Below are 107,510 nucleotides of genomic sequence, written 5' to 3' on the forward strand. Positions count from 1 at the left end.
AGTTATACCATGTATCAGTATTTCATTCCTTTTTATGAATGAATTATATCCCGTTGTATGGCTATACCACTGTTTGTTTATCCATTCATCAGTTGATGAGCATTTGGGTTGTGTCCACCTCTTAGCTATCATGAATAATGCTGCTACAAACATTTGTGTGCAAGTTTTGCTGTGGACATAGGTTTTCATTTTCCTTGGATATATACATAGAAGTGGAATAGCTGGGTATGTAGTAACTCTGTGTTTAATCACTTGAAGAACTGCAGGCTGTTTTCCAAAGTAGCTGCTGCATTTTATACTCCCACCAACACTGTATAAGAGTTCTGATTTCTTCACATCCTTGCCAGCACTTATTATTATCTGACTTTTTGATCTAGTCTTCTTGGCGGGTATGAAGTGGTTTCTCATTGTGACACACCATTCTTGAATATAAGTGATGAAGCCACACTTTAAGAATGAAAATATAATTTTTTGAAAAGTTTAAAACTCATGACTCTTATATAAATCTGAAATGAAAATGGGTCAACATTTAATCAAATAGGGGCACCTGCATGTCTCAGTTGGTTGAGCACCCGACTCTCGATTTCAGCTCAGGTCCTGATCTCAGGGTTGTGAGATTGGGTCCCACATTGGGCTGTGTGCTGAGCACGGAGCCTGCTTGAGATTCTCTCTCTCCTTCTCCCTCTGCCCCTCCCCCACTTGTGCACATGAACTCCCTCTCTAGAAAATTTATTTTTAATTAATTAAATTATTAATTTATTGGGAAACCAGTTAGATGGCAAAGCTGGTTCAAAGAACATTTTGAGAAACCAGGGTTTATATAATCCTTAAAAAAATCTTAGATTAAGATTGCTAGGTTAGAGACAAAATTGGTTAATGTCCTACAGGGTAAAAAACCATAACTTTTTGAAGTTACCAAGTAGCATGCTGGACCTGGATCATACCACCTTATTATTACACATTCAGGAACTTTTCAAGCCAGTCTCTCTTCCTCCAGCCAGTTTACCAGCTTACCATTTTTTACTGAAGAGATGCTACTATTTTTTACTGAAGAGATATTATTCAAATCTCTACCAGACACAAATGAACATGTTAGTAAGTAATTTTACAGAGTCTTAACCCTTAATTGATAATGAAGAGTAGGGGCACCTGGGTAGCTCAGTCAGTTGAGCGTCTGACTCTTGATTTTGGCTCAGGTCATGATCCCAGGGTCATGGGATGGAGTCCCATGGTGGGCTCCGCACTGAGAATGAAGCCTGCTTGAGATTCTCTCTTTTCCTCAGCTCCTCTCCTCCCACAGCCGCACTCACACACTCTCTCTCTAAAATAAAAAAAAAGAGAGAGAGAAAGAGAGAAAAAAGAAAATATCAAATGTCAACGAAGGGGGCACACAATTCAGCTATTGCTTGATCTAGAATATAGCATTTACTGTCCACAAAGTGTTGGGAGACAATTCTCCATGGGTCTCTCATGTTTCTTCACATCTTGTAAGCAGAGGTACCAATGGTATTTTGTTCTCTACTATCTTTTCAAGGATAGTATAGCCTAGAAAGTTGGAGACAGTATCTATTTCCAGTTTTGTATGCTATGCAATGTAATAAAGATAATGTCTCCCTCTGGAACAAAAGTTGAGCAATGGGTTTTCTTGCTGTCCATTATACAAAACTGAAGTTTCTTAATCTTGGGGTTCCTCTCTTGGAATGCAATTAGCTGCACGTGTAGGAACCACCCAGCCCTCATTATGTCACCTGGAGAAACTGGAGTCCAGGAACTAATACGAGAAAATAATAGTTCTCTGGCTACCGCTATTGCTATGAGTAATAAACTGTTCTTTGTTAGTAACCCAGGAGATTTGTCTTTGGTTAGCATCTATAAAAGTGTGTCAGACTAACTTGTTAGCTTGCAAGTGGGATAAAAATCTCAAATCCTTCATGGTTCTTGACACAAAGCAGTCATTTATAGACATTCATATTAATTGTTCAGTGATCGGGGAACAAATGTTTTAAGCACCTTACAATCTAATATAGTTGATTATCACTTATATATAGGTGCTTTGCAGTGTTTTAGTTATGACTTAGAAAATTGATTGGGAGTCTGGGGTTGATGTTTTACTTTTCTCCCTTTAAATACTACAAAAATAGGCTCGCGGTTTGGATTTTCACACATAGTTTCTACTCTTCAGAAGAGCATTTCTGATATTGTGTGGGAGATGCCTGTGCATTTGTCCATACTTATTGGTATGTGATTTGGGAAGTACCTTAACTAATTCTCTCAAGTGTGAGCTTACCATGGCCAAGTACTACCTCAAAGGCAAGAGTAATGCTTTCTACTCTTTTGCATCTTTCCCCTCCTCCTTGTAAGGTTTGGTAAAGTATCATCCAAATTTTATCAATCTTCCAATATGGTAGATTGTACTTTCCAAACATTGCGCGATGGTATCTCCTACCCCTCCCCCATTGCTCTTGTGCAATGTTAACTTGTCAGTCCCTCATCAAGAGGTGGCATCTATTTCTGCATCCCCTTGAATCTGGGAAGGCCCTCTTACTGCTCTGACCAATAGAATACGGTGGAAGTAACACAGGGGAAGTCCTTGGCTTTGTCCTTTAGTAGCCCAGCAGCTTCTGCTCCTGCTTCTTGGAATACTTGCTCTGTGGCTGCTTCCGGTCATAACTCAGCCTTCCTGTTGTAAGATGCAGGGACCGTGTTGAGGAACCACAAGCAGGGTCTCTGGGTAATAGTCTCAGCTGTGCTCCTGACCAACATTTAGCATCAACTGCCAGCCAGGTAAGTGAGCCATCTTGGATGTCTAACTTAGTTGAGCCTTCAGGTGACCATGGTCCCAGGTGACTTCCAACTGCAATCACATGAGAGACATCAAGCAAAAACTGCTGAGTTGAACCCAGTCAACCCATGACAGATAATAATAAATTTTTATACACAGTCATGGAGAACCAGAGCAAAGAGGCCCCTGAATAAAGAATTTCATTTGACCATGTGGTTCTAAACCCACCCTTGACTGCTTACAATCTTAAAAAACAGAAAGTGATTTTCATTCAAGATTTAGTATGGCAGCCTGTACCAGTAGAAGTTATTGAAGTATTCTTATGAATAAATGAATTATTGTATATAAAACAAATCACTATAAAGGAGAGGTCTTAATCCCAAGACTTTTTTAAAATTATCAATTTGTAGGGGCACCTGGGTAGCTCAGTCGGTTAAGCGGCCGACATTGGCTCAGGTCATGATCTCACGGTCCGTGAGTTCAAGCCCCACGTCGGGCTCTGTGCTGACAGCTCAGAGCCTGGAGCCTGCTTTGGATTCTGTGTCTCCCTCACTCTGACCCTCCCCAGTTCATGCTCTGTCTCTCCCTGTCTCAAAAATAAATAAACGTAAAAAAAAAATTATCAATTTGCTCATTTATAAATTAAACACTGGGAAATACCTCTTTCATTCTAATTTATCTGGCCTCTTGGGCATGGCCAAATATCCAGGCCAGAATCAAAATAACCTGTTTGATCACAAGTTTGAGCACAAGGAGGAGGATATTCTAGAACTGGTTTTGCTATTGTTGGGCAACAATTTGAATATGATGTTGTATGGTAGCCTAGCATGGAGGCTCATTCATCACTCTTTTTAAAGCTTTGAGAATGTTAGATTTTAATTCTGGGGATATTGTCTTCAGACCTCAGAGCATTAAGTGTTTTTTGTCTCAAAAATAAAAAATCACTCTGAAGCATAGCAATGAACAGCAATCTCTTGCCCACTCCTAGTCATTGGTCTTCACTGTGTGCCTCTTTCCTCTCACTCTTTGTGCTCCAGTCCTGCTAATCTTTCAACAAGTCCTCTTATACCATATTCTTTCCTGCCATAGGACTTTTGCACATACTATCTTATCTTCCTACCCCACCTCTCCATTTCTTCATCTTGATGAATTCATTATTTTGCCTCAGTTCAAACACAAGTTCCTCAAAAATGCTTTTTCTGACCTTTACGGAGTAGGTGAGGTGCCCCAGTTATGTGCATAACACAACATAGCACCCCATCCATCACAGATCATTTTGCAATTTCAATTACATATCCTTAATTGTGTAGTTACTTTATTTCTTTGAAGGAGTATATTTTTCACATGTTGATGGCACTAAGTAGCTTACTGTATACATTAACATGACTTTACTCTTCTACTGTTGTCATCAACATGACTCTACCAGTCCAGGCAACTCTTTACCAGGAAGATTAATGTTACACATGACTTATTTGTTGCATAAAAGGCTCATCTACCCTTCAAAATAAAACCTCAAATGACAATTTCTATTTCAAAACTCTTTGAGCCCCTGCCTCAATTGCTGTGTCTACCAACCATAAACTATTATATCATGATCCTTATCCAATGCTCACCAAGACTCCATCTCCCCCCAGTGAAAGATCCACCTTAAACCAGACTTTTAAAGTTCAATAAATAGCTCAATTTTTCCCTTAACCTTCTTTGAGATGCTACAAAGCTTATCTAGATAATGCTTTCCCTTAACTAGGTAAGCAACAAACTGAGTTTTGTCGTATCAACACATTGCTTTAATGATATGTTTGGAGAGGAATTTTTGATGGTGACATCGATTTGATGGTGCACATTTAATGTGGTAGCACTTCTTTTTTCCCCCAAAAAACTGTTATTAAATACATGATGGAAATCAACAGTGCCTTAGATTTGAGGAAATATAGTAGTTAACTGATATGTCTCTTATGATAATTTACGTTTTTCATAAGGGCATAGACCTGATCAGGTTTTTTGCATTGGTTTATCTCCATGTCAGAGCAGAATAGGTGCTTAATGCATAATTGTTGAATGAGTGAGTGGATGACAGACCAAGAGGGATCTCATGGAGTGCAAGGGCAACTCTTACTGATGAGACATCCTGGCTGAGAATCTTGGGGCAAAATGAATCAGAGAAGATAGCTCCACTTTCTCACGCTTCCATTTTAACCCAATTCCAGAGAACGTCACACAACTATAAGGATTTTACAAGGGGCTCTGAGAGTAATCTCATGTTGTCATACAGATGCTTATATACTAGTTTATAATTTTGATTTCCCCAACCTAGTTATGTTACATTGCAATTAGGTGAAATAGAAGTTGTCCACAGGGATGCCATTGTTTGAGAAGTGAATGAAAATGAGTTCCTTGTGGCCCATAATATGTCAGTGTGGTTTGGCTAATTGAAGAGTGAGGGGTAGCTAATAAGCCACCCCAAAATATGCCACTTTGGCATGAGGATTATTTTGAGCTGAAAGCAATTGAGAAGAAGCAGATCTAAGAAAAACTCTCTGTCCTCCCCTATTTGCCTAAAAGCAGGATATAAATTTCTAAAGATATACCCCTCTTTTTTTGTTTTTTTATCTGGAAGGACAGGATTTAATCATCAGAGGCAACTCTAGACCCTTATTAGCCCAGAGATGACACCAGAGGAATCTATGTAACCAACTTTACCAACTAGCCTTTGTCTTCCATTCATTCCCCAAATATATACCTTCCCACAATATGCTGCCAATAGAAACTCAGTCTTTTTCCTTTGTATACACTTCTCTAGAAATGTATTATTCTTATGTTAAAATGCTGTATGAGCCAAGATATTTATTTATTTATTTATTTATTTATTGAGAGAGAGAGAGAGAGAGAGAGAGATTGAGATTATTGAGAGAGAGATAGAGAGATAAAGAGAGAGAGAGGATGCATGCATGAGCAAGGGAGGGGCAATGGGTGAGGGAGAGAGAGAATCCCAAGCAGTCTCCATGAGATCATGACCTGAACCAAAATCAAGAATCAGATGCTCAACTGACTGAGTCACCCAGGCCTCCGTGTAAGAGCCAAGTTCTAAACACCCATTTGAGTTATTCATCTCTGAGTGCTTCCATGTGTATGCATGATGCACATGCTAATAAGCTTCTGTTTTTCTCTTGTTAATCTTTTTTTTTATCAGTTTAATTTATAGGGTCTCACCAATGAACTTAAGATGAATAGAGGGAAAAAGATGCTCTCCTAAAACAGCATCAACTGGAACCTGAGTGATCCTGTGAAGATGAGAGCATTACACTCATGGGTGGTGCCTTGGCAGTAGCACTGGGACATAAGAAGAGCCATTGCTGAGATTTGTCAGTCAGTAGTGTAGCTGATACAAGCCCACCGCTGCTTTGTTTGGATTTTTGTTTGTTTTTATTTTTTTAATGTTTATTTATTTATTTTGAGAGAGAGAGAGACAGACAGAGAGAGACAGAGAGAATCCCAAGCAGGTTCTGTGCTGTCAGCACGGAGCCCGGTGAGGGGCTAGATCTCTGAAACCATGAGATCATGAGCTGAGCCAAAATCAAGACCTGGATCCTCAATAAACTGAGCCACCCAGGGACCCCTGTTTGTTTGTTTTTAGAGAAAGGGGATGGGGAGACAGGGAGAGGGGCAGAGAAGGATAGAGAGAGAAGAGAGAGAAATAATCTTAGGCAGGCTTCATGCTCAGTGCAAAGCCCAATGTGAGGCTCCATCCCATGCCCCTGGGATCATGACTTGAGCTGAAATCAAGAGTTGGATGCTCAACCAACTGAGCCAGCCAGGCACCCGAAGCCCATCACTGTTATACACATATTAGAATATAAGTGACCAGGGGTGCCGGAGTGGCTCAGTTGGTTAAGCGTCCAACTTCAGCTCAGGTCATGATCTAGTGCTTTGTGGGTTTGAGCCCCAGGTGGGGCTCTGTGCTGACAGCTCAGAGCCTGGAGCCTGCTTGGGATTCTATGTCTCCCTCTCTCTGCCTCACTGCTGCTCACGCTCTATCTCTCCCTCTCTCAAAAATAAACATTAAGGGGTGCCTGGGTGGCTCAGTCAGTTGGGCGTCCGACTTCGGCTCAGGTCATGATCTTGTGGCTTGTGGGTTCGAGCCCAACATTGGGCTCTGTGCTGACAGCCTGGAGTCTGCTCCGGTTTCTGTGTCTCCTCCTCTCTCTGCCCCTCCCCTGCTCATGCTCTATCTCTCTCTGTCTCTCAATAATAAATAAATGGTAAAAAAAATTAAAAAACATTAAAAAAATTATTAAAAAGAAAAAAAAAGAATATAAGTGACCAGAAGACTGTGACTTGCTTTTCCATAGGGCTTATTTAGAAGCTTCACTCACTCAACATTTACTTAGCACTTAAAACATCTTAGGCACTATGTAAAGTGCTTTGAAATATGAATATTTTTTGAAGAGCACTTTAAAATCTTTGTCCTGGAATGCCTGGCTGGTTCAGTCGGTAGACCATGTAATTCTTGATCTTGGGCCGGTGAGTTCAAGCCCCATGTTGGGTGCAGAAATTACTTAAAAAAAGAAAAGAGAAGAAAAAGAAAAGCCTTGTCCTGAATATATTCTATTATGGAGCAAGATGACTGATGACTGATGACTGTGTGTTTAATATAATTAACTATTTATTAAAATATATTTTTTGATTTGGGGGTGCCAGGGTGGCTTAATGGGTTGTGTCCAATCTTGGATTTGGCTTAGGTCATGATCCCAGGGTCATGGGATCGAGCCCCATGTGGGGGTCCACACTGAGTATGGAGCCTGCTTAAGATTCTGTCTCTGTCTCTGTCTCTCTCTCTCCCTCCGCCCCTCTTGCCCACTCATGCGCTCTCTCTCTCTCTCTAAAATAAAAAAATAAAAATAAAAAATATATATATTTGTTGATTTTATAAACAAACACTAGTTATTTATAGAAAATCTGTTATGGGCTAAGCGCTGGAGGCGCTAAGTAAAAAAATCCTCAAGATGCCTAATGGAAAGCAACAATATTCATGCCAACAGAGTGTTGAGGGGCCCAGCAGTGTGGTGGTGGGAGTTCAGAGGAGAGAGGGATCATGTCCTGGGTGGTCAGGAGAGAGTTCATGGAGATAAAGGAGACTTTAAAATGTACCGTTAGAATGGACAAGACTCTAAAATGTACCTTCCTGGGGCGCCTGGGTGGCGCAGTCGGTTAAGCGTCCGACTTCAGCCAGGTCACGATCTCGCGGTCCGTGAGTTCCAGCCCCGCGTCGGGCTCTGGGCTGATGGCTCAGAGCCTGGAGCCTGTTTCCGATTCTGTCTCCCTCTCTCCCTGCCCCTCGCCCGTTCATGCTCTGTCTCTCTCTGTCCCAAAAAATAAATAAACGTTGAAAAAAAAATTAAAAAAAATAAAAATATAAAATAAAATGTACCTTCCTTGGAGGAAGAGAAAAAGGAGCTATAGCTCAGGGCTAGATGCCCAAAAGGGAGACAATTTTGAGGCGTCTTCCACAGCAGTTGTTTTCACAAACATCACCTTCCTTTAATCATCTTAAAAAATATAGGGGACAAGGATGACAATGAGGTCTTTCCTCTCAGGACATAAGTATTACAGTTGGAACAATCAGAAAACAACAGAAGATGATAGGGAAGGAAAACACTGGACTGAATATAGTCAAGTGTGGTTCAGCTCTGGCTTGCTGGAGGATTTCTGGGAGAGATTAGCCTTCGGTAACTAAATCCAAAAGCCTCTCTGATTGAGATCAGATAGGTAGGTGAGAGCTGGGGAAGGTCAGGCTGTGAGAGGTGAGCTCTGAAACAGGTTCAGATAGGTGCACCGAGCCCTTAGTCACAGGTGTTACACTCGTCTGTAATGGTTCTGAGACCTATTTAGGGAATTGTTTTTATCTGATTATTTGACACACCTGTGGCATGGCCCCTGCCCTGCCATTTGCTGAACACTGTGGTGACCTTGGCAGCACCTTGACCTGAAAAATATTCCAAATTGGGGACAACTCCATGGGAGGTAGAAGTCAGAGAACTAGGTGTGCAGACAGAGGTTCTTTTTGGAATGTTGAAGGCCTGGAGTTCAACATCTATGGCAGGCATAGCACATTTTAGCCATTCCTTTCCTTTGCCCTTTCTTCCTGCTGACCATGCCTGTGTGGACTGGAGTTTCTTATCTATTAGGCTTTGACACATTGTTCTTCTTTATGGAAAGATGGACTGAGCTTTATTTTTGGTTGAGAATAAAAGAAAAAGATTTGAGTAATCCTAGAGCTTACTAATGAGGCAATTCTTTCCTGAGGACCCAATCAATGAATATGTTGGATATTTCTTAGGTATAAGGCACTGTGCTAAATGCTGGTGGGGAGGGATATAGAGTTGATAAAGGTGTGGTCCCCGCCCTCAAGGAGCTCATAGTCTATCTGGGAAAATAAAATATATACATACAAAATTATAACTAGGGGCATTTGGGGAGCTCAGTCAGTTGAGCATCCAACTCTTGATTTTGGTTCAGGTCTTGATCTCACAGTTGTGAGATTGAGCCCCATATCAGGCTCCACGCTGAGTACGGAGCCTGCTCAAGATTTTCTCTCTCCCTCTCCCTCTGCCCCTCCCCACAGGGTGTGCATGTGTGCTCTCTCTCTCAAAAAAAATCATAATAGTATATAGAGTTGTCTAATAGAACTTTCTGTTCTAATAGAACTAATGATGGAAATGTTCTTTAATGTGTATTGTCTAATATGGTATCCACTAGCCTCTTGTGGCTGTTTAGTACTTGAAATGTGGATAATGCAACTGAGGAACTGACCTGAATTTTTAACTTAATTTTAACTCATTTAAATAGCCATATGTGGATCATGGCTTCTGAATTGGATAGCTTTGTATGAGGTATGACATGAACACTAACAAAAGAGCTGAGGTAGATAAGAGAAGACGAAGGTCATCTACTTCAGGTTGATGTAGACAGAGAAGGCTTCCAGAAAGGGGTGTGATTACAGGTGGTCCTTAGGAATACGTAGCATTCTGAGAGAAGAATATGTAGAAGATAGCACTAGCTTCTGGGAACTTTCTCAGCACTGTTGTGGGTACCAGAGAGTAAATATTGAACAGAGTAGAGTCCTATTTTGGTTTTCATTCGTCTATTGTGTTAAAAAGATGGTTGGATTTTATGAGGCAATTATCTCTCTTTAGTGCCCTTTGACACTTCCTCTCCAGGGGTCTGAGCAAATAATCTGAAGGGCAATGTGAAGAGCACGAGAATGGGAGTCAGGAGACTTGGGTTCTATTCCTGCTGTGTCATTAACTCACACACGAGTTTAGGTTTTTTGCTAAAAAGAATCAAGGTTTCTTTACTAAATGTTCTCCAGGTTTCTGTCCTGTGCCAGTGCTCTCTGATTCCTGTTATATTTTAGTGGAACAGAATGGTGCAGTCCAATGTCACCCAACTTAAAGTCTTGCTCAGGGTGGAGAATGGAACTCGATATGGGGGGTGGAGGATATACGGATGCAAGAGTCTATGACCTCAACACCCTTCTGTTTTGGAGGAACAAAGCAGAGGTAAAGAAGTAGTAAACTCACTTCTAAAGTCTCTCACCCCTAAGCTAATAGGTGTGGAAAGGTGGAATAGAAGAGGGAATCACCTTAGAGTGAAGTAGGGATGAGTTTAATGTATATTGAGAGTATATATTTGGGGTAAGATTGGGTATGGGAAGAGGGTGTCTGAAAGAAGGGGGTGGTGGTAGCTGGGAAGTTCAAGTCCTGGAAACATTTTCCAACTTTGCAATTTCCCCTAAGACTTTTCGCCATTGCTGCTGCAGATCAAATGTGGTACATTGGAGCCATTGACATAAAGAAATGTTTCTTGCACAATCACTGGACATCTTAAATGCAGGATTCTGTCTTTGACAAAGGCTCTTTTGACCAAACTCTAGTCAGGCTCCTTTGAGCCCTCTTCTCAAACAGGTCTCAACCTTGGCTTATAAAAATGACCGACTCTCAGCATAAATGATTTTATCTGCTCCCATACACTAAGAGATTTGAACAAACACCAGGATAGTTTCTAACTGCTGAAGACCATGTCTTTGGGATGACCCAAGCCTGCCTGAGAAAGCTCAGTGCTGCCTGAGGAATTTATTGTTTGTTCTAGGCAAAACATGGTGGCAGGGAGAGAGGTCTCCAAAACCCCTTTTAGAGTAGTCACTTTAGAAAGCTTGCAATTATAAATCCTTCCTTGCTTCCTGTCTCTTGGAAATGCAAACATTCAAGGAGATAATTCTCACTCTCAGCCCAGTGGGCACTGAGCACCTTGCTTTAATTTGCACTGCTGCTTCCTGTCATAAAGATGCACAAAGTTTGTCTTCTGGATAAGTGCCAGTTAACAAACCCAGATGGCCTAGACACATGGACTAACCCCTAGACATGTGTTAACCCTGTTAACACCTCTCAGTGCCTTTTCCTTAGCACATGCCAGCTTTAAAAAGTCTAGCTTTTATTTTAATGATGGTGAGTTCAGTTCACACTGGGCCTTTTTCCAGCTATCGCAATAGTTGTTATTGATGAAGTCTATTCCTCTTACCACTTTAACTTTTGTCTAGTTTTGTCTTTTTTGTTTGTTTGTTTGTTTTTAAGTGTATACATTACTCAGTGCTCTTGATGATAAGTGTACTCTTTAATCTCCATCACTTGTTTCACCCATCCCCCAACCTCCCTCCACTCTGGTAACCATCAGTTTGTTCTCTCTAGTTAAGAGTCTTGGGGGTCCCTGGGTGGCTTAGTCAGTTACGTGTCCAAATCTTGGTTTTGGCTCAGGTCATGATCTCACAGTTTGTGGGATCAGGCCTCTGTTGGATTCCATGCTGAGAGCATGGAGCCTGCTTGGGATTGTCTCTCTCCCTCTTTCTCTCTGCCCCTCTCTTACATATGTGCATGCTCTCTCTCTCACTCTCTCAAAAATAAATAAACTTAAAAATTTTCTTTAGAAAAGAGTCTGTTTCTTGGTTTGTTTCTCTCCCTTCCCTCTGCTCATTTGTTTTGTTTCTTAAATTTCATATGTGAGTGAGATCATTTGGTATTTGTCTTTCTCTGGGTGACTTATTTTGCTAAGCATTATACTCTCTAGCTCCATTCATTTTGTTGCAAATGGCAAGATTTCATTCCTTTTTATGGATGAATAATAGCCCATTGTATATTTATACCATCTCTCCTTTTCTTTTTTTATGTAGACTTCATGCCCAGCACGGAACCCAATGGAGGGCTTGAACTCAATGCCTGAGCTGAGATCAAGAGTCAGATGCTTAACTGACAGAGACACCCAGGTGCCCTGATATACCACCTCTTCTTTATCCATTCATCTGTCAGTGGACTGTTGGGTTGCCTCTATAGTTTGGCTATTGCAAATAATGCTGCAGTAAACATAGGAGCATGTATCCTTTTAAATTAGTGTTTTGTATTTTTGCGGTAAATATCCAGCAGCGGAATTACCAGATCATATGGTAATTCTATTTTTAATTGTTTGAGGAACCTCCATACTGTTTCCACAGTGGCTGTACCAGTTAGCATTTCCACCAACAGGTAAGAGGGTTCCTTTTTCTCCACATCCTCACCAACATTTGTTTCTTGTGTTTTTGATTTTAGCCATTTTGACAGGTGTGAGATAGTAGCTCACTGTGGTTTTGATTTACATTTCCCTGGTGATGAGTGATGTTAAGCATCTTTTCATGTGTTTGTTGCCCATCTGGATATTTTCTCTGGAGAAATGTATGTTCGTGTCTTCTGTCCATTTTTTAATTGGATTATTTTTTTTTGGGTGTTGAGTTGTATCAGTTCTTTATATATTTTGGATACTAACCCTTTATCAGATATATCATTTGCAAATATCTCTCCTATTCTGTAGGTTGTCTTTTAGTTTTGCTGATTGTTGCCTTCATGGTGGAGAAACTATTTATTTTGATGTAGTCCCAGAAGTTTATTTTTGCTTTTGTTTCCCTTGCCTTAGGAGACATATCTAGAAAAATGTCGCTTACAGCCAAGGTCAGAAAAATTACTGCCTGTGCTCTCTTATAGGATTTTTATAGTTTCAGGTCCCTAATCCATTTTGAGTTTATTTTTGTGTATGGTAAAAGAAAGTGGTCCAGTTTCATTCTTCTGTACATAGCTGTCCAGTTTTTCCAACACTATTTGTTGAAGACACTGTCTTTTTCCCATTGGATACACTTTCTTGCTTTGTTGAAGATTAACTGTGGGCTTATTTCTGGGTTTTCTATTCTGTTCCATTGAACTATGTGTTTATTTTTATGCCAAAACTATACTGTTTTAATTACTGCTGCTTTGTGGGGCACTTGGCTTGCTCAGTCAGAAGAGCATGCAACTGTTGATCTCAAGGTTGTGCATTTGAGCCCCACGTTGGGTGTAGAGATTACTTAAAAATAAAACCTTTAAAAAATATCACTACCACTTTGTAATATAACTTGAAGTCTGGAATTGTGATACTTCCAGCTTTGTTATTCTTTTTCAAGATTGCTTTGGCTGGGGCACCGGGCTGGCTCTGTCGGTAGAGCATGTGACTCTTAAGCTCGTGAGTTCAAGCTCCACATTAGGTATGAGCCTACTTAAAATAAAAATAAAATAAAATAATTCTATTTAAAAAGTGCTTTAAAAAAAGATTGCCTTGACTATTCAGGATCTTCTGTGGCTTCATACAAATTTTAGGGGTGCTCTAGTTATATGAAAAAATGTTGGTATTTTGATAGGGATTGCATTAAATCTGTAGATTGCTTTGGGCGGTGTGGACATTTTAACAATATTTCTTCTTCCAATCCATGAGCATGGAATGTCTTTCCATTTCTTTGCATCATCTTGAATTTCATTCATCAGTGTTTTACAGCTGTCAGAGTATAGATCGTTCACTTCTTTGGTTACTTTATTCCTAGATATTTCATTATTTTTGCTGCAATTGTAAATGGGATTATTTTTTTCATTTCACTTTCTGCTGCTTCATTATTGGTGTATAGAAATGCACTATATTTCTGTAGATTGATTTTGGATCCCGTGACTTTACTGAATTCACTTATCAATTCTAGTAGTTTTTTGGTGGAGTCTTTACGGTTTTCTGGTTTTGTCTTTCTTTGACAATTGTGTGTGTGTGTGTGTTTGCTGATATAGAAGGGGAACAATTTCTGGTCATTCTAGCACTTCTACACCAGGGCAGCTTTAACTTTGCCCTCAAACTGCATAGCACTGCCAGTCTTCCACCTGCACCCTCTCCAATGCCCCTCTCTTCTGTTCTCTGGCTTTAATTGGGGCCTTGGTTTCCATGCTGGCAGGTAAACTGGATGTCTCTGAGTCACTTTTGAGCTCCTCTCCTCCCTCCACACCTTCAGGTTCTATTCTCTCTGGAGTCTCCTCTCCTTCCATTCTGGATGCAATTTGCCCTAGGTCAGGACACATCATCTCTTGCCTAAGTGAATCTAATTACCTTTTAACTAATCTCCCTATCTCCAGTCTCCACAGAACTCTAAAGTGCTCCTTTTAGAACACTGAGCTGGAAAAAAAATAATAAATAAAAACAATAAATAGGGGCGCCTGGGTGGCGCAGTCGGTTAAGCGTCCGACTTCAGCCAGGTCACGATCTCGCGGTCCCTGAGTTCGAGCCCCGCGTCGGGCTCTGGGCTGATGGCTCGGAGCCTGGAGCCTGTTTCCGATTCTGTGTCTCCCTCTCTCTCTGCCCCTCCCCCGTTCATGCTCTCTCTCTCTCTGTCCCAAAAATAAATAAAAAACAGTTGAAAAAAAAAATTAAAAAAAAAAAAAAACAATAAATAATAAATAAATAAATAACTGAGCTGATCACCTCACTTTCCTTCTCAGAACTTTTCTTGGCTCTCTCCATGACCTATTGAACAAAGTTGAAACTCCTTAGCAGGCATTTGGGGGCCCCCATTACTTGCCTTGACCTAAACACCTCCTCCCTTTTCTACCATGGAAACTGTGATTTCTATTTCTTAAACATGTGCATCTTCACACTTCTAGGGTTATGCTCACATTCTTTTGTCATTCTAGGATAAATGGCTCCCTCTCCCCCATTTCTGCCAATAATCAGTATTTTATTTTTTTCGAGGCCTGATTCAAATGTCACCTTCTTCATGAAAACATTCCTAATAGTGTGAGTCAGAATTGTTTCCTTCCTCTGTACTTTCAGCTCATATAATTTTTTTGAAAGTCAGGTTCATAACTGAGATATAATTTATACACAGAAAAATTCACCCCTTTTAAAGTGTATATTTCTATGAGTTTTGACAAGCATACATAGTTGAGTAACTTATCATTACCACAATGAAGTTATAGAGTATTTTAGTGAAACCAAAAAGTTTCCTGTGTCTCTTTGTAGACAATTCCCTCCTCCCATTCCTAGTTCCTGGCAATCACTGGTCTGTTTTTTTGTCCTTATACACCTTATATCATTTAAATAGCATTTCCCCCTATAGGCTTCATTTGTGTACACATCTTTCTTTCACTGGGTTGTAATCTCCTTGCAGGCAGAGAGCTATAATCATTCACCTTTGCATTGCTCATGGTTCCAAGCACAAGTTCCAAACACATTCATTATGTGCCAGGTCACAAATATTTGATAAATGAAAAGGCGAAGAAAAGGGAAAGAAAGGAAGACCAGAAGAAAGGAAGGAAGGAAAGAAAAAATAAAGGAAGAAAAGAATGAGCCAAAGAATAAATGGACAAATAGGCCTAGGAGAATTCTGATTCAGCAGTGGGGCAGTTGACAGGGTACACACTAGTTTAATGAATTATTCTGACTTCTTAATCTGAGCTACAAAAGCAGTTACTCTTAAACACCTAAACATAAAATATATTGAAGTTTGAATCAGCAAGATGGACACTCTAAGTTTGGGAAGGAAGTCTTTTTTTTTTTTTAATTTTTTTGAATGTTTATTTATTTTTGTAAGATAGAATGACAGAGCATGAGCAGGGAAGGGTCAGAGAGAGAGGGAGACACAGAATCCAAAGCAGGCTCCAGGCTCTGAGCTGTCAGCACGGAGCCCCACGCGGGGCTCGAACTCACAAACCATGAGATCATGACCTGAGCCAAAGTTGGACACTTAACCAACTGAGCCACCCAGGTGCCCCAAGGAAGTCTTAATGTAAGTGACTTAAGTTTTGCTAGTGGGTAGGAAACAACCACCCACCAATCCCAGGTTAAGCTGTCTCTGATCTCCTTGCATATCACACCATCATAACTGAGATATGAGATGTTTTGTTCTTAGTGTACAGCACATGCACTTAAAACTTCCGAGGGAGTTAAAGGAAGGAGAAAGGTAGTGCTAAGTAACCCATAGTCATAGTGTTATATGCTTTATACTGTTTTATTTAATTCTCACAACTACTCTCTCACTGAAGTTAAAAGTAAGTAGGAAGTAACTCTTTGTTGGGAAAGGAAATAGATAATTAAAGGAAGTTTAGGGGTATACTTCCAAGGGAAGGGGCAGGTTAAAAACTATTTTTAGTTCAGGATAAGTTCTTTGCAGTTGTTCTTCTGTGAAATCACAATAAGCAAGAAAGGACAAGAGTCCAGGGTAATAAACTTTTTTTTTTTTTTTTGAGGTCTATCAGTTCAAGGTACTTCTTTCTGCTGGTGTGGCCACCATGTTCATTTCTGAAGCCAGTATGATGTGAAGGAACTCTAGTGTGCTATTTGATGAGGTTGTCAGCTGAGGCACATGGCAGAATTTTGGGGCTAAGGGGTATAGTTAGTAAGTGGGTAATAAGAACTGCCTTCCTTCTGTATTACGGTGTCATGGGAATTTAAAGTGATTTTGCAATCGCTCTTGGGAGATAATTTTCTCGGTTCTTAGAACAAGTTGGAAGATAAACTTTGGACAATGTATTATACTATGCCCTTTGCAATTAAATAACCCAAGATAATATGTTAAAGTTTAGTGGAGATTTAAATTCCTGAGCTGATTAAAGAGTTAAGACTGTTAGGTTTTTAAAATGTTAATATTACTCCCAGAGTTTCTAGGCATTATGTAGTGATGAATTGCATGTTTCCATCGCTTATTATTTTTCTATCTTGCAGAACAGCTCAGCATTAAATAACAACTAAAATTACAGTTCAACCTGAAGCCTTGGGCCAGAGCAGGAAGACCTTGAATTTCTGGCTGACTTTGGGCTGCATCGCATCCACGAAAAGTGGAACCATTGAAAATTAAGGGTTTGTTATGGAACTGCTGTTTCAGGAAGATAAATCTGGCTGCGTTTGCAAATGTCTGGGACAAAGAAGAGATAGAGGGAGTCCACTTGGAGGCTACTGTAACATCCAGGCTGAGGTGATCAGAGCCGGGGTGTAAAGGAAATGGTAAGACATGAAAAAAGAAAATAGTGTCTGCAACCAACACTAGACGATAAACAGACCCAGTAAGGTTGGGTGAGTGAGGAAGTGAACTGAAAGAACGGCTCCGTGTTCTCCATAGGCCCGAGGTTGTGAACAGAGGCCCCTCAATTCCTCTTCCGTCCTTAACGCGGACGTCCTGGGATCAACTGGAAAGCTCCAGCCTCAGGCTGGTCAGGCCAGCAAAAGGCGCATAGGCGGAAGGACCCGCCAGGCGGACCCGCCAGGCAGGTCCTCCAGCTTGCCCGTCCTCGCAGCCTCCGCTCTAAAGCAGTCCCTCTGGTTTCTACCCTTCTCTCCTCACCTTTGGGAGTCCCCAGATCACCCCCCACCCTCATCCTCCAGCCTTGGCCGGCACCGCCCTCTGTCCCTCCCCTCCCCCTCCCCCTTGGGGGGCTGACTCGTCCGGCTGCCACGTCTCACTGATGACATCACCAGGGCCGCTCGGTCTTAGCCAATCCGCTAGGGGGAGTCCGAGCGAAGTCCAAGCCAGCGAGTCAGCGGGGCGGGGACCAGGGAGGGGCAAGAGGGTGGGGAGGTGAGAGAGTGGGGAATGGGGCGAGCGACAAGCTCTCAAGTACGCATGCACCAGAGGCGCGGGGTTTGGCGGGAAGTTGAGTCCTGGTTGACACACCGCACCGTCCGTCTCCAGCTCCCGCTGTGGGTTCGAACTCTCTTTCCCGGCGTGCCACGCGGTGCGGCCGCCCTTTGGGCTGTGTAAAGACCCCTCGGTCTAAGGCTTTCCTATTTCCTGGTTCGCCAGCGGCCATTTTGGGTGGAAGCGATAGCTGAGTGGCGGCGGCTGCTGATTGTGTTCTTAGGGGACGGAGTGGGGGAAGACGTTTGCTCTCCCGGAACAGTCTATCTCATTCCTTTCCCTCGATTACCCGTGGCGCGGAGAGTCAGGGCGGCGGCTGCAGCAGCAAGGGCGGCGGTGGCGGCGGCGGCAGCTGCAGTGACATGTCAAGCATGAATCCCGAATAGTGAGTGCAGGAGAGCACCGGTCGGCTGGGTCCGTGGGCCTGCTTGGAAAAGCTTAAGAGGGGCGAAGAGGGCTGAGGCGGGAGTGAGGGCCTCGGCCAGGGTGAAGTGAGGGTGGTAAGGCAGGAGATGCTGGTGGCCCGGAGTCGGGCCCCATTGTCTGACGGAAGAGGGGTGGCCGGGGGGAGGGGTCGGGTCGGAGGGGTGAGCCGCCCGGGCCTGGACCGGGTCTGGTTGGAAGCCCTCAGTGCCGGGCCGGTGCAGAGGAATAGTCTGTTGAGGGGGTTGGGGAGTTTGGGAGTCGGTGGTGGGGCGGCGGGAAGGGGGTAGTTTCTCGCAGAGGCAGTGACTTTTGAAGGAAGACTTATTTTTAAGGGGGGAGAGGATAGACTGGGAGAGCTGTCCTAGAGGGCACTGTCAGACCCTGCGCCCGCACTCTGCGGAGCTGTCAGAATCGTCAGGGTGGAAACCTGCTTTACTTGTAAATCTTGAGCTTGTTGGCTCTTTCTTTCACTCTCCCGGCCAGGCTGCAGGTAATATGGATGCTTTTCCCACTGCGTGGGATTGAGGGGAATGAGTAGATGGTGAGAAGAGATTTTATTTTACATTTTTAGTTTAGTTTTTTTTTTTTTTTAACTTATTCTCTGGGGTTCTTCAAGAACTCACGGGGCCCATTGCCTTTTTTTTTTTTTTTTTTTTTTTTTTTAGAGGACACTGAAGTCATTTTGTCTTGTGTAGGTCGAGAAAAGAAAAACAACTAAGACGTAGGAACATTTTTCTGATGTTATCAAACTAAAGGAAGACTGCTGTCAAGTTGAAAGAGAAACGAATGGGCTCTATGATCTGTAGGTTTTGGATTACCTTCTTGAATGCTCGAAGATAGGGAATGAGGTTCCATGACGTGTCATGAAAAGTTAATGCATTTCTTTTTCTTACTCAAGAAGTCACCACAGCATATGTGACACACCTGGCACCTTTCCTGGGAACTGGTGTTCACTTTTCTTGGGAAGATTTCTTTGGGCTGTCTTTAATGGCCCTTAAAAAAAAAGTCCTCCTTCAGCTTACATATATAAATTAATGAATGGAGGAGATTTAATTGGTGTTCTTCAGCATCAGAAGGCTTTGGGGTAGAGAGGGAATTTTTTTTTTTTAAGCAAAAGTCAGTATTTTAAAAGTTGACTTTATTTGCTTCTTTGGTCAGTTAGTGCTAAACAGTTCCCCTAAAAGGTCTACCCATCAGTTTAGCTGACTGTCATGTGTGTGTCACATGGTTCTTGCAAAATGCATTCTGACTTCAAGTTTTGTAATACGGTGGTTTGATGCTGAAATGTCCCCTTTTGCACTAAACAGAAGCCATTCTATTTCATTAAAATTTTATATACTTTAAGAAATTGAGGATCGTGTTCCCATAGTGCCATGTTTGCTATGTTGGCAGTTTTTAATTTCTTTATCAAACTCCTAGGACAAAGTTGGTTTTGCACAATTAAGGAGAGTTGAACTTGAGGATCCTAATTTGGTGGTTTTCCTGGCAACAATAAAGTACATGGATTTGTCACTTTATGGAGACTTATAAACCTTGTCCATTAGGGGAGTTCCTTCTATTTGCTGAATATATTTAGTACTATAAATAGATTTTGAAGATTAGTTTAACAGAACCATGACAAATTACTTGGCCTCTGAATTTGTTTCTCCTTCTATAAAATAGGATAGCAGTCAGTATTCCTATCAGGGTAGTTGTGAGATTCAAGTGTATGCAAAAGAAGAGCACTCCAGGTGGTGTGTGTCATGTCATTATCATGTGTGACATTCTAGTAGTGCTAGGATTTAGGAATATAATCCTTACCCTTAAGGAGTTTATAATGGAGTATAGAAAATAGTTTGGTAAATGCCAGTAGAGTTCATTCCAGGTGTGCAGCATGGATAGGAGCAACAAGAGTTCACGAGAGGGTGGAGGGTTGTGGTTGGACAGTTCGGTTCAGGAAGAATTTATAGAAAAGAGGCTTGTGAGAGAATTATTAGCAGTAGATTTAGAGAAGCTCTAGGGAGTGGGGAGGATTTTTCAAGGGGGAAGAAAGGAAAATGGTTAATAAATGGCAATGATAGTAATTCTTAAGTAAGTGCCAAACCATCCATTAATGATCTCAACAGGATCAAACCCAGAAGTCATTTTTATGCTTTTTCTGCTATCGAGTATGCCCGTAACTGGCCAATTATACTTCTAGTCTAGACTGTGTCTAATAAAATAGGAGTTGGGAAAACCTTTGAAGAGCATTAGTGAAAATTACTTGGAGAGGAGGTGATGGGTATTTTATTAGGGAAGGTCACAAGGGCAAGCAGCAAGCAGATTTTTAACAATGTGACTTGCGTTTTTTCTTTTTGTCTTTAATGAAGTTAACCATCATAAAAGTAGTTAGTGAAAAATCGGAAAATAGAGAAAAGAACAAAAATTCTTATACGTCTGTTTACTTTAGTACCTGTTCTAAACTTTAAAATCTTTTATTTTTTCTTAAATTAAAACTTTTAATGGGTGAGTGCTTTCACAATTCTATGGTGTTGTCTTAATAGCTTATACTTATAGCCGTATATGTTAGGTATAATATACGTTACAATACGTGTGTATTTTGGCATACACATATGTTGATGTGAAAGGGTAGAACACTAGATAATGTTTAAAAGTGCTCTCTAAATATTCCTTGTTTTTGGTTTATCATCTAATTTATGTTATTCCTTTTAGAAACTTTTAAAATCTGCTTCATGGGTGCCACTGAATTTGGTAAAATGAAAATGGGTTCTTGATAAAAGAAAAAATTTGGTTCTCTCAGAAGGAACAGGGTTTTTTTAGATTTTTTTTTTTTTAATTGTTTTTTTCAACGTTTATTTATTTTTGGGACAGAGAGAGAGACAGAGCATGAACGGGGGAGGGGCAGGGAGAGAGGGAGACACAGAATCGGAAGCAGGCTCCGGGCTCCGAGCCATCAGCCCAGAGCCCGACGCGGGGCTCGAACTCCCGGACCGCGAGATCGTGACCTGGCTGAAGTCGGACGCTCAACCGACTGCGCCACCCAGGCGCCCCTTTAGATTATTGATCGACATATAAGATTGCCTGTTGGTAGCTTTTTTACTGAATGCTTTTACTTTATGATCTTTTAGTTGTAAACTTGGTTTGGGAGGAGAATGAGAAATATAGCAGCCAAAGATTAAATTTTAAGCTGTCCCTTTGACTACTTTCTACATTATTTGGCTAATATGGGAGAAATGACAACCCTGGGTTATCTTTATGGCAGAAATTAAGGGTAATGACTGATTTGTGAATTTCAAGTACAAACAAGAAAAAGCAACTGGAAGTGGAATCTCAATAGTGGGAAAAGTAGGTGAAAAGATCAAATTCTTCTTTTTTCTGGAGATCTGATGATTTTTTGAGCTAGGTGGTGAAGCAGGCAGTGATTATTTCAGCACACTGGTTAAGAAATACTTAGCATTATTGTCATACCAGAAACATTTTTCTCTAATCCATAAGCTTTTGGTGGATTTTTTAGTGTCAAGAAAACCATATTGGCTACTTCATCTGTAAGGAGTGTGTTAAGAATAAAGTGTGGGTACTTATCATGGATATACCAATTAACTACAATAGGAAGGACTATAGTCATCTTCTTGGATCACCTGTAGTTCTTTAATGTAGAAAAATTTTATAGTGGGGACCCTGGGTGGCTCAGTCGGTTAAGCGTCCGACTTCGGCTCAGGTCATGATCTCACGGTCCGTGAGTTCGAGCCCTGCATCGGGCTCTGTGCTGACTGCTCAGAGCCTGGAGCCTGCTTCGGATTCTGTGTCTTCCTCTCTCTCTCTGCTCCTCCCCCGTTCATGCTCTGTCTCTCTCTGTCTCAAAAATAAATAAACATTTAAAAAAAAAGTTTTATAGTAAATGCCTTGTTTATGTTTTAACACGGCTTCCGAATGATGTTTGAGATCATGGCCCAGGATTTAATCAGTCTTTCAAACTTTGCTCTTCTAACAGGAGACTAATAATAGTAGACTTAATGAACATTTGCCTTTTTCTTTCTTTCTTTCTTTTTTTTTTTCTGCCTGCACTTTTAACATAAGAGTTTGAAAGTAAAAGCAACTTAATATGTTTTGTTATCTGACAATAATAAGTATGTCATAATTGGCTTTCATACACTTTTTTTTTTTTTAGCACTTTTTTTATTAGAAAAGAAATCAACTAGGGGCGCCTGGGTGGCGCAGTCGGTTAAGCGTCCGACTTCAGCCAGGTCACGATCTCGCGGTCCGGGAGTTCGACCGTGTCAGGCTCTGGGCTGATGGCTCAGAGCCTGGAATCTGTTTCTGATTCTCTGTCTCCCTCTCTCTCTGCTCCTCCCCCGTTCATGCTCTGTCTCTCTCTGTCCCAAAAATAAATAAACGTTGAAAAAAAAATTTTTTTTAAAAAAAGAAAAGAAATCAACTAAAGTAAGTTGCCTTTTTTTGGTTGTCTTGATGAGTTTTGGGTGGTGTTGATAATGGTTTGAAAAATTCAGAAAAGTTTAAACAAGAAAAATAACCAGTATTCTCACCATCCAGAATATACTTTCTTAATTTCTGTAGAGAATCAGCATGTGTGATTTTTTGGGGAGTGTGTTTCCGGCAGCTATGTAGAATCTACAGCATGAATCTTAAGAGTTTTGTGTGAATATATGATCTTGTCAGGTCATTTGAAGAGAACTGAAATTTGGCATTTAATATTTTTTTCATCATTAAGTTAAAATGAGAATTTTTGACAGTTTCTTACATACTCCAAATAAAAATTTTTAAAAAATATTAAAAGATGAAAGAGCTTCAGAATCCAGTGGTCTCTTGAAAACTCTTTAGTTGACTTTTAAAGAGAATTTTGCTTTCTGAGTAATTTTGTTTCTTGGATATTTCAGTCTTTTTTATTCTGAAAGCAGTCTTAGTAATTTATCTATGTGCTACCATTTTGTTATATTCACATCCTACTAGCAATCCTTTGTGTGCATGTATTTCTTTCCTTGGCAACCTTTGACTATACGTTTAGGATAGTTTTACTATTTGCCATTGTAGTAAAGTTTCATTTTTGATAATAGCTTTTTTTTTTTGCTAATGTTATCTATTCTTGTCTCTTTCTAATGTATGAAAATATTTAAGGTCAAGTAAAATGCTTTTTAAGGTTTCTGAGATTTAAGGTTTGCTAAAAAATACTTTGAGTGTTTTAAGATGAAAATAAACTAAAAATGGATATAGAATGCCAATGCATGAGGTATTTTAGATATGTAGCTTATCAGCTTTTTACCACTGTCTGAGCTCAACTTTGGAGTTTCAGTAAAAGAGGCAAAATGCCTCCCCCCTTCCCCCACCAAGGAGAGAGGCATGGTCAGACTACTCCTCTCTTTTCCTGTAGAAGGTGGAGCTGAGATTGCTTTTTTGATGTCTAGAATAGTATTTAGGGAAGAACACCTAGGTCTTGGCTTTTCTTTCAAACTGCTCTGTGTTTCAGATAATAAATAAAAGGGTAATGTGGGGTGATATTTGGAAAAAAATAATAGTCCTGAGGAGTGAGAGAAAAAGTGTTGGTGTGTTGAGAAATGGGGTACAGAGGAGGAGTAGGAAATGAAGTGTTCCTTGGTAGTTTTGTGACTGGTTGGCTCAGTTGCTAGGAGCACTTTGCTTTATTAAATCCAAGGTTGTGATAGGTTCCGATTAAGTTTACACTGTTCCCTGTTTGTAGATTTCCTAATTCTGACAGGTGGTGTTCATGTAAACGCCTTTGTTTATAAGGGGGACCATTCTTTGGAAACATCATTTTTTTTTTTTTGACAGAAGCTACTATTTAACGAGTGCTTACTATGTGCCAGCCACCTGGCTTCAGGGGCATTTTTTTTTGCAGTCTGTGCTTCAAACTAGTGAGCAATTACATAAATTATGTAATTGAAGTTTTCTGTGAACAGTGATAGATTCAACTTGTCTGAATATATTTCCTTTGAATAACAATAGTACTTAAATGGAATTATTCTTTGTTTTTTTCACTCTGCCTATAGATATTTTCCAATAACTTGATTTAGGGCAGTTATTCTTTTTTTGTTTTGTTTTTTAATTCCTGTTAACATATATTGTTATATTAGTTTCAGGTGTACAATTACACCTGCAACAGCTCAGCACTTCCATACATCACCTGGTGCTCATCACCACAAATTCACTCCTTAATCCCCATGCTTATTTAAGCCACGCTCCATCACCCTCCTCTCTGGTAACCATCAGTTCTCTGTAACTAAGAGCCTGTTTCTTGATTTGTTTCTCATTTTTTTCCCCTTTTGTTTTGTTTCTTACATTTCAAATATGAGTGAAGTAAGGTATTTGTCTTTCTCTGACTTACTTCCCTTAGCATCATATGCTTTAGCTCCATCCATGTTGTTGCAAATGGGAAGATTTCATTCTTTTTTTATGTCTGAATAATATTCCATTGTGTATATACACAAACACACACCCCATATCTTTTTTGTCCATGGATCAATCGATGGACACTTGGGCTGCTTTCATATCTTGGTTCTGGTAAATAGTGTTGCTATAAACATAGGTGTACATGTATCCCTTTGAATTAGTGTTCTTGTATTCTTTGGGTAAATATAAAGTAGTTTTTCTTAACCCATTTATTATGGTCATGTACTCCTAGGAGCATTTGATGAAATCTGTGGACATGCTCCCTTTGTGCATACATACTTAAAACATTTTGCATAAAAGTGCATGCTGTTTATACTCAGTTTAATTTAAAGTCTGGTATTGAGCTAATTAGCTTTAAAATGTGAGATTTATTTGGGTATGCTTTATTTTCGTGAACTATTCTGTGCTTTCCTTCTTTTTTTTTTTTTAAATGCTACCTTTCTGTTTCTCATTGAATTACTAATATATGAGTTGTTTCCAAGAGCCTTGAAACAGGCACATGAAGTTCACAGAACATTAGTGTTTGCATTAAGAACAGTAGATCATTTCTGTAGTATCTTTACTACCTCAGTAAAGGATATAGTTAGGATAATGCCTAGCCAAGTGTGATATAGTCTTAAGTGTTTGATGAAACTTATACAAATAGTCGAATAGCTAGGTTTATAAAAGGACATTTGAAGCAACTTTGTGAAATACACACTGGATAATCATTTAGTGCTTTATTTGTAGATTGGTGGCTAGCACCTGTCTTCATAAAGACCAATTGGATTCATCACTTACTAAAGCTAATGAAGTCTGAACTGTAAAATTTACCATGCTTTTTTGAGCCAAGCTGACTTATTTTCTACCAACACAAATGTTCTAAGTTAATTTAAGCAGTGAATCACACTTTACTTTGTATTTGGTCAGGTCCTGTGTACTAGTTCATAATCGTTTGACTCATTCTGATAGGTTTTATATGTATGACTTAAGGTTTTTATCATCTGAGTATGTAAAATACATCATTGAAGGAATATGGTGTGATAAAAAACAGCATTTGGAGTTACAAACCCTAGGTTTAAGTTCAGATTGACACTTACCTCTGCAAGTCATTTATGCGTTTTTCGCCTGTTTCTTTCTCTATAAAATGTGATTAGTACCACCTCAGTTCTGAGTCTCAAGAGTAAACTGTACAGTGCTATAGAGATGTTATTTGACATGTATATTCTAATAAGGGATATTAGACTGTAAATGGCCAGTGGTTTCAGTTTTAAAGCTTTTCTCACACATGATTACTCATCACCCAATTAGTCTGTTTTTGTCTACTTTAACAATTTTCTTAATACACATTTAAAAAAAATCTTCTAGTAAATGCATACCTATGTGTGTGTGTATATGCATACACACACACACGGGTAATTTCAACCTTACAAGAAAGCTTGGTAAAGAAAAGAGCCAGCCCTTTCTCTGTCATTAATTAGAATATGCTAGGAGTTGGGGCAGGGGATGGGGGGGGAGTTTTTTTTTTTATTGTGAAAGATGGACTCTGCTCGCAGGTGCATACCAATTTGTTAAGAAGATGACTCATGGGGGCACCTGGGTGGCTCAGTAGGTTAAGCATCGGTTAAGTGTCCCGCTCTTGATCTCGGCTCTGGTCATGATCTCTTCGTGGGATGGAGGCTGTGTGTCAGGCTCTGTGCTGGTGGCATGGAGCCTCCTTGGGATTCTCTCTCTCTTCCCCTCCCCAATCCATGCTTTTCACTTTCGCAAAATAAATAAGTTAACTTTAAAAAAAAAAAATGTCTCATGCTCAAACAAGTATAATTGGTATCACAGTATTATCACAGATTAAATCTTGTGATACTTTTAAAAAATAGAATGGCAGAATAGGTGATGCAGAAGATTTAGAGAAAGGGCCTATGATTTCTATCATTAACAGGAAGTTTTACTTATGTTTTCTTTAGCTGGAGAGTAACAGAGTACCGAGGAGGACTCTCCAGAACCCTTGATGCTAGTCTTGGGATGTAGTCAAGAGCTAACAATTTGAGTTGTCATCAATAGCCAGAAATTTTATTTATGTACATTCTTTCCTTCAGTCCTGTGAAGAAATAGTGTCCTAGGTTTACAGATGTGGAAACAAAGGCAGAGAAGAGTTTAATGGCTTGCCTAAGGGCATTCAGTAAGCAGCAGAATTGGAATTTTAACTCAAGGGCCTGTGATTTCACAGTCCTAGTATGCGGTTTCCAACTTACTATGTGTGGTTAACTCTAGAAATTTAAAATTTGAGCCAGTTAATTAGGCAACTAACATTTTTGTGGTCAGTGTCTTAAAATTTATGATTAGAGAGGTTTTTAAAAATGTTAAAGGTTTGTGAAATACATGTTACGAGGTACATATTATGGTCTTTGACTTTCTCTTTCACAGCTTGGGTTGGTATTTAAAGCTTCCTTAGGCTTGAAGTCAATTATTGTATCCATTCTCAGTTTTTCTACCCTCATGACTATTCTTGAATATTTATACTTGGGGCCTTGGAAGTCATGGATGTGTTTCTGTGAGTAAAGCAAGTGAAGCAGAGAACTGCCTTTCTTTTGCTGGAGAGGGCACCCTTGCTGCAGACCATGTTACTATGTTGTGTGTGCTAGGCTTTGGGAGTTGTGACTGGTGTGATCATAGTACTTACAACTGTTAGTTGGTAATTTTTAAACCTTTATTTTAGATTATACTAGTAAATTCCTATGGTATTTTGTCACCATCATCTGAACAGAGGGTTTGGATAAATAGCTTTAAAGTTTTTGTCAAAGCTCTTAAAGGTTTTCGTCAGGTTACCTAGCCGTTTGGAGGGAGGAAGGAAAAATAATAATAATTGCCACTTATTGTGCTTCTGTAATGTGCCAGATACTGTGCTACAGGTTTTAGAGGCATTTTTTTCTAAATCTGACAAGAAACCTAAGGTAGAGGGTGGAGCTTGAATTCAAATACCGGTCGTTCCAGCTCTAAAACCCGTGCAGGCTTTGAAAGGTAAAAGAAGTAGAGGATATTTACATCTCCTCCCTGGCATATTTTTCAGCAAATACTGGTTACATAGGTTGTAAGACCTATCTACTTTTATTGTCCTCTTGTATGACTTGCCGCTTTGTTTAGAGCTACCAAAGTATCCTTCATTTTCAGAATTCCAACTTTGAATTTTTGGAACACTTCTAAACTGAGCTGAAATGGAACCTGGAAAATTAGTTTATTGTTTCTAAATATCAAAGAAAAACGTGTACTTTTATGAATAGCTTATGGGGACAATTTTTAAAAAATTGCTTGGCTATTTCGTTAAATTTGGAAGAAAGACTGTTGTACTCTGAGATACTTGATGATTACTTTGACAGTGCTTTTGTCCATAGCTGAAAATTTATTTTTTATTGTTTTTAAGTTTGTTTGTTTATTTATTGAGAAAGAGAGAGAAAGAAAGAGTCCTAAGCAGACAACGTACTGTCAGTGCAGAACCCTGTGCAGGGCTTGAATTCCCAGACTATGAGATCATGATCCAGCTGAAAACAAGAGTCGGACCCTGGTGCCCCTGTTTTGTTTTTTATGTAGTTTAGTCTTCAAAGTAATATGTGCTTTATAAAATTCAAACAGTGGAAATATGTGAAGGAACTAAAAGTTTTTACCTCTTTTCTCCAGCCTGATGGTCAATTTTGAATTGTTTTCCGTGGAGCATACTTAAAATGAGTGAAGGGGAGCACCTGGGTGGTTCAGTTTGTTCAGCGTCCGACTTCGGCTCAGGTCATGATCTCACAGTTCTTGGGTTCTAGTCCCACATGGAGCTCTCTGCTGTCAGCACAGAGCCTGCTTCAGATTCTGTCCTCCCCCTTCCCTGCTCAAGTGTGCGTGTGCGCGCGTGCTCTCTCTCTCTCAAAAATAAAACATTAAAAAAAAAAAGTGAAGAAGAAAAGTTGATGTCAGACACAGTTAACTGCAGCCCAAGTTTTTATTAATCATTCCATACCCTAGAGTCTAATAGAACAGTGTATAGTTTAATAGTGAATTAAAATTTGGCCACTGTGCCATAATATCATAGTCATAATTTTGTTTTAAATTTTTTATGTGAGCTTAGGTTATTTTCAAGTATGACATTTATAAAAAAGGTAGAATAACATTCTACCTTTCTCAAGGGAATTTGCTCTGGATGAAAAACACATTTACTTTCCACTGAACTTTTAAAAATAGTAGGCCTTTTCTAAGATATAGGTGACATGAAGTTTGTATTTTGGGAGTACTGTGTGGATAAAAACGACTTTATATTATAGCCAATTGTTTTGCTTTTGTCTTTTCTTCCTTGGTATGTTTCCAGAGGGTGGAATATTGAAAGTTGTGTTAATGTCAGTCGGCTTTCTCTTACATATGACCTATGTTTGGTAATCTAAATTTTATTTCATAAAAGAAAAATGTTTATTCTTATTTAATCCAAAAAATTGACTTCATATACTTGTGGCTATATTGGGAATGTGCCAGTGCTATCTTGACTCTGCTCTACCTATTTAGAAATCATTTATGTTATGGTAGTAATGCTGGATGAACTTGCAGAGGTGTTAAGTCTTTGGAAAAAACCTCTGGTTAAAACTTTTCTTCCTCTCAAATAATTTGTTTTTTGTTATAAGAGTAATATGTATTTATTGCAGACTGTGAAAAAAGTAAAGAAGGTATCAGTTGTAATCCTAAAATTTAGAAGTGTCCATTTTCTCCCAAATCTTTTATGTATGTGAACATTTTTTAAAAACAAGTGGGAAATGAATTATACTAAACAAAATGTAATCTTTTCACAAGTGTTTCACATAAACAGTCTCTACAGGTTTTAGAATTCCCAGTAGCATTTTATTTTATTTTATTTTTATTATTAATGTTTATTTATTTTTGAGAGACAGAGAGAGCATGAGTGGGGGTGGGGCAGAGAGAGAGGGAGACACCGAAACTGAAGCAGGCTCCAGGCTTTGAGCTGTCAGCACAGAGCCTGACTCGGGCTGGAACTTGGGAATGGCAAGATCATGACATAAGCTTAACCAGCTGAGCCACCCAGGCGCCCCTCCTGGTGGCATTTTAGATTCAGACATAAGTGGATTCATCCCTTACTACGTATTTTGTGTACAGTGTGGTAACTTCATGAGAAGGAAACCACTTTACCTAAGTAGAATTTTGAACCAAAGTTTGTTTTTGTAACTTTTTTAAAGTATAATCATGTTCTCACAATAGGGACTTTTTTAAAAATACAGAAAATTATCTGTTAGTGCTTGCATGCAAAAATGGCAGAGGTATCAAGATTATAATCAGATCATAAATAATGGAAATAGAGAATTTCCAATATTGCTGAAGTAGACCATGAATTGACTTACAGGAGATAGTGAAAGAATTTTTTTTTCAATCGCCGTTATCTTTGATGCCCCACCACCCATTAGTTAAAGGCTGTTTATTTCCCTGAATCTGTCTCTTTCTATCCAGCCTTAATCTGTCAGTCTACCTTAACTGTCTTTGCTTTCTCACTGAATTATCTCCTGTTTAAATTAAAATGTAATCTTTGCTCATGTTAATACAAGTTCAAGCAGTTCAAGAGTTTTCTCTAATACTTGTGCCTCAAAAGCAGCTTTTAAGTCTTTATTTTGTAGATTCCAGCAAGATTTCTGATTTGTTGATTTAACTTGAGAAAACACAAAATATGTCTCTTATGTTTAAAAAATAACTGCTAGCTTTTCTTTTTCTTAAAAAAATTTTTTTTTAAATGTTTATTTTTGAGAGAGAGAGAGACAGAGTGTGACCACAGGAGAAACAGAGAGAGGGGAAGAAACAGAATCTGAAGCAGGCTCCAGGCCCCAAGCTGTCAGCAGAGAGCCTGACACGGGGCTCAAACCCACAAACCAGCCCCACAAACCGTGAGATCATGACCTGAGCTAAAGTTGGATGCATGATCGACTGAGCCACCCAGGTGCCCCAGGAGATAGCTTTTCAAAGAGATTGTTATTCTGTGCCCATTTCACTAATGTCCTCACACTTAGTGTTTTTTCAAAAAATATTTTACTCCTTCCATCTTTGTATTTATCCTGTTTTTATTTTTTTATTATGTTATTTTTTAATGTTTATTTTTGAGAGAGAGAGAGAGAGAAAGAGAGCACGCACAGAGGAGGGGCAGAGAGGGGAGACGGAGTATCTGAGGTGGGCTTTGTGCTGACAGCAGAGCCCAGTGTGGGCCTTGAACTCACAAACTGAGATCATAACCTGAGCTGAAGCCGGACGCTTAACCAACTGAGCCATCCAAGCGCCCCTACTTTGTGGTTTTTTAAAAATCTTTTTGTTTTGAAATATATTTATAGAAGAGTTGTAAGAATAGTACAGAGAATTCCTGTATATCCTTCACTTAGCCTCCCCTAATATTAACATCTTGCATACCAAAGTACATTTATCAAAATTAAGAAATTAACATTAGGGGCGCCTGGGTGGCCCAGTCGGTTGAGCTTCTGACTTTGGCTCAGGTCATGATCTCGCGGTCCATGAGTTTGAGCCCCGCGTCGGCCTCTGCTAACAGCTCAGAGCCTGGAGCCAACAGCTCAGAGGCTGGAGCCTGCTTTGGATTCTGTGTCTCCCTCTCTCTCTGACCCTCCCCCGTTCATGCTGTGTCTCTCTCTGTCTCAAAAATAAATAAACGTTAAAAAAAATTATAAAAAAAAAAAGAAATTAACATTGGTACATTATTAACTAAACTACAGACTTTTATTGTAGTTTCTCTAGTTTTTCTCTTAATGTCCATTTTCTATTATAGAATCCAGTCCAGGATACCATGTTGGAATTACCTGTTATACATGTTAGCCTTCTTCAGTCTGTGTTTTTCTCAGTCTTCTGTTTTTCATGATCTTCACACTTTCGAAGAGTGCTATTAGATATTTTGTAGAATGTCCTTCAATTTTATTTTTTTTTTTTTAATTTTTTTTTTTCAACGTTTATTTATTTTTTGGGACAGAGAGAGACAGAGCATGAATGGGGGAGGGGCAGAGAGAGAGGGAGACACAGAATCAGAAACAGGCTCCAGGCTCTGAGCCATCAGCCCAGAGCCTGACGCGGGGCTCGAACTCACGGACCGCGAGATCGTGACCTGGCTGAAGTCGGACGCTTAACCGACTGCGCCACCCAGGCGCCCCGAATGTCCTTCAATTTTAATTTGTCTGATGTTTTCTCATGATTAAACTGGGGTTATGGACTTTGAGAAGATACCTTAGAGGCGGAGCACTCTACTCATCACATTGTATCAGAAGGTACATGAAATCAGCGTGACTTCTTACTGATGATACTCACCTTAATCAGTTAAGGTGGTGTCTGTCTGGTTCCTCCATTGTGAAGTTACTATATTTCCCTTTCCATACTCTTAGAAAGCAGTCTTTAAGAGGGCACACTCAACAGAAGGGAATTAAGTCCATCTTCTAGATGGAGGAGTATTCGAAGAATTTGTGGGCAAAGTTAAAGCCACCACAGTAATAAATATTTGAGGGGACATACTTTGAGGCCATGTATATATCCTGTTTCTCCTTAAAGTTTCACCCGCAAATTTTAGAAGTCATTGTTGGATTTTGCCTGCAGCAGTTATTACTGTGGTGATCTATTGATGATTTTCTACTTCTCTTATTCCTTCTACATGTATTATTTGGACTCCTATAAGGAAGATTGATCTCCCAGTTATTTATTTAATAATTGATACCAGTATGAACTCATGGTTGTTTATTTTATTCATTGGCCTATAACCCAATACATGGTTTATTTTGTGGTTCAGGTTATTCTTCCTTGGCCAGTGAGGGAACTTTCTGTTGGTTCCTGTGTCCTTTTAACATGCCGTGTCCCCATCCATTTTTTACCCCTAGGATTTTGCCAAAATGTTAATCAAGGATGGCCATAGATCTTCTTTAGTTGTGTCTCACAACAAAAGAGACCTGATTAAAAATGCAAATTTAAAATGTTCTCTGGTCTCTTAGCACATGCTTTGTAAAAGGTACAATGCCAGATTTTTGGATATACAGATGAGTAAGTTAGTTTATCTTCATACTCACAGGTATGTCTGTGAAATGAAGGCAATTAAGGAAATGGATTTTCTTTTTTTTTGAGAGAGAGAGAGTGAGTGTCTGAGCAGGGGAGGGGCAAAGGGAGAGAGAGAATCTTAAGCAGGGTCTCATGCCCAATATGGAGCCAACCAGGAACCAGGGACTTGATCTCAGGACCATGAGGTCATGACCTGAACTGAAATTAGAAAATCTAATTTAGAAGAATGTGGTGATTTTGTAACTCTATAGATTTCTGAACTAGAATAATCTATTTTTTTTGCACTCTGGTCAAAATTATATTGTAAACTGAAAATCCAAATTCTTGGGGAATAAATGAAAACACATTTGCTAAACTGTTCTTGACTCTATACCAGAATTGTCACCTTGTGCTTTCTAATTACAGATTTTTGTGTTTCTGTCAGCATTTTTACTGTGTTCTGTTTTGTAAATTATAGTTAGAGACATATCTTTAAGCAGTCTCGAATCTCTGAATTCTCTTGAACATTTGGTATATTAATAATTTAGAAATAAGCTACTACAGTAGTAGGTAATTTTAAATGTTCCAATGCAAGTAATGTGCTATTGATCACACTCTCCAGGTATGTGTATTCAGTAAGAGGAAGAAGTTTGTGAGTTTGATTTTGTTTGCCATTCTCCTCCAAGTCTCTTGTCATGTTAGTAAAACTGGAAAAGTTTTTACTTTTTCCAGTGATTAGCTCATTGCAGAGAAGAGTGCTCAACTGTTCATATTATTTATAATAGCTGTGAACTGTAAATTATCAGAAACTCATAAATTAACTGTTTTAAATTTTTTTTTTCAACGTTTATTTATTTTTGGGACAGAGAGAGACAGAGCATGAACAGGTGAGGGGCAGAGAGAGAGGGAGACACAGAATCGGAAACAGGCTCCAGGCTCTGAGCCATCAGCCCAGAGCCCGACACGGGGCTCGAACTCACGGACCGCGAGATCGTGACCTGGCTGAAGTCGGACGCTTAACCGACTGCGCCACCCAGGCGCCCCAAATTAACTGTTTTAAAATAACACTGTAAAAGTTAAAAAGAATGTGAGAATTGAAAAAGTTGATTTTTAGAAAATTAACTGTTAATTTCTTTTAACCATAATGTAATTTGTAACACACTTAGGAAGCATTCTTGTTTTTTTCCAGCTTTATGTTTATGCTGAAATAGAGAAAGTTGATCTTTAAGGTAATGAACAGTATTCAGGCAACATTTGTGGCCCAGTGCTGTCTTTTATTGTAACAGGGTCCAATACAGCTGATTCAGGGGGTGTTAATTGAGTGTTCACTGGATGCCTGGCACTGTGCTCTGGGAGATTGGTGATTTCAGGGCATTTGTTGTGTCTAAATTTCTGTTAAAAGCTAAGTAAAGTAGTATCAGTGGTGTGATTATTCTTGCTAACTGCAATGTAAATTGTTAACATGTACTCATTGCTAATGTTCATCATTCTTAAGAATTTATTTGGTCTTGGGCGCCTGGGTGGCTCAGTCAGTTAAGCATCTGACTCTTGATTTCAGCTCAGGTCATGATCTTGCAGTTTGAGGTTTTGAGTCCCATGTTGGGCTCTGCATTGGCTGTGCGGAGCCTGCTTGTGATTCTCTCTCTCTCTCTCTCTCTCTCTCTCTCTCTCTCTCTCTCTCTGCCCGTCCCCTGCTTGTGCACGTATGTGCGCATGCTCTGTCTCTCTCTCTCTAAAAATAAATAATAAACTTAAAAAAAATTTTATTTGGTCTAAGCAGGATGTCAGTAGTACTAACGTCAGTTCAGTATTACTTATTATGGGTAAATTTTATTCTCTTCCCCTCCTTTTTTCTTTAGGATCTCAAACTGGAAAGGATGTTAATTATTTATTAGTTCATCCTGTGCTTAAATCCCCTTTATGACTTAAGAGCTTCTTGTTTCCTTCTATGATTTTTATTTTGTTGCTGAGTAGGGCACTTTGGATTTTTTTAAATCTTTTTTTTCAGATATAATTAGGGACAATAAGTGTACTATGATAACTTGGTAAAACTAGAAAAACATTTTAGGTAATACATAATCACTGTGTAAACCTAAGTAGCAGTTGATGGATATCTACAGAGATAATCACTTCTGAACGTTTTACATATTGCTTACATTTAAATAATTGCAATCTAAATTTAAATTGTGATATTCGGGTTTCGCTTTAAGTGTATCATTTTTGAAAATTTTATTTTTTAAATTTACATCCATGTTAGCATATAGTGCGACAATGATTTCAGGAGTAGATTTCTTAATGCCCCTTACCCGTTTAGCCCATCCCCCCTCCAACAACCCTTCCAGTAACCATTTGTTCTCCATATTTAAGAGTCTCTTATGTTTTGTCCCCTTCCCTGTTTTTATATTATTTTTGCTTCCCTTGTGTTCATCTGTTTTGTTTCTTAAAGTCCTCAAATGAGTGCAGTCATATGATATTTGTCTTTCTTTGACTGACTGATTTCGCTTAGCATAATATCCTGTAGTTCCATCCACGTAGTTGCAAATGGCAAGATTTCATTCTTATTGATTGCCGAGTAATACTCCATTGTGTATGTATATATATACCTACCACCATACATACACCACCTCTTCTTTATCCATTCATCCATCGATGGACATTTGGGATCTTTCCATACTTTGGCTATTGTTGATAGTGCTGCTATAAACATTGGGGTGTGTGTGCCCCTTCGAAACAGCACTTCTGTATCTTTTGGATAAATACCTAGTAGTGCAATTGCTGGGTCATAGGGTAGTTCTATTTTTAATTTTTTGAGGACCCTCCATACTGTTTTCCAGAGTGGCCGCACCAGTTTGCATTGCCACCAGCAGTGCAAAAGAGATCCTCTTTCTCCACATCCTCACCAACATCTGTTGTTGCCTGAGTTGTTAATGTTAGCCATTCTGACAGGTGTGAGGTGGTAACTCATTGTGTTTTTGATTTGTATTTCCCTGATGATGAGTGATGTTGAGCAGTTTTTCATGTGTCAGTTGGCCATCTGGATGTCTTCTTTGGAGAAGTGTCTATTCATGTCTCTTGCCCATTTCTTCACTGGATTATTTGCTTTTTGGGTGTTGAGTTTGAGAAGTTCTTTATAGATTTTGGATACTGACCCTTTATCTGATACGTCGTTTGCAAATATCTTCCCATTCTGTCGGTTGCCTTTTAGTTTTGCTGATTGTTTCCTTCGCTGTGCAGAAGGTTTTATTTTGATGAGGTCCCAATAGTTCATTTTTGCTTTTGTTTCCCTTTGCAAGTATCATCTTTTAAAATCACAAAGGACAAAACTGAAAATTATGAATAGATTTTCTTTAAAAAAAATCTACAAATTCTGGATTTTTTTTTTTTTGAAATTCTTAACACAGAAGTAGTCCGAGTTAGAAAGGAGGTATGAGGGACTGGGCAGTATGGAGGCCATCTGGTCCAGGAAGGAATCCTGCTCCGTGAAGGAATCCCTGGGGCTGGTTTTTTAGTTAGTCCTGGCAGTTTCATGTACATAAATAGAACCTAGCTTTCAGCATTTTCTGAAGAATGCTTTAAATATCAAACTTAGAATGTTGGTAAAGTGTGTTGACATAAGCAGCGTTTGATTTTACCAATCTTGTCTAAAATATTTTTATTTTTTTTAAAGTTTATTTATTTATTTTGAGAGAGAACAGGGGAGGGGCAGAGAGACGGAGAGGGAGACTCCCAAGCACTGATAGTGCAGAGCCTGAAGTGGGGCTCGAACTCACAAACCATGAGATCATGGCCTGAGCCAAAACCAGGAGTCAGATGCCTAACCAGTTGAGCCACCCAGGTGTCTCTAGTCTAAAATATTTTTAATACAGGTTTCAGAAGTTAATGATTCTTTTTTTTTTTTTTTTTTTTTAAGGGTAGAATTCCAGGTGGATGTTAGGAAAGGAACATAAAAGCCCCTTCGTTGGAGGATTGCTATGAAATAATCTGATCTTGAAATTTGAAGGAGAGATTTATGTTTCATAAATAAAGGAAATTATATTTCCTTTCATTCTTTCCTTGGAAGTAGAAGTTCACTGATAGAGATCACGGGTGGCATTGCCTGTCTTACTTTTATAGAATTGTGTCCTATTCAGTGATTCATGAAAAGGGCTTTTGCTTTTGGTTGCAGTTTTGGCTTCTGAAGCCATTCACGGGCTTTTCAGGAGTCCTCAAGTGAGCTATTATTCTTGGCTTATATTTTGGTTGTAGAGCCTACAGTGCGGTATGCATTTTATTAATGTGATTTTCTTTTTTTTTTTTTGCAGTGATTATTTATTCAAGTTACTTCTGATTGGCGACTCTGGGGTTGGAAAGTCTTGCCTCCTCCTTAGGTTTGCAGTAAGTTGAAATTGAAATGCCTTTAAAGAAGTATATGCTGTGTTTTCTAGGTAGTCAAAGGATTAAACAATTTTATTCAGAATAAAGTAGTTCTTCCTGAATTTATATATTTGAAAGTCTCCAAGTATACATTCCCAGTGATATGTTGGACTCTTAAGCTCTTGATTTTAAAAGAAATTCAGCAAAGTGTGATTATAAAGTTAGAATGTCTAACGCTCTTGGTAGAGTTCAAATAGTTGGCTTGTGTTTAAGTGACTTGATGAAAAATGAATCTTCAAGTAAAATTTTAGTAGGATAAAAAAAGAAAGAGCAGGGCCTGGTACACTTTTTTTTTTTTTCTTTTTTCTTTTTTTTGACAATGGCATAGTCTGTATGCTGCACTTCACAAACAGATATGTAACTTTGAACCTACTGAATAGAATCCACAGTCTTCCATAGTCTTTATCAACTGCCTTCAAATTTAGCATGTTTTCCTTCTCACTGTCTAGGTCATTGGTTCTCAGAGTATGGTCCAAAGACCCCTGGGGATCATCAAGACTTTCTCAGAGGGTCCATGAGATTAAAACTTTTATCCTAATAATACTAAGCCATTAGTATTTACTAACTAAGTATTTACTTAGTATTAAGACAAAAGACATTTGCCTTTTTCACCGTGTTGACATTTGCTCTGATGATGCAAATGCAGTGGTGGGTAAAACCTCTGGTGCCTTAGCACCACATCAAGGCAGTGCTAAGTGCCAAACTGTACTCTAGTCAAAGTATTTATTTGTATTTACTCATGGGATGGCGGCAGGGGGGTCAGGGGGTGATTTTCACTTAAGAGTGTCTTTGATGAAAACAGTGAAAATGATTAATTTTTAAAAGTCTTGGTCCTTGAGTATTCTTTTTTAAATATTCTGTGTGAAAAAATGAGGAGAACATATAAAGCACTTGAACTGCAGACTGAAGTATGCTGGTTGTCTTGAGGAAAATAAAAACACTTGTATAGTTGTTTGAGTTGTGAGCTGAACTAGCTCCTTTTTTCTTTTTCTTTTCACTTGTTTCTTACTTGAAAGAACAGCTGACAAACTGTAGTTATGTAGAATTTGGTGGTATTGGGCAGACATTTTCTCCAATGTACTGAGACTGTCATTTCAAGGAAAATAACTGATAGCATTTGCTGTATGTAATGAAATTTAAGCTTTCAGGGGAAAATTAGAAATTTAGAAAACTTGAAATTCACTGTGAACTTGACAGCATGTCATACTTGACTTTTCTGATTGACAGTATTAATACCACTTAAAATATATGTTATATATATGTATGTATATATGTATATGTGTATATACATATAAAACAGTTAATGAAACCAAGGAACCAAGCTAAAGAGCCACCTCTGTTTTATTCTAAGGAACTACTAGAATAGAACATAGGTGGCTCTTTATCTTGTGTGAAAATATTTCCTAATATGGAAACAAATCAGGAAAGAAAAGATTATTAATTTGATTGCATTAAAATTAATGTCAAGCACTTAAAAGTGTTAAAAAACCAGTGATACTAGTAAAAAAATATACATGAGGAGGGGACATTCTCAATATATAAAGCAAATGTACATATTAGTATGAAAAGGGTATTTGTCATAATGGGAATATGGGCAAATAACATGAGTGAGCAGTTCACAAAAGAAGAAATAAAAATTGACAAAAGTTCAATTTTATTTGTAGTTAAAGACTTTAAAATTAGGTAGTACTTTTTATTAAATTGGCAAATATTAAAATCAGGAATCATCCATAATAGTAAATCAGTAATCCTGGGTATGTGGGAAGAATCTGGCATCTCTTGATGAAAATTGTTATAGCCTGAGGTGTCTGTTTCAAAGAAAAACTTCTCTGGGATGCCTGTTGATCTAAGCCACAGGTTTCAGTACTACCCACCTACATGGTAGCATTTAAGCATTTAAGAGAATACTGATTCCTGGGCCCCTAGAATAGAGATGAGCTGCAAAACGTATAATAAAGAAATGTACAGGGACACCTGGGCGGCTCAGTTGGTTAAGTATCTGATTGTTGATTTCGGCTCAGGTCATGGTCTCTGCAGTTTGTGAGTTTGAGCTCTGCATTGGACTCTGCACTGACAGTGAGGAGCCTGCTTGGGATTCTCTCTCTGGCCCTCCCCTGCTCTTGCACACTCGCTCACTCTCCAAATAAACTTAAAAAAAAAAATGTATAATAAGCTATGGGAGCACAGAGGGAAGAAACTCTTAAGAATTGGCCAAGGAAGTTGAGGAATGTTTGGACAGTCAGTATTGCCTGAGCTCAGAATTGAAGAATGAATAAAAATTGTAACCCGGGGACTGGGGATTAGGAGGTATGCAGAGAGAGATGTTGAAAATTTGGACAGAAGGAAGAACATGTGCAGTGGCTCAGAGGCATGCAAATAAGGCACATGTAGGGATTTATAAGAATTCTAACAAAGCATTCGTAAGTATTTCCAACAAAGCATCTATCATGTAGGAGTGCTAAGTGAATGTTCATTGCGCTCATTTTGTTCTCTGTCCACTTTCTGTAGTATCTGATATTTATTAGACAATCAATTAAAAACAAATAAGATTTTTAAAACGTTTGTTCATTTTGAGAGAGAGTGCACGAGCTGGGGAGGGACAGAGAGAGGGAAGAGAGAATCCCAAGGAGGCTCCATATTGTCAGTGTGAGCCTGATGTAGGGCTTGATCTCACAAACCGTGCATGGCTAAAAACTGGACATTTTGCGGGGCACCTGGCTGGCTCAGCTTGGTGGAGCATGCAACTCTTGATCTCGGGGTTGTGAGTTGGAGCCCCACACTGGGTGTGGAAATTACTTAAAAATAAAATCTTAAAGAAAAACTGGACATTTTATAAAGTAACAGTGCCATTGTGAGCTTACAAAAATGAATAAATATCCCAGATTGTCTCAGAAATGTGGTGTCACAGTTGGTTTGAATCAGGATTCAAGCATGTTCTATACATTCCATTTGGTTGTTTGCTGCTTCATCTAAGTTGTTCCAACCTCCTTTTTTATTTATGTCTTTTACTTTTTGCAGAACCTGGGTAGTTGTCACATAGATTTTCCAACATTTTAGATTTGTCACTTTGCTTTTTTGTGGTGTCTTAAAACTTGTTCCTTTATCCTTCTTGTTACAGTAATTGGAAGCCCCAGAACCATGCTGTTTTTATGGTAGCTATGAGCCCCATGTAGTCACTTGAATTTAAATTAATTAAATATGCATAAAATTTACAATTCAGTTCCTTGTTCTCCATTAGTTTAGTGGTAACTGTATTGACTAGCAGTTTGTAGAACCTATCCATCATCAAAGAAAGTTCTGTTTGACAGGGCTGCTCTTAATAGATTTAGGCCCATCTTTGTTGGCAGAATACTTCATAGGAGTTACCTTGTGCTTGCTAAGATTATTCAGTGAGTTTAGGTGGTGATAGCTTGATCTCTCCTTTCACATATCTTTTCACAAACATTTTCAGTTAAAGAGAAAAAAAAAAAGTTTTGTTTCCATTCTAAATAAAATGTCATGGCAGATACTTGAGAAAAATAGGTATAATTTTAAAAGTTTATTGAGTTAAACATTGTTCATGCAAAAACTTGTGCATAGGTGTTCATAAAGCAACATTATTCGTAATAGCCAAAATGTGGAAACAACCCACATGTCCATCAACTGATCGATGGATGACAAAATGGCTTATATCCATACAATGAACTATACTCAGCCATAGAAAGGAATAAAGTACTGGTACATGCTGTAACATGAATGAACCTTGAAAACTTTATCCTGAGTGAAGGAAGCTAGACATAAAAAGCCACATATACATGATTCCACTCACATGAATGTCCAGAATACACAAAGCCACAGGGACATAAAGTGGATTAGTAGTGGTTTCTGGGGTCTGGGGGAGAGGAGGAAATGAAGAGTGACTGCTACTGGGACAGGGTTTCCTCTTGGGGTGATAAAAATGTTCCACAATTAAATAGTGGTGATGGTTGCACAAGCTTTTAAAAGTCATAACTAGGAAATAAAATTGACTTCTACAAAAATGGAAGAAGAGAAGGACCTCCTTCCTTTGTGGCGAATGTATTGGATGGAGGGTCACGGAGGGGAATGAGTGTTCTGCTGATTAACAATTAGAAACATCACTTGTAATCATTAAAAATATGAAACCTTTTTCTATATGATGTATGTAAAGAATTTGCAAACAGATGTTTGATAAAATTAAAGAACAGCTGTTAAGAAAATCCTAAGAAGAAACTATTAAATAGTGCGTTGTAATCAGAACGCAAACTGAGTATTGGGATGGAGTAGCTGTTCTCAACATGTTATGCTTTATAAACTTTATCAACTTTATAGATAGAAGTTGAAATTGTATTTTCTTATTTACTTTATTGAACATTAATTTTATTAACTTTTTTTCCCTTTAGGATGATACATATACAGAAAGCTACATCAGCACAATTGGTGTGGATTTCAAAATAAGAACTATAGAGTTAGATGGGAAAACAATCAAGCTTCAAATAGTAAGTCATTTTTAGACTAGAATTGTTTTGGAAATTATTTTGGTAAATTTAGAATGTATTTGTTATGATCTTCAGAATCTCATGTACCTGTGGTAGAGTGGGAGTATCAGAATTGTTTAGGTTAAAAACGTTTTCTCTAAGATTACCTTCCTAATTGAATTTTCTGTTCATAAAGCAGAGAAATACGTTTTAAGTCAGACTTGGTCCTAGTTCTTTTTCTTGTGTTTTTATCAGGGGGCGGGAGGAAGGGGGGTCTAAGTTGAAGTTTACCTTGTCCTAATAGTGAAAGTAGTTTGAGTATTTTCTGATGCCTTACCGTGCTGAATACTGTGGAACATTAAAAGAAACGTAGGAGAGGGTCTTCATATGTGGCTTAGATGAGGAGTTTTATTTAGTTCTTTTGTATTTATTAGTTTATATGTACCGACTCTGTAGAAACAATTTTATTGGAAAGGAACTTAGCTTTTCTAACATGTTTCATAGCTCAGAAAATTAACGCCAAGAGATTTAATGACTTGCCCACAGTTACTGGCAGAACCGAGTGACTCATTGCTCCCTTTTTTCAGTATTTGGTGCCCTTGTGGCATCCTAGTCCGCTCATCCATCCTTCCATCCCCAACCCCGAATTAAAAGTAGGCAGTTGTGGTAGTTCAGTTATATCGGCTTTGTATGGGTCTGGGTACTGCCAGTGTACACATCAGTGGTCTTTAAAAACATTAATTTCTGAGTATCTTTTGGTGTTGGTGTAGAAAACCAGTGACTGCTGCTTTTCTGGATTTGGAGTCAGAAAGAAAACTTGGATTTATTGTCTTCGTTCCGGTATTCACTAGTCAGTCGTGTATTTAACTCACTTCAACCTTTTTCCTGGGACTTCCCTCTTCTATGACCATGATGATACTTGATTTACTAACTCGTAAGGTAGTTGGTGAGAACCAGACCCAGTAGCTCTGTGTATGTGGATACAATAACGTGTGCGAAAGGCCTTTGTAAACTTCTGGGCATTATGTAAATGTTACTGGTGATGTGACATACCCAAATAAATGGATGTTTGATTCCTTGTTTTTTTAGTCGCTCCCTTTTCTTATCTGCCTTTGATAGCAATAGCTTTAAATACTTTCCACCAGTGAACAGATTACCTTCTGTATTGATTTTTCCCATTGTATGTGGAGTGCCAACTTTATACTTCGTAGCACAAAGACTGTTTCAAAAAAGAAGTACTCAAGCCTCTAATCTAATTACTGGTGTGAAATGATTATGTCATGTGTGATCACTGGTCTCGGTAAGCTTTGAATGTCTATTTGTGAAACATTCATTTATTATGACTTTACTGGGCTAGAAGGCATCTTACAGGTCATTCAGTCTTCCTTTCATCTTCAGTAGGAATTTCCTTTTGCTATCTGGTGTCCTTTTTTTTTGAACACTTCTGGGAAGCAGCTAGTTCTGTTTATAAATAACTTCTGATTGTTTCTTTATGTTGAGCTAAAGCCAGTTTCCTTTAATTTCTCTTACTCCTCTGCCTTTTGGAGCTGCCTAAACATGATTAATTTGTTTTCTGTTGGCAACCTGCGCTCTTTAGATTGGTCTTATCACAACCTTCTACCTCTGAAGTCAGTCATTCCTTTCTGGAAGCATGCTTCCAGAACCTTTCACAATTTGGATCACTCTTGCATGATAGAAGTGCCTTTTATTAAGGTATGATTCCTAAAATCAAATATGAGATAAGAGTCTAGCCAGTGTGGGCTACATGGGCTAAGTTTTCTTTTGATTTGGACTCTGAATTTTTTTCCCCCTCTCCTGCACTTCAGGACTCATGCCCTTTCCTCATAATTAATCCATTCAAAAATAGAGACGAGGTTATAGAGATGAAGGAAACAGAGTTCCATAGGAGGAGATTCCATTTCAGTGGGAGAGACAAATATGGAAAAATCGGTTACCCTGTGATTATGAGGGGTTATGAGAATTATATACTAAGGGTGATCAATTAGAGAGGACGGTAGGTACTGTTAGGATGAAAACTCAGGAGTTTTCAGAGTGGCAAGGAGAGCAGAAATTTTACTCTTTGGACGTCATTGCTTCGACAGTCACAGTTATTTGTTAGCATTTATTCAGAAACAGTTGCTTCCTTTTCTTGTCTAACTTTGCTATGTTAGTGGAAGGGCTGGTGGAAAAGGGAGCTAAGATTTTGTTGAGCAGCTTCTATAGTCAGGCTAGGCAGTTTATAAACATCAGTTCATTTAAACCTTTTAGCAGTTCTATAAGGTGATCTGTAGATGAGGAAACTGTTAAGTGACTCTCCCTAGTGTTAAATAACCAGGAACCTAGATTGGAAGTCAGGTTGGTGTGACTCCAAAGTTCTTGTTTCTCCGTGGATATCTTGAAAGACTTTGAGGCTCCTTACTTGCACAGCATATCTAAATAGTCTTCTGCACGCTCCAGCTTAGTACTTTGGACAAAAAAGGTAATGAAGCTGTGGTGACTTTTTTTGGTTTGCCTTAGATTAACAGTTTTAACATCTTTTTTTTTTTTTTTCTTTTTATTACTGGAGCATGCTAAAGTAAATTACAGACGACATATTTTACTCCAAAAATACTTGAGTATGCATCTCTGTTTTACTATTTTCACCACTTTCACATCTAACAAAATTGACACTACTGCCATAATATTCTCTTAATATCCGAGCTGTATTCACATTTCCCCAAAATTGTAACTTGTTTTCAACAGCCCTATTTGGGCTGGCTCTTTAAAAAAGCAAGTGATTTCACTGAGTGCTCCTGAACCTTTAGTTTTGCCATTTAAGACACTAATGGAGATTAGTGTATAATTCATGAGCTATATAATCCAAAACTTTACAATTCCCTCCCTTAATTTAAAGGCTGTTGCATGTTAATCTCCACTTGCTTTAGGCATCAAGTCTGTTTTTGGGTTTTTGTTTTCAATGGCAACAATTCCCATTTTGCTATTTCCCCATCAGTCAAGGTGTTATTTTTACCAGGTGCTTTTAGTGGGGTAGGTAGCTATTCTGATTACACACATATTTTAAGAAGATGTCATTGACTAGGAGCAATTCACACCAACTTACTGTTTTTCTTAAAACCAAGGCTTTTAAAATCTAACCATTGAGTTTGCCTCTTGATATTTTTAACAATTAGTCTTTTAAACCCAGAATCTTAATGTAACAACATAAGCATTTGTTTTCATTGTTTGAGTCTATATGGTTGAAGTGTGGCAAATGGCTCTTAAAATGAGTTTTCTAAAAGTATTTAGAATCATCTTCTTTACATTGTTTTTCCCAGGACTGAGATAGTATCTTCCTGAGATGGTTAAAGTGCTATTGTGACTAGTAGTTATCTGAATTAGGTCCTTTCAGTGCTTTTCCATGAAGGTAAAATGTCCTAACAAGTGATTTTGTCTTATTTGTGAGAGTATACTGTTCAAGGGGTGTTAGGCTACTAGCTTTCTTAATCAGGTCAACCTGTCCGCCTTCATACTAAATGCCTTGCACAGTGCTAAGGCTGTAGGAAGGAATATCAAGAGAATGACATACAGTCTGTGACTCAAAGAACTCATCTGGAGCATTACCACAAGCTGAAGTATTGGCACAACCTTTTCATCCTGAACCTTCAGGTATTTGGCAATTACCATGCAATCTAGTAGTGTGAGCATTGAGGGTTAACGTTCCCATGTCAAATCTTGATAATCTCCAAAGCTGCGTAAACAAAACTGTTCTCCTTCCTGCCCTTTCCCCCACCTCTTATTTAATGGAACTGTTTGGATTTCTTGATTGTTTTATAATAGTGGGACACAGCAGGCCAAGAAAGATTCCGAACAATCACCTCCAGTTATTACAGAGGAGCCCATGGCATCATAGTTGTGTATGATGTGACAGATCAGGTAAGTTCCAGGAGGAAGTCGTGTTACAGTGACAAAGTAGGAGGTTACTATTGGATAAATACCAGATTCTTTTACTTCGTGTATTTGGCATCAGTATTATTTATAGGGCAGAATACTTTGTCCACTCCCAAATAAATGAGTCACATAAAAAACATTTATTTTAGAGGCACCTGGGTAGCTTGGTTGGTTGAGTGTCCGACTTTAGCTCAGATCATAATCTCACAGTTCATGAGCTCGAGCCCCACAGGCTCGCTCTCAGCTGTCAGTGTGCAGCCTGCTTTGGATCTTCTGTCGCCCCTTCCCCTCCTCTCTTTCCCTCTCTCAAAAATAAAATAAACATTAAAAAATACGTATTTTAAAGCAGTACTTTAAAAAAGAACAACAGGTATATTGTTACTTTTCTCCCCTCTGTTATACTAATAAATTGACCAACCGAAATTTTGTATTTTCCTTTAGCAAATAGAAAACTTAGTAATTGGTTTTACATTTGCTTGCAAGGGACTCTGCTTATATTTATTATGGACTAATAACTGATCATTCTGACAAGAGTTCATAGGGAGCTGTGGATTGTTTGGTGTATACTGTGTTCTTGGTTTTAGCAATTACTAATTACTAATTACTTAGCAGCAATTTGCTAGTAATTTAGACGTCTCAGAGTTGCCAAAAGCAAGATTAGAGATCTCTGCGTCTGCAGGATGTGGTTCAGAAATAGGATGAGCTAGAGGACGATTCTTTTAAGAGGACCATGAGGATCTAAAAATTAGCTGTTACAAGAAGGTAGGAAGGAGGGTGTAGAGAAGGTGTGAATAATGTGGTCTGAGGGCCATCATTGTTCTTTTGATCAAAAAGAAAATTTCAGGGTCTTTTTTTCCTATCAAAGTATGAAAAATAAACTTTGAAAATTAGGATTTGTTTTTCTTACGTCAAATGTTAAGTCTCATCTCAACTATGAAATCATAGCTAATTAGGAGATAACTAGAATCATAGACTTTATAGAGTCCATGCCATTAGAAATATTGGGGGAGTAGTATCAACAGGAAAACAAAGAAGTGCTAATTAAAAATGTCTCTAGTCATTACCATGAAATACTTAAATAAGAAAATCTCCTTCCCCTAAATAGGTTTGTGGGAAAGGAAACAAGCATCTTTACCTTGGACTCATTTATTTAATAATACCTTTTGACATCTCTAGTATTAACACTTTAGGTAGGCTCTCTTGTTCATAAACTAAAATTTGATCAAATGTCAAAACACAAGATTTTGTAGGTGCTTTTAAGTTGTTTATTCCAAAACAGATCTGACTGTAGTTTAATGATGAACTGTATTTCCCTCCTTTAAGCTTTCACATTCTAATGTCTTATGCATATATGTATAGTCATTGTAATATATCACTTCACTTTCTTCCCAGCACTTTAGTTACTGTTTTGTAGCTAGACTTGTCTACTTCTCAGGCCGGGAAAGACACTTCTGTTTTTACGTGCTTATTTAGAGCAGTTGTGTCCAGACTGTATGATCATTCTTAAAAATGTCTGTCTTCTTAGGAGTCCTTCAATAATGTTAAACAGTGGCTGCAGGAAATAGACCGTTATGCCAGTGAAAACGTCAACAAGTTGTTGGTAGGGAACAAATGCGATCTGACCACAAAGAAAGTAGTAGACTACACAACAGCAAAGGTATGTTTCAAGTTTGGTTTTTCAAACTGCATTTGAAGGTGTTCAGTTTGAATTATTTATGTATGGGTATGGAGTCCCACAACAGCCACAACCATTTACCGCTTTTAAAATACATGCACTGGAGAGGCATCTATCTGGTGGCTCAGTCGGTTAAGCACCCAACTCTTGATTTCTGCTCAGGTCGTGATCTCATGTTTTGTGAAATTGAGCCCCGTGTCAGGCTCTGCACTGATAGCGCAGAACCTGCTTGGGATTCTCTTTGTCCTCCTCTCGGTCTGCCCCTGCCACACTTGCCTTCTCTCAAAGTAAATAAAAACTTTAAAAAAATAATACGTGCAGTAGCATATGCTGATAATGGCAGTTCGCGTAGTGTCTTTTCGATTCAGCAAACTTAGTCCTTCCTTCACTCCCCGTTTCAGATGACAGAAATGCACTAAGTGGAAGAAACTTTGTGTTAATTAAACCTTACTATTCTCTTAGGAATTTGCAGATTCCCTTGGAATTCCATTTTTGGAAACCAGTGCTAAGAATGCAACGAATGTAGAACAGTCTTTCATGACGATGGCAGCTGAGATTAAAAAGCGAATGGGTCCTGGAGCGACAGCTGGTGGTGCAGAGAAGTCCAATGTTAAAATTCAGAGCACTCCGGTCAAGCAGTCAGGTGGAGGTTGCTGCTAAAATTTGCCTCCGCCCTTCTCTCACAGCAATGAATTTGCAATCTGAACCCAAGTGAAAAAAACAAAATTGCCTGAATTGTACTGTATGTAGCTGCACTACAACAGATTCTTACCGTCTCCACAAAGGTCAGAGATTGTAAATGGTCAATACTGACTTTTTTTTTATTCCCTTGACTCAAGACAGCTAACTTCATTTTCAGAACTGTTTTAAACCTTTGTGTGCTGGTTTATAAAATAATGTGTGTAATCCTTGTTGCTTTCCTGATACCAGACTGTTTCCCGTGGTTGGTTAGAATATATTTTGTTTTGATGTTTATATTGGCATGTTTAGATGTCAGGTTTAGTCTTCTGAAGATGAAGTTCAGCCATTTTGTATCAAACAGCACAACCAGTGTCTGTCACTTTCCATGCATAAAGTTTAGTGAGATGTTATATGTAAGATCTGATTTGCTAGTTTTTCCTTGTAGAGTTATAAACGGAAAGATTACACTATCTGATTAATAGTTTCTTCATACTCTGCATATAATTTGTGGCTGCAGAATATTGTAATTTGTTGCACACTATGTAACAAAACAACTGAAGATATGTTTAATAAATATTGTACTTATTGGAAGTAATATCAAACTGTATGGTGATAAGTATTGTTTTAATTCTTATGGTTAAAGGGAAATAGAGCCTTGCATTATACTCAAAACAGCCATTTGTGTGTGCAACCAGGGCACTGTAGACCTATCTTAGAGCAGCATCCAATATGCTTTTCAGATAATATATCCAGTAAATGACCTAGGGAGGCTTCTGTGCTGTATAGGGATTTAACCAGGCTTAGTGGTTCAGGGAGACTAAATTATATGGAAAACAAGTTTAGAATGTATGCTATCTAGTCTCTTATCTCTGATCCTTCTCAAAAACCATTTGAAACGGCTTCATCGATCAACATTTTTGTTAATTCTTCTGCGGTAGAGGTGAAAAGCAGCACATTTTTCCTAACTGGCAAGTGATCAGACTAATGTTGTGTGCTGATACTGTTTCTTCAGTGCTCTGAGTCAGATGTCAACTATCTTATCCTCCACAACTGTATAATTTAGGTTGGAGGAGAGTTAAAGCATTAAAGTAGAAAGCAGGAAATTTACTATTGATTGCCCTAATTTTAGGAATCATATCCCTAAAAATTAACCAAGAACACAAATGCAGGGTGGGAATGATAAATGAAAACAATGTATTTATTTCAGTGGAATTTTGCACATGTGAAAAATTTTGTTAAAGAGCCTAAGGTTTGTTTTTATTGTGGGAAACAAAAATCTTTTGCTAACGATGGCATTTTGAGGTGGTAAAGTCAGAGATGGTTTCCTTGGGGTTGAAATAGCAGCCAAAACATTCTTAGGCGCTTGGGATGTGGCTGTTGGCAACACATTTTACGGTGGGATCTTTAATCCAGTGATAAAATTTTAACTAAAAACAAGCCAAAAATGATAGGTTTCTTTATTTTCACTGAACAGGCAATTGAAATACATGGTACAAAAATAAGTGGTAAGATTATTGTAAAATGAAATGGACAGAATATTCAATTTAATTTTCCATCTGAGAATTTCACAATAAAATCATAGTTTACTTTGTATTATAGATGTGCTTGTTGGATCTATTCATCCTCGCATAAGGCAACTGAAAAATCCCTCAAGTTACCAACAGTTATGTGGGTGAAGTTGTGTTTTTTTCGGAAGTTTGTTTTTTGCCTTACTGATACCGTATAGAGGGGGAAAGAATTCAGAAGCTATTTCCTAAAACAGATGAATAATACAAACGTTAGTGTGATGCTGTGCACTTCAGTTTATACAGCAAGCTGTTCCAACTGTCAGCTTACTGGTGAGCTAGCAAGAAACATTACATGAACTTATTTTAAGATGTAAGCATATTTACATACTTATTTAGGTCTGAAAATCTAGTGTTCTTTCCCCCACAGCAGTCAAGACTGGGCTTCCCGCAAGATGTCTCCGAGTACAAACGCTTCAAGTAATAATTTGTTCATTTAATAAGGGGAATTCCCACTTGTCATATTTTAATGTCAGTGGCTTCCATGAATCAGCTATGGGAATAAGGGAAGTGTTCTAAGCCTGATGGGTTACAATCTCTGGGAAGTCCTTGCAGAACGATAGCTATTCTGGCCTGAGCAAAATGTCCCGTTCTTTGACTTGCGACTGAAATTGCCTTTAGCATGCATGCTGCCACTGCAGCATCTTTTAGGTCAACCCTACTTTATGTCCCCAGTTAAGCTGAAAAACAGCCCTGTATTGATACTGTCTCCTATCTGCAGATGAGCCTAGCCACGGAGCTGCAACACGAACCCAGGGCTCGAAACCGCCAGTCCAGCTCTTAGTACTACCACTTCCCCGTGGACTTCAATTCTACTGATTTAAAGGGACTACTAGGAAAGTTTACGACAGGTAACTATGGCTGTGTCAGTGCAAGCTAATGCTGTCCTTCAGGCTCATGTGTACCAACTGCAGTCGGTGCAGTGGCCAGCCGGGCTCTCTGCGAGTCTGACCCCGCCACGTTTGCCCATGGAAATGCTGCTGGCAGCACCTTCCTGGGACGAAACGATTTCAACCTGAGTCTTCAAGGTGGTCTTAAACTGCTTATAAGCACTGCTAAAGATATAATTAACGGTTCTGTTGATACTCTTCAGTGGCATTCATAGCTAGGTCCCGAGTGTCTTCAGTCACACCTTATTTCAAAGGAGATAAACAAAAGTCTCTTAGATCCTATTTCTAAGTAAAGTAATACTTTCCTGGGAAATGGGTTATTCCAAAATAAAATACTCTGAAAATTCCTATCAGGTGAAGCTGGTAATTATTAGGCTGGATGGGAACAGAATGGCATACTCGGCATTCAGTTGCTGTATCATTGGCCAGTCTGTTTCTGTAGGGTTGTCATCTTAGGTTTTTTGGTGAACCTAATAGAAACTGTCTCTCATATACTAGCAAATAAGTGGGTTTAACGCCTCAGGGCTACCCCGTAACACTCAGTAGAAAGGCACGTACCAATTTATAGCCACAAAGAGAAGAGAAAATAGATCAATTCAAGAACAGAGGCCATTAGGGGCACCTGGTTTGGCTCAGTTCATGAGATCAAGGCCCACGTCCGGCTCTGACAGTGCGGAGCTTGCTTGGGATTCTCTCTCTGCACCTCCCCCGCTCGTGCACATATACTCGGTCCTTCTCTCAAAAATAAATAAACATTAAAAAAAATTAAAAGAACAAAGGCCATTAGACGTATCTGTCGTTCCTAAGGAAATTTTACATATAGAATTATTTGCTCTGGAGGGATTTTATCTTCTTAAATCTCACTATGGAACCAAGATTAAAGGCCTGAATTTCTTTTAAAGAAGGTAATTTTGTATTAAATGTTCTCTTCTGAGGAGTATCAGAAATCTCGTGAGAATAATTGTTCTAATGTCACCTTTAGATTTAAAATGATCTGTGCATTTTTTATAAACATAAGCTCTTCCTTTCTTAAAGAACCCTCCTCAAATGAGAATCTGGAAGGAGTTTGAAAAAAGATGTTGAAGTGCAAAAAATCCTTTCCATAAGTCCTAGCACACCATAATGCTACAGATACGTGGGCGGGGGACGACATGCTTTCTTCCGTGTTCATTCATGGCACAAGAGAAATGTTTTAAAGGTTGTTTTTTGTTTTGTTTTGATTTTTTGCAGAATTGGTTACCAGCAATAGCTGATCGTTTTGCTTTAAAAAGCTTTACAATTGATGCTTTAAATGGTTGATCCATAGATTTCTTTTTTTCCCTATCAAGTTATGTATCATGCAACCAAACATTTCCCTTTTTTCCTTCCCTAGTGACCGCACGCCCTCTTCTTCCCTGATCTTGGACTGCTCTTCCAAGACAGAGTAGGAATGCGTGGATAGACGCGTCCTCCTAGAGGTGCCCTTTAGGTGTGGATAATCAGGTCCATAGTCTTGCAAAGCTCAGTAGCAGTTCCCTATGTCTGACACGTTTTCCTTTAAGATCTTAGGCAGGCAGACGGAGCATTACTAAGCCCCTAAGATAACTTAAAAGGTGTCCTAACAACCCAAAATAATTTGAGAACTATTGATTTGGAGACTTAAAGTCTCTTCTAAAATCTTCAAGGGGGATTTATAAACCTAAGCTTATGAAAAGACTCAAGTTCCTGGCCAACCATTCAGTTTTTTCAGTCTCCTGGGTCTTCTGGTATGCCTGAGAATTCCATGTATTTGGTACCTTCTCTCTCAAACGAACCTTCTTTAAATGACCTTTATAGCAGGTAGACTATTTTAGGAGCTCTGCTGTTTTTAGCTGGATTGAAGGGGATGATAGGCCTGTAAGCCTTATTAGCATTATTTTATCAAAAACTGCAAAGCCACATGCTTTTGTTGAGAAGCACCAAAAGGAAAACCTTAGTTTGGAAGGATTCATTTTAAATAAAGATAGGAACTCAATAGCCCTTACTTCAGGGAAGAGAAAGGCATTTTAAAACTAGTTACATTAGAGTTAAGTTCCCCCTGTGATTTCAGTGTTATAAATGGCTCTCACAAGGGCTTCCTGAAAGCTTCCCACCAGCCAGGTTTTAGCCGACAGATTACATCTCTGCCTTAGAAGATGCCTGAAAGAGAAAGAGAAACATTTTTACAGGCAGAATGCAGCAGAGGAAGAAAGGACACCCGCAGGCACTGTGTTCATTTTAGAACTACAATGACTGTTGCTCAGATTTCCTTGATGCAAGTACAGGGCCTCCCTGCCCTGGACACACCTGGATTTTATCCTTTACTTTCACAGTGAAGTCTTACCTAGGAGGTCTGTGAATGACGCACCACATTTTGGTTGCAGGAGAGGAAGTTTCAGGGAAAGCAGGTTGGGCAGTGGCGGCCCCACACTGGGCACGAACCCCCTCTGCTCTCAGCTCCTTTTCCCTATCATTCCCTGTTGGACTTTCCCAAAGATGAAAAGAAAGTTGTACTGTTAAGTCTCCAAGGCACGTTACCCCACCTATCCCCTAGCCCTTTTTAGAAGGGAGTTTGCAGAGATCATTGTTGGGAAGGGAGGGGTGAGGATTTATCAGTAAGTTGCTTGAAGATGGGCCAGAAGAGCCTCCAGAACAGGCAGCCTGAGAATGGCCCTCTACTGGAGACGCAGACATATAAAAAAGTAGGCACAGAGGAGTTCTGCCACTGTTGTCTTTGAGGGGTTGGAGGTGAAGGGACTGCCACGGAAGTGCGAGCATGGGGCACCCTAGTCCTTAGTGGGCAGTGGGGATGAAACGGAGTTAGTGGAAAGCACCTCAGTGAGCCAGCTTCCCACAGGAAGACCCCCAACCTTCTTCCTGGCAATGGCAGCATCTCCCTTTTTCAGCATCTGGGTCTTCTAGCATCTCATTGTTTCAGTCACTCTTGGTTCAACAGTCTTCCAAGAGACAGTCAACCTTTAGAGCAGGAGCTCTGTACCCTCACCTGGCACTGGGGTCCAGTGGACACGTTTTCTTCTCTCGGGTTGCCTACTCACCAGACTAATCCCCTTCACGTCGGTGCTCCTGTGTGCCACTGGCGTGTTGTCGGGGATGAGGGTGCAGCCAGCCAGCATGTCCAGGGAAGCTAAGATGGCATCATACAGGCGATCTGCATGGCTCTCCAGCTCACTGGGCTGCTTCGAGATCCTCCCGAGGACATCCTTTAACACTAACAAATGAGGTTCAAAGCATTTAGGCCCAAAAAAAACCCCAACACCCAACATGTAAGCGTGTTTTGGAAGAATCATATATAAGGGTGCAGTGTTTTACACAAAACAGGAACGTGGCAATAGTTTCAGGATGTCCACTCTTTTTAACGGTGACTCTCTGGGGACTGCTGTTTGTTGCGCTGGAGAATCTGTGGTGTTAACTTATGATTAAAGCGGAGCAAAGAATCTCACTGGCTTCACTGGATTTACGTAATTCACCAAAAGGCACAGAAACAGGGTGCTCTGGTGACTGGTTATCATCCTCTGACCTTTAGAGTTAAGACACAGGGCACACCCAGACCCTACGGGGCAGGAGGCTTAAATGAGACGAAACAATATGCCAAGATTAGGACGCTGGGCCCCGCTGCCAGGTTCCTAACAGCTTCTACTGGCTGGGGAACTGTTACCTGGCACGTATGCAGCTAGTCTGGGAAAGTATTTGGGAATGCTCGTGAACCTTTTGTGGGCCCAAAGCGAACAGACTTCAAAAGAAAATTACCTGAAAGCAGGCTAAGTAAGACAAGAGGTTAGTAAGGCCAAGATTTCCTCCCACAGGCCAAGTGTTCATTTGCGGAAGGGATAGGCTAGGTTCAGAGTGCATCACACACAGCAGGCTTGTTTTTCTCTGAGAAACCTTATTTCCTATGTGAAACACAAAGGCTGCTTTAGCTTCCTGAGCCTTTATCAGCTGTGTTAACACTCTCTCTGGTTTCCTGCTACAGCTGCAACATCTGCCAGCAGCGGAAGGGAAAGGGGAAGCTGCGTATCTGCAGGGGATGCTGGCAGACGGGTGGCAGGAGAAGGGACATGGGCTCACTGTGCCGAGATCAGGCCCCCGGGGAAGCCACATGAGTGCCGTGTCATCTGGGCGGAGTGCCGTCCTGGCGAGGCCCGGCGGAGGAGTGCGGCCAGGGTGCACGGTACAGCTCGTCTGTAAGAGCGACTGGGCTGGATTTTCCCCTCCAGACCTTTGCTCAGTCCTCCTGTGTGTGTGTCAGAATTCAGGGACCTTTATTTTTTTTTTCTAAACATTTATCTTAGGATGTTAGAGTATTTGGTTGGGGCCAAGTAAAAGGAAAGCTGGGAGTAAGAATGAAGTAATCTTTCCCAGTAAGACTTTCCTGTTTTAATTGAACACATACACACAGGAGCCTGAGTCGTCACCGCTAAGGAGTGTGGGCTCCAGAAAGGACTGGCGACACGGGCACCCAAGCACTGAGCCTAAGCGCAGCGAAAAGCCAGCTGCCCACAGGGAGGCCTCGGCAGGAGGCTGAGACGGACATTTCGGAGGGGGAGTTAGTTTGGTTCTTGTCCCTACAGTTGCACTGCTGATTGCAGAAGGAAGCAGGCCATGAAACTGGGTAGGAGTGCTTGTGCCCAGGCTCTACGGACTCTGGAGGTGCGTCCCACAGAGAGCTAAGCAGTCCCACACATAGCTGGAGAAACCCTGTGCACGTCTAGGGGAACTTGTGATGTTCACACGACACCAAAGTTCCTCATTAGTCCAAGCCAAGGACGGGAGGGGCAGTGTGTCCATCTTAAAGAGCCTGCGCATGTATCTGAAAATCACAGAAACCCCAAATGCCTTACTTTGGCAGTAAAATACCTTTAGACTCCTTTTGAGACAAGGGCAAAATGAAATGTTATTACAGATTAAGCACCGAGAACTATTACTGGATTGGTTTTTAAATGAAGGTCAAAGAACCTGTAGTTTCTTAAGAGGCCCACTGTTCCATGCGGCCTCTGGGAGAGTTTTCTGGTATGGAGGGCTTTCCCTTCCTGCTCAGACCCCTGCACTTCCAGACACAGCAGCGGGGGAGTCGGCAGAAAGGGGTTTGAGCCAGGCTGCCACTCCTTGTGTGGTCTCAGGCAAACTCACAACTCCGAGGTGAGAGTAAGAAGAGTACCTATCTCACGAGGCTGGGATTAAATGGGAAAAAAAAATTGGTACATTAACTACTTCACAGTGTCTGGCACACAGTGTTCAGCACGATGCTGATGTAACTACATGCAGCAGAGGAGGCTGGCATACTGAATTCTGCCCCAGTAAAACCCAAAAAACCCTAGTGCAAGAGCCAAAACAAAGGCCTCCTGAGGGCAGGGGATTGCCAAGGGCTCACATAATTCACACCGGATAATCCCCGCTAGAAATCCTTCAGTAGTTCCCTGTCCCATTGAAACCCTTCTGCCTGTTCACAGCTTTCAACCCTGGTCATTTTTCTCCCCAGGGGAAGAAATGTCTGGAGGTATTATGGGTTGTCACAACTGGAGAGGAGGTGGTACTGTTCTATAATGGCCGAAGGCCAGGGATGTTGCGAAACATCCCGCAACACACAGGACAACCCTCCTCACAAAGAAAGTTATCATGTGGCCCAAGATGTTGATAATGCCCAGGTCGAGAAACCACCCTATACCACCTGCCTAACATGAACCCACCGCTGCTGGTCAGGACAGTGCCACCTCACTCCCTCTCGAGCCCGAGGGCCCCGCCCAGCTTTGACAATGTGGTCTGTTCCCGGGATAAACCACACCTCACTCCAAAACTGAGGCATAATCTACATGGGCTCTTTTAGCTCTTGGTTGTTTAGTCTTCTAGGAAATGAGGGGCTGCTTTGGCGATCCATCAGTTCTCTGCTTTAAAGCTAGCATTCCCCACCTCATCCTCCCCATCCCATCTGCCCTCAGCAAGAGCAAGGCCGACTGTAAATCCTTGCACCCTGCAGGCTTAGGCATACTCTTTTTTTTTTTTTATTTTTATTTTTGGGACAGAGAGAGACAGAGCATGAACGGGGGAGGGGCAGAGAGAGAGGGAGACACAGAATCGGAAACAGGCTCCAGGCTCTGAGCCATCAGCCCAGAGCCCGACGCGGGGCTCGAACTCCCGGACCGCGAGATCGTGACCTGGCTGAAGTCGGAGGCTTAACTGACTGCGCCACCCAGGCGCCCCTTAGGCATACTCTTAAGGTCTGTGACCTCACATTTTCCTAAGTGGGGAGTCCATCCTACAGAATGAACTTGAGCTTACTTGGTATACCACTATCCACCTGTCCCTCTCTCTCATCAGTTCACTTCTTCCCTTAGTCTGCTCCCTTAGAACAGACTGACTGCTCTCAGATGCTGAAACAAGTCTCCTTCAAGGCAGAACACAAAGCAGATAACCAGAGAGGGGTCCAGCCTGTGCTGGGATAGGAGCGGAACCCCTGAGGGCTCCCTACTGTGTATATCCTACCAGAGAACCAAAGACCGCTGGATTAAAACCAGCACTCCTGCGCAGGTCACTACCAGGAAAAGGTAAAAGTGTGTCACTCTTGCAGGCTCCAGGCCTTCTACTCAACTTACCTTTCTGACCGTGACTGGTTCCCCCTGTGGCCGTGGGGCAACGACAGTGGGAGGGCCGCAGCCACAGAATCTATGGCAGTTGGGGGGAGGGGGGTCTTTACCAGTGACAGTGTGGCTCCCTGGACCTGCTGCCGAGGGATGGAGCGCGGGCTCAATTCAAATCTTCAAGCATCTCACCTGGGGTGTTATCCAACAGGCACTGAAGAAGAATCTCCCCTTTCTGTAAGACACTCTCAGTCAGGGACTGGTGTTCATCTATATCTTTCTTAAATTGCTTAAAGCATATGAGAAAATAAAGAAAAAAAAGCTTCGTTACTATTGTTCTGTAAAACTTACTCAAAATGATCCTCTGCAAAGGTAGTTCTATTCCCCTCTAACCTGGAAGACAAACCCACTCGATCTTCAGAATTCCCCAAGTAAACAGTACATTAGTTTAACTCTCCCTTCTTTGATTCTTTGAACCCAAAATAAATACAGAGTCAATCTTTTCTTTTGTTTACAGTCTGATAAAAGAGTTTTCTTTTCCCTGGCAGAGCCTGGTTCATGAACAGATTGGGGGGCAGGGGTTCTTTTTGTTATACCTCACTGGGTTTTCTTTAAAGTCACAACTCGCTATGGGATTCTCAAAACACAATGTCTTCTACTCTAACGGACCTGGGAAGTGAGAGCCACGTAAGAGGTGCCTCGACCCACTTCTTCCCGGAACGTCCTACTCTGTGCAGACCTTGGGCAAGGCATCAGGGAAGCTGTGAGTCTCCCAAGTAGCTGACTTTTTTTCTCCTCGTGGGTACCAAGCCTTATTATAGCCGACTGTTTTGATGTTCCTTTAACGCTAAGACGTGTAAAGTCAAATCCATGACAACCTTTAGTACAGGGTACAGAACTTGGTGGTTCACATTCTCAAGTTATCATTTTACTCTTGGATTTAACCATATTCTTTAGTTTTCTTTTGCCCTAATACCTATGCTGATTATTTTATTCTTTAGTATTCTCTAGTTTATATGCTGCCATAAACCTACTGTGTTAAGACAGTGAGACAGAGTCACAGTAACAACATGTGGACACACACACACTTGCTTGTATGAGCTATCTAAGCGGGAGGGGCGGGGGTCAAGGCAGCTCATACATATTCATAAGTCATGCACCATTCTGTGTGGGGAAGGGGCTGACAGAGCTGTCGTGCTTTATGACACAGCTGTGTGGTGACACAAGAGGGACAGTCTTCACTGACTTGTGAGGGTTAATTCCCAGCTCAAATCTCAGTTCTACCCACAAAACAAGACAGCTGTTCTGGCCAGCCTGGAAGGTGAGGCAGAGAAGGACAGTGAGGGATACAATGGAGGGAATGGACTTGTTCTACTTGGCACTTGCTCTGACGGGGATGGGGCCGAGGCACTCTGGAGAGACCACCCAGATAATTCTGAGGGCAACTTCCAGGCAGTTTCCTCTCCCCACAGCGGTACTGCCCCTGGACCCCCAAGGGGTGAGCCCTGCTCAGCTACACAAGCACACTCCGGAGCTGCGCGCAGAGGGCGCTGTCACACTCAGCCGCCTTCTCCTCCTCCCTCCGGCACACTCTGGGCAAGGAACTCAGGGCCACCTCTCTCCACACAGCAGGAAGTAGCACTCCCACTAAGGCAGGACAGCTGGCCACCCAGTCGAGGCCCCTCCCTAAATTTTACTCGGCTTGGAGCCGGAACACCAAAGGCCTATCCTCCCTCCCGCCAGGATGTGCCGGGGGGCTGGGTTGGTGCTACTCTGGCTGAGGCAAGGGTCAATAACATCTTCCTCTGAAGGCACTTGATTAGGTTACAGAAATTCAAAAAACTGTCTCAGAAAACCCTTTCTAGACTAGCATCAGGCTCAGACCACAATTCCTAACTACCTCTGCTCCTTCAGAAGAGGTTAAAAATGCTTGGCCAACCAGACAGTGCTACGGGCCTCTGGGTAGTTCAGTCAAGGTTAATGTTATACTTTGCATAACTGTATAATTTATCCTCCAATTCAGAACACTTCTGAGAATGAAGGGGGACCTGTTGATAATTATTCTAGAACAGGCACAAACTATCATTCCAGATACACCTGATCTAAAGTCAAATGAACCAGAACATACAGAGACGTTAAAAATAACGGAACCCTAATGAAAAAGAGGCAAAAAAACCCCAAAACCAAAAAACCCCAAAACAAAACACACAGAAGCAAATTCCAGTCAGTGCTTTCCAAAAGAACTTTCTGTGATGATGGAAATGTTCTATCTGCATTGCTCAATATGGTAGTCACTAGACAAATGTGATGCCCAGACACTTGTGATTGTATCTAGTGTAACAGAAATGGGAATCTTTAATTCTACTTCATCTGAAGAGCCACATGTGACTGGTGACTCCGTGACTAGTGCAGATCTATACTTAATCCCTGAGACATTTGGAAAATTACATTACAAATCATCCCTAAGGATATTAGAGGATGAATAGGTTTTCTCCAAACTCTTCTTGGCCTGGGAGAGAACTCCTACATTTTGCAGTTTTTCAACAAAAAGAATTTGGAAAGGACCTCTGATTAGATTTCAGGTAGAACAGTCAATTGCGCCATAACATACCGAGTATCAGTTATTTGAGCTTTTACTTTGTAATCAAGTACTTAGCCACCACTCTGGTGGCTAAGAAGCCAGGACCACATATTACCCGGTAAAGCTGCAGAGAAGACTTGAGACCTGTAAGATTGGACTTGGATGGAATCAGGTGGTCGGTGACATCTGCTATGTTATACAGCCAGCGGATCAGCTCTTCCAGCTGACAGCAGAATGTCTGTAGGCAAATAAAAGAACACATGGTGTTACTGACCAAACTGCTGTTTACATTTTCAATCCAGGGGATGCTAGGAGAAAGACTGCACTTTGCTGGAGCGTTCCCTCACTTGAGGGGTCACTCCCCTCCCTCCCCCCAACCTGTTCCCACCCTGACTCCAGACCTCCACCAGCACAATATGAAGAGCCCCACCTTGGCTGTCTCCCCTCAGCCTTCGTGACAGCAAAAATGACAGGCTGAGAAAAGCCTGCTCTGCACGTGAGAAGAGAGCAGCTAAGGGGAGGGGCCGTGGACAGGGAATGGCCCAAAAGCATGCCAACCATGGAAACCAATTCTCGAGTGAGCACCAGTGCTAACTTTGTTAACTGTCCCTGAGGAAAACAGAAGATAATGACTATAATCGCGACTAACTTGAACCTATGGCAGGAAACCAAGTGAATTACAACTGCTCGTCCCTGTTCTGTTCCCACAATGCCCAGGGCACTTGGCTCCTAGACTCCTGCTGGCCACTCACCTTAGGGAGGCTATGAGCCAAGCACTTTGCCTCGCAGTATTTCAGTCTTTTATCACAAAAGAGGCACATGCTAACATTTGTCCTACCTGCTTCACGGGACAAATGGAAACATCTACTGCATTGGCTCATGGGTTCAAGGTTTTCCAGCCCCCTGTGCTGCTGTGTGTGTGCAGTGTCCATGCACTCACCCAGGACACAAGGCCGTATGTGGGACTCTCCATGTGCAGAGAGCCACGTACCTGAACGTCCTAGTGTCAGGGACTATACAAAGCCCTCAACAAGAATTATTTCACGTAGGGGCGCCTGGATGGCTCAGTCGGTTAAGCATCCGACTTCAGCTCAGGTCATGATCTTGCAGTTCGTGAGTTCGAGCCCTGCATGGGGCTCTGTGCTGACAGCTCAGAGCCTGGAGCCTGCTTGGGATTCTGTCTCCCTCTCTCTCTGCCCCTCCACCACTCGCACTCTGTGTCTCTCTCTAAAATAAACATTAAAAAAAAAAAAAAAAGGTTTCATTGTAATCCATACAACATCCCTGAGAGGCAAGGCTCCACATTTTACAAATGAGCAAACTCAAAAGACTAAGCTGAAATTCCAAATACGGCAGTGTTATGATTGAAATTCAGATCTGTCTGATGCTGACGACCCCATTCCACAGGGTATTAATTCTATCGTCAGAGAGTCATGAGTCCACAAGAGGTTTGGTGATCAAAATGTCTTAGGAAACAGTACATGAAGTGACTCTAACTCCGAAGTGCCACCACTTTATCAAACTGAAGCTCTGAGAAGTCCTGCAGTCAAGAAAGCCATTTACCATTGTTTAGTTCAGACAATCGAGCCCAGACCTTTTTCGTGCAGAATACCTCTTAATCCTCAAGGTCAAGAGCTCTAGGAAGCAGCCAGGAGTAATGGTTAAGCTTAGGCTCCAGCCCTTGGGTGGGCAAGTTACCTACCCCTTTAAGGCCTTTCTCCCAACTGTGAAACGACAATAGTCCTTATCGGGCAGAGGGGTGAGAATCAAGTAAACTAAGGCACAGCACAGTGCCCGGCACATGTAAGGGCTCAAGGTCACTAAATTTTATTCCCCGTGCACTGGCAGAAGAGCTCCCTCTAGGCAAAGCCTCTTGAACGTGGAGTTTACCTTCACACACTGCACGAGTGATTCTTTTCCGGGCTCTCCTTTCCCAGGAGGCTGCCCTGCAGCATCTAGGTCTAAGAACGCATGCCGATCCCACACAGCTGGCAAAGAAGAGTGTGCTCTCAGGGGTCCAGAGGAGACTCCCAGGGCCTGGCTGTTCCCCAGACCGCCTTCCTCTGCAGAGCCCCTTGCATGGATAAAGGAGCAGAGCAAACGGTGGTTCTGGCCCTCAGGGCCCCTGGACCCTCTGAGGGCAGCCTCAGAAGGAAGCTGGCTTTGGCTAGAGTCCGACGGGAGGGAAGCTGGCCCATCGCTGTCTGACACGTCGAGGGAGGTCTGCCCTTCGGCAGCCCCCGTGGGCAGGGTTACCAAGGTGGGGATGGAACCTAGATGTGAAACCAAACTAGAAACCTGCGTCAGCCGAGCGGGCAGGGCGAGATACTCGTCATCACTTTCCACCTCCTCTTCTGGTTTCCATCCAGATTCTGTGCAGGCAGGGTGCCAGACACCCTGGCTGGCTCCCTTCTCTCTCTCTGTCCTGGGCAAGGGCCACCCTCTCTCCCATGTCCTCCGCTGGGGAGAGCCTGCCTCAGGGTGCTTGCCCATGTAACCAAGCCAGTCCTTCACACCCCTCGGGGCTGGCTCTCTGCTCTCCCAAGGAGCATCCCTACCGCCCGGGGCTCTGGGGGTAGATGTGAGCTGGTTACAAGACGCCAACCCCACACTGCCCTGCTTCTGGGGTATGCCAGAGGACCACCGCCTAAGGCTTGGATCTCCGGGCCTAGAGAATGGCAGGGCAGAGGCCTCTGCTGATGGGCAATTCTGGGAGCCATCAGTGGGTGACTTCAGGGTGCTCGCGGGGGAAACAGAAAAGCTATCCAGGTCTACACCTGAGTCCTGCAGCACAGGGTCAGCCAGCACGTGGCTGTCAAGGTGCTTTGGGAGGTGAGGCTTGGGCCTGAGTGGGTAAGTATAGTCCAGCAGGTCTTCGTACTCTTTATTCGGGTTCCAGAGTGGGGAGTGGCGGTCAGGGGAAGGAGGTAAGGAGTCTGGAAGCACACAGGCCCAGTACTCGGCCTGGAAGGAGAGGCGCCTCCTGCCCGGCCCAGGAGCATCAACCCCAGAGGACGCAGGCTGTGGTGACCACTGGAGCCGTGGCCCTGACCCCACAGAGGGGGCTGAGTGGGGCATGGCCAGCTCCAGGGAGGATGAGACCTTGGCAATGGAGCAACTCTGAGGTTCCGCCTTCTCCTGGTGACCCTGGAGACTGCTGCCCGGGGAGGAGGCAGAGACGCTGCGGCTGGAGAACTGAGGAACAGCAGTCCCTTGGCTCACCACAGACCTCCATCTTGTCGGGAAAGGGAAACCTGAGCTGTGAGGCTGCTGGCTGAGGTCCAGCGCCCGTGGCGACTCAACTGGGGACGGGTCATCTTCGGTATCAGCATCATGTCCTGAGCAGAGACCTGTGGCTCTGGGAACAGTAAGAGTCTGAGGTAGCTCCTCTGAGGCAGAAAGCCTGGTCTCCTCCATCTGTAACGACAGAGGGAAGAAAAAGCAGTCAAGTAAAAGCAAGCAAACCAAATTTCGTTCTTAAAGGACAACTCTGGAATGTTCCTTGGGGGCCTAGACGATATTCAGGAAAGGTCTTGAAATTAGAGTCCGCTATCCGATGCGAGAACCAGACAGTGTGCGGCTGGTGTCCGGCACGGAAACTCCGCGTGCTCCGGGAAGCAGACTGCCCTCTCCAAACTGATCTCGCCCTCTGGCCTCCATGCAAGCAGAGAGCAGGTGCAACTACGACGGCTCTGTCGTGCTACGGAGCCCGCCACCTAACTTCTGAGAAGCGCATCCCGGGCAGAAGAAACCTCTGACTGTGTGAAGGAAACATCCAAACCAACAGGCAGGCGATCCACCAGGCCACACCCTGCTCCGCTCACACCTGCGGGAACTGAACGCTGGCAGAGCGAGTCACGCGTTTCAGCCTCTTCCCTCTGAGTTTTTAATCTGCTCAGCGAAGAACGTGCCCCCGGGGGAGGTGGGATAGCACACCCGTTAAAGGCGTGGGCTTTGGAACCAGACAGACTCGATGCCAACCCCTAACTGCCACCTTCCAGATGCATGACTTTGGGCCTCATTTCCCTCATCTGTAAAACGGGGATGGTAACGGTACCACTTCCTCAGGACATGAGGATTAAAGGAGCTCACATGTGAAAAGCACAGGGTAAGAGCTCAGCAAACAACAGGTACTACAACAAGCGGCCCGTTTTTAGTAAGCTCACAAAATAGCCCATTTCTATGTTTGCTTATATGCTTCCTGCCTCACTGAATCTCTCACGGGTGCCCTGAACTTCCCACCACCCCTGGTTCCCAGGCAGATGGGTCCAGTTTGTTTTCTCCCAGACAGGCATACTCAGAGCATCCTCACAGGACAGAACTGCATGGGGCAGTATTCAGCAGCCGAGGCCAGAGTGATACTAAAGAGATCAAAGCCATCCCATGGAAGGCCTTGGCAAGCAGAACATAATAGGATGCCAGAGCCGGAAGGGACAGATCATTCAGGTCACCTTCCCAAGGCCCTCACCTTTCTGAGGGCCTGAAAGACTTGGTGATACGTCTGAGGTCACAGAGTCAAGGAGGACTCCTTGATCCATGTGACTCGTACTAGGCAAGGCTTCCCTGCAGTCAGGGAGGCGCAAGAAATTCTTCCCCAAGGACGGTGCCGCCTACTACGGGGGCTCCAAGCCTCTGCCAGGTTCCTTGGGTCCCAGGGGATCCAGTCTCAGAGCCCACAGCCCTGGACCCAAGTCTCCTCAGGGCTCCCCCTGAAGACTTCAGATCACCAAGTCAGAAACAAGACACGGCCCCGTGGTCTAGCCCTCTGGGCAATAGATCTTGGCCATAGCATCCCCAGTCTTCACAAGGTCACCAGTCACACTTTTGAGGAACAGGAGACACTGTGGACAGAGTCCCCAGGGCCCAACTCTCCAGGTGAGCCTGTAAATCAGAAATCATCACACCCAGACTCCCTTAAGTCCCCACCTTGTACAGAAGCTGGGAAAGCAGGTAAGAGGGTGAGAAGAATGCTAGAACATACTGCCAAATGACCACATTAGTTAAATCTAAAGTCCCGTTTGCCTTATTACCTACCTGGCTTTCCACAGAGTGCAAAAGGTCTCCAGTCCCCGGGCCAGCAGAAGGAAGCAGGCAACCAAGAGCAGGCTTAGATCTACCAGCTACTGGCTCCCTTCTGGTGTTGTTGGCCTGTGGCTGGTAGGCTCCAGAGGGGCTGGGGCCAGCCCTGTCACAGCAGGCAGGGGCAGGTAGCCCCTCTGTTCCCCACACCGGGGATGCAAGCCCGCCCTCAGCTTCCAGGTGTGGTGGCTGCTCCTGCTCCCCGCTCGTGAGCCCTGGGGTGTCCACTTCCTGCTCCCTGCAGCTCCACTGCCCATAGGACAGGGCCTTGGTGTCTGCGGGGGCCTCCACCTCCGCCTTTTCTTCTCCCAAAGCCATTGAGATGTCACTAGGTCAGTGTTCCCCTGAGGCCTTCAGCTCTCTACAAAATGGGAAAGGAAAAAAAAAAAAAAGATGTATTTTCTGCATCTGTGTGCAGGAAACCTTGCTTTTTAATGATTAAGACAGACACTGGCACAGTGAAGGAAACCACCAATAAAAAGAAAAGGTAACCTACTGAATGGGAGAAGATATTTGCAAATCGTGTATCCTATAAGGGTTTAATATCCAAATATATAAAGAACTCGTACAGCTCAATACCAAAAACCCAAATAATGTGATTTAAAAAATGGGTAGAGGACCTGACTAGATATTTTTCCAAAAAAGACACAGATGGTCAATGGACTCATGAAAAGATGCTCAACGTCACTAATCAGAGAAATGCACAGCGAAACCACCATGACAGGGCCGCCTGGGTGGCTCAGTCAGTTAAGCATCTGACTTGATTTCGGCTCAGGTCATGATCTCATGGTTCCTGAGATGGAGCCCCCTGTTGGGCTCTGCACTGACACCAAGGAGCCTGCTAGGGATCCTCTCTCTCTCTCTCAAAATAAATAAGCAAAACATTAAAACAAACAAACAAAACAACCATGACACATCACCGCACACCAGTCAGAACAGCTAGAACAAAAAGGACAAGAAATAACGAGTGTTGGCAACAAGGTGAAGAAAAGGGAACCCTTGTGCAGTGTATGTAAATTATTGAAACTGGGGCAGCCACTGGGGAAAATAGTATGGAGGCTCCTCAAAAAACTAAAAATAGAAGTACTATATGACCCAGTTATTCCACTTCTGGATATTTACTGAGGAAAACTGAAAACATTAATTTGAAAAGATGCATGCACCCCCATGTTTATTGCAGCATTACACGGAAACAACTTAAGTGTCCATCCACAGTGAATGGACAGAGAAGATATGGTGCATACAATGGAATATTACCAAGAATATTCAGCCATAAACAAAGAATGAGACTGTGCCATTTATGACAACATGGATGGACCTAGAGGGTATTATGCTAAGTGAAATAACTCAGAGAAAGACAAATACCATATGTTTTCATTTATATGTGGAGTCTAAAAAACAAAACAACAACAAAAAGAAACAGACTCATAAATATAGAGAACTAGTGGCTGCCAGAGAGGTGGCGGGTGGGGGAGATGGGTGAAATAGATAAAGGGGATTAAGAAGTACAAACTTCCAGTTATAAAGTAAGTAAGTCACAGGGATGAAAAGCACAGCATAGGGAATATAGTCTATAATATTGTAATATAATCTATATACTGAAATAATGTTGTATGGTGACCATACTTATCCACTATCGTGGTAAGCATTTTGTTAAGTATACAATTGCTGAATCACTATGTTGTACACCTAAAACTAATATGTCAACTATATTTCATTAAAAAAAAAATTAAGGACAACCTCTTTCCTCCCTCCCTCTCTCCCTTTTTTGGCCAAAGAAAAGAAAGAACAAATGGTGTCTATTTCCTCAGAAGAGAACACAGGTCTGGCTTTTCCTTGGCCCCAGAACCTTCCAAAGGGGATGCAGGAGCAAACCATTTTGTCCTCTGCTTTTATATGGCCTGTACCAGCCCCAGCACCAGGTGCCCAGGAGGGTCAATACAGGTCCAAATCAGAGACCAGGCTTAAATCCACATTTTCGTCCCTGTCCCTTTGGCCTACTGCCACTGGGGTAAGGGGCCCGGCCTGGGCCCTCCCTGGGCCAGCCCCACGACAGTTCTTTTGCTGCAGTACTCCCATCAGCAGGCAGCTCTGGCCTGGCTCTGACCGCTCTGCCGTAGGGAACAGCAAGTCAGGGCAGGCTCGGGCCTTGGCTGAGCCCAGGGTCTTCATACAGTGCCTGCTTTTGCCTGGCAGAGGAGGCAGGACCCTCTCTCAAAGCACAGAAACCACATCCCAGGCAGTGGAGCAGGTAGCGATTTATTCCTGCCAGAGAGAGAGCAAGCAGCAGCTCTTCTCCCACTAGCTCGGGTTATGATTAACTCGCACTGAGGGAAATCCAGGTGGGTGACAGCGGTAATGGCCACAAAGCATGCATGCATATGACAGTGAGAGCCCTGGGCCGGCTGGCGGGCAGGCAGGTGAGGGACAACCGGGGCGAGCACTCACGGGGGGAAGACAGAACCATCTGGGAGCTGAATGTGAAATAGGCCTGTTCCAGTAAGAGCTTCAGGGATTACAGACAGAGGCTAGCTCCCCTCAGCCTAACAGTATACGCAACGACTGCCCCTGGGGGCACCGGTGGACGGGGCCGGGCCAAAAAGCTGGAAGGAGGGAACGACTCCCAGAAGATTTGGAAGGGGAACAAGGGAAGCAAAAGTGCCCAGGATTTTGGCGGTCACCTGGAATGCACTGGGCGAACCTCAAAGCTAGAACCTGGACAAAAATAGCCTTGTTTCCTCAGAGACCAGGAGAAGCAGTGATAGCAAGAGGAGGTGCCAGGAGGAGCGGGGAAGGCGGAGGCTGAAGACTGGGGCTCATCCTGCTCAGCTTGCACACCGGGGAAACCGGGCGGGGCACAGTAATGTCTTCAGAACACCCCGCCCGGTACTGGAAAAGGGTCCTACTCTGCTTGCCTGGGCACACGAGGCTCCAGACCCATTCGGAGGTGACTCTAAAGCAGAGCACACAATTCACATTGACTCCCTTCTCACAACCGCTGCACGGGGCAGAACAATTTTTTTGACAGGTAATCTGTGGATGAAATATAAAATGCACTGCAGATATAAGTCTCCTTCTGTCCTTGTCCCCATTCCTCACTGTAACAAGCTCCTGCATGATGCAGGGCATTAAGACAGTGCCTGGCACACGGAGTGTGTTGTGGGTCAGCTGGTGCCAACAGTGTCATGGAGGGAGTGTAGGGCACAGAATCAGTGTAACAAGTCACCTTACACGCAACAAAGGAGTCCAACAGAGAGAGAAAAAGCAGCCAATTTCTCATATAACTCAAGCAAAATATTTACTACTAGATACTCCCATAAAAACAGGTAAACAGTCTCATTAATTCTGTACATAGGTCTCTCACTGAGCTCTTGATGTACAAGCAAACACAACAATCTATTTCATCCTTCTCCCTCTTTGCATAAAAGTAGCACTGTACAGGACACCCTGTTCAGAACGCTTTCTTTCCTTTTTTTTTTTTCCTCTAAAACACACACACACACACACACACACACACACACACACACACACACACACACAGTATCTTGGACATCTGTTCTCAACAATACCCAGAGAGCTTCCTCTTTCTTTTACATCACTGCCCAGTACCATATTCCATGTTAAAAGTGTCACTGTCCCTTTATCTGTGAATACTGGGATTATTTCCAATCTTTCCTTATTACAACCCATGCTTCAACGAACAACTGACCAAACAGAACCATCAAGGGCACACATCTCTTGCATGCATGCTAGCACGTGCACAGCAGAAACATCCAGAAGAAAAGCTGCTGAGGCGAAGGGTACCTGCACATACCTCGGCATACGTTACCAAGTGGCCCTCTAAGGCGTGGCATCAATTTATACCCCAACCAGCAGCATGCCAGAGTGAGTTTCCCACGGGAGGCAGGTCCTCTTATCTTCCCTCACAGAGGGGGAGACAGACCAAGGCTCAGAGAGATTTAAATGCAGGACTGTGTGACTCCAGAACCCAAGCTCTTTCTGAACCATCAAAGGCAACAAGTTACAAAGCAGAGAAGTACATGAAGGAGGGAAGAGAATGACAGGACAAAGAGATGAGTGACCAAGTCCTGCTGCAACATGTTCATGGAGCCACATCCTCACCTTGTGGCTAGTTAAAAAACTACACATGAAGCTGTTGACAGGCAAATTCTGTTTTCGCAACTAGAGAAATACGTGGAGACCATGAACTGGGAAAATCTAACCTGTAGCTCTCAACTTCTACTGTTGCTCCATTCCTAGAAACTCTCTCAAAGGCTAGAGTCAGGCCTGATGGGTGACTAATTCTCCCTCCACTAAAAGGGTGTGGTCTTGCAACGAGGGCTGAAATAAGATGATGCTGGGGCAAAAAAAGGGTGCAAATGATCGGTCTTTGTTTTGATGATGTAGTTTTAATTTGTCCTGTCTGGACCTCATTATTCAAAAAGAAGCTATCCATTTATTCTGGGGGGTTGGGAGTGGTGAGCTAGAATTATAAGCTACTTAGAAGACACCCTAGGTAACTTTCAAGTGTACAGACAAACCTGAACTGTCGCCAGAGGCCCTTGAGCAACCAGGTAAGATGGTCTGAGATTGAATGATTTTCATGGAAACAGTACATCATAAAAGGCAGGTTTATTTCCTCAGTCTGGATAAACAGTCTTTTCCTAATCTTACTTATTAATCTGCCTACCAAATCATGCTCTCCCCTTGGCTCCACAAGTTATGAGGAGACAGATACATGTGAAAGAAAAGATTTCAAAGTCTGTAAGAGTCAACCGGGATAGAAATAATCAGGGAAAACTGAAAGTGATGACTGTTGGAAGCAAAGGCATTTTTAAAACATCAAACATGATGAAGTGGCCTAGAAAATGCACAAGTTTTAGATTTCTGAGCCTCAACTCCATCCACGCTTGCCAGGTGGGCAGCTGTAATACTGCATGAAGGTCCAGCCCTCATTTCTATAGCTTCATTGCACATCATTTCTTCTAACTTTCTGGGGTGAGGACGGAGGTAGGGGTTCCACTTAGACACTTCCAATGAGAAGCAGCTTAACTCCTTTTCAAAGCACCCATTTCAAAGACCATTTCAAAATGGTTTGCTCTGGACCATGAATATGACTTGTGGTGTTGAACCAACACTGTCTCCCAGGTCAACAGCTTTACAAAACCTACTACTTACTCTGTGGGGGGTCTCCTTGCTCGGAGATAACTTCTCTTACAGAGTTCCTGAGAGCTAGCCAGCCTCCTCCCTACCAGGGAAGAACCACAAGGTCGGAATGAGTGCCTGGAGCCCTCGGAGCATAGACAACGAACAATGAATTCAACCCTCCATCTGAAAAATCTGTACATCCCAGAACTGCCCTGTCCTTGGCCAAACCAAGAGACAAACCACATAAGCTTCAGGATATTGTAGCAACCACCTGGACTCTATTAAAATTCTTCATTAGTCTCTGGCAGAGGCCATATGACCTACCAGATATATATAATTAGGAGTGATGTAGGCTTGGCATCCGCTTGCCCTACAGTAAAAATACGCTCATACGTCATGTATGTGGCAACGCTAACTCTGTAAGCCTGGACATCTGACCCTTCTCGTGCAGCCCTGTCACAGCTGCCAGGCCTTCCTCCCACTCACTCCCATCCAGGATGGACAAAGGAGGGCTGGAAATTAGGGGGGAGGGATGATGCCCCTCTCTTAACTAAACCATTCTGAGAGAGGAATGGTCAACCAGGGATCAATCCTCCTCCGATCAAAAACAGACTACCTGCCAAAAAAAAAAAAAAAGACTATCTCCAGGACTCATTAAATCACAACCTCCCTCTGAGATAATCTGATTTATACCAACTTTGCCAGGGAAGCTGTGTACAGGCAAGGCCCATCTCTATACCCAAGCACAGGGCCAGCCACCTGTACCAGCCATGCAGACTATGTATACTTGACAGAGCAAGCCTCTGTCACAAAAGCAAGGAGTTTGTGTTTTCACAGGAGGCCACAGGTATAGGTGGCAAATGCCATGCACACATTGCGGCAGAATCTGGCCAGAGAACCAGACAAAGAGGCTCTTAGTACTATTGCTCTTTCCCTAAAAACATAAAACTGCCCACAAGGAACAGGGGAGGGGGTGGGGTAGGATCCAACATCCTCAGGTTGTTGGAAAGCTTCTGGGGGAACTAATTTATGGGTGAAAGAAGCTTAAAGGCAGAAGCCAATCCAGGCGTGGGAAGCACCATGTTGGGGGTAAATATATATGTGGGGGAGGCCAACAAAAGGGGCAGTCACAAGAGGCCAGGGCCTGCCTCAGAGCGGGGTGGGTGCCAGGAATGCTGTGGCTTTGAGCCACAGGTTTGAGACTGGGAGGTCAACAGCCAAGAGCAACTGCCATTCTACCTGCTCCTTCCCTGGCTGAAGACCCCAAGTCCCTTAGTCCTCCACACCGACCCTGTCTTTCCCTGTGGGGCAGGTCACCCTGAGCACCGCGTCCACCTCCTTTGAAGGTTCAAGCCAAGTGAAAAGGAAGAAGAGGTTCAAAGCTATGGAGGGTAAACGTGTTTCCCGTGGCTTGGTAATGGGCTGATGCCATCCTCAGGATGCTCGGGCACCAGCAGCCCCTTTCTTTTTCCTCCTAGGGCGACTTCCCTCTGTTCTGCTTAGAGTTAGAGACAGTCCTCCAGGGCCTGAGGAGGAGCCACTGGCTCCCTCTAAATCAATTTGGTGGGAGGGCTGTGGCCAGGCTGCTCCCCTCACTTTCTCACTCGCTCACTCACAGGCTGACTGGGACCACCAGACAGCCGTGCAGCAAGGCCAGTCTTCTAACTCATCAAGCAGGTCTTTAGAAGGCCTCAAAAGAGATGCAACTACCACATCTACAAGGAGCTTGGCTGAGCTCCCAGCCTCCCGTCCACTGGAACGCAAGCTCTCTGGCCTCCTCCGCAAACTGTCCCCATCCAACAAAACTCAAACTACAAGGATGTGGAGGACTCAACATGTTAACAACCGTATCCTCTATTCCCACCATAGAGCAGGCAGAAAACTGGCTTTCCTGTAACAAAAATCTCTCCTGCTGCCTAAGGAAGCTGGCCCTGGCATACAGGGTTGCAGCTCCAGAGGCCACTGCTTTTACTGTCCTGGGCATTTTCTGTGAGGTAGTCAGGTCACATGTACGAAGACTGATAACAATGTCACTCACTGTACCAAAGGATCCTCTTTTGGAGAAACCACTGGAGAATTCTCTGGTCTCAGTAACAAAAACAACTGTTTCACTGAACAGCCAGTTTGTTTTCACTTCATAGGTATTGGCAAAACTGATAAAATTTTCCTCTTTGCATTGACTACTAGGAAGCTCAGGGCCAAATCTGCAATCCTCCTCAAGCAAAAAGCTTAGGACAGAAAGGCACTCACCTTTTATACTATTCTCACCCCTAACTTCCTCCTACTTTTCTTTCAACCTATCTGCCTCAATTACTTTTATTGAAAAATCTTGTTCTACTGAAAGTACCTTGGAATGATTTCTCAAATCATTTTTTGGAACAAAATATAACAATTGTTAAAAACAGGGGCGCCTGGGTGGCTCAATCGATTGGGCATCCTCCAACTCTTGATTTTGGCTCAGGTCATGATCTCACAGTTGTGAGTTAGAGCTCAGGCTCCACACCGAGTGTGGAGCTTGCTTGAGATTCTTTGTCTCCCTCTGCCTCCTCCCCCGCTTGCATGCTCTAAAATAAAAATAAATAAATAAAATTAAAAATTAAAAAAGAATTGTTAAAAATAGAATAACATAATAGGAAAAAAAAGATCATAAATCCAAACCCATAAGGAAACATAATCTGTTTTTAGCAATACTTCTAAAAACCAAATGCAAGTACTTATGTTAGTACCTTTCTACAAAGTGTGGTCTACAGACGAGCAGTATGTGCATCACCTCAGAGCTTGTTGGGAATGTAGATGTTAAAGTTCCACCCCAGAGTCTTGGAATCAGAATTTGCATTTGAGCAAGATCTCCAGCGATTAGTAATGTTTCAGGAGCACCAGGTTAATCAGTAAGCCTGTTTCAGCAGGCTGGAAAGGAACCACTACAGTGGCTTTGTAACCATTCACTGAGTGCTTCTCTTTTTTTTTTTTTTTTTAAGGCTTTATTTTTAAGTAATCTCTACACCAAATGTGGGGCTCGAACTTACAACCCCAAGATCGAGAGTTGCATGCTCTACTGACTGAGCCAACGAGGTGCCCCAGTGATTGCCTATCTTATGCCAGGTACACTTGGGAAGGAAATTTATGATCCATGTCCTTAAAGTCTTTGCAATAGGACACTAGAAAAAGTTCACATCTGTGGCAGGTTTTTAATATAATAGCTAATTATAAGTATGTTACAGCTGGAAAGGCGTATCCAGAAAGAACCGTATTCCCTAGAAAAGATTCAAGATTCATTATGCCTACATTAAAAACAGAATCAGAGACCAGAATTCTCCTGTGATAGTTACAAGTGAAAAAGAGACAGCATTTGTCTCGATGACTCCAAATAATTTAAGAGAAATCAACACAGTTCAAGGGGACCTCCAGCTGACAGGAAATGTACAACTTGGCCTGCTTCCTGCCCCCAGAAAGTGGTACAGGAAAACCTGGAAGTGAGGCAATAGCCCCTAGGGGTTGTATCTGCCACCTCTAGGTCTGGCAAACAGGTCTAAAGCCAATGAGAAGGCTTCTTCCACTTTTCACAGTGTTTGTGAACAACTTCAAAGACAGGAGACAGTTTCTTCATGTGAACAAAGTTCTAAGAAAAGAAGCCACCCCAAGTCCATCTCCACAAGCTCTGCCATTCTGGCTGAACCAATCATCCTGAAGATTTCCTGTTAGCCACAACAGGCCCCATCTGTTTCACTCCTCTGCTCTTACAGGACCATTCTGGGTATCAGACCACATTAAGAGTATATCAGCTACTACTGCAGTACTTGGCCAAGTTATTATCTGGCACTTCATCAATCTGTAGTGGGTGGTAAGGCTCTAAATGAATAACAGATAGTCTCCTATGGAATTCTTTTGCTATGGGGGGAAAATCACGAAAGGCTTAAGGACTTTTTAAAATCAAGCCACAGATAAGGACTAAAAGGCAGAGAGACCCTGAAGGGTCAAGTACTATATAGATACTTAATACTAGTAAATCTATTGAAGTATCTGTTTATTTTTATCCTAACAACTGCTAACTGCTCCTGAACGTTTTCTTTGAGCCATGAACTATGCTAAGCACTTTATATCAATATCTTTTTTTTTTTTTGTACTATTTTTTGAGAGAGAGGGAAGAGCATGGGAACCCCGGGAGGGGCAGAGGGAAAGAGAGAATATTAAGCAGGCTCCACACTCACTGTGGAGCCCTAGGCACAGCTCAACCAAGGGCCCTGGGATCATGACCTGGGCTGAAACCAAGAGTTGGACGCTCAACCGACTGAGCCACCCAGGCACCCCTATGTCAATATCTTATTTAATCCTCAGAACCCATGGAGTAGGTGCTATTATAACTCCTATCTTACAGATAAGGAAGCTGAGGCACAGAGAAGTTAAATAACGTATCCAGAGTTAGTAACTTGGCAGATAAAGCCTGATTTGACTTAAGAGAGCCAGAAGTCAACAGCTTCCCTAACCAGTAATAATAACTGGTCCAACAAATTAAAGGAATGAAAATTTTTGTTTTGTCAACTTTTGGCTACACTGCTGTTTTTCTGTTTTCTTTTGGCTTCATCCACTGAGTGCCTTCTCTGTTCCAAGCACTGTGCTAGGAGCTGAGGAAACCACACAACTTGATGCTTGTAAAAAAAAGAGGCAATAGAAGGTAGCCTAAAGGAACAAGAGATTATTAGCTGTGGGGTGGGGAAGAGCTTTAAAAGCTTTTCAGAAGAGGTGAAACGGAGTTCTTTGCTCTTTTCAGTACTGAGTGGTCTAGAATTGACCCAGGTGATGGAGGCAACTGGATGAGAAGTGGTGACTTGTACTTCTTTTAACCAAACCCTCGGCAAACTGATCTAGTATATTTTGCCTGGCATTTTAACAACATCCTTCCCACCCTAGATCTGGGAGCTGTTAGGGTATTTATGAATACAACGTATCATCGTGCAGGCCCCACTCCCCCCCCCCCCCCCCCCCAGGAATTCCCAGTGAGGTCCAATCTGCTCCCGCACTGGCAGGTTTCCGCTCATTTTTATTACAAACAATACACCGAACCCAACCAAATAATTACAAAGGGCCTGAGCATGTGCCTCCAGGCTGCTGAGAACACTTCTAGTGATGACAGCCGAAAAGGGTGGCCTTTCTAGGCAAAAAAGCAAGACATTTTGCGCTTTCCCCTCGGCAGCCGGGGGCTGCTGCATTCACGGCACCAAGAAAGCATCATTCGTCTCCATCTTTCTCGTGGGAAGGGCCGTGAGCTAGTGACAGAGGGTCTCGGCGTTAGCCCCGACCGGGAGCAGCGCGAGCCCCTTACTCCCTGGGCCCCGGCGAGCGCACAGGGTAAACAGCACACGCCCGGGAGAGGCCGCGAGGGAAAGTGAATTCGCCCGGGGCCAACCAGACGCGCAGCTGCTCGGACCGGAGGATACGTGGACACGCGCGCCCCCTCGGCTCGGCCTCACCGAGCTCAGGCTTTTCCAACCCGGGCCTCCGGCCGCCGCGCCCCGCACCCGCCGGGCCGCCTGCAAAATGGAGGCGAAGGCAAGAGGCGCCCCTGCCCCCCCCACCCCCCCCAGGGAGCCTTTGTGCCCTTCCCGGCGGGGGACTCGGGGCCCGGCGACGCGCCTAGCCCGGCCTCGCAGACCTGGAGCGACCGCTGGGCAGAGGGTACGGGCGGGCGGGAGCTGCAGAACCCCGACCCCCGTGCGGGAAGCTGCCTACCTTGCCTCAAGCGCTTCGGACTCCCAGACCCGGCCTGCGGCGCCAGCAACGCGACGCTGCGGCCCCGACGCGGGGGTCCCAGGTGGAGACCGAGGCCCTCACGCCCGAGCCCGCTACGCCCGGGGCGGGACCGAGCCCCGGCCACGCCCTTCGGGGCCGCCCCTTCTCCGCGCAGAGGCATCCTTTGGCGCGTCGCGGCCAATCCCAGCCCTAAGGCTGGAGGCTCAACCAATATGCTACCTGTTCGAAAAAGAGCCCGCCCCTCGTGCCGTTCTGGCCTGTGGGAAGCCTGATCTTCGTCCAACCTTCTTCCCTCGCCTTCCGCGCTTGGGGGTCAGGTTCGCCTGTTTTGGGCGAGTCAGGTCCTGCGGGGGCATGAAGTCTTGGAGGTGTGTGGAAGGGTGCTCTTTCCCAGCGTGTAGGTCGCAGTCTGAGTCACGTGTTCATTCATTCATTTTTGCGCAGGGCACGCGGTTGTGTTTCTGGAGCGCCGCCTCGGGGCGGGGCGGGGGGGGGGAGGGAGGCGGTTTCAGAGTTTTTTACTGTGCGTATTCGCATTCGCATCTTAACACGCAGGCGTGTGACCCTGGCCCAAACGGTGCCACCGGGCACCAGCGCGCGGGGTTGGGAGGGCGGTGTCCAGGACGAGTGGATGGGGACAGCTTCAGCAGTGAGGTGGGACCTAGGCAGGCTCGGAAAGGGTGGGAAGGGTTGGATAATGGGCCGGCAGACACTTAGAGGCTCTGGGAGCAGCCCGGTCTGATAGGAAATCGGTGATGAAGTCCGAGGGGAAGTGAGATCCTGACTGTGGAAGGCTATGATGCATCACCCCCGTCAGCAGTGAGACTTAGGAGTCTAATGACCCAGCTCTTCAGCGTCTACTGCCCAGCGGAATCCTGGGGCTTAGAGGAACTACCACCGTGGGGTAGGGAAGGGGTCACATTGTAACCCATAGACTCGTTCCTCCTTTCTGATCCTTTTGCTTCAACAGCACTTTCGGCAATATGGGTTGCATTGAATACCTCACTAATTTATAAAACAGGTCTGTAAATGTCTGAGCCTCAGCTGTGGACAGCGTAATAAATTCCTTATCACGGAACTCCTGGGCCGCACGCAGTTTAGGACATAAAGACTTGTTGGGTTTTCCTGAACCTGCCCTGATAGCTACAGGTTTTGTCTGAACCAAGAGTCACGAACTTTTGACAGCAAAAGCAGAAACTAGCCTACAGATGGTTTTGTTTGGGCAGCACATTAATTTTATTTGCTTTTGGTTTTCAATAAAAATTTAAATCCCGCGAGCACCACTTGTGTATTAATGAACAGCCAGCCACTTCACACATTTGTTACCTGCTTGAAATCAGAAGGCATTTGCGTTTGTGACCCTTGGACTTCTCTGAATCTCCTAAGACTTCTGGGGGAGTCACCTAATCCCAGGGACTGAGACTCAGGTGTTTTCCAGCCAAGACACATAGCTGGAAAGAGAACCGGGCCAAGTCCAAATAGGCAACCAGGTCAAGGACACCAAAATCCAAATGAAGGGAATGTGGAAAAAAATCAAGGCCAAACGAGTAAGATCTCAAAAAGCCAAGTAAGTTATGGCTGGAGGAATTTAAGAGAAGCAGACTATGAGCAGAAAAGTACTTCAGAATTTAGCAAAAGACCAGGATAGTCCACCCACTGTGTGTCAGGTCAGAGCTTAGGTCCCCCTACCTTCATCAAGCCTCCCCTTAATTTCAAGGAGATCTGTACTGCCCCTCCTTTGAAACTTGCAGCACTTGGTGTGTACCTTTCCTATGGCCTTTATCGTTTTCTACCCTGTATGGTTTACTCATCAATAAGAGGGGGTAGGATGGATGACTCCCAAGGTTCTTTCTAGCTCTGACATTTTGTAATTTTCTGTTGAGCATCTTTTGTTTTTGCTTGACAAGTAATCTTACCTTTGAGGAACCACCTGAAATCCCCTGAAAGGGGAAAAATGGATCATCACCTACAGATGTGGACTTGGGGGCAGATAAAATAATTCATGAGACTGAGCTGTCATCTTTTGAGGAGAGGATGAGTGCCTTTGTTGTTGTTGTAGGGGAGATGGTTGCATTGGGCAGACTTAAGGATGGACTGTCATGGAGTTTCTGTTGGCTACCCAGCATCTGAATATCCAATTTGGAGGGAGCCTCCCCTACTCTCAGTCTTGGAAGGAGTCTGGGCCTCTCCTCCCACACTAGAAGCCAATGGGTCCAGAGGAAGCCACGATAGAAACCAGAACTCTCCTTGCCTATTGGTAGCTAGAACACTGGTGCATGACCTAGAGTAGGACAAGCCAATGGTCCTGTACAAAACTGAATCTTGGGTGAGTAACTATTATCACAAGAATTGAAAAACAATTAATGGTGGCATTAGAAGTGCAAGCATGCACCCTAACCAGAGTGCTGGAGCAGCATGGCCTTGGCTCCCTGCACCCAAGTCCACATCTGTAGCTGAGTGTCCATTCTTCCTCTAACTTTCATCATCATCCTATCTCAGTGTTGTAGCAGTAGACTAAAATTTAAAACTAACCATCACTAATATACTTTAAATACGATAATGAAAGGAGATGAAAGAAAAGGACGAGAGGTAAAAAATCTACACTTGTACATGACACAGCAAGAAAAGAAACACCACTAAAGTGGTGCACCTCATCGTAAGGCTTCATTGACATTGATTATTTCCCTTCTCCATTACCCATTCCAGGTTCCCCTTACCTTCAAGCTGGCCAGGATTCTTTACCCGATAGGGTGAACCAAATCTTTATTCTCAAGGAGTCTGCCCTAGTAGACCTGCCTGCGTAGTGCAGTACCTTTCCATTAGCGTGTATCTCTGGCATGGAGTGATAAGGTGCCCCAGAAGATCTCCTAGGCTCTAGTCATACTCTTCCTGCCTCTCTCCCCTTGCTGGTCAGGACCAGTCACCAGCCAACATTGTAGTGGCACGAGAGGACCACACCAATCTCAGCTTCGAGTCCGTAGGAACCACTGTTATAGGCTCTGGTGTGAGTACTGCACTTAAATATCTAAACCAACTGATGTGGAGGAAAGGGAAGCACACATTTTGGAGGAGAATCATTAGGTATAATTTGAGAGGTGCCACACTTGCTTTCACCAGCTGGTTCACTGACATCTGTCTCCTGTGGGGGAAACTGGAGCGGTCCTTGGCTCAGAGTGTGCACTTCACCCAGAAGGACAATACTATAAACTCTCAGGGTACTATCTCCCAGCTGGCATTTCAACTGATCTTTTTTTTAAATTATATTTTTTATGTTATTAAAGTAATATGTACATATATATATATATATATATATATATATATATTTTTTTTTTTTTTTTTTTTATCATGTAGTACTAGGGACGCCTGTATGGCTCAGTCAGTTAAGCCTCTGACTCTTGGTTTTGGCTCAGGTCATGATCTCCCGGTTTGTGAGTTCGAGCCCCATGTTGGGCTCTGCACTGACAGTGTGGAGCCTGCTTGGGATTCTCTTTCTCTCTCTCTCTTTGTCTCTCTGCCCTTCCCTGGCTTGCTCTCTCTCTCAAAATAAATAAATAAGCTTAAAAAAAAATCATGTAGTACTAAAAGACTTGTAAGACAAAGGAGTCTACGGCCCATTCAACCCCCATAATCTCTTTTATTAGAGGCTTTCATGTTCAAATTTTTACCTTTATCTTATGTTATTTACATATTTTCAAATAATGTACTTGTACTGTTATTTTTGATTTATGAATATGGGATCTGATCTGCTGACTTTTTACTGTGTTTGATGAGGATTTAGCCCTATTATACCCCTTTCTTATTTTCTCTCATCCACCTTATATTTGCTATAACACAGTTTTCATAATTTAAGTCAGATATTCTTTACTAATGAGTTCTGTACAATGGTATGTTTTCTTTCTCTTACAGCTTTTGTTTTTCCTGGAGCTAAAGATTTTTTTTTACCTGCACAGATTTCATCGTATCTGTCCTTACTTTTTCCATTAAATGTGTCATATTTCTACCAGCACTTTGTTTTAAAATGCTCACAGTCATCTAACATTTCCATTTCCCCCCAGAGATGTCCTTCCTAAGAAATCATCCTTCCTTCCTTCCTTCTGAGCTCTTGCTTGAACCTTGACCTATTACGTAGGCCTCCTACACTGTCGTCTCCCCTCAGTTGAACCACCTCTTATTTCTGGTTTAGGAGGATCCAAGACTTTTTGGAATAAACAGCAAATGGCAGCTGACATCCATATAAGATAACTGCAGAACAAAATAATAATCAAACCGTTTTAGCTAATGAAAATACAACCAAAACACAGAGGAAAACTGCAGCACAGTTCTCTTAACATGAATGAAATATCATTTAGGGAGCAAAAGGCAGCTATAAAGAATATTTAAAAATCAGATACTGAAGAGCTCAAAATAGAAAGCAGCAAAATGAGGATTGACTGAACTCAGGAAAGAAAAACACAATCTTGAGATATGAAAACTAAATTATATGATGTCTAAGGGAAAATAGGTTAGACAAAGAATTCAAAAAAAGACATTGAGGAAAAAAAATTTAAACAGGAGAACCGAGAGTAAATTTGGAAAGGAAGTAAAAATCTCAGAGAAAAAGTGAGAGACACAGAAGACAAAGAGCCTACATATGTATCATCAGGGTCCCCAAAGAAGAAAAACATAAGAGTAAAACAAAGCTATCATACAAGGACATTTTCTGGAAATAAAATAAGACATGAGCTTTTGAAAGGGACCAAAGGTACCAGGGCAAAAATGAACTCAATATCATTAGCCTGAGGGAAATACATATCAAAACCAAAATGAGATGTCATTTCACACCCACTAGGATGGCTACAATCAAAAAGATAGGTAATAACAAGTGTTGGTGAGGATATGGAGAAGTGGGAGTCCTGATACGTTGCTGCTAGGAATGTAACATGTTACAGCCACTTTGGAAAAGTCTGGCAGCTCTTCAAAAAGTTAAACGTAGACTTACCATATGACCCAGCAATTCTACTCCTACATATATCCCAAGATTAAAACGTGAGTTCACACAAATACCAGTACATGAATGTTCATAGCAGCATTGTTTATAATAGTCCGAAAGTGGGAATAACTATAATGTCCATCAACCAATGAATAGATACACAAAATGTGGCCTATCCATAAAATGGAACGTTGTATGGCAGTAAAAAGGAAAGAAGTACTGATACAAGCTGACACAACATGGATGAACCTTGAAAACATAATGCTAAGTGAAAGAAGCCATTCATAAAAGACCACATACTATGTGAACCCATTGATAGGACAAATCTATATGGGCAGAGAGTAGATTAATAGTTGCTTAGGCCAGAGGGAGTTGGGGGAATGGAAAGGGACCACTAAATGGGTAATGGTTTTTTTTTTTTTTTTGCGCTGGGGGTGGGGGGTGATGACATGTTCTAAAATAGATTTTGACAGGGTGGCTGGATGGCTGTCAGTTGAGTGTTGGACTCTTGATTTTGGCTCAGGTCATGACCTCACCATTGTGAGAGTGAGTCCCACATCAGCCTCTGCACTGAGCATGGAGCCTGCTTAAGATCCTTTCTCTCTCTCTCTCTAAAAAAATATCAATCAATCAATCAATCAACAAATAGATTTTGCTGATGGTTGCACAACTCTGTGAATGAACTAAAGATCATGAAATTGTATGCTCTAAATGAGTGAATTGTACAGAAGGTGAATTCCATCCCAGTAAAACTTTAAAAAACAAACAAACAAAAAAAAAACCCCAAAAGCCTGAAAGGGTTTCTCACTGGCCAACTTTGGGACAATTTGTACATCAAAAGGAATAATGCTAATTGATTATAATATAATAAGTTTTTAAAAACATGAATTCATCATGATTCTAAAATGAAGAAACTGAGCATGAGAAAAAGAGGGAGCAAAAGAAAAGTTCATCTTTACAGAGTGACACATGTAGAAGGAATGATAGATTAGACAATCAGCATTTGCAACCCCAAATGTAGTAATTAAGCAAGTCAAGGACTACTCCTGGGTGCTAAAGGGCTGGGAGGAAGGTTGTTGGGGAACAGGATATTCACACAGACTCCCAGTACCATCCCACAGATGACTAATGACAAGAGGGAAGTTATTATGCATTTATAAAAGAGAAATCAAGCAGTCATCGAACATCACTAACAGTGGTCCTACCGGACATGTGCCACCTAAGTATTCTTTCCAGAATTGTTTAACCTAACTTCCTGCTTACAAAAACCACAGTGGATACAGGGAGAAGTTAAACACCGCCATCAGCAGGGACCCTTGGGTGGCTCAGTGGGTTAAGCGCCTGACTCTGATTTCAGCTCAGGTCGTGATCTCACAGTTCGTGCTTAGGATTCTCTCTCTCCCTCGCTCTCTGCCCCTCCCCCTCTTGCGCGCGTGCCTGTACACACACAGACACTCTCTCTTGTCTGTCTCTCAAAATAAATAAAAGAAATCAGAACATAATCATCTGCAGAACATGGGGCGTTCTACAAAACAACTGGCCTGAACTCTCCAAAAATGTCAACAGTGTGAAAAACCAGAAACAGATGGTATTGGGAAGAACTGTTTTAGATGAAAAGGGACCAAATAGGTATAGATAAAACAATCAAAAACAACATGGGGACCTCGACTGGATACTGGAGCAGAAAAAAAAAAAAAAAGAGCTATAAAAGATACTTTGGGAAATTTGGGGAGAGGTATAGTGTGGTTATGTTATGGTTATGTAGGAAGATGTCCTCATTCTTAGATGCATGCTGAAGTAACTTGAGGTGAAATGTCTCGATACCTGTAACTTATTTTTGACACTTTTACCAAAAAAAGAATGTATGCATATGTGTGTATGTATGTATACATGATATACACACACAGATATATCCATATCTACAGTTGACCTTTGAACAGGTTTGAACTGCATGCATCTGTTTATACACATAGACTTTTTTTGATACAGTACAGTACTGTAAATATGTTTTCTCTTATGATTTTCTTAAATAACATATTCTTTTCTCTAGCTTACTTTATTATAAGAATACTGTATAAAATATATATAACATACAAAATATGTGTTAATCGACTGTTTCTGTTATTTTTAAGGCTTCTGATCAACAGTAGGCTATTAGTTAAGTTTTGGGGGAGTCAAAGTTATGCATGGAGGCACACCTGGCTGGCTCAGTTGGGAGAGCATGCAACTTCTGATCTTGGGGGTATAAGTTCGAGCCCCATGTTGGGTGTAGGACTTCCTTAAAATTAAGAAAAAAAAGTTAAACATGGCTTGTCAACCGTGGGGCAGGGCTGGGGGGGGGTGGCGTCCCTAAGCCCGTATATCTGTATCTGTAGCTATGGCTTCATAAAGGGGAGGGGGAGCAAATGGGGCAAAATGTTAATATTCCATGAATCTGTGGTTTGCAGCCTCTGAGATGGCACTCAGTGAACCCCGCCCTTCCCTCCTACAATTCATACCCTTGTGTAATCCTTTTCCCTTGAGTATGAGCTAGATAGATTTAGTGATTGGCTTCTAGCAAACAGCATGTGGCAGAGATGATGGGATGTCACTTGTGGGGCGTCCATCTTGGACATTCTGTCTCCCTCGCTAACTGACTCAGACGCAAATTGGCTGCTGTGACCTTCCCCACGGAGAGGAGGGCCGTGTGACAAGGAACTGAGGGAGGCTCCAAGCCAATAGCTAGTGAGGAATGGAGACCCTCAGTCTAACAGCCTGTGAGGCACTGCATCCCACCGCCCACCAAGGGAGCTAGCTTAGAAGTAGATGTTCCCCAAGACCTGCCTCCACGTGAGACCCCAGTCTCGTGAACACCCAGACTGCAGCTCGGTGGGAGGCCCTGAGGCAGCAGGGCCTGCATTCCTGAGCCACAGAAGCTGTGGCACAATAAGTGTTTGTCCCTCGAACCTGCTGTGTTTTGGAGTCCTTGGTTTCACGGCAGTTGATGACTAGTTCACTAAATAAAGGGTATATCCCTGTCCCCTTTCACAGTTCCTGGAGATTTGCAGTTTTTCTCACCATGGGGACAGTTTGGCTTGCATGCTCTGTTGGCACCAAGGCCACTGTATACTTTCTAAATGCTGCCACTGTTGACATGTGATGATGCTACAATTATTCCTCAACTGATTCTGAGTGTCTGATTCAGTAGCAGGGTCTTGATGTTGCCAAATTCCAGCTTCCAGGGTGCAGGGCAGAAAGTACCCCACGCTGTCAGCTTTCACAGCGGGTACTGTGACCTGTCTTCTCCCAAAGCTCAGGCAACAGGGGCGTCCCTTCAGACCAGGAGGTTATTCAGATGCTGGGTAGGCCAGAGAAAAAGAAGAGGAGGGGAGGGGGCAGGGGAAATAAAGGAGAAAGGAAAAGAAAAAGGATGGTAGGAAGAGAGGGAAGAGACAGAGCAAACATCTCCTACACTTTCTTCTCTACTCCCCAACTGTCTGGAAAGTTCACCTGCTATAGGAGAAAGAACATCTACAGAGGTCCCAGTGCCCGAATTTAAATCCATGGGGACTCACTAAGGTAACTCTATCTCCATCTCCACTTTGCCTCTCCTGCTGTCTCAACTCCCTCTGACTATAACTCCTTGTGTTACAGAACCAGGCTGGAACGCTGGTGGAAAAACCAAGCGTCACTCAGAGATCTTGGTGGGTCAGAGATGTATTTAACGTTGGCGGGCTCAGAGGAGACGGTTTCTCCAAAGATCTGAGCTCCGAATGAAGGGGGGAAGGGTAATTTGTAGTTGTCAGCTTCCATATCTGTGGCGGGTTTTCGTGCGCAGGGCAAACAGGGCAAGAAGAACCCGGAAGAGGGGTCTCCAAGCTAGAGACCAGGGCTTGTTTTAGTCCCCTCGGCCATCTTTGAAAGCGCAGTACTTTATTCATTTCTCCAACACTTGAAGCCCCCAGAGAGATGATCTGAGTGGTTGGCCACCATGTAATAGAGGGTGTTCTGGCTGGCTAGCACATTCACTCCAAGCTACTGAGAGGGTCCAGATTGGCCACTAGCTCGGATGCCTTTGTGACTGGGTTTCCACCAGTGGGTTCCCTTCAGTGGAAGGGAAATGTGGGCTCCCTCCACATTTGCCTTTGAGATGGTACCAGACAGAAAAACTTCTGCAAAGAAGCCCCTAAATTAGGGCCTTTGGTAGGCATTTTGAGGCTCCCAGAAGGAGACAGTGTAGAGAGGAACATTGCTTGGCCTATACACTCCCATCTCATTGACAGGAATGACATGTGCAGAGGAAGCTGGCTCAGGGCAACAACAACAAGGTTGGTTTGGGACATGAAGTGAAAGGAGGCGTGCTTTTCTCCATCGGCTGGAGACATGGAGGTGAGGTTCAGAAGGCAGGGCAGGAGATGAACATGGGATCATTGGTCATAGGGCCAAGAAAATTAAAGCTACAGGCAGGAGGGGCGCCTGGGTGGCGCAGTCGGTTAAGCGTCCGACTTCAGCCAGGTCACGATCTCGCAGTCCGTGAGTTCGAGCCCCGCGTTGGGCTCTGGGCTGATGGCTCAGAGCCTGGAGCGTGTTTCTGATTCTGTCTCCCTCTCTCTCTGCCCCTCCCCCGTTCATGCTCTGTCTCTCTCTGTCCCAAAAAAATAAATAAACGTAAAAAAAAAAAAAAAAAATTTTTTTTTTTTTTTTTTTTTAAGCTACAGGCAGGAGAGAGATTTCTATAGGCATTCAGAGACTATAAAACTGGAAAAGCCAAGTGCAGTCGCTGTGATAATATCTGTTCTTTCAACCATCTTCACCAAAACTTCAGAAATTTGCATCTGGAATAAATGAGTGGGTGAATGGGTTGATGCCCAGACTACATCAGCATCTCTGTGCAGCCCACAGACTTCATGTCTAATATTCACACTTCGACACTGCTTCCTCCAGCTTCTCAAGGTAAGATAATTTTTTGAGATACTAATGTGGGATTTCCCCCCCTATTTTTCTTCCTTCCTCCTCAAGCAGGTGGTGGGCTTTGTATTTACTTTCCTCCAAGGAGATTTGTGGGAGCTGAAAGAAGTTGCCTACAAAACACTTCCCTTCCTGGCTTTGTTTTCAAAAGCCTAAACCCCCGGAGGTGATTCAGTGACCGGAGGAGGAGACAGGGAATGGCTCTGAGGGAGACCTGCGAGGGCAGGCATTGGTGAACTTTCACCAGGCAAGGGATCCTCAGGCTGGGGGAGGGGTCCAGGGCTGGGTGCCCTGCTCCTGGACAACACCTCGGGAGGTGGCCAGATCTTGGAAAGGAACAGCAAGGAATGGCCCCACCAAATATCCATGTGTCTCCAAGGGTAGCATGTAAGCTAGGGAGATATTAGACCTGAGGGAACCAGGCAAACTGAGATAGTGGGGGCCTCCACAGTGACAAAGGATGACCCATGCTGCAGGGGCTTCCAAGGATCTCCCCAGGATGGCCTGGGGCACAATTTCCTATTAGTTTAGAGTTGAAAAGGACTAGTTTTTAAAGTTTATTTATTTTTGAGGGAGAAGAGAGAGCATGTGAGTGAGCATGGGGGAGGGACCGAGGGGGAGATGGGGGAGAGAGAGAGAGAGAGAGAGAGAGAGAGAGAGAGAGCGCAAGAGAGAGAATCCCAAGTGGGCTCCACACTGTCAGCGTCGAGCTCCTTGCGGGGCTTGAACCCATGAACCTCAAGATCACGACCTTAGCCAACCAAGAGTTGGATGCTTAACCAACTGAGCCCCCCAGGCCCCGAAATGAACTAATTTAGACAGTTTGTTCCCTAATGGAGTTTTAAAAAAGTTGTAGAGGATGAATATACCACAACAATAATACTGCCCCTGATGTGAGAAACAAAGCCAAAAGGAAATGGCAGATAGAACTAAATTTCCTTACAACCTGCAGCTCATTGACAAATACTTGAGTAAAACATTTCTCTAGGAACTCCCTACTGTCTTTTTTTTTTTTTTTTTTTGAGACGGAGAGAGACAGAGCATGAACGGGGGAGGGTCAGAGAGAGGGAGACACAGAATCTGAAACAGGCTCCAGGCTCTGAGCTGTCAGCACAGAGCTCGAACTCACAGACCGCAAGATTGTGACCTGTGCTAAAGTTGGACGCTCAACCGACTGAGCCACCCAGGCGCCCCACCTACTACCTTGATGTTAATGCTTTGCTAGGGAGAAAACAATCTTAGCTTGACAGTAGCTAGCCCTCCTGTATCCTATGAGTCTTCTTTAGCATATGAAAAGCTCACTGGAAACTTCCCCCTGGACTTTATCTCCCCCAACTCCATAGTGTACAACCAGTCTCTCCTCATGATCCTGGGGCAGCTCTTCCTGCCCACAGGTCCTGTCCCTGTGCTTCAATAAAAATCACCTTTTTGCACCAAAGACGTCTTCAAGAATTCTTTCTTGGCCATTGGCTCAGGACCCCATGAACCGAACTATCACCCAAAAACCTCATCACCCTCACCGTCTTTGTGATGAGGGAGCATAAGGCAAACTGACACCCCACCCCCAGGTGGAACATATGTGATATTCCTCAGGCACAAAGGAAAGGAAGAAAAACAAACAAACAGCTAACTGATAGACATCACAGTCGTGCAGGACAGGAGTCTCCATCAGTTTACAACTATCTTAGTAAATTACAAGAAAAAGGCAATCTTATCCATAGCCTAATCTCCAAAAACCTGTAGACTCAGTTTCCTGGAGTCCCAATATCACCCTCCCCACCATAGTGATGTGGGGAACAAAGGCAATAAGGAAACGGCAGGTAAAATTAATTTTCCTTATAACCTGTAGCCCATTGACAAATACTTGAGACAAACACAGAGTATATATTTTCTCCAGGAACCCCCTATTGTTGTAATGGTAATGACTTACTAGAGGGAAAACAGCCTTAGTTTGACAATGGCAAGGTCCCTGGCATCTTCTGAGTCCTTTTTGGCATATGAAAGTCTTTCTGGGGGCCTCCCTTTTGCCTTTATGGCCCCCAACTCCATAGTATATAACCAGTCGCTCTTCACCACCCCAATGCAGCTCTTTCTGCCCACGGGTTCTGCCCCCCATACTTTAATAAAATCACCTTTTTTGCACCAAAGACATCTCAAGAATTCTTTCTTGGCCGTCAGCTCCTAACCCCCACCATTCCAAAACCCCATCATTTATTTGTGCATTTAGCTTTTTCTATATACGCAGGATTCTTTTTTGTAGGTAGAGTCACAGAAATAGAATTACTGATTGAAAGGGTATAGACGTTGTTAAGGCTCTTGATACATGTGCCCAAATGTCCTCTGGGGAGGGTTGTACCTCTGCAGATCTAGATTTTAAAACCAGGGCCTCTCTTCAGTGGGGTAGTGTGCAGGAGAGACAGGGACCCTGTTAGGAGGCTCTTGAAGTATTTCATATGAGAGACGGGGAAGGGCCAAAGTAAGATGGTGATGGTGGGAAAGAGGAAAGGACAAGTGCCAGTGTCATTTAGGAGGTGGTGTCAATAAACCGTCTTCACATGTGGATGAAGGAGAGAGAGGAATCAAGAACACCTTACTAATTTCCAGTTTCTAAACCTGAGTAGATGAAAATCCTATCAACCAAGAGGCAGTGTGGCTTGGTGGAAAGAGTCTGTTTGTCAATCCAGGCGCCCTAGTTCAAATCCTGCTCCCCCACTCCTTAATTGTGTGGCCTTGGGCAAGTTATTGAAAGCCTCTGAGCCCATCTGCCTAGATTTCTTCATTTGTGAAATGGTCATGGTAACATCTGTCAGTCTCTCAGGTTATTGTAGGATTAAATGTGAAAATGTTTTTAAAGCACCTGGCCTATTGTGGCTTTGAAGAAATCAAAGAAAATGCATAATACTGATAGAAAAGGATGTATAGACTTGGAGAATAAAGAATATAGATGGTTTTGATGAGGGATAGAAGCAGAAAAATGTTTACTTTTGACCTAGAAGGCCAGTCTAGAACCTGCGTAGTTCTGACAAGGATCAAATACCTACTGGTTGCTACATTTTTTTTTTAAAGTAGGTTCCACGCCCAGTATGAGCCCAACATGGGGCCTGAACTCACAACTCTGAGATCAAGACCTGAGCTGAGATCAAGAGTCAGATGCTTAACCGACAGAGCCACCCAAGTGCCCCTGGTTGCTATGTTCTTAAAGGGTCTCATGACTGCCTGTACATCTCACCGATAGTTAGTATCAGGCTGAATGATAAGCACCAGAGAACTCTTTCGAAAGTAGTTTTACGAGTAGAAGTTTGAAGAAAACATTTATGATCTAATACTCCCTGCACACCCCCGCCTCCTAGAGCACTAAGCATATAACCACCAGCTTCATACAGTAAAAGCGCAGATCTTTTGGCTCACAGGCCCTGTCCCCATGCTACTTAAATGTACTAAGTTGCACCATACAACATCTCAACAAGTCTTTCTTGACTGTTGTGCTCAGTGATTCCACAACAGTTTGAGGCAAATTGTGTTTAAGATGCCTGCATGATATTTACTTTGATATACTTGGGGCTTTTTTTTTTTTTTTAAGTTTATTTATTTATTCTGAGAGAGAGAGAGAGAGAGAGAGAGAGAGAGAGAGAGAGAGATTGTGTGTGTGCAGGCAAGTGGGGGAAGGGCAGAGAAAGAAGGAGAGAGAGAATCCCAAGCAGGCTCCATGCTGTCAGCGCAGAGCCTGATGTGGGGCTTGAACTCATAACTATGAGATTATGACTTGAGCCGAAATTAAAAGTTGGATGCTCAACCAACTGAGCCCCAGTATACTTTTCCTGTTTTTAAAAAAATTTTTGACATCACACACTTTGTTCTTTTTAATTTTTTTTTAATGTTTGTTTATTTTTGAGAGACAGGCAGAGCATGAGCAGGGGAGGGGCAGAGACAGAAGAAGACACAGAATCTGAAGCAGGCTCCAGGCTCTGAGCTGACAGCGTAGAGCTGGATGTGGGGCTCAAACTCACAGACCGCGAGATCATGACCTGAGCCAAAGTCAGACACTAAACTGACTGAGCCACCCCGGCACCCCTGCTTTTCCATTTTTAAGAGACCTGGAGGTATGAAGGGACTAGGAAAAAGGGGATGGTGATCCTGTTGCCCTTGGGGGAAACCAGAAGTTAGTGGTGCAGTTCTCAAGTACCACCACAAGGTGGAGTCCATTTTGTCACAAAGAGTTTCAGACTGTCGACAGAGGAGGCGAGTGCGGTGTTTGTTCAGCAAAACATCAGCAGAGCATCTTCTCTATGCTGGAGTCTGACTTCTGGAAGCTCCCTGACATGCATGGTGGGAGGGCAGTCGGTTTCTATTTACACCCTTGGCCTGATCAGGAAAATGTTCCTTCCCGGATGGCCACTGCTATGTCTGACCAGGTTCAGAGTCAACTGCAACACTTAGTTCCCTAAGAGCTAAAAGTACTTTTTATTTCTGAAAATGTACTTAGAAAAAAAAGGGAACATTAAACAGAACTCAAGAGATTTCCTGGGGCTTTTTACTAAAGCTCTTCCCTACTCTCCATTAAAAAAAAGAGAACATGGACACATTTGAACAGGGCAAATCTGACTGAAGGCTCACAGCTTTCCTGCAGAGAGTGGTAGAGGACAAACATCTCTGGTATCTAGAGAACATAAGATGCCTTACTAACAGGAGTTACACTGTTATCAGCATTACTAATCTGACTGTAAGTTGAAAAAGCTGAATGTATGATGTATAATCCTAACAGCAACTTTATTTTTTTAATGTTTATGTTTTAAAAATTTTTTAATGTTTATTTTTTAGAGAGAGAGACAGAGCATGAATGGGGGAGAGACAGAGAGAAAGAGAGAGAGAGAGAGAGAGGGAGACACAGAATCTGAAGCAGGCTCCAGGCTCTGAGCTGTCAGCACAGAGCCCGATGCGGGGCTCAAACCCACGACCCGTGAGATCATGACCTGAGCTGAAGTTGGACGCTCAATCGACTGAGCCACCCAGGTGCCCCTAAATGTTTATTTTTGAGAGAGAGAGAGAGACAACGCTGGGGTGGGACAGAAAGAGAGGGTGACAGAGGATCCAAAGCAGGCTCTGCACTGACAGCAGAGAGCCCGATGTGGGGCTCAGACTCATAAACTGGGAGATCACGACCTGAGCCAAAGTCAGATGCTCTCAACCGACTGAGCTACCCAGGCAACCCCCCCCCCCCCCCACCAAACAACAACATTAGAATTAAATCCCATCATCTCTTTGGGGGGCTGCTTAGTAATTGTTTTCCCTCACCTGCATCAAACCCTGCAAGCCTCGTTATTTTTCTAGTCACTTTAAGTAAAAAGAGGTTATTGCTTTAAGTCATAAACAGTCTTGGGGTACCTGTGTGGCTCAGTCGGTTGAGCATCCAACTCTTGATTTTGGCTCAGGTCGTGATCCCAGGGTTGTGGGATCGAGCCCCACGCCAAGCTCTGCGCTGAGCACAGAGCTTGCTTGGGATTCTCTCTCTTTCCTTCTGCCCCCTCCCCTCCTCATGCTCTCACTGTCTCTCGCTAAAATAAAAAGAAAAAAGAAAAATCACAAAGTCCCTGTGTAGCCATTATGATATCAGCCCTAAGTAGTCAGAACTCTCAATCTGATGTGACATCTTCTCCCCTCTCCCTACAAGGGATCTCTGAGATCCCTCGGATTACAGGAGGTAGGAGCTGGAGGGGGCCAAGTATGTTTGCATCCGGTACTATAGTGGGATGGCTCCCTGCTCTCCCGGCCCGGAGGCATATAAACAGATTTTCTCGTGGGGTCCGCTTTCAGGAACCCTACCACTGCTGGCCTCACCTGAGTCCTCTCAACGTGGGGACGCAGCAGATTCTTTGCTCCCTCCACACGGTCTCTGAGAATCACGAGACCTTGTCCTTTCAGCTGTGGTCCCATTAGTCCTTCAGGTAGGCCTTTCAGTGGCTGGCTGAGACCACCCCGCTGGTCCATCTCTCTCTCATTCGCTACTGGTCGCGTCCACGAGACACATTCTCAGGCAGGCCCATCCATTCTCTTTCCAAAGCAGCTCATCAGCCTGTCTCCTGCCTCTAGATTTCGTGAGTGAGGGCGAGACACTCATCCACTTGCCTCCATAGCTGCAGAGGACACACATCCAGCTCTCTAAGGGCTCTGGTTGACGCCCCTCTCACTTAGTCTGGGGGAAGGCCGGCACCCCCCACCTCTTAGTCAGGATCCAGTCAAGACACAGAAACCACATCGTTGATTTTAACTGAGAAAAGTTAACATGAAAGTTGTTAACTAAGCAGAACTGAAAGGCAAAAAGGACAGTAAGATTTCATGGAGACGGCATCTGCATGAAGCCACTACCACACCGAGGGCTGGGGGCGCAAAGAGAAGCATTTGGGATTATTTAATGTGGAAGCTTGTTGAGGGGCCTGCGGGGCTGAAACTCAGACCCCTGAGGAGGGGGTGCCTGCCGGCTCACGCAGGATGCCCAAGGGGGTGTGATGAGCTACCATCAGAGGGAGGTGGCAAACTAAATTTCAATCAACTGACCCCAGTGGCGTGAACTGTCGTTGCCAAGGTGAAGAAACATTGCTAGGGTGGTGGCGACAGGAACAGTATGCAGGCAGAAGGAAAAAGCCCTTCTTCCTCCAGTCTTGTGATCTCCTCTGCCGCCCCCTACTGGCAGCGCCTAAAATGAGCGGCTGGCAAGGGAGAGCCCCCACCCAGAATCCTGAAGCCTAGTGCAGAGGGTGGGTTTCAAGCTGAGGAGCCATACTTAGCTCAATGCCTACCAATCCCCTTCTTTATCACTCTAAAGCAATGCTCCAGGAATTCTTCTCTCCTCATGTCCAACCACCAGGACTCTTTGATAGCCTCGATCTGGGTAATTTCTCTAATAGATCTCAGCTCTCTACTTGGAAAATCCTGCAAATTAGGCTAACTCACAACTCCCATTAGTATCCAAAATCTATTGTATGTTGGTGCCTCCACTGAAACTTCTAATTTAATAGCCATTACAATAATTATAGTTAACATTTCATGGGCATTTACTGTGTACCTGGTGCATTTACTATGTACCAGGCGGTGCTAAGAAATTCACATATTAATACTTCTCATTTAATCTATCAAATACTATTTGATAGTAAAACTATCAAATACTATTTTAGTAAAACTATCAAATACTATTTGATAGTATTTTATATATATATATATTGATTGATTGATATTATATATTGATAGTTTTACTATCAAATACTATTATTGGTATTCATGTGCCTCTTTAATCCTCATTTTATACGTGAGGAAACTGAAGTGCATAGAGATTAACTTCCTAAGGCCATACAACTAGTAGGTGATGGAGCTAAAAGTTGAACCAAATAGTCTGGTTCTACAACTAGCATTTTTTTTTCTTGTGATGAGAATATCTTTTAAAATTAAAATTTTAAAAATTTAAAATAACCTCTATGCCCAAAATGGGGCTAGAGCTCACAATGCTGAGATCAAGAGTTGCATGCTCTACCAACTAAGCTAGCCAGGCACCTCTACAACCTGTATTCTTTTTTTAATTTTTTTTAACGTTTATTTATTTTTGAGAGATGGAGCATGAGTGGGGGAGGAACAGAGAGAGAGGAGACACAGAATCTGAAGCAGGCTCCAAGCTCTGAGCTGTCACCCAGCTTCCTTGGTGTTAGGAGTAGCTTTGAGGAGAGCTGATTTTGCAGTGGTTATTATAGTCAGCTGGGCAACCATTTGGGGCCTCCTGGGAGGACACAATAAGTGGGGCTAGCTTAACCTGAGCAGGAGAGGTGCTTAGCAGGGACCAGGATCAGATTTTCATGGCAGCCAAGGAGCCCTCAGTATAGCTCTGCAGCTGGGTCCCATTTAGCCTCTTTCTCCTGCTTTGTAGTGACTGATTTTTCGTGCTATCAAGTTATTCACAATTACATGTACCAGCTCTGGTGCCCCTTCCCCAGAACCCCCTGAAAACCATAAAGAAAATAGTAATTATAAGCATAATTCAACTTTTCACGGATCACCATTGCCAATTGCAGGAGCTCCCAGATCCTCAACCTCGAAGTTCTAGGACCTCCATTCTACAGACCCAATTTACCTTTCCTGTATCTTCTCCTAATACTTTTCTACTTGGCTTGTATGTTCCAGTTAACTGCCTACCCAAATGTGGATCCCTAATCGTGCCCCCCATTTTTCCACCTTTGCCTTGCTTATGCTGTTCCCTATTTCCGGAAAGTTCTTTCTCTATTTCTGCTTATTGAAAGCTCAATCACACTTGGAGACTTCTTACATCTATGAGGTTTCTTTATGTTTCATGTAATACTCAAACAATAAAGAGAATCTATTAGCTCATAGAACTGAGAAATACAGAAGTATCTAGCTTCAAGTGATATCTGATCCAGCAACTCAGCACAGCAAGTGATCTGGTTTTGCTGTTTTCCTATTTTACCTTTTGTAGTGTCAGCTTGTCTTCACACTCCCTCCTGCCCCTTTTGGCTCCCTCTCCCCTCTCCTGGCATCAATACCTATGCTTCATATCTTCTTTTTGCCTCTTCATGTCTTTCTATTCTGCATGCTGTTAAGTGACCTTAGAGTCACTAACTGGATTACACTGGTGCCCTCCCTTGCCCTCTGCCTTCCACTTGGGTTTGGCCAGTGTGGAGCACTAGAAGAGCTCAGAGGACAGTTGGGGTATTTATTAAACTTCTGTCTTTGTTGGGGCACACAACAGACTAGCATCAGCCCTCACCTGTGAGGTGACTGTCTCCATAGAGCTCTTGCTGTCTCTGTATTCCAGTCACCACCCTCTGTAGATCTAGAGTGGTAATAGCCCTAAGATACCTCACTATTCTGGAGTTTTCCCTACACCGTGCTCATAACGGTGAATTGTCCTTATATATATTTATATATATTAATTGCTCCTCAAATTGCCCAGTTTAGCTGTGCCACCTGTTTCCCGCTGGGAGCTTGATGGGCTTTCCCCTTGCACAGCAGCAAAATGGTTTGTAGCAGTCCCAAATCATACATCTTCACACCACACTGCTCAATGGGAGGGAGAAGTTCTCATTTAGCAATTTAAACGTTTTAAAGGGCACAGGTGGGGTGGCATGGGGGATATATGGACTAAGACATACCAATCAACTGCAGTGTGGACCTGATATAGATCCTAATTCAAATAAACCTTTTAAAAGTTATAACTTGTTTGGGGAGGCAAGTTAATGCTCAGGGACTGAGTATGACTTTGCTAGCAATTTACAGTTAACGCTTGAATAACATGGGGGTTGGGGCACCAACCTCCCATGTAAGTCGAAAACTCACGTATAACTTTGACTCCCCCCAAACTCAGCCACTAATAGCTTACTGTTGACTGAAGCCTTCCTGATAACAAATAATACATTTTTTGTATGTTATATTATATATATGTTATATACATATATGTATTCTTACAATAAGTAAGCTAAAGAAAATGTTATTAAGGAAGATAAAATATATTTACAGTACTGTATCCAAAAAAATCTGCGTAGAAGTGGACCTGGGCACTTCAAACCCATGTTGTTCAAGGGTCAGCTGTGTTCAACACAGGTTCACTGTGGGAATTTCACAAGCCAATAGCGTACAGGATAATGTCTCAAGCCAGCAAGGAAATGACAATCTCCAAACCAATGATAATCACATAATTGTCCCGGGCAAGGAAAGACGAAAGGAGCAAAGTCTAAATTTAATTGAGGTATATGATCATACTCAGGAGAGACGGTTTAACTAACCTAGATCTGACGTCCAGCGGCCAGGGCAAAAGTAAAAATCTCCAGTTGCTAGGACACATTGCTGGTGGGCTAGAGGATCTCCTTTACGGCTGCTGCTCAGCTTTCACGACTGGGGGAAAGAGTCATCTTTACTGCAGCCTTTACCAAGGCAGGACCTAATTGCCCCAAGGTCCTCAGAGAGCTATTTAGATCAGCAAAGTACAGGTGTGCTTAAACACTCTCTGATGTCCTCACAAACTCTCGGTATTTATAGTCTAACTGTCCCCTTGCCAGAGTTGTTTCTTATGTCCTTATGTATAAGCCCGGGCAGGGCCCCTCAGCACTGAGCTCTGGAGTGCTTCTCAGTGAGAACAGAAGAGATGATGGCATCTTGACACAACTTAACCTCAGTCTTATAGCAAAGCAACTTCTAAAAACAACTGGGTTCTGTCTTTGTCATAAGCAAGTGGATGAAAACAACTGCACTTAAGTCATAAACAAGTGGATTTATCTTCATAGCAGACTAATACATAATGTAACTTTATGAAGCAAATGGCAATTTGAACTGACCAGAGTTTGAGTATATTAAAGGATTACTGTTAATTTTTTAGATATGATCATGGAATTTTGGGAATTTCTTTAAAGAGTCTTTACCTATTAGGAATATATATTGAAATATTCATGGATAAAATTACATGACGTCTGGGATTTGCTTCAAAATAATGCAGGAGGGGGGCATCCAACTCTTTGGATTAGGTTGTGATCTCATGGTTCGTGGGATCAAGCCCTGCTTTGGACTCTGTGCTGACAGCACAGAGCCTGCTTTGGATTCTCTCTCTTCTCTCTCTCTCCCCCTTCCCTGCTCACTCTCTCTCTCCCAAAATAAATAAACTTAAAGAAAGTAATGCAGGAGGGGGATGTGGCTGGGTATAGATGAAATGAGATTTATCAATGCGTCAACCGGTGGGTCAAATATATGGAGGTTCTTTACGCTATTCTATTAGTTTTATGTGTATTAAAAAACCTTTTATTGTGGGAAATTTTAAAGAAAGGAAAGAACCCAAGGTAACAAGAACAAGTTAGCTATTCTTCCCCATTCCCTGTCCCACACATTCACCTAGCCTGTAGCCCATTAATGTGAAAAGATCCAAACCAGCAGTCTATTTGGCCGGTCAAGGTTCAGTTTTCAAACTCTTCCTTAATAGAACTTTCCAGGTACATTTACAATACATTTACACTTAATTAACATCCTATTAATTCTAATGACAATGAGACAGTCCAAATTTAATTAATCATTTAGACAACTAGAGAAGACCCCCTTTGAGTTAAATGCTAATTATTTTGGTTAAACGTTTTCTAAAATGTCTGTGTCCTTTCCCAATACGAAATTGAGTTACTAACAATTGTTTTTCTTTTTAATTTTATAACTCATCATTATTAGAAAAGCTCAGACACTGAGCTGGCTGTACTCTAGCCTAGGGAGCTCTTTAATTATCTGGTGTTATTAACAGTGCTAATTCAGAAGATCTGAGACTTCTTTTCTCGTAGGCGGTGGTCTTCCCATGCCCTCCCTCCTCCTTGCAGCAGACAGCTGGTCTGCGCCCCCGTCCCCCATGTGGTTGCAATCTGCTCTCTGCTGTCCCTTTTACATGCCTCACTGCAGCCTACCTAATAGGGTGCCCAGTTCACAGCAGGCAGTCAATAACCATTCATTGAATTGGATTAAACCTGGGAAGAATGGAAGGTTGCCAGAAGAAATCAAACAATTAAGCTTATTAAATCATTAACCTTAATTTCAGACACATCACTTAAGCTGCTGAGTAGAGTCTGGCAATTCATACCTGAGTTCCAAATAGTTGAGGTTGCCAAGTATCTGACTCCTAAGTTAAATGGGGGAGGGTAGGGCTGGCTCTATTATATATTAAAATGTATGTTTGCAAGCATGCATAATTGCTGCTAATTTGTACCGCAGGAAGCACAAAAGTAGCAAATTGGTAAAGGAATTCTATTTCAACTTCTAATATGAAGAATAGCCCTTGATTACCTTAAGCACAACCTCTGCCTTCATTGCAGATACCAGTGTATGAAAACATGGTCTATGAAATTCCACCAGGTTACTTATTGAAATTAAAACCTATTTTTATGAAAGATGAACTATTTTGACTAAAACAAAGAATTATGTGCAAAGGAAAACAACCCATAATTTTCACTTAATTAGTCCTGCCTACTGAGATATTTGGTCTGTATGCAATACACCTTAAGTGTATCTTTAGTAGGCACTTAATTATTTCTCATTAAATATAGTTTTGCTCAGGCGTAAGATCTTGGAATCAACTTAGATTCCCCCCCAGTCTCATCTCACATCCAGTTCATCCGTAAATCCTACTGACTCTACCTTCAAAAATCCGCCCAGAATCCAGCCATCTCAACACCTCTAGCTGCCACACCCCATCCAAGTCACCACCTCACTGCCCCCCCTCTCCTGAGCTTTGTTCTAGCTTCTTATCTGTTCTGCTTCCACCATGGTCTGCTCTCCATCCGTAGCCAAAGCGATTATTTATTTAATGTGCATTTATTTTATTTTATTTTATTTTATTTTTTTATTTTACCTTATTTTCTTTATTTTGTTTTATTTTATTTTATCTTATTTATTTTCATCCAAATTAGTTAGCATATAGTGCAATAATGATTTCAGGAGTAGATTCATCCCCTACATCCCCAGTGATTCATCCCCTACATACAACACCAAGTGTTCACCCCAACAAGTGTCCTCCTTAATGCTCCTTGCCCATTTAGCCCATCCCCCCACCCACAACCCCCAAAGTGATTATTTATAAGACAGTCTTATATCTTTCCCTGCTTAGTTCCAGGGGCTCCCAGGACACATTAGTCCTTATCATGATCTACTTGTCTACACAACCTGGCCCCCTGTCTGCCTCTCAAAACTCCTTCCTTTCACTCTCCCTCAGCCACTCTGCTCCAATCACATAGACTTTCTTGCCACACATTGGATATGAGTTAAATGAATGAAAGACAACAGTTGCTGAACGAACGAGTGCCACAATAATTATAATCAGTAACCATCAGTACAGTTGCTGTGCTAGCCTAGCCCAGCGAGATGCCCTTTTACCCAATGGGTCTAAACTGGTGGTTCTCAGACTTTACCTGGTGTCAGAATTACTTGGGGGCTTACTAAAACTCAGATGGCTGGCCCCACCCCTAGTTTCTGATTCAGTGGGTCTGGGGTGGGCCTGAAGATCTGCATTTCTCACAAGTTCCTCAGTGATGCTGATGATGATGGTCTAGCCACATGTGTGGCCTAAATAGTCTACCCTGGAAAACCAATAGAACATTCTGAGCAGAAACTTAGCAAATATCCTGGTGTTCCTATCTGCTCTTTGAGTGAAAAGATTAATTGCAGAAATGCATGGGGGGCGGGTAGTGGTGGGGAACCCTGGAACTCGGTTTTTGACACTTGGCCACAGGGTGGCCCCCTAGCTCCAGTAAGGACTCTATTGGTCCCCGATGAAAACGGCTTTGGTTATCTGGAGAAATTCCAAACCATTTCTTTTTAAAAAGAAAGAGAAGGAAAAAAAGAAGAAAAAGCAGAAAACTTAGCTGTAGGACCAGTAGTTTGCTGTTCACAAAAGAATGCCTTATGAGCGTGCTGGCAGATGAGGAACTCTGTGCTCTGTTGGAAGTCCCCAGCATCCCTCAGGTAGAAATGACACAGGGGAAAGTATGTTTGTAAGTGTGAGAAGACGTCAGAGCAGAAGGTGAAAGGAGATTTCATTGTAGCCAACAAGGCCGCAGCATACACGGGACAAGTGTTGAGCTCTGTGTAGCCCATGTGGCCCTGCCCACAATAGACGCTGATCGGCCCTTCACGCCCCTGCAAACCCCTTGCTGCTGTAGTGAGAAGGGCACCTTTCCTTCAGCTACCCTTCCCTGATGTCTTCACTTCACTTGCAGCCAGATAAGCAGGCCTGGGAGAAAAGGATTGAGGATGGAGGGCCTGGGGACCTCAAGAGGAGAAGCCGGGCTGGCACCTAATGGGTCACGGTGGTGAGGGCCAGCAGGGGGGCAGGACCTGAGTAAGCTCAGTGTAGGAGTCCTCCTTCCCCCTCGCACACCTGTTCTTTTGCTTCCCTTTCTTTGTCGACTGAAACCTGACTGATACATTAATGGAGTCTTAAAAGTGCCTCCACGTGAGAATGTGCAAAAGTTAAAAATAGTCCTCCAAATCGCAAGGGGGTTTCCACTCCCAGAAAGGTAAACAAGGCTGTCAAATTTCTAATGACACTTCGTCCATCAGACATATTCTTCACTAATATAGTTTTAGCACAGGTGTGGTGTGGTGGGCAGTGGCATCGATGGAACTTCTGCTAGAACAGTCCTTCTAGAACTCAGAACTCTTAGCTGCATTGTTCCTGGCTACTAGCAACCCACCTGCTTCCTTACCCTCAGAAATTCTCTATGCTCCCCATGAAAACCACGTAACCAGTGCTTTTTTGCTTTTCGTAACTACGGTGGATTCTGTTGTCTGCAACTTGGAATTCTTACTCATAGATTACTCTATCCAGATCAAAACTATCCAGCCTGGGCTCAAGGAGATGTGTTGTAATATCATTCTCTTCAAATCCACTGAGGTTGTGACAAGTCTCCTATTACCCTTTCTTCTAGTTACTGTTCACAGTTTCCATCTCTTCCTCTCATGTGCTCTGATGTTATCAGTCAGAGGGGTTCAGAACTCCATACCTGACTGCCGATTTTTGTCCTGTTTCTTCATTGGTTCCTTGAAGGTGTTCATTTGGACATCCAGCTGGACGCTCTTCTTTGATACTTTTGTGGCACCTCCAGCAGTTGCTTGGATGTGTTTTGATAGCTATTGCGATGAGAACACAAGCACCATGGGGAAATAAACACATTGGCTTACATGACTCAAAATGAAAAAATAGACACAAGTGCTCATTGATCCAGAGCTGACGATAGGGTCTGCCATGAGGGCGCTTACTGGTTGAGGATGCAGGATAATTTTCCAAATACTGGCTGACATGTATTATGAAAGAAGGAAAGAAAGAAAGAAAGAAAGAAAGAAAGAAAGAAAGAAAGAAAGAAAGAAAGAAAGAAAGAAAGAATAAAGAAGAAAGAAAGAAAGAATAAAGAAGAAAGAAAGAAAGAAAGAAAGAAAGAAAGAAAGAAAGAAAGAGAAAAAGAAAGAAAGAAGGAAGGAAAGAGAAAAAGGGAGAAAGAAAGAAAATCTGTGTTGACTATTTTTCAGTACTGTAATTCTTCACGTGAATGCCACCATCAGCTTTGCATAGAACTAAATGTAGGATACTTTTATTTATTTATTTTATTATTTTTTAATTTTTAAAAACATTTTAAAAGTATTTATCTATTTTTGAGAGGGAGCACATGAGCGGGGAAGGGGCAGAGAGAGAGGGAGACAGAGAAACCGAAGCAGATTCCGTGCTGTCGGTGCAGACCCCAATGTGGGGCTCGAGCCCTCAAACCATGAGATTGTGACCTGAGCTAAAGTCAGATGCTTAACTGACTGGGTCCCCCAGGAGCCCCAATGTAGTATACTTTTATTCTACAAAAAGGCAGATGGCAGGAATGTTGAATATAGATATTAAAAGTCACCTAGAGATGCATCATGTCAGTAGCACTAACTAGATAGTGAAAGAAGGCACATTTGCTAAGAAAAGACAAAGTGGCTAGCTCTGATTCTGATACCAAATTCCAGAGCGTCTGTGTGTATATGTGTGTGGGGTGGCCCCCAACACCACCCAGCGATTCTACAACACCAGCGAGGTCTCCTACAATTCGACTCATTTCTGACACCATCTACCTGGAGCCAGCATCAGTTACCATAGGTTAAGGGTTCAGTTCCACAAGACTGCCTCACTCTCCCCCCTTTTCAGATACTAGTTGCAAGCCTAGATTGTTACCTGTGCTTCCAACCAACTGACTATAAATCAGAGATTCCCACGATCCCCTCCTTGGGTTTGATGAATTTCCTAAAGCAGGTCACAGAACTCAGGAAAACATTTACTTCCTAGATCACTGGTAACTCAGGAACAGCGCAATGGAAGAGATGCATAGGGCAAGGTGTGGGGGGAGAGCACAGAGGCTCTGTGCCCTCTCCAGGAGTGCCTGCCCCTAGCACCTCCGTATGTTCACCAACCTGAAAGCTCTGCAAACATTGCTCTTCTGGGCTTTTCTGCAGGCTTCATTACATAGGCACGGTTGATTAAATCTTTGTCCATTGGGGATCAATTCAACCTCCAGCACTCACCCTCTCTCCTCCTGGGAAATCACGGGGAGGGACTGACAGTTCTAACAGTTTATTCATGATTGCTTCCCCTGGCAGCCAGCCCCCATTCTTAGGCACTTTCTGAAAGTTACCTCATCAGCATGAACTCAGTTGTGTTGGAAAGGGGCTTATTATGAATAACAAGATGCTTGGTTTACCTCTATGGCTCTTAAGTTATTTCAGAAACTGAGGACAAGAGACCAAACATTATGACAAAAGATGCTCCCATTGCTCTTACCATTCAGGAAATTCCAAGGTTTTGGGGAACTGTGAGCCAGTAACTGTGGACAAAGACCAAATATACATTTCTTATAAATCATAATATTGCACTAACCCAGTGGTTTGTCCCCTTGGCTGCACATTAGAATCACCTGGGACTTAAAAAAAAATTATTTATTTATTTTGAGAGAGACAGAGATAGCCCAAGTGGAGGGAGGCAGAAAGAGAGGAGAGAGAGAGAGAGAAAGAGAGAGAGAGAGAGAGAGAGAGAGAGAGAGAGAGAGAGAGAATCCCAAGCAGGATCTCCACTGTCAACGCAGAGCCCAATAGGGGGCTTGAAACCATGAAACAGATCATGACCTGAGCTGAAACCAAGAGTCAGACGCTTAACTGACTGAACCACCCAGGCACCCCTCATCTGGGACTTTAAAAAAAAATGTAGGGGCGCCTGGGTGGCGCAGTCGGTTAAGCGTCCGACTTCAGCCAGGTCACGATCTCGCGGTCCGTGAGTTCGAGCCCCGCGTCGGCTCTGGGTTGATGGCTCAGAGCCTGGAGCCTGTTTCCGATTCTGTGTCTCCCTCTCTCTCTGACCCTTCCCCGTTCATGCTCTGTCTCTCTCTGTCCCAAAAATAAATAAACGTTGAAAAAAAAATGTAAATAATCAGACCCAAACCTAGACCAATTGAATCAGAATCCCTGTGGGGGTGGGGCTTAGACTTTTTTTTTAAAGCTCAGGTGATTCTAATAAGCCCTCGAGGTTGAGAACCACTGGGTAAGGCTTTCTACTTCGCCACATTTATCCATGTGAATGTGACTTTTTCTTCTCTCTCCAGAGAGGGAAGGTGTCTGAGGATTTTTAAGACGATGTAATCACATAGGTTTTTCTAGTAAGTAATATTTTTGACCAGGGGCCAGCTTCCTATGCAAAGACTGTCTGTCTTACACAGATCAGACCTATCTGGTGTGGGTAGGACCTAGACAAGGGCTGCAGGACCAACAGACAGGAATCACTGGGGGCCATCTTAGAGTCTCCCTTAAAAATGCACCTTAGTTTGTCTTCCAGCTAATACAAATTTCAACCAGCCAACAACAAACCTCGGGTTATTGGTCTAGGATTGGGATGGCTGAGCCTCTTTCCTGGGCTGAACATTACAGCACAGTTTACATGACTTTTTGGTTTCCACTAAATGATACCAGGGACAAATGGGTTAGGAAAGCAGGGAAAATTTTTCTTTTTTCTTTTCTTTTAGGGAAGTATTTTATTTCGAGCAAGAGTTGGCAAACTTTTTTTCCTAAAGATCCAGATAGTAAGTTATTTAGGCCTTTTGGGACAAGAGGCAAAATAAAGGATATCATGTAGGTGCTTCTATAGCAGAAGAGAAAACTCCCACCCTGCCGTGCCCCATTTGCCTGTCATGGGCCCTCTCCAAGGCTGGATACACTTGATGCCCAGCTGCCGGTAGCTGGAGACATTCTCAGGTCAAACAGCCATTGGCCTGATGGTAGAGGGTTGGTGGACAGTGGGTTGGGTGGCTGCTAGACCATGGAGTACGAGTCTGGTCATCTCAGCTTGGGCCACTGGTCAGAAGGGAGGCAATTTGCCAAGTTGCCAGTGCTTGGACTGGGATTCCACTGCTTGGTCCCTGGCATGTAAGTGGTGAGCAGGGCGGGCCCCGGACAGGGGTAAGGTGTGGTCACCAACCGGGGAGGCTGGTGCTGGGAGTAGAGGGGGGGAACAGGGGCTAGGGGCACATATGATTTCTGTGGGTCCCTGGCACTTTTGCCTTCATGGGCCCTTCCTTCATAAAAACATATTAAAGATTATATTTTATAACTGCATTCATATAAAAAAGACATAATACAGGCTTAGCTTAGGTTCTTTCTTTATGATTTTAAAATAAAATAGGCCCCTAAAAGTATTGTGGGCCGTAGGCCCCATGTGAACTGGGCCTAATGGGTAACTTAGCCCTGACTCTGGCAGAGGGAGCCACCCAAGCTAGGTCTCCATGGCCCACAGTGCTAGCTAGTCTGCTGGAGCAGTGCCTGAGGGCTGCACAAAAACAAGCAGTGGGCTGGGTTTAAGCTGTGGGTCATGGTTAGCTGCCCTTTGCTCTAGATGGCCAAGATGCAGTTGGCTGAGCGAATTTCCAGTGGCCTGTGGGACACCTTAGAAAGGATGTGATCACTCAAAGTGAACTGTAACCACTACAGAGAGTTAAATCTCCTGCCAGGTCCTGTCCTCCTGCCTTTATTATTATTATTTTTTTCTTAATGAAGTAGTACTCATTTACAGAAAGGTATGTGAAACATATGTGTACAACTAAAGTTATTGCAAAGCATACACCCATCTGGTCAAGAAATAGAATACTGGCAACACTTTTAGAGGCCCCTCTTTCCCCCCTCCCAATCACCACCCCCTCCCTCCACCTGAAAGAGGCTATGAACACATCAATTATACATCAGTTTTGTTGGTATAAATGTAATGATACTATATATGGCATTTTACTCTTTGGCATCTGTCCTTTTTTAGTCCTGGCCATTGTTGTCCTTGTGTTTCTGGAAGGACTGGATGTAGTGGACCACCACTCACAAGCTCCTGGGGCCACCCTTTTGTCTTGAGATTGGTTCTCTTAGAGGGGCTCGGCTGGAGGTAAGTGGGGGCGGGGAGGCAGGCTGTGAATAATCCAGCCAGCGGGCCCAGGGTGCTCTGCAGACTAGAGAGACGAAGGTATAGTGATGCTACCACATGCCTAGCAACAGACCCAGATGCCTTGTGACAGGAACACTAGCCATTGGGAAAACCAACCTGACTGCTAAAGTTGATGAAATAGGTCCCTCTAGACCTCAGGCTTATTGCCTCTGAGATTCATTTGCCGCCACTTATTAAAAAGAATTTTTTTTTAACAGGGCATTCAACAAGCTCTGAGTGTAAGATGATAGTTTAACTGCAACTCACCTCCAGAATTCAGAGCTGTCACTTATAACCCTGAAGCCTCACTAACAACTCCAGGGAGCATCGTTTACATGGAATACAAGGGAACTAGAGTGCAGTGAGCAGAATGTTGGCACAACCAGTTGCCCGAATCCAGACCACATTTTAACTTAGCTTGTGGTCTAGGGCCTTCATCAGCTATACACGTTTGGGGAGAGGCGCTTCAAATTAGTTAAGTGTTCCGGTTAGCCAGATATCCCTTTTCTTTCTTTCTTTTTTAAATTTTTTTTGGACCAACATGCTAAAATGATTGAGTCTTTAGTTAATCATTAAGAATATCTGACAGGATCTCCTTTGGGTGTGTGCAGGGAGAATGGAGTATAGTGAGAATGTGGGCAGTGATTATGTTTTGAATATCAATTTTCTTTAGCTGGGATGTATCTATGAAAGGAAACATCCCTATCTATTAATACAAAGTGTCCAGAACAGGCAAATCCATAGAGACAGAAAGCAGATTAGTGGATGCCAGAAGTCCTAGGTTTCTTTTTGGGGTGATGGAAGTGTCTGGAATTAGAATGTGGTGACGGCTGCACAACTCCGTGAACATACTGAAAACCACTGAATCGTATACTTTAAAAGGGTGAATTTTATGGTATGTGGACTAAATCTTGACAAAACTATCATATCTTTTAAAAAATAAAGAGACACTGAATCTTTACTGAGCTCAGGACACCCCTGAAAGTATTTTTTCGGAGAAGGAACACTTCTGAGCTTTGGGCATGATAATTCTTTTTCCCCTAAAGACAGAGCCTGGGGACAGTTGTGCCCTAGAACCGGGGGCAAGTTCACCTGTTAAAAACCACTGGAGGAGTCCCAAAGCTATCACCTCAATCTTGTGTCTTGCTCCAAATGATCCTACATCTCTTTAAAAATTCAACCCAATACTCTTTTATATATTGTTTCTAAGACAAATAATTCAGGTTTGAGATTCTGATTTGAGAAATTCTAGGATACTCAGTTCCAATTCTCTGAAAAGAACAAAAGCCAGTGAGGACTCAGGGTTGTCTTCTTTCGAAAGGGGGAAGTTTTCTTTCAAATAACTTAAGATTCTCCCTCTTGCTGTGTACTCACTCACTCATCAATGGCCCAAGTAAAGGGGAATGTAGGTCAAAGGCCTTGCGATTGGGAGGCAGACTAGAACCCCCACACCACATCCTGCCTTTGCCTCCCCTGAGCACGATGAATAGAGGTTGAGCTTGACCAGGAAAGCAAATCTCTGTTGGCAGGGTATTCCCGGGAGCTGGTGGCATCTTGAGTTGCAACTTGGGAGGATGTAGGTTAAGAGAGAAATCATGGGGCGCCTGGGTGGCGCAGTCGGTTAAGCATCCGACTTCAGCCAGGTCACGATCTCGCGGTCTGTGAGTTCGAGCCCCGCGTCGGGCTCTGGGCTGATGGCTCAGAGCCTGGAGCCTGTTTCCAATTCTGTGTCTCCCTCTCTCTCTGCCCCTCCCCCGTTCATGCTCTGTCTCTCTCTGTCCCAAAAATAAATAAATGTTAAAAAAAAAAAAAAAAAAAAAAAAGAGAGAAATCATGAGTGGAGGGCTTCTTTTGTGAATAAGAGACATTTGAATGCATCTGATTTGAGAGCCAACAACTGCCAAAGCACATTCCATGCACAATAGCCTGTGCCAATGGTAAGAATATTATCCCCATTTAGGGGCACCGGGGTGGCTCAGTCGGTTAAGGGTCCGACTTTGGCTCAGGTCACGATCTCACGGTTAGTGAGTTTGACCCCCTCGTTGGGCTCTGTGCTGACAGTTCAGAGCCTGGAGCCTGTCTTGGATTCTGTGTGTCTCTCTCTTTGCCCTTCCCCTGCTTGTGCTCTGTTTCTTTCTCTCTCAAATAAATAATAAAACATTTAAAAAATTAAAAAAAATTATCCCCATTTTTTAAAAAAAAAATTTTTTTTTTCAACGTTTATTTATTTTTGGGACAGAGAGAGACAGAGCATGAACGGGGGAGGGGCAGAGAGAGGGAGACACAGAATCGGAAACAGGCTCCAGGCTCCGAGCCATCAGCCCAGAGCCTGACGCGGGTCTCGAACTCCCGGACCGCGAGATCGTGACCTGGCTGAAGTCGGACGCTTAACCGACTGCGCCACCCAGGCGCCCCAGAAATTATCCCCATTTTAAAGATAAGGAGGCTGAGGCACGGAGGGGTTATTGTGCCTGGGGTCACAGAGAAGGCAGACAGTGCGCACTCCTCCTTTGCTGCGTCATATCCTTCATTGATGCGGTTGGAAGCAGGCTCAGATGATCCAACAGATCAGCATAATTTCTGGTCCCCTGGGAAGAGGCAGCTTATGGAATCTCTCCTCTTCATTTGGCTGTCTTGAAAAGCAGAAGCACTGAGTACTGATCTCAACCTTCAAACACTCTTCAAAACCAAGAAGCAAGACAGCTGCACTCCAAGGTGGGAATCCAAATTGTCCTTAGTGGCAGGCCCCATCAGGCCCTTGGTCTGTGTAAACTCTGTTCTCATCCCTTTGGGCCTTGCCCAGAAATTAAAACTGGTGTCCGTATGATACGGAGAGCTGGAAATGTCCAAGGTCAGAACGGGACCCGTTTCTTCAGAGGCCCCAGGGTCCGGAAACTAAGGCTTCCAGTGTGAACTTGTAGGATAATCTTTTATAAGAGGCTTCTAAGTTCCCTAATTGTGCTGGAATGTGGTATCATTGAACATGAGATTATATAAAAGGATGGGCTGGGTGTGGTGTGGATGATGGTGGAGGCCTGGGCCAGTGCCTCATGGAGGGACTATCTCAGTAATTCTATGGACGGGGGCATTCTTCCAGTGTGGCTCATGGCTTACAGATGCTTAGTTAAGGCCTGTTGACCCAGCTGTTCCGACAAGACTTAATTTTATGGAGGTATGTGGCAAAACCACTCACTTTTTCACGAGCCCTGCTAG

General features: G+C 42.8%; 2 protein-coding genes and 1 long non-coding RNA gene across 6 annotated transcripts; 2 read left to right on the forward strand and 1 right to left on the reverse strand.

Annotated features, from left to right (window-relative positions):
- Window positions 1–17,922: 17,922 nt before the first annotated feature.
- On the forward strand, window positions 17,923–49,393 carry RAB1A (RAB1A, member RAS oncogene family). The gene is made up of 6 exons (XM_025932222.2): window positions 17,923–18,162; window positions 36,926–36,998; window positions 41,438–41,533; window positions 45,329–45,424; window positions 46,965–47,096; window positions 47,577–49,393. Exons 1-6 carry the CDS (start codon window positions 18,140–18,142, stop codon window positions 47,772–47,774), a joined length of 618 nt encoding a protein of 205 aa, XP_025788007.1. The 5' UTR covers window positions 17,923–18,139; the 3' UTR covers window positions 47,775–49,393.
- CEP68 (centrosomal protein 68) lies at window positions 40,561–75,511 on the reverse strand. Of its 4 annotated transcripts, none has more exons than XM_025932508.2 (8): window positions 75,376–75,511; window positions 64,456–64,861; window positions 61,312–62,838; window positions 59,537–59,659; window positions 57,033–57,129; window positions 53,304–53,476; window positions 52,338–52,407; window positions 40,561–47,529 (listed from the first exon to the last, which is right to left on the reverse strand). In XM_025932508.2, the coding sequence occupies exons 2-7, from the start codon at window positions 64,816–64,818 to the stop codon at window positions 52,384–52,386; spliced, it is 2,307 nt and encodes a 768-aa protein (XP_025788293.1). In that variant the 5' UTR covers window positions 64,819–64,861; window positions 75,376–75,511; the 3' UTR covers window positions 40,561–47,529; window positions 52,338–52,383. The 4 variants fall into 4 exon arrangements, 1 of the variants encoding a protein (XP_025788293.1); XR_015249164.1 differs by lacking the exon at window positions 40,561–47,529 and adding an exon at window positions 49,237–50,519 and having other exon boundaries at window positions 50,552–52,407; window positions 57,033–57,075; XR_015249163.1 differs by lacking the exon at window positions 40,561–47,529 and adding an exon at window positions 49,237–50,519 and having other exon boundaries at window positions 50,552–52,407.
- Window positions 53,472–57,343, forward strand: LOC147582474 (uncharacterized). The gene is made up of 2 exons (XR_015249166.1): window positions 53,472–56,245; window positions 56,468–57,343. It is a non-coding gene; the product is annotated as an uncharacterized LOC147582474 (long non-coding RNA).
- Window positions 75,512–107,510: the final 31,999 nt, after the last annotated feature.

This window comes from Puma concolor, chromosome A3 (assembly GCF_028749965.1).
Source record: "Puma concolor isolate L17-30 chromosome A3, mPumCon1.1.hap2, whole genome shotgun sequence".
Classification (NCBI taxonomy): domain Eukaryota; kingdom Metazoa; phylum Chordata; class Mammalia; order Carnivora; family Felidae; genus Puma; species Puma concolor.

What these genes read in the sequence shown, in the direction of transcription:
- RAB1A (XM_025932222.2), top strand. Translation starts at nt 18,140, where the DNA reads ATGTCAAGCATGAATCCCGAATA. An exon ending in AAACAATCAAGCTTCAAATA is followed by an intron (nt 41,534 to 45,328) that starts GTAAGTCATTTT and finishes GTTTTATAATAG; the next exon opens with TGGGACACAGCAGGCCAAGA. An exon ending in TAGACTACACAACAGCAAAG is followed by an intron (nt 47,097 to 47,576) that starts GTATGTTTCAAG and finishes CTATTCTCTTAG; the next exon opens with GAATTTGCAGATTCCCTTGG.
- CEP68 (XM_025932508.2), bottom strand. Translation starts at nt 64,818, where the DNA reads ATGGCTTTGGGAGAAGAAAAGGCGGAGGTGGAGGCCCCCGCAGACACC. An exon ending in CCTGTTGGATAACACCCCAG is followed by an intron (nt 53,477 to 57,032) that starts GTGAGATGCTTG and finishes CTCATTTGTTAG; the next exon opens with TGTTAAAGGATGTCCTCGGG. An exon ending in ACGTGAAGGGGATTAGTCTG is followed by an intron (nt 52,408 to 53,303) that starts GTGAGTAGGCAA and finishes TTTCTCTTTCAG; the next exon opens with GCATCTTCTAAGGCAGAGAT.